We start from the raw sequence: 144179 nt of genomic DNA, 5'->3' as shown, positions 1-144179 counted from the left end.
TGGCTATATTGTCTATTGAACAAGAATTGGCTGCTAATATTGATTTTGACAAAGTTATTTCTGACTTCGCTGCTCATAAGGCCCGTAGAATCCGCTTGTAAAACCGCTCATCCTATTTTAACTTCAATAAAAGGTACCTCATTGCATGTGAAATTTAATTTTAACTAAGCACCTATAGAATGGGGGCGGCAAAATGGGTCTCCCGCCCCAGGCGCCGAGATGGCACGCTACGCCACTGCATACACACAACGATTTTCTAACCGTCACCCAGGCTCGGAGTTATGTTGCGTCTAGTGTACAGCCAATTGCCTGGAATGTACAGTTGGACCCACTAGAGGAGTTAAATATTGTCTGTGGTAAATTCAAAGACATAAGTGCTTATGCTAATGATGTGCACAACGAAACAAACAAAACAAACATATTAAGAACCATCACACGACTTAACTACGTTGCCACTAGATTCCACAACCTATCCATTTTATCAGGAGGTAAATTGAATGGTGTCTACACCAAAGAAATTGACAAATGCCAACAACAGATACCTGACCTCACACATAAGTTGAGTGCAAAACTCATCACCATACAGGACCCACTCTTCGAGAGTATTACTGACGTAATTCCCATCCCTCAGGAACAGATGCCTGTTACAAGTACACAGCCTGAAGCAACACCGACAGAAATACCGGGACTACAGACCAAGGTCACTCTGGTATCTCCATTACCAGTATCGCCCCCGCCTCCGTCTTCATCGCCGCCACCAGTTTCCTTTACATCAATCCAGTTTCCTGCAATCACTACGATTGGCCACCCATCCACCCACATGTGGTTTCCCTCCGCCTCTATCGCGAGGCCGGTACCCCAGCCAGTCACCAAGGTCACCTACACTCGACCCATTCCCGAAGTCCTTGCGCACCCATCTCACTCCACCCAAGCAATGTACCTCCCACCAAACATGGCGGGAATGTTTAACCCTTACCTCCAGTTCCAGTCAGCATTTTCATCCTTCCAGACCACCCCAGAACTCCACACTCATCCATCTGCGGCCGTTGGCACGCAAATCTCACCCCTACCTCAGGTAAGTGCATATAGCACCGCGACTTCACTTGCACAGTCCACCGCCATGACAGCTATTCCCCAACCGGACCCACAAATTCCCCAAGTCAGCCCTTCAACCTCGTACCTCCCTCTGGCACCTGCAGCACCCCTCCCTCCTCACAACCCTAATCCTGCACCAAATCACCCCCCACCACCACCTGGCCAAGGTCAAAACACCCACTTCTACAGTAAAATCGCCCACCCAGCAGAAAGGCTACTCACCAATCTCCCGGAAACCAATGGATTGGATCCTAAAATACTGATTGAGTTTTTGCGACAGTTACTCAAACTACACCTAAAATGCAACCTACCAGACAAAGAATTGTTTAAGATAGTTTTTCCCCTTACCCACCCACCTCTCAGCGAACGAACCTCATTGGCGATAGAAAACAACCTAACCTTTGATCAGTACCATGCTGACATATTAATTTTTTTTTATTCCGGCGCGCATGCTCACAAACCTGCGACTTGATTGGTACAACAGACTTCAACAGAAAGACGAACCATTAAGCAAATACATTGCTGACATTAAGGAGGCCGCTCGAGTCCTTCGATTAGGCGCCTCAGAGTGCGAAATCGTTTCCAATATCCTAGATGGAATTAGCCCTGCAGAGCGATCGCGAGCAGTTTTTCAGAGCAGACCACATACATTTGCGGAGCTGGACCGTTTGTGTATATATGCCACTAATGTAGAATTCGCCGACTACCAAAAGAATCGTTACCCGAGTTCCCTTGATCGACACCCCATTCTGTCAGTATCACAACCTCAACCGAGAAAAGAGAACATGAACACTTTTCACAAAACAAAACAAAATGATTACCGTCACCATCAGAGTGGATATAATCATAACCAGCAACAGATGCCATTTTGTAAATTCTGTAAAAGAACCGGGCATGTGATTGAACAATGCAGCACAAATTACAGACAGAAAACTTACTACAACAATAACAACAACCCAAAAAACGAGTAACGAGGTGGCCAGAAAGCAATCCTTCTGTGCCACCTAAACAAAAATCATCTTCAGATAATTTCTGCAATACAGTTAGGTACTACTCCACATGCACCCAGTAGATACAATAACAGATTTAATTACCACCCAAAGAGTAATCACGACATACAACAAAAATACACAAGAAATTCAAATAGGTAGCAAAAGTCAAACAAGTCTCGTAGAAGGAAAAAACGCAAAATGTACACAAATTCAAATAAGGTAAAACATTCTACCGACCCTAGGACACAGTGTGAAAATTGCATAAATCCTAAAAATTCAGGCAAGGGGACATGTCATAATATCTTTGCAGGTATACCAACAGTATTACCTTATGCGAGCACTTTAATTGGCAAACACGAAATTTCAGGACTGATTGATATAGGCTCAGTCCGAAGTTTTATTTTAGCAAATCTTTTTCATGTTTTACAAAAGGAGAAATTGGTTCAGGAAATTAAACCAATAAAAATACAATGTTTCACCGCCTCAGAGCAACCACTAAAGGTTAACCAAGCATTCGTCAGTAAAGTTAAAATTGATTTATTTACCTGGATGTTTCCATTTTTAGTTGCACAGGATTTAGCTACTGATCTAATTTTTGGATCGGATTTCATTTCTAAAACAGGCTTAGTAATTGATTTGCGAGCAAGAAATTTCAAGTTCGAATTTAATAAATCTGTTGTTATCCCATTTGTTTCATCTAAAATACAGCATCAGAGTAATGTAAATGCAACCCATACCGAAGCTGAGGATGAATGTGACATGTGAGTTATCCATGACACTAGAGGTGGGTCGAAAAGTATCAACCGGATACTTTGTCACTGATACGCGCCTGTATCAGGAACGGCAAACGAGTACACTTGAAAAGTATCAAGTACTCCCTACCAAAAATTTACAACAGAAAACAACAGAAACCACCTGAAATACAATAGAATACAACAGGATTTTCTGTTGTATTTAATGCGGGAATTGGCCACTTTCTGTTGGTTTCTGTTGTAAATCTTAGTGTATTTCAGTGGTTTCTATTGGTTTTTGTTGCAAAACATTCTAATGGATTCTGTTGTTTTCTGTGGGTTTTATTGTATTATGTTGGGTCTTGTTGTTTTCTGTTGCAAAGAGTTCTGTTGGTTTCTGTTACATTTCAGTGTTATTCATTGTATTCTGTTGGGTATTGTTGTTTTCTGTTGCAAAAAGTTCTGTTGATTTCTGTTGTATTCCAGTGTTTTTCATTGTATTCTGTTGGGTTGTGTTGTTTTCTGTTGTAAATAGTTCTGTTGGTTTCTGTTGTATTCCAGTGTTATTCGATGTATTCTGTTGGTTTTTGTTGTTTTCTATTGCAAAAATTTCTGTTGGTTTCGGTTATATTCTAGTGTTTTTCATTATTTAATGTTTCAAAGAGTTCTGTTGGTTTCTATGGCATACCTGTGTATTTCATTGTATTCTTTTGGGTTTTGTGGTTTCATGTTGCAAAGAGAGAGCTGTCTAGGCTTGTTTAGCCCGCATGATATATACATTTCCCTTCTACAATCGTTCATGTTACAACTTGACATATTGCTATCCCTTTGGATGTTTTGCATTTACAATATTATTTAGAAGGCTACGAAACATACTTACACTACACACCTAATAATCTTCATAAATATTTACAATCATAACATGTCTTAACATAAATATAATAAATTGTCTGTTCATATTTTACAACTGCCATCTGGTGACGAGTGGAGGCACTACAATGGCCATGGCTGGAAAATTGTGCCGCGGACAGGACTGTGACCCGGGTTTTTGTTTAAATAAAGAGAAGATACAACGTCAATCTGTTGCAAGAGTTCTGTTGGTTTCTATTGTATTCCAGTGTTTTTCATTGTATTCTGTTGGGTTTTATTGTTTTCTGTTGAAAAGAGTTCTGTTGGTTTCTGTTGTATTCCAGTGTTGTTCATTGTATTCTGTTGGGTTTTTGTTGTTTTATGTTGCAGAGTGTTCTGTTGGTTTCTGTTGTATTCCAGTGTTATTCACTTTATTATATTGGGGCTTGTTGTTTTCTGTTGCAAAGAGTTCTGTTGGTTTAGGTTGTATTCCAGTGTTTTTCATTGTAATCTGTTGGGTTTTGTTGTTTTCTGTTGTTAAAAGTTCTGTTGATTTCTGTTGTATTCCAGTGTTTTTCATTGTATTCTGTTGGGTATTGTTGTTTTCTGTTGCAAATAGTTCTGTTGATTTCTGTTGTATTCCAGTGTTTTTCATTGTATTCTGTTGCAAAGAATTCTGTTGGTTTCTGTTATATTCTAGTGTTTTTCATGGTATTCTGTTGGGTTTTGTTGGTTTCTGTTGTATTACAGTGTTTTTCATTGTATTCTGTTGGGTATTGTTTTCTGTTACAAAGAGTTGTGTTGGTTTCTGTTGTATTCCAGTGTTTTTCATTGTATTCTGTTGGGTTTTGTTGTTTTCTGTTGCAAAAAGTTATGTTGGTTTATGTTATATTCTAGTGTTTTTCATTGTATTCTGTTGGGTTTTGTTGGTTTCTGTTGTATTCCAGTGTTTTTCATTGTATTCTGTTGGGTATTTTTGTTTTCTATTACAAAGAGTTCTGTTGGTTTCTATTGCATTCCAGTATTTTTCATTGTATTCTGTTGGGTTTTGTTGTTTTCTGTTGCAAAAAGTTTTGTTGGTTTCTATTGTATTCCAGTGTTTTTCATTGTATTCTGTTGTTTTGCTGATAATTTTGAAGCACACATGTAAAGACTAATTACCATCACCATGTATCCCGTACATTAATAATGATATAATATCAATAGGTAAAAGTTCTGAATCGCGTATCCAAGATTATCACTTGGCCCTGTACTTTTTGTTCCCCCATAACCTGAATAAAGATTATAATTTCTTTTATACGTCACATTACGTGCTATTGGACGTAACACGTTGGCAATTCGCGCCTCCATACTGCTAAAAAAAATTCCTGCAAGGCTAAACGCTTGGGCTTGGGTACACAGTAGGGACTCACGTTTTTTTGTTATTATTTACGTTGCAGCAAGTAAAACAAAGCATATTTTCTATTTGGATATATTAAAGCAATGTAACATAAATAACAACAAACAAAAATTTACATTATTCTCTACTGTGCATCCAAGCCCAAGCGTCAATCCTTGACGCAAGCCTTAATGTTTAATAAATCTTATCTATAACCCCTAAATATATATTAAAATAAATTATTATTTTTTCCATTTCTTCGTTCACTTTCGTAGCAACCAAATGTCACATTCGTAACCTTGCAGTGTGTCCCAGCCTGTACAAAGAGAGTGAGCCATAAAAATGTGTTAAATAGTTAATGAAAAATGTATTTAGAGAAATATTATTATCCAATGGTAATTTTACACTAATCAAACTCGGTGAATGAAATATGTAAACGATAAACAGACTTTTTTCTTAAATGCAAAAAATTATGTGGGTAATGGCGATCAGTGGTGGGAAATGTGATCACTGTAATCGGCATTACCCCCGAAGGCATCCGCCATGAAACATGTTATGTACAAGGGAAAAAAACAATTATACAAAAAATACTAAAGAACAGCAAGAAAAACAAAAAAAAAAATCCAACAGAATGCAATGAAAAACACTAGAATACAACAGAACTCTTCGCAACAGAAAACAACAAAACCCAACATAATACAATGACCAACACTGGAATACAACAGAAACCAACAGAACTCTTTGCAACAGAAAACAACAAAACCCAACAGATTACATTGAGAAACACTAGAAAACAACAGACTCCAACAAAACTCTTTGCAACAGAAAACAAAAGAATACAATGAAAAACACTAGAATACAACAGAAACCAACATAAATTCTTGCACCAGAATACAACAGAACCCAACAGAATACAAGGAGAAACACTCAAATAGACCAGATTCAAACAGAACTCTTTGCAACAGAAAACAACATAATCCAATGAGAAACACTAAAATACAACAGAATCCAACAGAACTCTTTGCTACAGAAAACAACAGAATACAATGAAAAACACTAGGATAGAATAGAACTCTTTGCAACAGAAAACAACAAAACCCAACAGAATACAATGATAAACACTGGTATTCAAAAGAAACCAACATAACTGTTTGCAAAAGAAAACAACAAAAGCGAACAGAATACAATGAAAAAAAACTGGAATACAACAGAAACCAACAGAACTCTTTGCAAAAGAAAACAACAAAACCCAGCAGAATACAATAATAAACACTAAAATAAAATAGAATCCAACAGACTGCTTTACAACAGAAAACAACCAAACCCAACACTTTCTGTTCCAATATCTTTCACAACAGAATCCAATAAAAACCAATGAATTCAGTGGGCTTTGACAACAGAGCCCACTAGAATACAATGATGTATTTTTGTGTGTGTGTAAATTTTCCCCAACAAAATACAGTGAAACCCAATGAAGTCAGTGTGTTTACAACAAAACCCAACAGGATCCAATAAAATACACTGAAATCTCATCTGTCATACAACAGGATACACTGAAATTCCTGTTGTATTTTATTGGTTTCTGTTGTAAATTTTTGGTAGGGCTTTAGTATCAGTTCAGAATTCGCCTGGAACAACAACACGGCCAATGTGTGCAGAACCCGATCGCAGATGACGGTCACTTGGGCTGAGCTTGTGAAAGGGGAGGGAGCAGGAACGACGAATAAGGGATAAAGAAGGGAAATGATGTAGGGGAGGAATCGCAGGGGAAGGCGTTGAAGGAGAGGCGCAAAGCGAAATTGTTACGAGTCGTTTGGTTATTGTCCCACATCAAAGTACGCTCAGTGCGCAGTGCGTGCATAGTCTCGTTAATAATAAAACTAATGAAATTTTAATATTAAAAAGTACATTAATACAAGATATAATATTTATATTTGTGCACCTAACAGCTATGAAAATGCAAATAAATTCTCAGTTGACACTAATAACAGATGTAATCAACAGATGGACTTTTTTTCCCGAAAACAATTAGTAACTAGTGTTTTCATACATTAAAAGATTACGATTTTATAAAAAATAAAAAATAAAAAAAAACATACGTATATTAGTGAGCATACTATATCAATGTTTACGTTTCAAATGTTTCTTCAGATTAGTCGATGATGATTTATAACTCAGTTTTTGTTTACACAAATTACAATTAGCAAACTCATTATTTTCCGTAAAAAAATTCCACACAAATGAAGTCTTTTCCCTGCACTTATCCATTCCTTATTTCACTATAAAGATACTAACTACAAAGCATGACAGCCCGCAACAATGTACATGGTGGTAATTAATCGCATTGTCCTGGCCAGGTTGGAAGCGGAAGTAGCACGTCTGCAACCGCTACCGGAATTCCAGTTCGGTTTCAGGCGTCAACTTTCTACGCAGCACGCATTGGCTCACGTCACCGACCAAATCACCCTCAGTTTCACCCAAAGGACCCATACCGGCATGGTGTTGCTAGACCTGAGTCGTGCATTTGATACAGTCCATCATCACGCCCTAATCCTAAAGCTAGCCTTTCTGGGATTCAACCCTGCACTTCGCTGCATCCTCCATTCTTTCCTGGAAGCCCGTACGTTCCACGTGCGGGTGGACAGGTCCACATCATCGTCTAGGCAGATCACCGCAGGAGTCCCTCAAGGGTCTACGCTTTCCCCTCTGTTATTTTCCCTATATACACATGATATTCCTAAGCCCCCCGAATGCACGATTGTCATGTACGCGGACGATACCGCGCTGATGGTTCGCCATCATGATCCCGTATTAATTAAAGCCAGGCTGACCGCGGCCATTAACACAGTCAATAACTATTTTATTTCCTGGGGCATACTCCCTAACCCTACCAAAACTGATGCCATCTTTTTCACTAGACGACGCCCCCGTCTGCCCCCAGCACTGTTCGTGGGAGGCGCAGTGATCAAGTGGAGCGATACAGTGAAATACCTAGGTGTGACACTGGATCGCACACTGCGCTTCTCACCACACTTCTCGTCTGCCACTGCCCGGGCCTACCGCGCATATAACTCGCTGTCCGCCATTCTCCGCCCCCACAACCCCTTACCAGACATGGACAGAGTGCGCCTCTTCAAGGCGTACATTGTACCTATTTTGCTTTACTCCTCAGTAATATTTGCACATGTACCCGACACCCGTTTCCACCAAATAAAAACATGCTTCAATAAATTACTCAGAGCAACACTCGGGAAATACAAACTGACGCCGACCGCCAATGCTCCTCTGTCGCATAGACCGCTATGCCTCATCAACGTCTCGCAAAAGCGTGTGCACCGAACGCGCCCGTGCGCGCAGCAAAGTGCAGTTCGTGCGACGAGGCGAACGCCATACAACGAGTGCTACACCGGCGCAAGGATCCGGCCGGGTGTGGCATATCCTTCCGCCGCACTACAACAAATTGTTATAATTATGTTTTTCCACAGGATTTTATTAAACATTATTTTTTATTAATTAATAATTAAGTCTTTGCAAAATCATGTTTCAATGTGCGATTTGTCCCGAACCTGGCCGGTTCAGTTTCCCGCGAAATTCACACGTTTCCGCGGGAGGGCTGGCGGGGGAGGGGGGTCGCGCGCGGCGACACCGCTAGTGTCCTTCGAGAGCTCAACCAGGCCGGCAGCCTGCGCGCAACGCGGAACCTTCAACCTTTGCATTCACCGACATGTAGTTTTCCATAGTGTAATTTCTTTTCAACCTTTTGTACAGTTCCGCGGTCGGCCTAAATTTACCATGAGGTACTTAACTTAATTCAATCAGTGCTCCGAGATGAGTGTTTACGTCATACGTAAGTACTGTGGGGAGAGTATGTGTTTTTACGTCGGCGCTTCACGCCCAACCTAGCCTACAGGCTACTTAGTTTTGGCCCGCACGGGGCAGCCAGCAGGCGACACGTGCCATCCAACTTAATAACGATTCAGTCCCTGGGACATACCTAGACACCACGTAGAGTCGCCGGAGACACGGGCCTACGTGTTGCTAGCCCAGTTTATCAAGTGTAATGTGTTAGCGGAATAGTTGTTCGCCTAAGTGTAATTCGTCATGTCAGGGCTTATGTATCACCGTCGTACTGCAGTGCGCCACCAAACTTAATAACGATTCAGTCCCTGGGACACACCTAGTCACCACGTAGAGTCGCCGGAGACACGGGCCTACGTGTTGCTAGCCCAGTTTATCCAGAGCTAGGTATTAGTGTAGTGTATTGTGCTTCAAAATATCGTGTGCCATGTCAGAGTGTCTTTTGTAACTTTCGCGTCACGTATACGAGTCTGCCCCTCACGCGCATAAGAATCGTGAGCCGCCACTGAGGAAGTGAGCTGCGCGTGTGACTAGTCGCGTCGGGCAAACCGTTACGGCCAGAACGGGCAGCACCATGTATTGGGCTGTGCTGTATTAAATTCACCAACTATCTGAAGAGGTTTTGTGTTATTATTCAGGCGTCCCGAGTGGCCTCAACAGCTCGGGGGGCCCTACTGCGTTGACCCCTACCTCTAGCCACAAGGCCGAACCTTCCCTGAGATCACGAACTGAACAAAATCACGTCTAAATACTCAGAGGTAGCGGGGACGGCGTCAAATTGGCGCCCGACTAGTGTGGCTTTAATTTTCTAAAAATTAATTTCCAAATTTTGTTTCAAATTTTTCAAATTTTTTCTCAAATTTTTCAAATTTTATACTTCAAATTAGTGTACCAGTAAGGGCTCGCGTAGGAAGTCGGGAATCGCGCGGAAACGGACGCGACGCGCAGACAGCCAAAGGAGCGGGCACCTGGCGATAGGCGCGCGTCAAGTTACACGCCAGACGCGCATCAAGTTACGCGTCAGGCGAGATAACGGCTGTGGGAGCGGAAGTCCGCGCGCCTCGCACACGGATCAGGTGGCGCAGCTGCGCAGCTGCTACGCGCCGAACAGGAGCACGAACATGAGCCGTGACGGAGCGGTAAAGATAGACATGGAAGGGGTATGCCACGCATGCCTTCTGCCAGGGTTGCCAATAAATCATGCCGCGGCAGGGGTTTTCGCCACCTGTACCTGCGACACAGATAGGAAGCACAAAACAGACTTTGACGACAGAAAATCAGGGCCGACGTCTACAATTCAGTGCGGCGCGAGGGGATGTCATCGGCGGCCCGATGAGGTGGCGTTCTGCCACCAGTGCGGCACCGTGAGGCACCGCTCGTGCACCGAGGCCCGGGAGTTCCTTAACTTCCGGAATGGGCTATTCATGTGCCGCGCGTGCGAGCTCACGCTGGACAGACCGTCAGCGACGCCGGCGGCCCCTGTCGCACCGCGCCCCGGCGGCACCCTCAAGCTGCCGGAGTTCGGAGGGCAGGAGCACGAGGACCCCGCAAAGTTCCTGCGGACATGCCGAGACAGGCTGGCACGATACGCGGTGCCTACAGATGAGTGGACGGAGAAGGCGTGCGATCAGCTGAGGGGGTGTGCCCTTGACTGGTGGACCACAGCCGGTGAATACGGCATGGAGTGGGGTGACTTCGCCAACGGACTGGAGGAGCGTTTCAACGACGCCCGTGCCCGGGCCCGGTGTCAACAGTCACTGTTCTGCCGGCCTCAGGAGGCGGGGGAGAGCGCGGAGGCCTTCATCAGGTCTAAGGCGCGGCTCCACCGACGGCTGGCGGAAGGGGAGGACGACAGCAGCATGCTAGGGGTAGTCGTCCAGCTGATGCTGCCCGAACTGCGGCCATTCCTTAGGGCCGCCACCGACAAGGGACTGGAGACGTTCGTGCGGTTGGCGAACGAGGTGGAGCGCGACGTGCAAGCTGTCCGTCGCAGCCGCGAGCCGCCCACCCGACGGCCAGGTGCGTCGCCACCGATGTTGGCGGCCCCCGAGGTCTCCAGGGCTCTGGTACCGTACGTGGAGCCAGTGCCGAGGCAACAGGGGGAGCAGCCGTCCCGACGTACCGCACCCAGGGAGAACACCGGGGCACCAAACCAGGGGGCTCCGCGCTGCAAGTACTGCCATGAGGAGCGGTACCACTGGCACGACGTCTGTCCCACGCGGGCAGCTGTCTGGCAAGCCCGTGGGGCGGGCGGCCTTACGTCGGGAAACGCCCGCTAGGGGGTAGTGCCATGGCTGGCCACTGTCCCTGGAACCCTAGCCCGGCCTCCACTGTCACCCCGGCGCGCCCCGTCAGGACGGACGGGCGCGGCGCACTCGACTCGTCAGCGGCCTGCACCGGGTCGTCGGCGAGCCGCACCGGACACCAGGTGGCCCCGGCGACACCGGCAGCACCTGCGGTGTCCGCGGACACACCGGCACGCCCCGTCAGGACGGACGGGCGCGGCGCACCCGACTCGTCAGCGGCCTGCACCGGGTCGTCGGCGAGCCGCACCGGACACCAGGTGGCCCCGGCGACACCGGCAGCACCTGCGGTGTCCGCTGACACACCGGCACGCCCCGTCAGGACGGACGGGCGCGGTGCACCCGACTCGTCAGCGGCCTGCACCGGGTCGTCGGCGAGCCGCACCGGACACCAGGTGGCCCCGGCGACACCGGCAGCACCTGCGGTGTCCGCTGACACACCGGCACGCCCCGTCAGGACGGACGGGCGCGGCGCACCCGACTCGTCAGCGGCCTGCACCAGGTCGTCGGCGAGCCGCACCGGACACCAGGTGGCCCCGGCGACACCGGCAGCACCTGCGGTGTCCGCTGACACACCGGCACGCCCCGTCAGGACGGACGGGCGCGGCGCACCCGACTCGTCAGCGGCCTGCACCGGGTCGTCGGCGAGCCGCACCGGACACCAGGTGGCCCCGGCGACACCGGCAGCACCTGCGGTGTCCGCTGACACACCGGCACGCCCCGTCAGGACGGACGGGCGCGGCGCACCCGACTCGTCAGCGGCCTGCACCGTTGTCGTCGGCGAGCCGCACCGGACACCAGGTGGCCCCGGCGACACCGGCAGCACCTGCGGTGTCCGCTGACACACCGGCATGCCCCGTCAGGACGGACGGGCGCGGCGCACCCGACTCGTCAGCGGCCTGCACCGGGTCGTCGGCGAGCCGCACCGGACACCAGGTGGCCCCGGCGACACCGGCAGCACCTGCGGTGTCCGCTGACACACCGGCACGCCCCGTCAGGACGGACGGGCGCGGCGCACCCGACTCGTCAGCGGCCTGCACCGGGTCGTCGGCGAGCCGCACCGGACACCAGGTGGCCCCGGCGACACCGGCAGCACCTGCGGTGTCCGCTGACACACCGGCACGCCCCGTCAGGACGGACGGGCGCGGCGCGCCCGACTCGTCAGCGGCCTGCACCGGGTCGTCGGCGAGCCGCACCGGACACCAGGTGGCCCCGGCGACACCGGCAGCACCTGCGGTGTCCGCTGACACACCGGCACGCCCCGTCAGGACGGACGGGCGCGGCGCACCCGACTCGTCAGCGGCCTGCACCGGGTCGTCGGCGAGCCGCACCGGACACCAGGTGGCCCCGGCGACACCGGCAGCACCTGCGGTGTCCGCTGACACACCGGCACGCCCCGTCAGGACGGACGGGCGCGGCGCACCCGACTCGTCAGCGGCCTGCACCGGGTCGTCGGCGAGCCGCACCGGACACCAGGTGGCCCCGGCGACACCGGCAGCACCTGCGGTGTCCGCTGATACACCGGCACGCCCCGTCAGGACGGACGGGCGCGGCGCACCCGACTCGTCAGCGGCCTGCACCGGGTCGTCGGCGAGCAGTACCGGACACCAAGTGACCCCGGTGACACCGGCAGCACCTGCGGACCGCCTGACGGCAGCGGCAGCGCCCCGGGAGCAGTGTGGTGAGTCGTTCCAATTAGGGCAGTTGGGACCTGGGGCGGGGCATTTACTCCGGATTCCCGTCAGGATGGATGGACAGCCGGTGCATGCTCTTGTCGACACGGCCGCCAGCCACACGTATGTGTCGGCTCAATGCTCGAGCGTACGGGACATTGTCTCAGATGTGGAGGAGGTACAGTTAGCGACGCAGGGGGCGACAGCGCGTATTGTTGGCCGCTCGAACATCACCCTCTCCATCAGGGACCATGTTAGTCACACAACAGCACTAGTAGTAGAGGGACTACGGGAGATGCTGATCCTAGGTCTGCCTTGGCTGGCGCAGGAGGACGCCACTGTGGAAGTCAGGGAGGGGAGGTTGCACGTTGGCCACCACGAGCGGCGCACAGTTTACAGCCTGGGCTATCGGCCACCCGCCGAGCAGGGGACACCCATCACGCTCGCGGACTTGAGGAACGGTGTGCCTGCTGCCCATGTAGAGCTCATAAACAATGTCTTGTCTCAACAGCCACAGGTGTTTGCGGCCACAGATATGCTCCGCCGTACCACAACCACGGAACACACCATCCCCACCCGACCTCACCAACCCCAGTTCGTAAAACCATACGGGTTCGGACCCACTGAAAGGCACGTCATCCAGACCCAGATCACGGAAATGTTACGCGATGGAGTCATCGAACCCAGTGAGTCGCCATACAACTGCCAGATTGTCATGGCGAACAAGAAAGATGGCTCCATGCGTTTTTGTGTGAATTTCAAACCAGTCAATTCAGTAACCATACCCGCCCCACCACCGCTCATCAACATAACAGACGCTTTGGCGGGGCTGGGCGACGCCCGCATCTTCACGTCCCTGGACCTCAAGTCCGGGTACTGGCAGGTGCCGGTACGTCCAGAGGACCGCCCGAAGACCGCGTTCACTGCCCCTGACGGCCGGCGTTTCCAGTTCTGTGCCATGCCGTTCGGGCTGATGGACGCCCCCGCGACCTTCCAGGCCATGATGGTGCGTGTGTTAGACGGGTACGCGGGCGAGTTCGCCGCCGCGTACCTGGATGACGTTGACGACAGTCGTCGTACCCTCCCAGATACAGAGGCCGTACCTGGCCACCGACGCGGGCCTGAGGGGGCCTGTTTTCCCCCCCAGTGAACCCCAGTGTGTGCGACGGCCAGGGACGCACCCGCGTGCGCCCTAGCATGCCAACGAGTGTTTTTTCTATGTGACTTTATCTTTTATTTCAGTGTGTATATATTTGTAAACGATTAAGGGATTTGAATGTGTGTAATTAACTTATTTTATTTATTATTCATTGTGCAAGTTCGCTGTGTAATTAATGTCTCGTGTATGTCTTTGTAAATAATTCAATAACTTTTTCTGAAGTGTTTCGCCGTAGTATGTAATTGCAGCCTGGCGCGCCGCGGGACGGAGCTCTCTCCCACGCCGGCCGATTTTCCCCTCCCTCCCCGCCACCCGCGGGCGCCGGCCCGCGGGCGAGCGGGGAGAGGCAGTCGCGTCCTGGTCTCGAGCGGAGACAGACGTGTTCGTTGCTCCGCGAGCCGCGCACGTTGCGCTCGGGATTGAACGTTCGCTCAGTCCGCAGTCGGTCACGGCAGCTGAGCTGCCACCGCGAATCAGCTTAGCATTGTTAACTTACGAGTCATCGGGAGACGTGTCTAGCGGGCAGTTTCTACAACGCGAACGTGGTGCTACGAGTCTCTGAACTTTTCGCCGTCCACGGAACATTACGTAACGGGCCGCATATGTACAGCGCTCCGTCTTCGGGCCCTCTCTCACTGGGTCAGCCTAGCATTAATAAACTTTACGATTCGCGCCGAAACGTATTTGAGAACCGCCCCGTCATCAGGGAGTCCGTGTCGCCGTGGTAGGGCACTTGTTCCGCGACGGTTCCGCCAGGCTGCGGCAGGACTTTATAAGCGTTAATAAAAGACGGCTCGTGAAATTCGTTAATGCCGTGTTCTGCTTGCGACAACCTACCAACATTCCTCGCAATCACTTCACTCTCCCTCCAGGTCCCGCCTTTCCTGGTCCCGGCCACGTTGGCCTGGACCCACACCTCTCCGACGAGGGCAGTACGGGCATAACAGGACATTTATTTCAACGGGAAAACGGGGACCTGAAGCCGAGGGACGTCATTTGGCGCCCAACTAGTGTGGCCGTAAGCATACGCAAGCGCATGCAAGCGCGCAGGTGCAGGACAGAACGGAAGCAGGTGCGGCTGCGCGGCGTGGGAGCGGCTCGAATTCGAGACGTCGCGCCGGCGCGCCGGCGGGAGATAACGCAGCGCGGGAACGGCGCGAACACGAGACGTTTCGGCGAGAGATAGCGCGTCGTGGGGGACAGAAATACAAGACGGCGGTGCAGCGGTATCCCGGACTGAAGATAACGCGCTGGGGAGGATCGTATTGTATTACTGGGGGAGATTGTGTTCACGATCCGCGGATCAGTAGCACAGGAGGACAGGATGGCGTGGAAACAGGCGGGACAAGAAAGATACGATCTAATCAGTTTCGAAACGGACTTGTGTGAGGAGGGAGACTCCGCGAAAATGGACGTAAAAAACGAGGTTTGCGGGTCCGGCGGCGCGGCCGAGGGCGCAAACAGCACGGACAGCACAGTTGAGGACAGTAAACGGGAACAGGGGGACAGGCACGCGGACGCAGATGGGCCGGTAGTGCGGTACGTGAGCACGCAGTTTGAGTTGCCAGAGTTTGCGGGGAGAGACAACGAGGACCCGCGGGAGTTTTTGCGGGAGTGTGAACACCTCCTAAAACTGTACGAAGTGCGACGGGCGGAGTGGACGCCGCGAGTGGCGGGACAGCTCCGCGGCGAGGCAAGGAACTGGTGGTCAATGGCCGGGAGTTTTGATACCGAGTGGGGACATTTTGTACGCCAAGTCAAAACTAGGTTTGATAACGATCAGGCGCGGGCAATGTGTTTGCGGACATTTTATTGCCGAAACCAGGAGGAGGACGAGAGTGCAGAGCAGTTCATTTACGAGAAGTTACGCATGTTCCGCCGATTGGGGACAAGTGGGGACGTGAGTGCGGCGTTGCCAACCATTGTCGAACAATTGCTGCCAGAGTTTCGCCCCTTCATGAGGACGGCTGCTGGTCGTGACACGGAGGAGTTCGTGGCCCTCGCCCGCGTGATCGAACGTGACATGTCGCAGTGGAGGACGGCACTCAGGGGCGCGAGAGCTCCCCGTGCTCGCTCGGGGCCGCGAGGGGTCACCGTCACAGAGGTCACGGACAGTGACTTGACCGTGGTGAGCTACGCCGGCGGCGCGGGACCGCGCAGGACAACAGACCGCGGTGGCACCAGGGAACGCCCGGAACCAGCTGCGACAGGAGGAGGACGTCACGAGCGGACAGATACGAGAGAGAGGGACGAACGTCCGCCGCGATGCCGTTTTTGCCCGGACGCGTACCATTGGCATCGCCTCTGCCCCACCAGAGCCGCGTGGGAGGAGGCGCGCGAAGGCAACACGTTGCAGGCGGGAAACGCAGGACCGGGGGCGGAGGGACAACTGGGTGCCGCTCTCCGGCCCGCCAGCCACCGGCAGTCCCAGTAACTGACAGAACACGTCGACCACCACCGGCGCCTACCGCACTAACGTCCTGTATGCCGCCGGGAAGCAGGGGACAACGGGACTACTCCTCATCAGCTGTCCCCATGCCGAGGCAACTGCGGGGACAGCTGACTGCCGGCGCCACCACCGCGGCCCTGAGGCCGGGTATACCAGGGCCGGACCAGCCGCCTCGTCGACACGCCGTCGACGGGGTGGACAACCAGAGCGTCAGCGCAGGCATCCCGCCGGCCATCTCCGTGCAGGGACAGCTGACTGCCGGCGCCACCACCGCGGCCCTGAGGCCGGGTGTACCAGGGCCGGACCAGCCGCCTCGTCGACACGCCGTCGACGGGGTGGACAATCAGAGCATCAGCGCAGGCATCCCGCCGACCATCTCCGGGCAGGGACAGCTGACTGCCGGCGCCACCACCGCGGCCCTGAGGCCGGGTATACCAGGGCCGGACCAGCCGCCTCGTCGATACGCCGTCGACGGGGCGGACAACCAGAGCATCAGCGCAGGCATCCCGCCGGCCATCTCCGTGCAGGGACAGCTGACTGCCGGCGCCACCGCCGCGGCCCTGAGGCCGGTTATACCAGGGCCGGACCAGCCGCCTCGTCGACCTGTCGTCGACGAGGTGGACCACCGGAACGTCAACACGTCGGCGCCGGAGCGAGCCGCGGACCTCGCCGCGAGTTCCCCACGCCCGGACGGCCAGGTGGCCGGGGGCGGTGGGGGACAGACGACTGCACAGCTGGGGCAGGTCGGCCCCGAGGAGCCGGAGCTGCTACGAATTCCTGTCCGCGCTAACGGGCGGGAGATGCTGGCCCTGGTGGACACCGCCGCCAGCCGAACCTACATCGCGGCCCACCTGGTGGGAGCGGAGGCAGTGACACCGCGGAGGGAGCTGGTGCAGCTGGCCACCAGGGATGCCGTCGTTGCAGCAGGGGGCATCACTCAGGTAACAATGAGCATCGTTGGTCACGTTAGCCACGTCGAGGCCTGGGTGGTCCCCGAGCTCCGCGAGGGGCTGATTCTGGGGGTCCCATGGCTGCACGAGGTCGACGCCACCGTGGAAGTACGAGCTGGCCGGATGCACTTCGGCACCCAGGGGCGCTGGACGGTGTACGGCGTGCACCAGGTTCCCCCCAGTCCCCCTCAGTCAGTCATTCGCCTAGAAGACCTTCAGCACGGTGTTCCAGAGGAGTACGTCGATGTCATCAACCATGTCCTCACCTCTCAGGCACAGGTATTTGCGGCCGCGGACCGGCTACGACGGACAAACGTGACGGAGCACCGGATACCGATGGTACCGCACCGCCCTCCCTTTGAGAAGGTATACGGATTTGGCATCCGGGAACGGGAGGCCATACAGACTCAAATTGACGAGATGTTACGTGACGGGGTAGTGGAACCCAGCACCTCCCCGTATAACTCACGGGTGGTGCTGGCCACCAAGAAAGACGGAAGTCTACGCTTTTGCGTAAACTTCAAGGCGATAAACAAACTGACCATTCCCGCCCCGCCCCCGCAGATCAATATCACAGACGCACTGGCAGGACTGGGGGACGCCACTATTTTCACGACACTAGACTTAAAATCAGGCTACTGGCAGGTGCCGGTATGTCTGGAGGACCGCCCTAAGACGGCATTTACGGCACCAGACGGTCGACGTTACCAGTTCTGCGCCATGCCGTTTGGTCTCATGGACGCCCCTGCCACGTTCCAGGCCCTGATGGTACGTGTTCTGGATGGGTACATTGGTGAGTTCGCCAGTGCCTATCTGGACGACGTTATCATCTGGTCCAGGACGTGGGAGGAACACGCGCACCATCTGGCATTGGTGCTAGAACGTATGGCCAGACACGGACTGACGTGCGCCCCAAAGAAATGCCACATTGGGGCCACGGAAATAGAGTTCCTAGGACACATAGTGACGGCGGAGGGGTGCCGCCCCCGACCTGAGCAGTTGGAGCTAATAGAGGGAAAGGGGGCACCGAAGACCAGGAAGCAGCTCCAGAAGCTGCTGGGGCTGCTCAACTGGCTGCGGTCCTTCGTCCCCGACTTCGCCACGGTGACGGCCCCGATGACGGACCTACTGTCGCCGAAGACTAAGTTCCGGTGGACCCCCGCCGCGGACGAGGCCTTGCGACAGGTGAAGCGCCGGTTCAGGAACTGTCACACGCTCTCACGCCTGGTGCCCAGCCGCCCCATCTTCATCCAGACGGATGCGAGTCAGGAGGGGATGGGGGCGGTGTTGTACCAGATGGATGACCGGGGCGAGAGGCGCGTGATCGAGTACGCCAGCGCCAAGTTTAGGCAGGCTGAGCGGAAGTATCACGTGAATGAGCAAGAGTGCCTTGCGGTGGTCTGGGCCCTACAGAGGTACCGTCACCACGTCGAGGGCCGCTCATTCACGCTGAGAACCGACAGCCAATGCCTCCGCTGGTTGGACTCCGCTCAGGGCCGGAAGTCTAAGTTCACTCGGTGGGCCATGCTGATCCAGGAGTTCTCGTTCACGGTCGAGCACATTCCTGGACGTGAAAATCAGTTGGTCGACGAGTTGTCCCGGAATCCGGACCCTGAGAATGAGTTCCACGATGACCAGGGCTGGGAGGAAGTGCTCCTCCCTGAGCGTGAGCGCGGGGTAGAGGACTCGGTGCCGCGACCGTGCGCGTTGTACGCGCTGACAAGCCCCACTGCTCCTGCACCTGACGCGCGACCCGAGACTATGACTGACCTGCTGGCGTGGGTCCACGCGGCGCAACTCCGGGACCCCGACACCCGGACCCGACTGACAGAGTGTGGGGAGGGGGTGATACCGGGCTGCCGGAGCCTGAACGGGGTGCTCCAGACCAGGGGGGCTCACAGGTCGAGCGGGTGGCGGACCCACGTGCCGCCCGAGGCCAGGCGCTGGGTCCTGAGCTACCTGCATGACCACCCCCTGGCGGGACACCCGGGCGCGGAGCAGACGCTGCGTGAGGTCAGACGGACGTTCCGCTGGCCTGGCGACGCGGCAGAAGTAAGACGCTACGTGCGGGCCTGCCTGCGTTGCCAGGAGCGGAAGTCCAGGCGACCCGACGGCAAGGAGCAGCAGGTCCCACGACGGCCCCGGAATCCCTTCCACACTGTGGCGGTGGATATTATGGGGCCGTATCCTCGCACGTCCCGTGGTCGGCGATTCATTGTTGTGGTCACGGATGTCTTCACCCGCTGGGCGGAGGCGTTCGCAGTACCAAACGTGAAGGCCGGCACCGTGATTGCCCTGCTCGAGCGCGAGTTCTTCCCGCGATACGGGTACCCCGCGGTCCTGCTGACGGACAACGGGGTGCAGTTCACGGGGAGAAGCTGGCGAGTGTCCTGCGCGGGTTGGGGGGTGGAGCATCACACGACGCCCACCTACCATCCGCGCGCGAATCCGACCGAAAGGCGGAATCAGGACATTAAAACTCAGCTGCGCATCCGGTTGGACGAGGACCACACCAAGTGGGACCTGCACCTGCCGACGCTGCTGTTTTGCCTGCGCCGTCGGACGAACGCGGTCACGGGCCATTCCCCCGCTGAACTGGTGCAGGGCCGGAACCTCGCCCTGCCCGGGGAAGCGCGCGCAACCCCCGACTTGCACAACATGACCACGGACGATCTGCGCGAAGACGCCCGACGTCGCCAAGCTGACTACCTGACTAGACGTACGCCGCAGACGCACCAGCCCCCAGCACGACTAGAGCCTGGCCAGCAGGTGTTTGTTAAGTGTCATCACCTGTCGGCTGGCGAGCGGGGCTTTTGCGCCAGTCTGGCTCCTAAGTGGGCGGGGCCACAGGAGATCGTAGACAGACTGGGCACCACCTCGTACCTCGTGCGTCGCGCCGACGGACGGACAACTAAGGTGCACAGGGACGACATTCGACTGATAGGCGACCCGCACGACGAGTACGACCACGACGACAGCGGACCAGTGGACGGTGACGAGGCCGAGGATGACGTCACCGAAGGTGTACTGGCCGACCTCGGCGCCCCTGTGGTGGTACCGCCGGAGCCGGACCTGGGACGTCGACGGGGACACGCCCACCCCAGGTCACTGCGGGGGGTTGGCAGGGACGTTGACAGGGACGACGACACACGGGACGGGACCGATGACAACGTCGCAGTAGGAGTCCTGGTCGACCTCGATGACCCCGTGGTGACGCCACCGGAACCGGATCAGGGACGTCGACGGGGACACGCCTACCCCGGGTCACGGCGAGTGGCAGGCGAGAACGCTGACGGGGACGGTGACACACGGGACAGGACCGATGACAACGTCGCCGTAGGGGTCCTGGTCGACCTTGGTGACCCCGTGGTGACGCCACCGGAGCCGGATCAGGGACGTCGACGGGGACACGCCCACCCCAGGTCACTCCGGGGGGTGGGCAGGAACGTTGACAGGGACGACGACACACGGGACAGGACCGATGACAACGTCGCAGTAGGAGTCCTGGTCGACCTCGGTGACCCCGTGGTGACGCCACCGGAGCCGGATCAGGGACGTCGACGAGGACACGCCCACCCCAAGTCACTGCGGGGGGTTGGCAGGAACGTTGACAGGGACGACGACACCTGGGGCACGACACATGGACGGGCCCCCACGACGACACCGACTCAGCCTCCTACGGGGGGACAGCAAAAGGGGAACGGTGGTTGGCAACTGGCAAGAGGGGGCGGGGAACGGACGCCCGTCAGAAGGGGCGGAAGGGGTCCGCGTGGCGCAAGCATGGCAGAGCTGGAGCGCTTCGTGGACCGGGTGCTCCCGCCTGATGACGTCAGCGCCTACGCCAACGACACTGATGGACCACTCATCGAGGAAGTAACACATGACAACACTGCTCAGGGCGACCTGGTCGACCTGAGTGAACCAGTGGTGACGTTGCCGGAGCCTACCCAGAGACGTGGACGGAGGTACGTCCACTCCTGGGAACGGCGGGTGACGGGGACGGACGTGAGCAAGGACGTGACAGACGGGGTAACGGTCCGGCTCCTCAGTGGGGAGGGCGATGTCGACAGGGCCCAGCAGGTGGTCCTGGACTTGCCTTCCGGGGAGCCGAGGATGACCGCTCACGCGGGGAGGGGACCGGCGTTGCGCCGGTCCACGCGTGAGAAGACGGCCCCCCACTACCTCCGGGACTACGAGTGGGGGAGTCAGCGCAAACCCCGCGACGTAAGACAAACGACCGACGGGGGGTTACGCTGCAGCGTGATGCAGCTCCTGCCCCAGTTTGCCCGACCCGGACGGAATGACGTGACGAGCTCCGACGACCAGACAAGTGGCCGGACGCGGACGCGGCTGCCGGTCTAGGTCGGCGTCGGGGGCCAGGACGGCCTCGGGAGAGGGGGGGCATATGACGACAGTCGTCGTACCCTCCCAGATACAGAGGCCGTACCTGGCCACCGACGCGGGCCTGAGGGGGCCTGTTTTCCCCCCCAGTGAACCCCAGTGTGTGCGACGGCCAGGGACGCACCCGCGTGCGCCCTAGCATGCCAACGAGTGTTTTTTCTATGTGACTTTATCTTTTATTTCAGTGTGTATATATTTGTAAACGATTAAGGGATTTGAATGTGTGTAATTAACTTATTTTATTTATTATTCATTGTGCAAGTTCGCTGTGTAATTAATGTCTCGTGTATGTCTTTGTAAATAATTCAATAACTTTTTCTGAAGTGTTTCGCCGTAGTATGTAATTGCAGCCTGGCGCGCCGCGGGACGGAGCTCTCTCCCACGCCGGCCGATTTTCCCCTCCCTCCCCGCCACCCGCGGGCGCCGGCCCGCGGGCGAGCGGGGAGAGGCAGTCGCGTCCTGGTCTCGAGCGGAGACAGACGTGTTCGTTGCTCCGCGAGCCGCGCACGTTGCGCTCGGGATTGAACGTTCGCTCAGTCCGCAGTCGGTCACGGCAGCTGAGCTGCCACCGCGAATCAGCTTAGCATTGTTAACTTACGAGTCATCGGGAGACGTGTCTAGCGGGCAGTTTCTACAACGCGAACGTGGTGCTACGAGTCTCTGAACTTTTCGCCGTCCACGGAACATTACGTAACGGGCCGCATATGTACAGCGCTCCGTCTTCGGGCCCTCTCTCACTGGGTCAGCCTAGCATTAATAAACTTTACGATTCGCGCCGAAACGTATTTGAGAACCGCCCCGTCATCAGGGAGTCCGTGTCGCCGTGGTAGGGCACTTGTTCCGCGACGGTTCCGCCAGGCTGCGGCAGGACTTTATAAGCGTTAATAAAAGACGGCTCGTGAAATTCGTTAATGCCGTGTTCTGCTTGCGACAACCTACCAACATTCCTCGCAATCACTTCACTCTCCCTCCAGGTCCCGCCTTTCCTGGTCCCGGCCACGTTGGCCTGGACCCACACCTCTCCGACGAGGGCAGTACGGGCATAACAGGACATTTATTTCAACGGGAAAACGGGGACCTGAAGCCGAGGGACGTCAACGTCATCATCTGGTCACGGTCGTGGGAGGACCACGCCCGGCACCTCGGCCTGGTCCTTGAGCGGCTGGCCAGACACGGCCTCACGTGTGCCCCCCAGAAATGCCATGTGGGCGCGGCTGAACTGGAGTACCTAGGGCACATGGTGGACGCGGAGGGTTGCCGCCCTCTGCCAAAGCACCTGAACCTTATTGAGTCCAAACCCGCCCCTCGAACCCGCAAGCAGCTGCAGAAGTTGATGGGCCTTCTCAACTGGCTGCGCTCGTTCATTCCGCATTTTGCCAGCGTCACCGCCCCGATGACGGACTTGCTGTCACCCAAGCTCCGGTTTCAGTGGACCAGCGAAGCGGACGCCGCCCTGGATGCGGTGAAACGGCAGTTCCGCGAGTGCCACCAGCTCGCCCGTCTGCAGCCTGACCTTCCCCTGTTCCTTCAGACAGACGCCAGTCAGGAGGGGATGGGGGCCGTCCTATACCAGGTGGGGGACAAAGGCGTGCGCCGGGTGGTGGAGTACGCCAGCGCCAAGTTCGGCCAGCCCGAACGGCGGTACCATGTGAACGAGCAGGAGTGCATGGCCGTCGTTTGGGCTATGCGCCGCTACCGCCACCACCTGGAGGGCCGCCGGTTCACGCTGCGGACGGACAGCCAGTGTCTCCGCTGGCTGGACTCCGCCCAGGGCCGCAAGTCGAAGTTCACGAGGTGGGCGTTGATGCTCCAGAACTTCGACTTCGCGGTCGAGCACGTCCCTGGACGGGACAACCAGTTCGCCGACGAGTTGTCGCGCCATCCCGACCCACACAACACGTTTCAGGATGACCAGGACTGGGAGGGGCTGTTGCCGCCAGGGGGAGTCGCGCCGCCGGTCACTCCAGGGGAGGCGCCCGCAACTTTATTCCACATCCCAAGGACCCCCGATTATCCCGCCGTCTTGCCTGTGGAGACCCTGAGCGGATTAGTGGAATTCGTGAAACAGGCCCAGCGGACAGACGACCCCACACAGGCCGAGGTGCGGTCATGTGGGGAGCAGGTTCACCCCTACCACAGGTGCGTGGACGGGGTGTTGGAGACCCGGGTACCAGGGGACATGGACGCCTGGCGCCTTCATGTGCCGCTCGGTGCCCGCGAGCAGGTCATGGGCTTCCACCACACGCACGAGCTGGCGGGACACCCAGGTGCGCACCAAACCCAGTTAGACATCCGTAAGACCTTCCATTGGCCGGGGGTGACGCGGGACGTACGGGACCTGGTGCGGCGCTGCCAGCAGTGCCAGCAGAGGAAGACGAGGCGGTCTGACGGGGTGGAGCAGCAGCGCCCCCGACGGCCCCGCGACCCGTTTCACACCCTGGCCCTGGACATAATGGGGCCCTACCCGCGGACCACCCGGGGAAGGAGGTTCTTGGTCGTCATCACAGACATTTTCACCCGGTGGGTCGAGGCCTTCCCGGTGTCCAACGTGCGCGCCGGAACCATAGCCGCCCTGCTGGACCACGAGATATTCCCGCGGTATGGTTTCGCGCGCGTGCTGTTGACGGACAACGGCTGTCAGTTCAGCGGGAGGCGCTGGAGAGCTGACTGTCGCCGTTGGGGTCTCGACCACCACACCACCCCCATTTACCATCCCCAGGCCAACCCCACTGAGAGGCGGAACCAGGAGGTCAAGGCGCAGCTGCGGCTGAGGTTGGGGGACGACCACTCCAAATGGGACGTCCACCTGCCGAAGCTGTTGTATTGCCTCCGGCGCCGCACCAACGCTGTCACCGGTCATTCCCCTGCCGAGCTTCTGTACGGGAAGAACTTGGCTTTGCCCGGGGAAAGCAGGGTGGCCGATGTTGCCATGGGCACGGTGGCGCGCCCCAATCATGAGGAGGGGAGGGAGCACGCCAGACAACGGCAGGCCCAATTCCTGGCGGCCCACACGCCCATGACTAGTCACCCCCCACCCCCCATCCAGCCAGGTCAGCTGGTATATGTCAGGCAGCACCACTTGTCGTCCGGGGCGCGTAACTTTTGTGCGGGGTTGGCGCCTCGATGGTCGGAGCCGCGGGAGGTCCTGTGGAGGACGGGCCCCTCATCCTATGCGGTCCGGACGCCAAGGGGACGGCCCGCTAAAGTGCACCGGGACGACCTGCGCGTAGTCGCGCACGGGGTCAGAGTTGGCCCAACGACCCCCTCTTCACCATCCCCCACACTCCAGGAAGCCACAGATACGCCGCGGGAAGGAGCAGCACCTGAACCCACCACCCGGGGGGACATGCACACGGGCGACACAGACGTGGGTAGCCCTGATCAGGCACATGAGTGCAACCAACCCGACCTCCGGGACACCCCGAGCAGGTCCCCGGTGCCGCTGGCCACAGTTCCGCACGTCCCCGAGGAGGTGGGGAATCCGTTGGTCTGGTTTCCTGACGAGGAGGGGGAGGAGGTCTGTGAGGAGGAGGACGTCGAGCCACTGTGGCCGCTGGACCTCAGCCTGGCGGACGCCACGTTCCGGGTATCCGTGGACGAGCCCGAGGAGGGGGAGGAGGAGCCGGACAGTAGGGATAGGCGCCCCACCCGCAGACGTCGGGCCCCGGTCAGGACGTACTGCGCGGACGACAGCGAGCCGGTAGAGTTCGCTCCTGTCCCCGCCGTGGAGGCGAGCTGCCCGACCACCCAACCGGACACGAGGGGACCTACCACACTCTGCACAGTGGAGACCCCTACCAGCACAGTCCCCACCACACGACCACAGAAAGCCCGCCGACCCCCGGCCTACCTGGCGGATTACGAGTGGTCCAGGTCCCCGTCGAGCTACTCCACCCGGGCGCGGCCCGTAAGGGGCGATCCAGGTGTGCCAACACTCGTGGCCGGACCCCTATCATTCCCCCCGCCCACGTCATCCATTCCACCACCCTGCCACACCCCGACCACACTGACCCCCCCACCCACTTGTCACCATATTGAGCTAGAAGAGGCGCACGTCGCTGCCCAGTCCCAGGGGGGGAAAGGACACGGGTCAGGGCGTAACCCCTTATCATTCATTGAGTGGGAGAGGTATTCAGGGCAGAATGTTTACATCACAACACACCACCACTCCGCCGCGTAGTGTAGGGCTCGCAGTGCGGCGAACGTCAGTGAAGTGCTCAGCGTGTGAAGCGAGGCGTTGATGCACATAGCGGTCTCAGAGAAGGGGGGGCATTTGACGCCGACCACCAATGCTCCTCTGTCGCATAGACCGCTATGCCTCATCAACGTCTCGCAAAAGCGTGTGCACCGAACGCGCCCGTGCGCGCAGCAAAGTGCAGTTCGTGCGACGAGGCGAACGCCATACAACGAGTGCTACACCGGCGCAAGGATCCGGCCGGGTGTGGCATATCCTTCCGCCGCACTACAACAAATTGTTATAATTATGTTTTTCCACAGGATTTTATTAAACATTATTTTTTATTAATTAATAATTAAGTCTTTGCAAAATCATGTTTCAATGTGCGATTTGTCCCGAACCTGGCCGGTTCAGTTTCCCGCGAAATTCACACGTTTCCGCGGGAGGGCTGGCGGGGGAGGGGGGTCGCGCGCGGCGACACCGCTAGTGTCCTTCGAGAGCTCAACCAGGCCGGCAGCCTGCGCGCAACGCGGAACCTTCAACCTTTGCATTCACCGACATGTAGTTTTCCATAGTGTAATTTCTTTTCAACCTTTTGTACAGTTCCGCGGTCGGCCTAAATTTACCATGAGGTACTTAACTTAATTCAATCAGTGCTCCGAGATGAGTGTTTACGTCATACGTAAGTACTGTGGGGAGAGTATGTGTTTTTACGTCGGCGCTTCACGCCCAACCTAGCCTACAGGCTACTTAGTTTTGGCCCGCACGGGGCAGCCAGCAGGCGACACGTGCCATCCAACTTAATAACGATTCAGTCCCTGGGACATACCTAGACACCACGTAGAGTCGCCGGAGACACGGGCCTACGTGTTGCTAGCCCAGTTTATCAAGTGTAATGTGTTAGCGGAATAGTTGTTCGCCTAAGTGTAATTCGTCATGTCAGGGCTTATGTATCACCGTCGTACTGCAGTGCGCCACCAAACTTAATAACGATTCAGTCCCTGGGACACACCTAGTCACCACGTAGAGTCGCCGGAGACACGGGCCTACGTGTTGCTAGCCCAGTTTATCCAGAGCTAGGTATTAGTGTAGTGTATTGTGCTTCAAAATATCGTGTGCCATGTCAGAGTGTCTTTTGTAACTTTCGCGTCACGTATACGAGTCTGCCCCTCACGCGCATAAGAATCGTGAGCCGCCACTGAGGAAGTGAGCTGCGCGTGTGACTAGTCGCGTCGGGCAAACCGTTACGGCCAGAACGGGCAGCACCATGTATTGGGCTGTGCTGTATTAAATTCACCAACTATCTGAAGAGGTTTTGTGTTATTATTCAGGCGTCCCGAGTGGCCTCAACAGCTCGGGGGGCCCTACTGCGTTGACCCCTACCTCTAGCCACAAGGCCGAACCTTCCCTGAGATCACGAACTGAACAAAATCACGTCTAAATACTCAGAGGTAGCGGGGACGGCGTCAAATCATGTAACCAACATACAGATCCATGCCCTCGCAGACACACAACCACCACGCTCACTTGTAATACAATACACAGACAGATTCTTTAAGAAAGCAGCACAACACCCGTCTACACGTGTACGAAACATCGGCAAACACAACATCACCAGACCTCACCCTCATAAACTCATCACAGAATACCACCCAGGCAGGCCACCCTGACTGGGCAGTTCTCAAGAATCTTAACATCGGTCAAGAAGATCAGTGCAGTGCAACGGACGCCCACCACAGTGCCAGTGCGAAGCACTACCAATGAACGCCGCCCATAGCGACATTGCCAGAAATTAAGTGTATATATATTAAGTTATCTATCTACCTGTATGCTTTTATCTTTTCCTCCCTTTTCTCAAATTTAATTAATGTGTATAGTGTATATGAGTGAAGAATAACTTCCATACCCCAAACATAGAGCCCCGGGGCTCCAGACAAAACCAAAGGTTTTAAACTTTTCCTTTGTATATACCGCTTATATTTTTCTGTTAACCTCTGTGAATTTTGTATATACCAGCAAAGTTTAACTTGTATTTAATAATAATGTATTTTTAGGCAAAAGAGCACTGTGTGCTGGCGTGTCTTGTAAACCATTGTCAAATAACTGTGAAGTGTAAAAATGTATAGTAAAAATCTTTTGAATTGAATTGAATCTGAATGTAAAGTTGACGGTTCGAATCCCGGCAAGTACGAACTTTTTTTTGTACTTGTAAAAATAAATACGATCACGTAACATTTCAAAAGTAATAAATATATTTGAATAATGAATGCAAATAAAAGTATATTTATTAATTAAATTGTAATTTTCAGGTAAGGACATGATAACTAATGGTCAATTAGGTTAGGTTAGCTACATTATAAATACTTTAAAACTTTGTGGACGGTTGATTTGGTTAGGATAGCTACATTAAAGATACTGTGAAATCATGTAAACTGTTTCCTAGCGCTGGATAGCTACATATTAAAAAGTGATTTGCTAAGCAACCATAAAATGATTTTACAGTAATTTTAATGTAGCTATACCTACCTAATATAACCAACCATCCACTAAACAGTCTATGTGGCTGTGGCATTTTTATACTGGAGAGAAAAAACGTGCGCTTAAAAATAAAATAACATCCAGGGGGTAGGCACTCCCGATCGGCTAACTTCAGAAAGGATCGGCATTTGCGACCAGTTGCAGGAAGGTAGCTTTGCTGTCGCTAGACTCTTGTCTCTGATACAAATGTTTCGAGTCATTCAACGTTATATCGATTTTTGGTTTAAGGTTGGGGAACCTTCCCCCAAAGGGGCCGCCCCACCAAAGAGTAAACAATATATGTTTTAATTAGGAAAGTCCATTAACTTTGTTAGCCCGTAGAATTTATACAAGTTTCTTCTAGAACCACTTGTGTTAAAGTTTTACATATTTCTATCTCTTTAGATATTTTGCATTTTACAATATTATTTCCACGTCTAAAAAACATACTTACAGTATACACTTAATAATCTACCTAAATATTTACAATAATAACATCTATAACCTAACTATAATACATTGTCTCTTTATATTTACAACTGTCATCTGGTGACGAGTGGTGGCACTACCAGGGCCATAGCTGGAGTGTTGCGTCCATAGAGATATAATAGCGTTGCGCCGCGGACAGGACTGTGACCCGGGTTTTTTATTTAATAAAGAGGAGGTACGACATCAGAACCAACAATGGTGTTTTACAGTTACACATAATAATTCAAATTACAACCGGGATCTTTTGCACAATGTTTGAAAAAATATTGTAACACCTTATAAATAAGTTTGGTGTATTTGGGATGCGTATTTGTTATAAAATCGAGTTATTAAAACGAAATGAAATTATTCCCCTACCGTGAACAAAATGATTATAAACGTATATATAACATCTGAAACTATCAATAATCCAAATATGGCCTCGTGGGTGAGCGGTCAGCGGCGCTCTTATCTAATCGTATGGTTGTCGGTACGGATCCTGGTATGTTCGAAATTTTTTTTGAACTTGTAAAAATAAATACGGCGCACGTAACATTTCAAAAGTAATAAATATATTTGAATTAATGAATGCAAATAAAAGTAATTTTAATAATTAAATTGTACATTTCATTTCACTCCTTTGTATCCATACAAAATAGTGATAATTCAATAAAAATTATTCTATTTTTATTCATAAAAGTATGCAGAGGTAGATTTTATTATACAAAAGGTAGAAAAATTAAAAAAAAATTCTTCCTCAAAGAATATAATATTTTTAATGCCTAAATGGTTTGGTTGCAAAAACCTATTACGGCTCAGTCTTAGGCCGAATATGATATTTCCTTTTCTTCTGGATCAATCTTTCATCAATGTTTTGTTATGACGTCACGTTAAACTATCGTCCGTAAACCGACTTTACAGACAATTAATTTTTTTTTGTTCATTGTAAATAAATATGGAGGTGTTGTTAAAAGGAAAGACCATAAACAAGGCAACGGTATTTATTTGTAATTGTTTTTAGAGGAAAATACCTAATTGAAGAAACATACTTTGTGGATTTGTTTATTTTTCATACCGTATAAAATCTAGGAAGTCTTTGTCTTCCACAAATATTCTCGGGACGCCCCATATTCTCTTGCAATTTTACGCAACTTGTAATTTTCAGGTAAGGACATGATAACAAACTAATGGTCAATTAGGTTAGGTTAGCTACATTATAAATACTTTAAAACATTGAGGATGGTTGATTTGGTTAGGATAGCTACATTAAAGATACTGTGAAATCATGTAAACGGTTTCCTAGCGCTGGATAGCTACATATTAAAAAGTTATTTGCTAAGCAACCATAAAATGATTTTACAGTATTTTTAATTTAGCAATACTTACCTAATATAACCAACCATCCACTAAACAGTCTGTGTGGCTTTTTTATACTGGAGAGAAAAAACGCGCTCGTAAAAATAAAAAAAAACATCCAGGTGGGCGCTCCCGATCGGCCAACTTCGGAAAGGCTCGGCATTTGCAGCCAATTGATGGCGAATTAAGGTAAACCCTACTAAATCAGAAGCTATAGTTTTTACGCGTAAACATCTCCCGCCACTCGAAGCTAGACCACGACTAACACTTTTCAATGAGCAAATTCCTCACAAAAATGTGGTTAAATATTTAGGCGTGCACATGGATAGGAAACTACTATGGCGCGATCTCATAGAGGCGAAAAGAAAAACAGCTTTCACTAGGCTCATGACCCTTTACCCCGTCATGAGTAGACGTTTAGGTAGCTCTGTTAAAAACGGAATAATAATTTATAACGCACTAATAAAACCAATAATCACGTATGCAGCGCCGGTGTGGGCAGCAGCAGCGGAATCTCACTTAATCAAGCTACAGAGAATTCAGAATAAGAGTATTCGTATTGCGACAGATGCGCCTGTGTATTGCCCCGTAAGGGCTATGCACAGAGAGCTCAAACTCGAATTTTTAAAACATTATTATTTCCGAACTGCGTACAAATTCTATGATAAATGTGCCATAAGCAGAAACCCATATATTTCGTCACTGGGCAAACAAGATCCAGAGTTGCATGGAAAATATAAAATGCCAAATTCGATCTTGGCTCACAGACCTCCGTAGTGTGCTGTGGCTGGCTGAGCGATCGGCCAAACTTAAATTATAGATATTAATGAAATAATTAGCTAATTCAAAATGGTCCGAAGCACGCAGGTGTAGGTTCGGCTCCCGGGAGTTCACTGCCTGTGCTGTTAGGGCTGACTCCCTATGTCCGATGGGCATGGCCCGCCTGGCAGGCTTCACCTCCAGTGCCGGTTGTGTTTCTGAAAGACATGGGATTTTGAATTGCAAGCTTGCAACAAATACCAAAATGCGAAAAGGTCTTGACTTAATTCACCTGAAACTTTATACACCGACAGTTCTTCTATATTTAACTAGTAGTATAGCAGTAGATATTAGAGATTTGTAAATTAGTAATAAGTCCTAGATACTAAGAAATAGTCATCAAAAATATATATTTCAAAAATAATAATAAAAAAAACTAAAAAAAAATAAATAAAATGAAAATAAAAAATAATATTTATAGTTATTATTTTAGTTTTATCTTAAGCACTGCACGTCCATCCCTGAGTTGGGTGTTTGCATATTTCGTAACGAAATGCCTAGTTTGTAAGTCATTTATCTTTTTTTGTCTTAGTTTCTTAGTTTTTTAGGTGCTGACTGGCGGCGGAGTGAGTGGTCAGTGTAACCACTCACCACCAGGGGCGCTTGCGTCCCTGGTCACTAAATCCAGTCCTGGATAAAAAGCAAAGCGGACCACTAGTCCAAGTGCCCAACCCCCGCATGGTAGACTCTTTTCTACTCTGTCCAACACTTCATCCAGACCATCCTCTGTCTCCTGTAAATTCCTACACGTAATGCATGCCAAATTGCATCCCGCATGAATGTACCCAGGGTTTTCCCTGTGTCTATGCAGGTTTTACCTGGGCCCAACCTATCTCTAGTTATAGTCTAGATTTAAGAGTGAGGGGAGTTAGTCATGGCGCCAATCGTTGCCATGGCTGGCCAATCCCTTCCTAGCACACGATGCATGCGACCCTCTCCCTGCATGGCTAATCCCAGCATGACTAGGCGTATAGACTACGGCCTGAGACGCACCTAGGTCCCTCCCTAACCCGGACCCCTCTAAAATACACTTAGTTTAAGTTAGGTTAGGAAAATTTTTTAAATAATCTGGAAGTGGCGGTGCTGCCGCTAGACTTGTTTTTTATTCTCGCACTCCTAGAGGGGTGATCAGCCGTTGTGTTGCATCTGTTGATACTAACATGATCACTATTTGATAACATTTCAGAAAGTTGTCGATAATTCTGTCAGTTGTGCCGCCCCTGGTTGCTTGGGAATTATAAATCATTGTTGGTAGGAAGGCGTTGAAGTGACAGCAAACAGGCCCTTCGACTCTGCAAAATTCTCCTATCTAGTGGCAATAATTCTCGTACCAATACGTCATGGATCTCTTACAATAGATCATAATCCAACTGACGATATACAATGGCATTTACGATAATGAATTTTGAATAAAATAGATATTCAATGCAGGAAAATCCGAAGCAGCACAAATTTCACTTCGGTGGCGAATTTTTAATCGGCGATTGAGCACGGAAATCAGATTTTCAATTCATGCGACAAATTCAGTTTTCAAATATGTACATTTCTTGACCAATATTTGAATTCCTAATAATATTTTTTATCTCGTTGACTAATTAGTGGTATTAAAAGCAATATTTATGCCTGAAAAATACCCAACAAGCCTTACCTCTACGCTAGATACATTTGTAGAAGAAAGAAATATGATGGTTTTGTAACAAACCGCGTAGGTATGTGATGGAAGGATGAAAAACTAGCGCTTGAAGTTTCGGAAATATGACCCACTGCCATGAAGTTTTATATTATTCAATTCCGCAACCACACTAGACTTACAAATTTGCATTTTGCCTTGTACCGTACTCATTTGAAGATACAGGAAATTATCGTGCAGATGTGTACGAGATGCGATGTTTCACTATCTTCATCTAAGGCCGTACCGTGCACTGTACTTGCTCACACAAGTACGTTTGGCAACACTGGCCGTAGAACGAGCATCGTGTGCCATGGAGCAGTCACGCTACTCACTTTACGTAACCTATGCTAGAGAGTGTTTTTAAGGGAGAGAGGGAGAGGAAGATAAGGATAGCTGTTTCATTTCGTTACCCTTCTCCCTTCGCCAAAATCCTTCACAAATAAATAACATAGAAAAAAATTGTTTTACTGCAGAATGGGTGAAATGAAACGAAGGCATTGTGCGGTGTAAATAAATAGGGTCATTAACAATGATTGGCGGGGTTCGAAAGTGTTATTGTAGAACGAATTTTTAAAAGACATTCTATTGCTGCAAGGGAATTAATAAAACTGGTAGAATAAAATCAAATCATAATTTAGTATCATATTCACTATTAAATATGTTATTATTTATTGTAAAACTTAAAAATATTATCTAGAACTTTCGTGTGAATATGTTGTTATACGACCAACCATTTCAGCAAGGGCGTGGAAAAAAAAGGTGGGGGGGGGGGGGGGGAGAAGATTTGATGGACAAAAACATTTATAACTCCTTTAGTAGGCACACCATTAAATTAATTAAAATGTTTGTAAAATTAAATTTTTTTATCTAAATTTTACTCTAATCATTTTTGATAAGACGAACCATTCCTGCAAGAGTTTGAAAAAACAGGGGTAGAAATAAAAACGAATTCATAATTTCTGCAAAATGTGCACTATTAAATCAGTTTTTATTTATTGTTTAGCCTTAAAATTTTATCTACAACATTCTTCTGAAATCATTTTTTATATGACGAACCATTACTGCAAATGGGTAGGAAAAACAAGCCCTGAAAGACAAATTCGATCACCTTTATCAAATGCATTCAAATTGTTTGTAAACCTTATAAATACTACCTAAAACTTCTGTCAATAACTATTTTTGATACAACCAACCATTGCTGCAAAATGTGCAAAAAATAGAGGTTAATGTACGAAAAATTCAGAACTTCCTTATTTGATAAAATATAACATCTATAACCCATAATTATGAAACTTCTAAATATTATCCAAAAATTTAGGTAAGAAACAGGTTTTGATAAGACGAGCCATTGCACAAGGTTTGAAATAACCAGGGGTTGGAATGAAAAAAATAAAACTTCTGTACGATGCAAAATCGAATCCGTTATTATTTATTTAAAAATTTTGACCGCAACGTTCCTCCTCAAGTGCTTGGTAGTATGGAAGTGAGAGAGGCAGTCAAACACATTGCTGTGATGGGAGGTCACTGCCCTGCTTTTTCATTTTCTTTTTGCAGCGCACACTATAATCTAGGACTTGGGGATTACCAGTCAAACACAATTCTGTGATGAGAGATCCCTGCTTTGCTACTTTATTGGTAGCTCGATACAGAGCGCTGCACTTGGGGGCATGTCTATGCGAGGTACCATCTCCTTTGACTAGTGCTGGCATAGTTGGCTGCAACGTTTCTCAACAGGTGTTAGGTGGAATGGATGTGGGAGGATTGGAGGTGTGCCTATGCGAGAATACGCCTCCATTGACCAGTGCCTGCATAGTTGTCTATAGCGTTCCTCAATAGGTGCTGGGTGGTATGGATGTGGGAGGGGTAGTCAAACACGCTGATGTGGAGGGAGGTCACTGCCTCGCTACGTTATTGGCAGCACGATACACAGGGTTACATGTGGGGGCGTGTCTAAGCGAGGTCCCGCCTCCTTTGACCAGTGCCTACATAGTTGTCCATAGCGTTCCTCCATAGGTGCTCGGTGGTATGGATGTGGGAGGGGTAGTCAAACACGCTGATGTGGTGGGAGGTCACTGCCTCGCTACTTTATTGGCAGCACGATACACAGGGTTACATGTGGGGGCGTGTCTAAGCGAGGTCCCGCCTCCTTTGACCAATGCCTACATAGTTGTCTACAGCGTTCCTCCATAGGTGCTCGGTGGTACGGATGTGGGAAGGGTAAGTCAAACACGCTGATGTGGTGGGAGGTCACTGCCTCGCTACTTTATTGGCAGCACGGTACACAGGGTTACATGTGGGGGCGTGTCTAAGCGAGGTCCCGCCTCCTTTGACCAATGCCTACATAGTTGTCTACAGCGTTCCTCCATAGGTGCTCGGTGGTATGGATGTGGGAAGGGTAAGTCAAACACGCTGATGTGGTGGGAGGTCACTGCCTCGCTACTTTATTGGCAGCACGGTACACAGGGTTACATGTGGGGGCGTGTCTAAGCGAGGTCCCGCCTCCTGCGACCAGGGCCTCCCGCGTAGTTGGCCGCGGCGAGGCCCATCAGGTGCTTGGCGGCCTGGGAGCCCGAGAAGCCGCGGCTCAGCCCCAGGTCCAGCCCTCGCTTGGAGCTGCAACAGGCAACAGGCAACAGGCATCAGGCATCAGGCATCAGGCATCAGGCATCAGGCATCAGGCATCAGGCAGACTGGTCACGTCACAGGCTTGAGCACAGCGCTCACCTCAACATGTGCGAGTGAACACAGTGTCAGTTACAGGTGTAGCTGGCTAGCTGCTCGCGAGAGCTCATCATAACACTATCTGCATGATGTGTGAACATAACACTATATACATGTGCATACGAACAAAGTACTAGTTATTTGTACGTGTCAAAATTGTGCTAGCTATGTGTGTGTATGGGCGTAGTGCTACGTAGTTGTGACTGGTGTTATGTGTGTACACAGCTTTGGCTACACGTCCGTGTGAACACAGAAATAGATACACGTGCATGTGGATATGGTACTGGCTACATGTTCATTATGATATAGCACGTGTGCACAGTTCTAGTTACATATGTGTATTAACATAGCATTTGATATACATGCTTATGAACATAGTTATTGCCACATATGCGTACACGATGCTAGTAAACGCGCATGTGAACATAGAGCAGGTAACATGTGCGTGTGAACCACCAGTAGTTTTAAACAATGCTAGTTACTCATGCGTGTGAACACAGCGGTACCTGTGAACTGCCGATAGCTTTAACTTGTGAATCCGGCCTGAACTGTTAGCTGTGACATTCTCATTTTTTATGTAACCTTGATAGTCACAAAATTAAAGATTACACAACAGAATCATAGTAGATTGATTAAATTAATAGAACTGATATGTAACTGTAAGCAAATTCCTTAGATAGAAATTGTGACAATGTAATTCAAGTATTGGCACCGTACTGAATACACCAAGAAAAAAAAAATATATTTAACTTACTCTATGGACTAAAAATGTTTAGACTTTAAAATTCAGCTGGATAATGACTAAGCAAGTAGTTTATTAATTTTTTTCTTTTAATTTGAATGTTATGTAAATTAAATCTTTTTGGAAAACAGTTGCTCTTTAACGAGGAAGAAAGTTTGTTTTTTCGAACATTTTAGAAGAAGGGATAGCAGAAATAGTTGGATGTGGTATGGTCAGTCCTCTTTCATTTTGCGTTGAAAGATGTATAATGTGTGCGCAAAGAAGATTCTTTTACGGATGCTGCCTTTACAGGTGAACCGGTTTTAATAAATCTTTTGACGTGACAACGTCTAATAAATCGATGAACGCCGGCTGCACGCACGAAAAAGTGTCTCGTTACGCACATTGTCCCTTTACGCTGTGTCCTGTTACGCTCATTGTACGCTTGCGCCGCATCTCTCTTCCACTCTATTGGAACAACCATCGATTTGACTTTTTCGAGGCACATTAAACTTGAAACACTCCCATTCGTTCCTACTTTTCCTATCATCGTCCTATCCTTAATAGAATAACACAGATTGGAAGAAGTTAAATAGCAAACGTGTATAAAAGTTATAGTTAAAATAATCAATTAAATTTAACACTGCTATCCCGTCTAGTGCTGCAATAGAACGTATTTTTTCTACGGGCAAAGATGTTTTATCGGTTAAACGATCATCCCTGTCGAATGACAATTTTAATATGCTAATGTTTATAAAGTGCAACATGCACCTAATGAAAAATTATGATTAATAATAAATAGCCTTTTATCCATACTACTTTATCTTAGAGCTAAACAAATGTGTGTTTAATTCTTCATTCTGCAGTACCAATAATAATTAATTTACCTACCTTTTTCTTGTTTTGTTTTATTTACGTATGTATCACAGCCCCAAATCAGTATAAGTTTTGGATGGTTAAATTTTAATGCTTAACTTTAACTTCCGTTAAATTGTCGAAAATTTAACGCTTTAACTATTGAAGTTAACTTTTAATTAACGAATTAACGAAGTTAACTTTTGGATTAACTGTGCCCACCTATAAATGAACGTAAAGAAAGTAAGGAATTGCAGATATAGTAGGACCACCGACGGTGGCTTTTTAGAGTTACCTAAAGAAAGTTTATCATTTTTGGTATATTTTGGATGCTACGACCAAAGGAATAAGTTGATCACCTATCTTTGGTCATACGTCATAGCGTCCAAAATATCTCAAAACTTGATAAATTTATCAAAGGTAGATGAAAACATAAATTTATTGGTTTCATTTTAAACAAACAGTCTTCCAGTAAAGCAAAAGAAATTAAAACTTATTCCATGTTATGCATAGTCATAGAGCACAATAAATTGAGATTCTTAACAATTACAGGAACCCTCGGCAAATAATAAAGTTAGTGCAGTATAAAAACTAACGAAAGAAAAAAAATAATATGCTAATGCAAAAATCAAACATTCCTTAACATGGAACGTTTTGTGATGAAACGGTTTCTATGCTTTAATATAATGAGTGATCCTGTGTTATAGGTCCTGGCTGCAGATAGCTGTTGGTTACGGATGATAGGTGAAGAGGTGACCAAATATTGTAGGCAATTACCAACAAATTTATGCTTCATGTTCATTATCACAAGCTCGGGTGGCCGTTTCTATCAGATATTTAGGTAGAAGATGTGAATTAGAGTCAATTTTGTTGACAAGGATTCTTAACAATTACTTAATTGTTCGAAGCATTGAATGAGTATGTTCACAATGCTGTAGGTTGGCGTAGTATGAGAAATGAACAACAGAATTATTTTCAGCGAAAGAACAGCTTTTACAGAATTGAGACGAAAAACCGTGATTAAGGCACCCGTTACGATGTACGTAAATATGAATTTCGTTCTTATGTTTACAGCTCGCGCCGCTAGCAGCGCTGTAGAAGCTAGTCTCGAGTTTCCTGTACCATCTTCTTCAATACTGGGTGAGACGAGGCAGTAAGGAATGCATGGGCAAAGAGAGCGGAAAAACTACCCGCGATATGAAATAAATATTTTTGTTCAAACAGTAGCCTACCAGTTTGCAGAAAGTAATTTATTGTATGACGTATATCAACCTGAATTCAATTTTCCAAATCAATCTTGTTATGAAAAAAAGGGGGGTTGTCTGTAAATTCGGTTTACGGATGATAATTTTACGTGATAACGCCATAAGAAAACATTGATGAAAAATTGCATACTTTTTAATTTTCAAATATTATTTACAGTTTTTGCAAATTTAATTTAAATAATTTGTTTAAATATAATCACGAACAATTAGTTAATAAGACAGCCTTAACCTGTTCGATATTATAGAAGATTTCCTCGCACGGTGGTTGGCCGGTTCTTGCACGCTCGGCTCAGGCGGAACGTGACAATTTTTCGTGCGAGGAGCCGGCGTTCATCGATTTATAAGACGTTATCACGTCAAAAAAAAAAAGTAATTTTTCCGGGAAAAATTGTGTTTGTATTTTTCAAGATAAATTTCCCACTCGCATCTTCAGCTGGCACTACTTTCGAGAACTGTCAAATGTGAGAAAAGAGAGTAAATTAAGTATTAGTACAGAGTGTGGACACTCGATGCCATTGAAACTTCGCGTTTTTTTATTTCTTCATAGCCAAAGGGACACGTCATTCTGGGGAGATTAATAACAGCAAATGTGTGCAAAGAGCGTGTATTTCGAGCGAGAGGCAATTCACGTTTTACTAATTAATTTTGCTGAATATAATACCTACGTTCTTAGGAGTTAGTTTGAATCATGCTACGTACTCAGTAGTTATAGTTTAATGTTCTTAGGAGTTCGTTTGAATAATGCTACTCAGTAACAGCCGTGAGAGAATTAAAGAATTCGAATCCTGCTCTTACATTGTTTGGTTTTAAAGCATCTCACACTTGCGGAATGAAAGAGGGGAACAATATTTTGTACAGTCGCATGCGGTGGGATCCTGCCACCCGCGCGAAGTTTGATCCTCCTTGGGGCAAGAGTGTGAGGACAGATTGTTGACCGCGGTGTTGCTAAAGTAAAGCAACTGGGCTATTGCAGGTTAGTAAACCGGTTAATCGGTACAACAGACACACGGCGGACATCAGGGCCGCTGCAAGGTAAATTGGCGCCCTAGGCGAAAAACCTTATTGCCCCCCCCCCCCCCCCACCCGGCGGATACCCCAAAAAAAATTTTTCCTTGCCTCAAAATACATCACGTAAGCCTAAGATTTTGTCAACAATCAAATGTAAGCAGGCTTGTGTTTTTTTTTTACTTTTTTACTTATTACCAATCATAAACAGGTCACCGTGGACTTTAAATGATTACTTATATCAACATAAACATTCCAAACTGTTACAAAAATCCATTTTCATCTAGTTTGAATAATCGTTAAGCATATTGTATGAGCTGTTATGTGTCGTGCTGCGCCGCCCCCAGCTACTTGGCGCCCTAGGCGGTTGCCTGGTTCGCCTGCGTGGACGCGCCGGCCCTGGCGGACATCTGACACCGCGCTGTCTTGCAGCCGGTCCGCGCCAGAAGAGCGCGGGGCGTGTCGGGACCCGGCTAGCGGGTCACGTGGTCAGCCAGCGGCAATGAGGATGTGCGGGTCTGCACCCACGCCGCCTCCCTGCTGACTCAGCGATCCTCCGGGCTGCCTCAAGGTCTCACCCACCCCTCCCCCCCCCCCTCACAGCACCGAGGCAGATGCCGGCAGTGGCCCGGGCAGGGTCCACAGTTAGTACTTTCCTACTAGATCTAGCACTTTTATAACTTTTTGACGTGACAACGTCTAATAAATCGATGAACGCCGGCTGCACGCACGAAAAAAGTGTCCCGTTACTCACATTGTCCCGTTACGCTCATTGTACGCTTGCGCCGCATCTATCTCTCTTCCACTCGATTGGAACAACCATCGATTTGACTTTTTCGAGGCACATTAAACTTGAAACACTCCCATTCGTTTCCTACTTTTCCTATCATCGTCCTATCCTTAACAGAATAACACAGATTGGAAGAAGTTAAATAGCAAACATGTGTAAAAGTTATACCGTAGTTAAAATAATCTCTTCGTTAAAGTAATAAACATGTTTGAATTAATGAGTGCAAATAAAAGTAAAGTTATCAATTAAATTGTAGATTTCATTTTACTCCTTCTTTGTATCCATACAAAATAGCGATAATTCAATAAAAATGATTCAATTTTATTCATAAAAGTATGCAATCATTTCATCAATGTTTTGTTATGACGTCACGTTAAACTATCGTCCGTAAACCGACTTTACAGACAACCAATTTTTTAGTGGTCTAGTACATTTACGCTCAATTCTAGTACTTTTTTTCTTTAATATAATAATATTACACTAATTCCAATATGTTTTATTATTAAGCGTGATTATTTTTAAAAACTATGGAATGTATGTGTGTGTGTGTGTGTGTGTGGTGTGATATTTAAGTTCGACCATTGCAATGCCATAACAACTTCCTAAATTGTTAAAAACCATAACAAATTATAATTTAGTACTTTTTTTTTCAAATCTAGTACTTTTTTCTTGCTTAAGTTGGTAGAATTTTTTTTTCTTGTGGACATCCTGTGTCTGACGGGCGGTGCTCTGGGATAGTGCTGGCAGTTGGCACGTGTCTGTCGCCTCAGCCACTCTAACACGCCCATGTCCCCGTGTGCCTGGGAGATCTCGCCGAGCCAGTTACACCCACGCCAGTGTGTATTCGCCGGTACTGAAAAGGGATTAAATCTTAGCGTGTAAATAAATCTTTTCTTTGGCTGGTTATGGGGTTGATCTACCCACGTTAGGCGTTAAATGTTGGCATGAGTCGCAGATGCCATAATCAAAATGCGCGCAGGCGTCTGAAAGGAAAGACTTAAAATATGATGGACCAACATTTAATTACTGCGAGGCGAATTGATTCATAAATAACACCACTAGCATGTATTTAAAACTTGGGCCACTAAAGATAAAAATTACGAAGTGCTGCAGCACATACATACTATAAAAATTACAGAAAAAAAACAACATGTTATGCTAGTGTCCGTTAGTCCATGGATGGTTGATTAAAGCCGCTCATTTTAAGATATAAAACGTTAGGCGCATACTAGCAAATATAAAATTTTAAATTTACAATCAAGGCTAGAAGGCCACAAAAAAGGTAAATAAAAAAATTACAATAAAAGGAAAAGATAAACAAATATAATGAAAGTCAATGAAATATACATTACATGTGCAATGGCCCTTGTGTGTATAAATCTAACCTAAACATATTTGCAACAATTCCTAAGATTACTAAAAATTAGAAAAATAAAAAAAAAGTTTTCTTCGGAGCTGAAAGACTCCTGAACAACGAATAAGTTCATTATGACGGGCGTTGATAATAATGACTAAGAGTTTTAAGTACTTCTTAAGCCAAGAGACTATTTCTCGCAAAAGTATGTCTATAATCATTCACTTTTAGCGTGCATCAAAAACACACTAACATTCATTTAGCACGCCGATATGTCCAGCGAACGCTCGTGTAACTCCGTCGCAGAACACAGCTATTGCGCGACCCAAACTTCTTTGCCAGTCAATTTCATGTTCTTAAAATTTTCGTTGAGGCTATGGATTAGCAAACTATATTGACTTCTATAGCTTGCAAAACTTTAAAGATTTCCAGTCACAGCTAAGGCAAAAAAAAAAAAAACCTGCTGATGTGCAAAGACATTTGTGTCCAACCATATTATAGCAAAGTAACATTTTTAGAAAAGCCAAAATGTTTTTGATTGCTTCCCAAGCACTTAAAATGGTCGCCAAAACGAAAACCGGTTCAAAAGAAGCCCCAGTAACAGTCAAAATGGCTCAATCCACAAAGTAAGGCACTACCTACAGCATTACTTGCAGCAGCTTATAACGACAGGCTCAAATCACAGCTATCTTGAAGCGGGCTGGCGTACAAAAGGTTAATCACCCCAGCCGATGCGTGTAACAATTTTAAGTTAGTTCCAACACACGCCAAACACAGCCCGATGCCTGCTTTGAATATATATACTGTATAGAAGTCGCCAGCCCAGGTTAAAAATTCTAATACGGTTTTGAGGTAGTTGGTTAATTCACCGCCGCAATCGCCACCATCTCTAGGGCATCGACTTGTGGTGGTCCCTAGCGGACAAGTGTCGAACTCTTCAGACACCCCTTCCCCCTCCTGTTGAACGACGTTGAGCTGCAGTGAATGATGGATGAGGGGTGCGGGGAATGACAGCGGGCGACAGTGCTGCGCTCTAACGTATAAATAACAACTAAGACGATACAGGGCGTTACGGCAGCGCACTGCAGCGGTGAAGTTCCCAAGCTGCTCATTATACGCTTCTGAAAAACGTAGAGTAAATCCTATCCACTCGCGACTTCTATACAGTATATATATTCAAAGATGCCTGGCTGCAAGCGCATGATGACGTTGCTCACTTGCTACAATGCAGCGACTCTGCAGTCCTTTTACGTCGTGAGCGCGACCTCCGCTCAGAAGTTCACAGCCCGAGTTCTAGCTTCAGGCTCTAAGTACCGGTGGCGCCATGCAGTGGCATGGAAATGAAACACACACCAAGTCCGATAGTTTCGATACGCTGACAGCTGAGCGACGAAATTTATCAGTAGACTCCGACACAACAAAAGTTCCGTTCCAAACCAAACAAATTAATTCAACCAAAAGAGTTATAAATAAAATAAAATAAATATATAAAATGTGACAAATTAATACGTTAAATAGAACTTAATGAGAGACACTGAGGGTGGAGCACGGCCCCCCCCCCCCCCCCACAAAGTTCCACGTCAAATTCCTTTCGTTGCTGCTTTAAACTTCAATAATTAGTTCGTTCAACTAATATAGATAGTTACTTTGATTTTCTCTCTGCTGTCACAAATGGGGTTGAATACTTCTGCCATTCAAAGGCATGTTCTACAATTACACGAAAACTGAGACGGATTACGTAAAGGAGACGGATCAAACGGAACAGAGTATCTACAATGGCACACATGCGCAACGGATTAACTGCTCAAGTCTTCCGTTTACGAATACGTTCTTCTCTACGAACAAAAGAAGTCAAGCAAATGACTGCTATGGTAGGCATGTTTGTTTACTTTTTTTTTTTTAAATACGTTAAAAATTGTTTCCAGTGCAAGGATGCCTGGTGTTCTATCATTACTCTGTGGTTTATTTTGATTATGTATGTAAATCTTGAGTGTGTGTTTTGTTTGCGGTTTTCAATTTTATTTACAAATTAAATAATTTTTCGTAACAGAGACATTCAGTGTCATTGGTTGCCGTTTGTTACGTTTCCGTGCATTGTGGAAAGCGACAAACGGATAGTTCAATATGAAACATGTCATTTTAAAATAGGTCTAAAAATGTCTAACAAATTTAATACTATTATTAACATAACTATATAGTTTTTATAGAATACATATTAATAAGTAGTCTGTTCCTAAATAATTACGTCAGAAAATTAAAGAATTGGCAAACACATGATGCTTGCCGCGGTCAATACCCAGTTACATCGCCCGACGGCAGATAGCAGCAGCGGTCAACACACAGTTGCATCGCCCGCCGGCAGATAGCAGCAGCGATCAACACGCAGTTGCATCGCCCGCCGGTAGATGACAGCAGCAATCAACACGCAGTTGTCTCGGCGCCCGACAGACGGCAGCAGGGGAGAGGCACTCACTTCTCCAGGTCGTTGGCTCGGATGATGGACTGCCCCAGGCGCTCTATCAGCTCCATCACGTACTCCGGGTCAGGGCCCACCTCCATGTCCCTGAAGCCGCCGGCGCCCCTGCAACACGCGTGCACTGCAGCCTCCGACACGAGATAACAAGGAGAGTTAGTTCCCAATTTACAGAAGGCGAGATAGGCTTCGGCCTGAGACGCACTTAGGCCCCTCCCTAACCCGGACCCCTCCCAAACACACTTAGTTTTCAGTTAGGTTAGGAAAAAAAAAATCAAATTACAGCACAACAATGGAAATGCATAAATACCAAAATGACATACGTACCTACTGAAAAGGAACAAAAATTTGTAATTTTAACGATAAGAGAGAAAAAAAAATCATTAAATTTACATAGTTAATCTATCTACTGACAGTATAGTTATATATTATACTTTAGGTAACTTATGTGTATCTTATATGCAATTTGTTTTGCTATTTTAATATTTGTACTGATATGTTAATTATGTTTTTATTTAAATGGATTTGTGAAAATTTTTGGTATGTGAAGGGTATAATATTTTTCAGGTTTAATTTGCATGTACCTAGTTAGTAAAGATGTTTGTGGTTAAGTGTGATTCAAGGCGGTACGCCTTAACTTCGCCACTTGAAATAAGGCAATAAATAAATAAATAAGTAAATAAATAAATAAACAGTTACAGTTGTACAAATTCCCAAGATGAATTTAATATTAAACACCAGTGACCACACAGCAGCCGCTCATTATTGATTAAGGAATTACATTTAACAATTTATATTTTGCTTTTAAAAAAAAAAAATTTTGAAAATCAAACGGTAGCAAATAGTTTCGGTCAGCTGTTGAAACCAAGACGCAGCATTTCGGTCCCTATTCCACCTCCCATTAAAAACGAACGTGACGGTTTGAAAAAAGTACAGTCCCTAGAGTATATAACATCCTTGATGCTAGGCTACAGTGTTTGAGACGGGAAGCCTAAGATGTACAAGTTCTGTCCCTACCCGAACACGCCCGAATATTCACCTTCGGCCAACATCGGGTTTGTTTATATATATTTATATTTCTCTGTTTATTTTAATGTAGCTATACTAACCTAACTAACCGTCCATAGTGTTTTAAAGTTTTTTTTTAATGTAGCTAACCTAACCGACCACTTTTAACATTTTAATTAATTTTCCCTGCGCAAAAATGAAACAAATCCCGAGGTTGGCCGAAGGTGAATATTCGGGCGTGTTCGGGCAGGGACAGAGCTTGATGTACATCTCAGGCTTCTCGTCTGAGACGGCGGCCTGGTTCCAGAGAGTCGCGAACAAGAAGAGGCGCTGTGCGACACACGTTTGTCGACGGGCCATGCCCCCCCCCCCCCCCACAAGGGTGGGACTGGGTGGACCCCTGGGCCCAGCCCTGTTCATTTTCATCTCAGCGTGTGTGAAATACACATACATGCTCTCTGTGGTCATTTTAAATTAAAATGATTTTATAAATAAAGCTTAGTTTGGATTTAAAAAAGTAGTAACCATAATTTGAACCTGTATAACATTCCAAAAAGAGCGTAGTTGTGAAATAACCATGCTATTATAATGTAGCACGTGACTGTGGGGGGAGGGAGGGTTGTGTGTGTTTCCACTCTGGGTCCAGGGCCCGTGACGGAATGCGGGGCACCAGGCGACGGGGGAAGAGGGGTGTTGTAGGGGGGCACCTACCCCTGGAGGGGCAGCGCGCGGACTGCCAGCAGCGACACCAGCAGCAGCGAGCACACGAGGGCGGAACTGTGCATGGCGGCCTGCAACACAGACAACCAACACGCGCTCGTGACCCGCTGCGTGGAAGGCGACAAGGCTGCCGTATAGAGCCGCTGTGAAGCAAGGCGCCGACGCTGAGGGTTGAAGTAGTCCCCAGGCCGCCCTGCTCGCATACCACACGGAGTAGCAGCACGCCTCGCGCCGTCAGTATTTGCTCTACTGCTGCCGCGCGCAACACGGCGACAGCACTTGTTAAAATGAAAAAGGGGGGGTTTGTCAGTAAAGTCGGTTTACGAACGATAATTTAACGTGATAACGTCATAAGAAAACATTGATGAAAAATTGCATACTTTTTTAATTTTCAAATATTATTTACAGTTTTTTGCAAATTTAATTTAAATAATTTGTTTAAATGTAATCCCGAACAATTAGTTAAAAAGCCCGCCTTAACCTGTTTGATATTATATAAGATTTTCTCGCACGGTGGTTGGCCGGTTCTTGCACGCTCGGCTCAGGCGGAACGTGACAATGAGTCATGCTTTTTCGTGCGAGCAGCCGGTGTTCATCGATTTATAAAAAGTTCTTCAAATTTGAAATGTTACCCGAAATTTAATTTAGTGTAAAATTTAAAACATGCGCGGTTTCGCACACATTCTGCAAGGTTTTATAATTTCTTCGTATAGCCGTTCGGGAAATATTCCAATACTTGAGCGTCAGCTCCGCTGTATGAGCGCCTGGGATGCAGACTACTCGCATGCCCGGGGTGTTCGCCGTACTGCATACCCACCAGACCCAGGCGGGGCGCGCGCTCATGGATCTGAGTTCGCGAGGCGGGACGCTCGCTGTTGCTTCTTGCGCCTATAGGCGCAGGGCTGTCGACTGATGCACAGTCTTCTTGTCGTGCATAGGGCAACTGTGAGACTTGAGGGGTAAGTATATAATTACATGGAGGAGAAATATAACTTAAAGGTGTCTCTACCGTTCGTTTCATGCCTAACAAATATTGTGAAAACACGGGTTTCAACCATTTAAACTCTTTTTAAAAAAATTGGTTGTCTGTATTAAAGTCGGTTTACGGACGATAGTTTAACGTGACAACGTCATAACAAAACATTGATGAAATGATTGCATACTTTATGAATAAAATTGAATCATTTTTATTTTAATAATAAAAGAAAAAACTTGAAATTATACTAGTAATCAGATTTTTTAAATGCAAGAATAATTAACCTTTATTGCCGGAATTGTTGTTGTAATAAGCAATGAAAACCACATTAACTTTTCACTTCACTTTATAAACAGCCGACGAAAAATTTCATGTGTAGATGACTTGTATTTAATTTTAAAAACGGACGTTTAGCTATAAAATTTAAATATAATTATGAACAAGTTTTCATATAAATAAACTGTAATCAAATATCTATCATAAATTATATGAATCACCATAATTTTTTAGTCAATTGTAACATAACCTATTATTACTGCACTCGCCGACAGCGTAACGGAACACAGCGTAACGGAACAATGAGCGTAACGGGACACAGCGTAACGGAACAATTGAGCTAACGGGACACAGCGTAACGGAATAATGTGCGTAACGGGACACTTTTTCGTGCGTGCAGCCGGCGTTCATCGATTTATTAGACGTTGTCACGTCAAAATGCTGTTTAAATACACAATACGGAAACAGAACTACTCACACACCCTCAGCGTAATCTTATATACTTATGTATATATATTTTGTAAACAGACGCCACACTGGTAGCTGGGGCGGGGGGAGTTTTCAAATGGCATGGTTTCTCCTGAAGATCTGCACACCGTGTGCTTGTAACACGGCTCTCTAGTGGAGGCAGAGGGACTCCTCCGCTCCATCCTCCAACTGTGTTGTTCTCGCGTCTCCTGTACGTCCTCCTCCCTGCGCGTGGCTGGCCCCTCCAGCCGTCCAGACGACTATCCTGCCCGCCCTTGCAAACATGTTCCTCCCAGCCACGAACACGGACTGCACTCCAGGCACAGACGATTCCAGTTCCTACACCAGATCTCATACCCATGGTTGACCACCGGAAACAAAGGGACGCTGTGCCGAATGAATCCTCTGGTGGCTCACAAGGGCATAGTGAGCGGCCGTAACACATACGGAACCGCCTAGTATAGTCATCATAAGCCTTCCGGCTCAGGAACTCTTAATTATCGTTTTCTCTCAGAGGGGATACTGCCTCAGAGGCGTTCAGGCGTAATCCCACGGATGGTAGCTTCGCACCACCGGTCGTTCGACCGAGTGCGTGAGCCAGTGGCCGGTACCTGCAGTTCCTCTCGTACTGAGCAGGAATACTGGGGAAACTACCAGTTTCTCAGCAGGGTAAAACTAGCCTGTCTCACGAGAGGTCTGACTATGTACGCGAGAAACACTTGCCTCTACCTGCGATATTGTTCGCGAGGTATATGTATACTTGACAACAGCCGTAGCATACGCCCACAACTCCAACTCTAGGCGATGACTTTTTGTCATGACCCGAAAATTTCCGCCATTACTTTTTCCGGACGTAACTTAGGATTTGAGTCACGGTGTATGTAGTTGCCTGGTGGCGGGCCGCCCGCATCGTTTCCAGCACCGCGCTCGTGTTTCAGAAGTTGGCTGCCTGCATGACGTCATCGTCACGTGGTCAAACGACGATCACAAAGCAGAAGAATTCTGGAAATAAAAGTTCGTTGTTTTGCTGTTGGTACGGATACGGGTCCCCAGCAAGGCAACGGGGGAGTCTACTGAAGTCTACTGGAGTCTACTGGAGTCTACTGAAGTCTACTGGAGTCTAATGAAGTCTACTGAAGTCTACCAAAGTCTACTGGAGTCTAATGAAGTCTACTGGAGTCTTCTGAAGTCTACTGGAGTCTAATGAAGTCTAATGAAGTCTACTGGAGTCTACTGAAGTCTACTGGAGTCTACTGACGTCTACCGGAGTCGACTGAAGTCTACGGGTGTCTACTGGAATCTACTGAAATCTGCTGGAGTCTAATGCAGTCTACTGGAGTATAATGAAGTCTACTGGAGTCTACTGAAGTCTACTGGAGTCTACTGGATCTACTGTGGTCTACTAGAGTCTGAGCGCCGGCAGCCCGCCGGTGCTGCACCGTCATAGAAGAACAGCCGACCGCCGCCGCGCCGAGGCTACAAGAATGCTACCTGCCGGAAGGAGTTCCGCCGAGGGGTCTTCTGGACTTGACTTAATTCCGGTAATAACTCAATAATAACATCTGACAGACGGACTTGGCCCATCGTCGTCGTGAACGTCCGCAGAGTTTGGATCGCAGGACGCCACCAAGGAAGAGGTGACGAGTAACGCAACTAAAGGTTGTGCTCGTTACAAGAGTACCGAACTAATGCCGCGAGGGTAGACAATGAAACTCGGTCGGTAATGAACTGAGGTAATGTTGGGTTCGGAGCCGTATGAACGTAGTCGAGAGAATAATGAGTACTGATGATACTGGTATTTGTGGACACAAATAACGTCTGGTCAAGACTGCGTCCTGGTGTGCGTCATTAATGTATACAAGAATCTTCGAAGTATATGGAAGTTATGTACACAAGGCTCGGCTGGCGTAGGGGCAGGCGGTTAAATTGATTATTCCGTTGGTCACGAGACCGGGTAGTGACATAGAGGCTTTTACCATCAAGCAATATATTACATATCCCATATCTTGTGCTGCCGCTATGCATCGCGATATGCGCGTTACATTAGTGAAAGCCCAGTTCTTGCTATCGATAGTATCGATTCACAAACCGCAACAACTGTTTTTTTCTGAACGAAAAAAAGGGGGGGGGGGGGTTTCTGTAAAGTCGGTTTACGGACGATAATTTTACGTGATAACATAACGTGAGTGGAAGAGAGATAGATGCGTCACAGGCCGAACGATTAGGCAGATCGTGCCTCTCTATCGCTTGTTCCGCGCTCTCGCTTGCACGCTCGGCTCAGGCGGAACGTGACAATGAGTCATGCTTTTTCGTGCGTGCAGCCGGCGTTCATAAATTTATAAGACGTTATCACGTCAAAAATCTATATCGTGCTTTCTCTTCACAAAGTTCTCGGTTATAAAATAATTATTTACTAGTTGACATTAATGAGTAATTCAAGTAATTGAGTAGTTTTTAAGTTCAAGTAATAGGACATCATCAAAGTAACGTTTTATATTAGAGGTTTTCTGCTCGTAATCGACATTTTAACCAATTTAAGTTCTTTGACAACTATCAGGAAGTGGCAGTTGTTCATTATCTCGTAATTGTTTGGTTTTAACAGATCAAAAATTTAAGGTTGTTTCATGGGTGCGTCAATAGGCTATTGCGTCTGTACGTCAAATTATAACAAATGTGTCACTCATTCAGTCAGTACAAATCTCTTCGTAATCATGCAAATAAATACGGTGATTGGATAAAATTATAGATAATTACACCTGTAACCGTAACAAAATATTATTTTCAATAAAAAAAGAAAACAAATACAATGTCAGTATTAGAATTACGCCATAGTTTTGATGGCCGTAATGATTATTTAGTCGCTCTTTGCAATTGGATTAGTGAATGATTGAAAACAGGCCTCCATACCCAATAACTGATAACGTTAACCATCTAAATATCCAGTTATTCAATAGGAACAATAACTGTCATAGTTGGTATGGAAAATAACCATTTCGCTCATCCCTGGATGCTGTCTGAGTTTGATGGCGGTAAGCAACGTTTATGATCCAGGCAGCGAATTCTAGCGGTGGGCGCAGGAAGTACGCGTGTGATTCAAATCCAAAAATTTTGGTATTTTGAAAAGCGACAATTTAGTTTGTCAGTTTATTTACCACGCTTGGGGTTGTTTTAAAAGAATTATACGTTAAATTTCGTGTCGAGTTTCGTATTATAAGTTTATTTGCAACACGAGAACACACGAATTTGCTCCTTACCGAGGTAAGATGTTTACACATCCCTGGCGAGTAATGAAATACTCACTCACATTTTAAAATATTTTTTCCTATGATTTTTTAATAAACAAGTTGTTCAGCTTCAACTGCAAAGGCATATACCCCTTGGGAATACCTGTAGATAGGGACCAGAAAAATTCGCGGGTTCAATGACCTCCAGGATGAACTCCATAGTTATACGTAAACTCGGTCAAATGTCACCCACTCATTGGCTGCTGTCTTGTGAGACGTCCCAACGTAGCAGCCTGTGATTCGATGAAGCTTTGGTCGGGTGTTTCTCATTGGCCCAGAGTCATCCAGGTGAGTTGTGAGCCAATAGCAGAGGCAGCACCGAGGTATGACTATTTGTATTTTAGCCTATCGCGAAATGAATTCGCGAATTTTTCCGGTCTCTACCTGTAGATCGTGAGTTTTATATATGTTTTCATAACTATTTTTTTTTACTTGAAAAAAAATGTGCAGTTGACGTTTGTCATTCGAAATCTGCCTCAGTGGTAGAGTAGGATTGGCAAAATTTACAGTTTAAACACGAATGAAAGCGATACAAATATTTTGTAGGTGCAAATACCAAATGGCATGTGTCTTTTCACGAAATACGTCCATAGGTAACGTGCTGCTAATCCGACTACAGCATGAGCGATGTCTGCTGTGAGCGGGAACTGCGCGTCAATATTGGCGGCGGGTGCGTTCCGTTCGCGACGCAGCGCCACCTGTGGTCAGTGTTTTCTGCAGCGATGCGTCGTGCTGACGTCAGTGGACCGCCTTGCGACAGCGGCCATTTTCCCGGAGGTCGCAGGACTTTGTTCAGCCGAGCGTAATCCGGATACTTGGTGCTCCATATTACATACTTTCCGCTTTTACTGACAACTATCTGAAGTACCCTGCGTTGCCCGGGCTAAACACATCGCAATATAAGGAACATCACTACCGAGTTTCGAGTCTGCAGGACAGACTCTTGATAAACGGGACACTTTGATTTTGACGTGACTACGTCTAATAAATCGATGAACGCCGGCTGCCCGCACGAATAAATGTTCTGTTACGCACATTGTCCCGTTAAGATGTGTCCCTTTACGCTCATTGTACGCTTGCGCCGCATATATCTCTCTTCCACTCGATTGGAACAACCATCGATTTGACTTTTTCGAGGCACATTAAACTTGAAACACTCCCATTCGTTTCCTACTTTTCCTATCATCGTCCTATCCTTAACAGAATAACACAGATTGCAAGAAGTTAAATAGCAAACATGTATAAAAGTTATAGTTAAAATAATCTCTTCGTTAAAGTAATAAACATATTTGAATTAAAAGTAAATTTATCAATTAAATTGTATATTTCATTTCACTCCTTCTTTGTATCCATACAAAATAGTTTTAATTCAATAAAAATGATTCAATTTTATTCATAAAAGTATGCAATCATTTCATCAATGTTTTGATATGACGTCACGCTAAACTATCGTCCGTAAACCGACTTTACAGACAACCAATTTTTTATTTCTTAATTTGAGTCCTTGAATTTTTTTCTATGACAAACAGTGCAAAACTGCAATGGCGTTTTCCCAAGAAATCGTATTAATCACGTTCTTTAGGCCCCTCTGTGTTTCCCCAGAAAAATACCAAACATTTCTGCATGGGGAACACCATTGCATTCAGAATGGAAGATCGCCATCTTGGATGATCCCAAAAAGCGTAGCAACTCAGCAACGAATAATCACAGGGAGAAAATTTATTCCCGAATTTCTCAATCCAAATATTTCTTCATAAAATACAATGTTTCAAATATATTTTATTAAAATTTGAAAATTTCATTACATTATAAAATTGTGTCTAGAACTTTTGTGCTCTATGGCGTACATCTGGCAACAGGGCGCACCGAAACGAGGACAGCGCTAACAGCAGATCTCGTGCAGTGGAAAGAGAGAGAAGAGAAGAGAGCGCAGCAGACTGAGCACGCAGCAGCAGCAGCGGCGAGGCTGGTGTCGACTCCCAGACTCTGTGGCGGCGAGAGCTGGCAACCCCGCGCGTCACGGCACTGCAGACAGCTGACGAGCGGGGGAAGCCTTATTTTCACAGACGAGAGAGCCAAACGAACGATCGTGCATCTTCGGTTTTTTTTGGTTCATTGTAAATAAATATGGCGGTGTTGATGAAATGAAAGACCATAAACAAGGCAACGGTATTTATTTGTACGCCGCCATATTTTTCGTTTGCCGTGTGTCCGTGAATGTTTATTTTGGACAACTCATGATAACTAATGGTCAAATAGGTTATGTTAGCTACATTATAAATACTTTGAAACATTGTGGACGGTTGATTTGGTTAGGATAGCTACATTAAAGATACTGTGAAATCATGTAAACGGTTTCCTAGCGCTGGATAGCTACATATTAAAAAGTTATTTGCTAAGCAACCATAAAATGATTTTACAGTATTTTTAATGTAGCTATACTTACCTAATATAACCAACCATCCACAATGTTTTAAAGTATTTAAAATGTAACTAACCTATCCTAATCGACCGCAAAATTTAATGCCGCACCGGTTTATACAATGAGATGGAACGGCGTATGACGTATGAGTAAGCTACATCCCAAACAAATACACCGGTTGTGGTACGGAAAAAAAAAAGGCGAGCATGAACTTCGGGGAACTTCGGGTGCGGCTCTCTCGTCTGTGAGATGAAGGCTTCCCGACGAGCGGTGGCGCCACGGGCTCGGTCGGTAACTAGCTCTTGTGTCCCACAACGGGCCGCAGATAAATCACGTCTGCTTTGATCGGGCTGGCGCCTGCCGGCCTTGCGACGCAATTTGCAATGCGATTGTGTGTTGCGGGCGGCCGGCCTTGGCAGGGGCTACCTGCGCGGCGGACACGCCGCCGATACATATTCAACAGCGAGGAGGCGCGGCATTATCCCCCCCTTCTCCTTCCCCTCCTAGCCCAAAACAAGGAGGAGCCTGGCCCATGGACCAGTCTCCAGAGGAGCCAGGCTGGGTCACACGGCTGACCCCCGACACCCCGGCCTGTGCTGGTACTTTGAGTGGTTATCTCTGATCACCAGCAGTCTAACAGTCGGAGCTGTCTCATGCACTGTGCACTGTTTCAAAATTTTGGATTGTAGTTTATTTTAGAGGTTGTTCAATAACAAGTCCGGACAGTGGCAGTGACTGATGGGACGAGCTGTACGTAAGAAGTGTCCCGTGTGACAGCACACGGGAGCGCGACTGGACAGATGCCCGGTGCAGTGCATTGTTGGAAAACGGAACTCCAATTCTCCAGGACACGGGGCAGGAACTCTGATCGCCGAGACGTGAATCCTAGTTTTTCAAGTAGTTTTGGGCCCACCCGCTAGATAGCTCTGTTTAACTTTCGTCTTTATAAAAACTAATGTAAAGTTTCTCATAGTAATATATTATATACCTATTTATTTCTCAGTTATTATACACTTATAAATGTTTACATTTGTCAAAATACCCCATGTAATTTGAAGTGACTAGATGCGCTCACCTACAAGCTTGCTCTCGTGAGTGCTAAATTTCCTGGTTAATTAAGTGAATATTGTTAACAAAGTGTAAAAAAAAGGGGAAACAAATTATTATTATTATTATTATTATTATAGCTATATTGGTTGTTAGAAGCTATTATCATGCAAAATAAAAAAAACAGAGAAAATTAATTCGCTTTATTTTGGTAGCCACATATTTTGTTGTATGGTATACCAGAAACACGGCCTCTCTTACTCATTTATATAGAACACAGAATATAAAACAGTACTAAGTGTTTTTGTTTGCAAAGTTTAGATCTCTTCTACTAAGCAATTAGTCGTCAAGTGGTTAAATTATCATTATAAAGCTAACACCTCCCGTCAGGGGTTTTATTTATTTTTGCTGGTAGTTATGTTCCCATCCCACAGATAGCGTCACATGTCTCGCCAAACTTGGCTTCAGTTTCCAACGTGAGAGTGGAGCTTGTGTACTTCCCTCCTTGTTCTATGGTCCAGAACTCTCTATGATTGGTCGCAGCGGAGCCTTGAAAAGGGAGGGGGAGGTGAAGTGTGGGTAGCAGTCGATGGGGTAGCGGCTCAATCGTGGAGAGTGGAGGGTCGACACAGTAATCCTGACGTAACGACGCCTCGTTCGCGCCGTCAAGCCCGGTCCTTGGCACTCGCTTGCGGGGCGCTCTTTGACAGCGGCCTGGCTGCTGGTGCTTCTACCGCGGTGTCGACTCTATGCACAAGGCTGCGGTCTTCTCGTCGTGCGCAGGGCAACTTGTGGGATTCGAGCGGTGACCGTAACAACAGTATACGGCTCAGGAATGAAGATTAAGTTTTAACGCAATTTCCTTGAGCGCTTTCAAGGATCAGAATCGGTTGTTTTGACGTGACAACGTCTAAAAAATCGATGAACGCCGGCTGCACGCACGAAAAAGTGTCCCGTTACGCACATTGTCCCGTTACGCACATTGTATCGTTACGCTGTGTCCCGTTACGCTATTTGTACGCTTGCGCCGCATCTATCTCTCTTCCACTCGATTGGAACAACCATCGATTTGAGTTTTTCGAGGCACATTAAACTTGAAACACTCCCATTTGTTTCCTACTTTTCCTGTCATCGTCCTATCCTTAAGAGAATAACACAGATTGGAAGAAGTTAAATAGCAAACATGTATAAAAGTTATAGTTAAAATAATCTCTTCGTTAAAGTAACAAATTTGAATTAATGAGTGGAAATAAAAATAAATTTATCAATTAAATTGTAGATTTAATTTCACTCCTTCTTTGTATCCATACAAAATAGTGATAATTCAATAAAAATGATTCGATTTTATTCATAAATGTATGCAATAATTTCATTAATGTTTTGTTATTACGTTGTCACGTTAAACTATCGTCCGTAAACCGACTTTACAGACAACATTTTTTATGGCTGAAAATAAGTCCAAAAAAAAACACTCTTAAATCCATTACCACTCTTTTTTTTTTTTTTAAAAAATGCAGTTTGAAAACGGAATACGGAAACATAACTACTCATTTGCCCTCAGGGTATTCTTAATTGTTTTTTTCGTAAACAGACCCCACTCTGATATCTTCAGCATGTTTTACGTGAAGCTCTGCTCATCTTGTGTCTTCTCTGCTAGGCTCCTCGTGTTCATTGCAAACAAAGCAGAAACACCCATCCTCGACCTTCATCTCGGGATAGAGAATAAAAGGAATTACTACATTCCACATCACGACCGGGTTTAGAACTTAAGGAAAGTAACGCAACAATGCGCTACCTACATCAATGGATGCAAACATTTGCGGAGGATCTGAGCTCAGCTGCGGGCGATGTTACCTGCTGCAGAGCCATCTCACATGCGGTCCGGCGACTGTCGTGCGGCAGCTGACAAAACCCGTGTTATGATGTTTCTCAATTAATCTTAATCGTTTGCAATATGTTTATTGAAATATGCGTGGTTTTTATGCACCTACACAGGGCCGGATTTAGGGGAGGGCAACCGGGGCGAAAGACCCGGGGCCTCCACAAACGGAGGGCCCCCACAATAGAGACTTTGGAAAAAAATCTTTCAAATTCCGACAAGTAAACACTAGTAAACATCTTTTCCTTTGATATCCTTTTTTCGCTGTTTTACCTTTACCTACAGTACGTTCTACATAGGGGAGACCGGGGCAAGTTGACGATGTTAAGATTTGAAATGGCCTTTAACAGTTAAATAAACATATATTATATCTAATTTGGTACCAATATGAAATATATACTAATTTCTACCTAAAAATGTAACAAGGTTGTATTACTGTGCGTAATTCCGAAGTTATTGACAAGAAACCAATTCGTTAGCACATTCGTCATCTTGCCCCAGGAGTGGGGTAAGTTGACGAACCTATTGGGGTAAGATGACGAAACAAAAATATATATATTTATAGACAAAGTAAACAATAGTTTTATAGATATCCTACACTAAACAACGTGCAGGATGTAAAGAAGATATATTGTAACATATTTGAACGACTTTCATATAATTCCTTGCCTTCATAATTGGAACAGTTTTCGTGCCACCACTCAGAACATGTGGAACACTGAATCCAGTCTTCATTTGGAGGTTCCAAGTAAACTTTTTCACATGCAGGGCAAGAAACGTTTTTTTGGCTTGATGGTTTTGCTTAAGAATGATCAGAGCTTCGTTTTTCAGTTTTCTTAGTTTTTCTTTCATTTTTCTTCTCTTCATCCTGCTTCTTCTCTCTATATCTTTGTAACAACATGTTCTTAATTGACGAGCTTGTTATTAATGAAGCTGATCCTATACTTCTTTTCCTTGTCGTGGTTGTCCTGTGGGCCACTGGCAATGGTTTTAAACCATAAAAGATGCCTTTTTACTACATTAACTTCCATTGGCCTTCCTAGAAGAAGGCCCTGCTTCATCGACAAGATCACTATTTTGTTCTGGCTGCACATTGTTTGAAGACTGGGCTAATAAATCACCTCCTGAAGCATTAGGCATATCATTTAGCCAAACATCGTTTGATGCATGATCAGATTAAATTAGTATTGAAGTGTACATTGGTTCTTCACTTCCGGGAAGTTTTCTTTCCGATGTAGCCGCAGCAACAAAATCACATACTTCGAATATCTGAGGTTTGTAAGGCTCTATCCCAGTAGCCTCAAACCCTTTGATGGCATTGCCTACAGTTGCTGCTTTTGAATAAGCTGCAGCGAAGAGATTTCCTACATTACGATCAGTTATTTGTTGTCCGGGATGTGACATCAAATAATTGTCACAGGCATGTGAGTAGAATGTCTTCAAAGGGCCGTTAAACGAAACATCCAATGGATGCAACCTATGCGAAGTATGTGGTGGCAATCCGACCATCACAATACCATTATCACGACAAAAATTCACAACAGCAGTCGTCTCTACGTCACTCCAACGCCTCCTTTCCGTTCTCCGCTTATAATGCCTAGGCATCTACAAAAAAATCAAACAAATTTGTTACGACTATTAACACATGAACTATTAATAATATTTTAAAATTTCATTATTATTTTGCTTTTACATAAATGTTCTTCATATCTATACATCATTGGTTTAAATAACACATTAATACAAAATAATGCTCACATTGTCATTACCTATGGCAAGTTGATGATTGCAGGGGCAAGATGACGAATTCGTCATCTTGCCCCCGTCAACTTGCCCCAGCAGCCGTATTTTTGCTTTACCAAAATCACGAACAAAATTTAAAAAATTTCTTCAACAATCTATACACTAAAATACTCCCAAAAGTCAGTATTTCATTTTACATATATAAACATTAAAAACAAATGGACTCTTTTCTCGTAATAGCCTAACATACGTACCTTCAATATTACAACAATGGCTCACGAAACTGACTACCTCTCAAAGCTGCCGAATTCAAACTGACTGGAAAATTCCGCTGCACCTGCCTAGTAGGTGCAGATGGTGACACACAAGGTCACAGGTGCGCCAACCTTCTATCTGTGTTTCTGGATTAGTTACATACGATTCGTCATCTTACCCCGTTCGCCAACTTACCCCGGTCTCCCCTACATGATTATATTATTGTTAAATATTAACAGAAATATTCATTAACACTAAAATTTAATTTCATATAATTCTTGTCTCCGATTATATTTATGTATGTTTATTAAATACTAAGAGAATCTACTTGATTTCACAATAACTTATTTATTGGAAAACTCGACTAAAAAAAAAATTGTTCATTTTATTTGTAAAATAATTTGGGGCAGGGGGCCTCCGCTCCTCTGTTGCCCCGAGGCCTCCAGACCTCTAAATCCGGTCCTGCACCTACAGCAATACGAACTTGTTAGTAAGAATGTGTATTTTTGCAGATACTTGGTCGTGAATTTACTCTGACAAATAGTGAGCACTTCTACAGTGATGCGTGGTTAAAAAAAATGGACATTAAAATCAATTTAACACTATTTGTACGCGTAATTTTACAAACACATCCAAATGTGCCATTGAACACGTTAGTTATCGTATTTCAAGACACAGGCCTGAATACGCACAATGTGACCGAAGCTTGCAGTAAACTTGGTTTTGTAAAAAACAAAACATTATAGCAGGTTCCTGCAATAAGGGCTCATGCTCCAAAACAATATTCTGAAGATACCAAGGTGCAAAGTTTTCTTGGTGGTCAACACACGTATGTTTAGCTCCTTTGTTTTCCCACTAAATCCAGAATATTTCTTCGTTCGCTTAACATATTTTCACTAATTTTAAATACAACTGTTAATACACAAACACAAAAAATAGTAGGTAATCTATTTATCTTAAAAAAACTTACAACAATTAAAATGGTTCTCTTCAAAAAAATGGCCCATAACATCATCACATAAAACTTTTCATACCAACACAACAAATTAAAATTTCTGGATAATATTTGGTGATAATAGAGATTACGATATGTAGAATTACATATTTTTTGTATTCTCCCCAAAAAAAAGTCCATGGTCTCATAGACCGTTATTGCAGCAACCTCCTCATTTGAAGTAGCTTGGCTTCTGGGATGTAGCCGTGTCATTGGCGAATAATTCACCGACTACAGTTACCTACTACAGCAGGTAACTGCTCCCTGATGATGGCGACTGGAATATCGACCGAAACGTCGGTGAATTATTCGCCGAGGACACGGCTACAACCCAGAAGCCAAGCTACTTCAGACAATGGCCGTAGAAGCCTGCGAACGTTATTAACCTCCTCATGTGTGTAAAAAATCACACAACTCGTATTTGTTTCCCGGAACTACTCGGCGGGAATGTAGAACACTGGACGTCTGTGTGAGTAGTCGTGTGTGAGTAGGAGACGCGCGCGCCTGCTGCTGACGTCACTACCCGCCAGCCGCGGAGGGCGGCTTCCGGAACTCGCAACCGCTCCTAGCGGTCTCCTTGTTTTGTGATTGTGTTTCCGACTGCGGCCGAGCTTCGTACAGGGGTGGGGGAGGGACAGCGGGGAATTATTTTGCAGGAAAATTGGATTTGTCGGAGCAGGTCGCGGCTAACAGTTTTACCCGCGGCTGTTCCGAGACGAGACCGCAGAGCGTGTGTGCAGCGAGCTGCCTGGCGCCCGGCTATACGGACTGTTCCAGACTCCAGAGATGTACCTGCAGGATGTTCTACACTCTAGATATGTACCTACACACTGTTCCAGGCTGTTACGGACTCCAGGGATATTCCTACAGGATGTTACAAGCTCTTTGGGACATACCTACAGGTTGTTACAGACTCCTGGGATATACCTACAGGATGTTACAGACTCCAGGGATATTCCTGCAGGATGTTACAGACTCCAGGGATATTCCTGCAGGAAGTTACACACACTCAGGGATATACCTTCAGGTTTTTACAGACTCCTGGGATATACCTACAGGATGTTACAGACTCCAGGGATATTCCTGCAGGAAGTTACAAGCTCTCAGGGACATACCTACAGGTTGTTACAGACTCCTGGGATATACCTACAGGATGTCACAGAGTGTTCCAGACTACAAGGATATACATTCAGGGTGTTACAGATTGCCAGGGCTATATTTACAGTATGTGCCAGATTTCGAGGGCTACATCTACAGTTTGTGTCAGACCTTGAGGGCTATATCTACAGTATGTTTAAGACTTCCAGGACACACTGTTACTTCCTGCGCAAGAGGAATTAGCTCGTGAACTTAAAGATATCAAAGTTGGAGCAAGAAAGGTCCTGGGGGGCTGTTTCCTAACCGAGTTGCCCACTAGTGACGTCACCACAGCGGCAAAACGTAGCGCCCTAACGGCCCACTTCACGAAGGAAGAAATATTGTAATTAATATTTATAATAAATAAGCACTTTGAATCACAATTTTACATAGATTGATGAAAATGTCAGTAAAAGTTTTGGTTATGTGTAACAAGTGTAGTAGTTGGTACATTTGTATCTTACATGACTTGACAACATAACCTCATTTAATTAATGTTAGGTCATAGCTTAAATTTAATCATGATTTTATTCTGTGTATTGTTTTTAATTTAAATCAGTAAGGAAAAACAAGACCACAATATTATTTTAAGAGAATTGTAATGAACATTTGAAGTGGGTATGGAATAAGTAGTAGACAACAAGTATCACCCACAATTTTTTTAGTTACAGTCATCAAAACTCACAGTTTCTAGTTAACTTAAAAGTAAGTCATTTGTAAACTTAAGAAAATTTACTGGTCATTAAAAGTTTTACAAGATTGCTATTGTGAAAAAATTTTAAACAGTATATTTGAAAAAAAAAAAATTGTAAAATTGTGTTTGTTGGTTACAAAGTTGTAATTTCGTGAAATTGGCCCAGCCTGGATTGTTGGAGCTCCCCAATAATGAACAAAACTCTCCATCACCCGGCGAATACGTATAAACTTTATAATTAACACCTTGCTGAGCTAAAACTGGGGATACTTTTGTTTGCACGATTGTGTGAAACTTGTTCCCCTTAGCAGCTTCTAACTTTCGATGAATAAATACTTTTTTTTGACGTTATAACGTCTTATAAATCGATGAAATCTGGCTGCACGCACGAAAAATTGTCACGTTCCGCCTGAGCCGAGCGTGCAAGAACCGGCCAACCACCGTGCAAGAAAATCTTCTATAATATCAAACAGGTTTAGGCGGAAATTTTAACTAATATTGTTCGTGATTATATTTAAACAATTTTTAAAATTAAATTTGCAAAAAACTATAAATAAGTTTGAAAATTTAAAAAGTATGCAATTTTTCATCAATGTTTTTATTATGACGTTATCACGTACAATTATCGTCAGTAAACCGACTTTACAGACAACCTCCCCCCCCCTTTTTTTAAAAAATGTTTTCAGAAACACGCACTGATGCCAGGTAGCATGCCCTGGCCATGTCAGGGGTGTCACTCAGCGCCTTCTCAGGGCTGTCCATGCCTTGAGGCAGTGGGCCGCTCGGGCGCTACACGTAATTGTTAGGGACCGGAAAAATTCGCGGGTTCAATGGCCTGTAGGATGAACTCCATAGTTCTACGTACACTCGGTCAAATGTCACCCACTCATTGGCTGCTGTCTTGTGAGACGTCCCAACGTAGCAGCCTGTGATTCGATAAAGCTTTGGTCGTGTGTTTCTCATTGGCCCAGCGTCATCCAGGTGAGTTGTGAGCCAATAGCAGAGGCAGCACTGAGGTATTTGTATTTTAGCGTATCGCGAAATGAATTCGCAAATTTTTCCGGTCTCTAGTAATTGTTGAGCTCAAGGCGGCGTCAGGTAGAGGCGTTCATCTCGTACACACGCTGCCTTCACACATGGCCCATCGCGCCGTGTCGTCTGAAAGGTGGTTACGCCCGCGGTACACGACTCAGCCCAGTGCGAAAAGTTGTCGCTGATGGCGGCGACGTGTTCAGACAAGTCCGACGGAACGGGAACATGAATGACACCACTGTCTGTCACGTATGTGACGTAGTTTCTCGGCTTGCAACACCGCAGCGCAACATGGACGAGAACAAAAAATTGGTTGTCTGTAAAGTCGGTTTACGGACTATAGTTTAACGCGTAAACGTCATAACAAAACATTGATGAAATAATTGCATACTTTTATGAATAAAATTGGATCATTTTTATTGAATTATCACTATTTTGTTTGGATACAAAGGAGGAGTGAAATGAAATCTACAATTTAATTGATAAATTTACTTTTATTTGCACTCATTAATTCTAATATGTTTATTACTTTAACGAAGAGATTATTTTAACTATAACTGTTATACATGTTAGCTATTTAACTTCTTCCAATCTGTGTTATTCTCTTAAGGATAGGACGATGATAGGAAAAGTAGGAAACGAATGGGAGTGTTTCAAGTTTAATGTGCCTCGAAAAAGTCTAATCGATGGTTGTTCCAATCGAGTGGAAGAGAGAGATGCGACGCAAGCGTACAATGAGCGTAATGGGACACATATTAACGGGACAATGTGCGTAACGGGACAATGAGTCATCCTTTTTCGTGCGTGCAGCCGGCGTTCATCGATTTATTAGACGTTGTCACGCCAAAAAATAGTCCCGTGCTCCTCGCACACTTGCAGAACTGGAGCCGTCTAGCGCAACACGGCCGCCGGACTCTGGTGAACTAGCGACTGGATCCTAGTGAAGGGAACGTCCCTTCAGAGGGCGTGGTTAAAAGTGGTGTTCAAAGTTCGAGCCGAGCGGGGATACGCGTAGAGGGTTGTGAGACGACTTACACTAACAATTGTGCACACGGCTTAGAGATGTCAATTACCTAACTTTTTAAGTTCAGTAGAAAATTTAATAGTTGGCAACAAGTGCCAGCTACAGGTTTGTAAGCTAAAACTGTCAATCTATAATTAAGATTTTATTAGAAGCCTACAAGAAAGTCACTTGTAAACTTGCGAAAGTTCTGTTGTCTTTACAAGTTTGCAAGCATTCTCTTACTTTTTTAACATATTCCTCAGCAATGAACTGTGCTTGACACTGCAGCGGTAGCTCCACGCTATCGCCTAGCTGCACTCTTGTCACTCCCCGCTGTCACTCTCCGCTGTCACTAGCTGCTCGCTGTCACTCCCCGCTATCGCCTAGCTGCTCACTGTCACTTCCCACCTCGCTGTTACGCCTTGCTGTCACTATCTGCTAGTTGTCACTTTACACTGTCACTAGATGCTTGCTGTCACTTCCCGCTGTCGTCACCTAGCTGTACGCTGTCACTTCCCGCTGTCACTAGCTGCTCACTGTCATGGCAGAGCCTGATGCAGTCCAGGGCTGAGAAGAAGGGGTGGTAGCTCTATAAGGTCAGCAGCTCTACTGCCCGCCTGCGCACCAATGGGTTCGTTGACTTCATAGGAAAAAAACCAATTCTGGTTATGGCTGTATTATAGACTACAGCTGCGAGAGGATTTGATTCTGAATTTATATCGCACTGAACGGGAATGTTGTGTATGAAACAAATTAAATAATCTAAGAAAATTTAAGTTGCTTTATTCTTTGACGTGAATACGACGAACGTCTTACTTGAAGGTTGGGCGGCTACTTTATCCACGTTCATTATCAAATAATTCTCTGCATTCCCCGTCGCTTCTCGCGATGCAGACGGCTGAGGCTCGCTCGAGCGCAGATTTCGCGCCTCTTTCAGGGACTCGTTTTGCCCCACTGCCTCATTTCATTTCTCTCGGGTGCCTTTTGCCTCATTCGATACCTACGACACTTCTCTGCATTTTGAATCGCTTCTGCTCGGCTGATTTTGCTTGTTTCCTTTATTTTCTCCAACAAGACCTGTTTTTGCTTAAGGCATTTTGTGATTAATGGCTACAAAACTAAAATTAGTAACTCAATAGTTATCAAACTCAACTAGCAGCACTCAGAACTCACTCACGAGAAACGTGAAGTTTAAAAAAACGCAAATCGCTCTAATACTCTCGCAGTTACAGCTTTCGAACGCTCCTTATAAACGTTCATTACGCCATCACTGCAAATGTTAACCGGGTTGAGTCATACCATTGAATATATATATGGGTTGGCCGAAGGAGAATATTCGGGCGTGTTCGGGCAGGGACAGAACTTGATGTACATCTTAGGCTTCTCTATTCCTCCTGGCAGACGAGAGCGGGGCCTCCTGATTGGACCGCGCAGTCACGGGTCGCGGCGCGTGCATCGACGACCCGGCGGCCACAATTACACTAGCCGACCACCGCTTCCGGCTGCATCGACCGGCGCGCCTTCTGTCGGCGGCGCTCCGCAATCACATGCACGCCAGTTCCAATCACTGTAGCAAATGACGTATTCTGTTAGCAGCGCAGCCGTAGCCTACTGTGTTCTCCTGTGCTCTCGTCGTCGTGTGTCCGGTACATCTGTTCAGTCACGTCGCTGGGTTGACCCACGGGGGAGAAGAGAAACTCTGATCGAACGAGACTGAGACCTAGCTGTTTTCACGTGATAACGTCTTATAAATAGAGACCGGAAAAATTCGCGAATTCATCTCGCGATAGGCTAAAATACAAATAGTTATACCTCAGTGCTGCCTCTGCCATTGGCTCACAACTCACCTGGATGACTCTGGGCCAATGACAAACACCCGACCAAAGCTATATAAGAATCACAGGCTGCTACGTTGGGACGCCTCACAAGACAGCAGCCAGCAAATGAGTGGGTGGCATTTGACCGAGTGTACGTAGAACTATGGAGTTCATCCGAGAGGTCATTATAACCCGCGAATTTTTCCGGTCCCTAGTAATGGCGTATGTAAAAATATTTTAAATCAATCTTCCTGGTTTCATGACTGTACCATTGTATTAATTAATATTGAATAAATATCGTATATAAAAATACCGGCGTGGAAGTCGATCGGAGGTTAGTTGCGATAGCTGGTATCGACAGTATCGATTGCGAGCGGTAATGCTCGGTGCGTCATGTCGGAGGGTAAGTATGTTTGCCGCGGTGCTCAGCCTGAGTCCAGCCCTTGTGCACACGAGCACAGACTGCCCGCTGCCCCCCCCCCCGTCGACCCATAGAGTCTCCCTCCAGGAAGGCAGGCTGCTTCTAGCGGCTCCTCGACTCTAGGCATCGCCCGGACACGCGACGCCATCTTGAAGACAGGCGGCTCTAGGGTGGCGGTTATTTGCGGCATCCCATTGTTTTTGTAGAATATTTACTTAAATAATTATTAATTTCACGTGTTAAACTTTCATCAAAAGTTGTATGAAACCATTGAAGATCAGTACTCGAGACTATAAATGTTGTGAACAATCCATGGTTTGGGACACCTGTATTTCGCGAATACATATCGTGTCAAGGTATTTCACAAAATACTGTAGCTTTTCTCCTGTGGTTATTGGCTGAGGTCGGTGAGAGGTGTCGTCCCGCTCTTGACGGGGCCAATGAGAATGTGGTCACCGTACTGCTGCACCCTCACAATTTGCCACGACTCATAGAAAAAGCTACAGTGTTTTGTGAAATATCTTGACATGAAATGTAATCGCCAAATACAGGTGTCCCTATCCATGGTCAATCTCTGACTTATTTAAGGGGCCCGCTAGTCAGGGGTGTGTGTCAGTGAGGCGGGATGACAAGTGTGACACTCTCTGGGGCTTTGGACTGTCGCGAAGTCTTCTCGTCGTGCACAGGACAACTACGAGATCTGAGCGGTGACCGTAACATCATATAGAAATTAAGATAAACGCGTAATGCAATTCCTTGAGTGTTTGCAATAATCTGTAGTGGATGTTTCATCCCTTAAATAAATCCTGAAAACACGTCTTTCAACCATTTACACTCTTCTAAAAAATACAGTTCAGGAACATAACACAGACACACAACTACTCATCCACCCTCAGTGTTTTTTCTTCTTCTTAAATTCTTTTCTTAAACAGATGCCACGTGGTGTTTTCTGAACCAACCTATTTTTTCTTTAAAATGTTCAGTATGTGCACCTTTAGTTATACGGCACACATCCAAACTAAAGTCCAATTCTTCCCATCACTTCAGTTATCAAGTCCGGAGTAATGAAGAAATAGCCTCTTAATTTGAATGTGTCTTAACTCTGACAAATAGTTGGGCAACGGCAGACCTTAGACACGATCTAGTATAAAGCCCCTCAGGGAAAAATCGCATGACGTTACGTCAGATGAACGCGGAGGCCAGCGAAAAAGAGCTCTGTCGTCGCGACCATTACGACCAATCCAACGGGCAGGGACTTCGACTTTCATCCGCTCTCGTAAAAAAGATATTCCAATGGGGAACGCACGTTGAACTGAAATTAAAGATTCACTCTCAGCAAATTGCAGAACACAAAACGCTTTACGCTCAGGAGTTGCCATTTTGCGTAGGTAGCGCTACGAGCGAGAAAAAAAAACAAAGCAGTACTCGCGAATGCTAGTACCTGAAACTGTTTGAGTTACTTTTGACGTGACAACGTCTAATAAATCAATGAACGCCGGCTGCACGCACGAAAAAGTGACCCGTAACGCACATTGTCCCGTTACAATGTGTCCCGTTACGCTCATTGTACGCTTGCGCCGCATCTATCTCTCTTACACTCGATTGGAACAACCATCGATTTGACTTTTTCGTGGCACATTAAACTTGAAACACTCCCATTCGTTTCCTACTTTTCCTATCATCGTCATATCCTTAACAGAATAACACAGATTGGAAGAAGTTAAATTGCAAACATGTATGAAAGTTATAGTTAAAATAATCTCTTCGTTACAGTAATAAACATATTTGAATTAATGAGTGCTAATAAAAGTAAATTTATCAATTAAATTGTAGATTTCATTTCACTCCTTCTTTGTATCCATACAAAATAGTGATAATTCAATAAAAATGATTCAATTTTATTCATAAAAGTATGCAATCATTTCATCAACGTTTTGTTATGACTTGTCACGTTAATCTATCGTCCGTAAACCGACTTTACAGACAACCAATTTTTTAATTGTGACCTTGAACCAACACATTGAAATACTTACAGTTGATACTATTAACAAATTATTGCTGGGACATTCTTTCATGGACATACTTAGCGGCTAGAAGAATTAATTTCGGTAGGGGACTTTATGCACGGTGAAAGGGTCTCATTCAGGAGGTTGGGGTGGACTTATGTAACTCTCAGGTAGGCGGTGGTTTAAATCTTAATTTGAAAATAAAGTGTGCAAAAAGTTCATTAAGAGTTATCGAAATTCTGCTATCTCATGTAGACACAATGTTAAATACTCACATTAAATGTACGATAAGCGTTGTTCACAAATTATCCAAGGACCTTCATAAATTTACCATTTGTGGTACTAATTTTACTTACTGTAATCATGCACATAGAATAATAATCGTGGAATATTATCAAAACATTCAAAAAGCAGATACTCTTGCAACTACTCAAAGTGTGCCTTTACTCTCAAAACAAAATTCGAAAGTCCAAATACGGTGAATAATTCGTTAAAAAGTCCGTAGATTTACTGTGATTTTTAGTATCTAATATTAACAGAGCAGTGACTATCTTTTTTTTTAAGGTCAGTTCTGGAAAATTGCATCAAGGTCGGTGTAAAACAGTATAGCTGTATACAAATAAAACCCACAAACACTCTCACTGGATATACTGGATATACAAGGGCTATTTTGGACGTATGCCATTGCAGTTTTGCAGTCATAGTAAAATTCTTAAAATAAAAATTGAATAAAAAATAATTGGTTGTCTGTGAAGTCGGTTTACGGACGATAGTTTAACGTGAAAACGTCATAACAAAACATTGATGAAATGATTGCATACTTTTATAAATAAAATTGAATATTTTTATTGAACTATTAATAATTTGTATGGGTAAAAAGAAGGAGTGAAATGAAATCTACAATTTAACTGATACATTTACTTTTATTTGCACTCATTAATTCAAATATGTTTATTACTTTAACGAAGAGATTATTTTAACTATAACTTTTATACATGTTTGCTATTCAACTTCTTCCAATCTGTGTTATTCTGTTAAGGATTGGACGATGATAGTAAAAGTAGGAAACGAATGGGAGTGTTTCAAGTTTAATGTGCCTCGGGAAAGTCAAATCGATGGTTGTTCGAATCGAGTGGAAGAGAGATAGATGCGGCTCAAGCGTACAATGAGCGTAACGGGACAATGTGCGTGACGGGACACTTTTTCGTGTATGCAGCCGGCGTTCATCGATTTATTAGACGTTGTCACCTAAAAAAACTGCATTAAATCAAAATTCTCCATTGTACGAATCATTTAAAGAATGCATACTAAGGCAAGTTCAGGCGGTGCCTGCGTCTCGGCGGAGTGCTACAAGCATCACTGCAGTCGGCAAGTGTCGTGGTGCGCGTGTCCGTGCCGAGCAGCGAGCAGGGAGAAGAGGTGTAAGGTGGTTACTGCTAATGAGAGCGCCTAATGAGGCCGGCTCATTATCCCGCGAGTGGCGACCTGGTAGGGGGTAGCCCTGCCGAGACCTGGGCCCACGTCGAGAGGTACTGGACCCCGAACTGCCCGTCACAGGAGCACCCCATGGTACTCCTGGTCACACTAGCTGCGCAGAAGAGCTCCCTAGAGACGTCAGGAAATCGCATATGCCATTTCATTGCTATTCAGGGGCGGTTCGGGACGAAGCTATGCCGAGAGGCTGAGGATAAACCCACCCAGCTAGTCACCCCAATGTCCACTCAGCCAACCAGCAGTATGGCCTATGTTAAAACCCCGCACATAGGCACTGTTACGCAGTTTCACAGGAGGTAACAGCACTAACTGGTGCTTGCCCAAGTCTCTCTCTCTCTCAGCCCCAACCACCAACCCAGATTACCGTGATCCGGCTTAAACCCGGCTCTGCAGACTGGTGCTGGAGCTGTTTCGACGCCTCTCCGCGTCTGATTCTGGAAGGTGTGGATGCCAACATCAACCCTGAACAACACAACGTGGACAGCACAGACGGAGGAACACTGGCGATGTTTCGGGAAGTCCTCAGCTCCAGACACAGACAGCGGACACTGGAAACAGTGGTTCATGCGCGTCTGACTCCTCAAATGGCGCGGCCAGAGACCACCTTGCATTGTCCTCGTGCGCGCATGCAAACACTTCTATGATTTTACAAAAAATTCCTTTTGGAGACCAGTCGCCAAGAAATAATTTGTAATGCCTACCACAAAAAGTATATATTGATCCAGTCTGGAGACAACCTCTGCGGGCCGCACTGCTGGCAACTTGTCGAGACACTTGCGGGCTGAGCCCCTGCACCAGCAGCCGGAGTCACGCGGTCAGCTCGGCATGCCTCCGAGTACCACGGCCCAAGGAGGTCACAGCCGTTTGAAGTGTACTTCAGCCACATCGCCGATGACGTCTTGGCGCGGCCACCGGCTTCCATCCCTCCGTCTACTCTCTCTCTCTTTCAGGGCCTCGTCGTCTCTCTCTCTCTCTCCTTTCTCGCTTCCCCTCCCGGCTGAGCTCTGCGCAGGCGCGCCAGGCCTGAGGCTATACTATTTAAGCCCAGGAGAGCTCAGACTCATCCTTATTTGTCGTAAATTTTTCGGCAGTTCAATAGCTTTCAGATTGAGTAAAACTGTAACTAGCATGTAGGAGTCCACGAGACGTAGGCAAGGAGCGGCGTGGCGATAGGAGACGAACATGACAAGTATTTAATTATTCTGGTGTTCGTTGCAGACTGTGGCTCTGCATAACCATGCGTTAGAATATAAAGGCATGGGTTACGTCCCAGAATTGTGTGACGGAATGCCGCACTTTCGGTCCTCGAGGCTCTGTGGGCGGACTCCTGGAAAGGTATCAACAGTATCAGCAGTATCTGCCGTTGCCCGCAGACTCAGCCCGGTGCCTCTTCAGACGTGTGAGGACGCCTGAGGCTGAGGTGGAGCACTCTGCCACGAAGCAGAGGGTCGCCGTGGGTGTCGAAGGGATGTACATTAGCATCACACACGCTCCGACCCCTCAGCGACAGACACCTTCTCCCGGGAGCGTATTTCCAAACCCTAGGTTGACTCGCGCGCTGGCCCTTGAAGCGCGCTGGGATTGGTCGCGGCACTGGCGGGGGTGGAGGAGGGGGTTTACGGCTAGGGTCACCGTGGGAATTGGGTCGCGCACTGGCGAATTAACGGTTGTTTTGATCTTGGAGGGGGAAGGGAAAGAAAGATGCCATCATGATGTGGCTAAGATGCACAAAGCCCGAGTCGCCTTGAAAAAAAAAATGCAAGTTAACAAATAGGCAAGGGCGAGCATGTGTACTGCTGCAGATTCTGAAATAGACTGAGACTCCGACAGTGCAAAATTCAAAATGAACTGTGCTATTCTCAAGACTGAGTAAACTAATTGTGACGGCGATTTGGAGTGAGAAATTACTAAACGTGATTGTATTAAAAGAAATTTAAATTAAAAAATTGCCAAAAGTACTTTATTTAGTGCTCAATGAGATAGTGGTTCCTCGTCTCACTCTTATGAACGGGGTCTCACATGGGCCTGAACCGATAAACCTCACCTCGAGGGAGCCTCGGCAGTCAGGCCCTCGAAGCGCCTGCGTTAAATGACTGGGAAATGGGAATTATTTTGCGTTTAAATAATAAATTTAGTTAAAGCCTAAATTGCTACATAAATGCTGCGGCATGTCTATATTAAGCATTTGGAAGTTATTGTTGAGGTTTGAACCCCGGAAACCAACCACTCATTCCTGTTACGGTAAAGTTGCAAGATGACTAAAATGCATATATATATATATATATATATATAGTAACACATAAATAGTTATAGTCTCGACGTCGTGCCGGATTGCTTCTACCCGACCCCCCCCCCTTCCCCTTCCTAGCGCGGTTCCCCCCACCTCGCGACCATCTCCCCCCCTCTCCTTCCAAGGCGCGGCCAACGAGAGCGCAGTTCAAGCACGCGTCAGCGAGTCAATCTAGGGTTTGGAGTCACGCCTCCAGGGCGCCCAGCCCACTCCTCAGTACTCCGGGAACTGTCCCCTGGAAACTGGCTGAGCTGGAAACTGAGGTGAGGCCTTCACTGAACCTGCCCCTCCCGGCACGAGACTCGGCGCGCCACTAGGGGGCGCTCCGGTCTGGCGCAACAGCGACTGCGTAATTGGACCTGGCAGACTCTTATTAAACTGTAAAACTCTCATTACGCGCCGAGCAGACGAGGTGCAGTCGCTTTGCTACAAACAATTCCCTGCCGACATTTAATTGATATTTTATATCCACTCGGAACCAAGCAGGCCGCTAACGAGCCGCACAATTATTATTTAAATTGGAAGCAGCGAAGCCGTCACTCAACCTGGCCGCCTCGCCTCGGACTGGCCCGGGCTGGCTTGTGCCCAGCTGGTCTCGAAGGGGTAGCTTCTGGGCCGCGGGAGCAAACATTGCGACAGCAGATGCGGCGAAACCTACCGACTTTTTTTTTTCGCGTAGGTAAAGGTATAGTCTAATCATAACAATGAGCTACGTTCAAATTTATGCAGCGCCATAAGCGCGAATTTCGTCAGGCGTTATGCTAAAATTATAAACTCTAAATTTAATCTACCTACTTTGACTTTTTCATTATTGAAAACCTATTTTTTTCTTGTTAATTGGTACTACCTGATTTGTTGGCTCGCTGGCAGCGAAGGGGCGTGTCCAAAGAACTACGCTACAATTGTGAACACAGTGCGAGAGTGTAAATGTTTACGTTCCACTTAAATCTAAACACGAATAACTTACGCAGAAAGAACATATAAACATAGCAGACACACGCAAACCTTCCTTAGGGATGGGGAGGGCACCACGTGGCATATTGTCTGTTGCAGCAAGAGGTGTTGAAACAATTATGCTTGCTACACCTAGCTTGTGGTAGCCACTGTAATAAACCTCCTTGCTATTGTATTGATGTGTTCTCATGGGGTTCTTGGCGCCTAGCCTCGTTGCAGTAAATACCAGGACCGCTACTGCTGGATGGTCTGCCCAGACTGATAGTCCAGCTAGCACGTCACTGCCCTGGGTTACTGTATGGAGAGTAATTATAAAAAAAAAGAAATTTAGTGGTGTTACGTGAATAGTGGAAATTTGCGTATAAATGAAATAATAATAATTTGAAAAACATATGATTTTAATCGTTCTGAAATATTGGTGTGAAGTTACGTTTAAAATGAGATTAATTGAGAAACAACCAAGGTGTCAAATCCATGTGTCGGAAATTAAATGCAAATGACGTCACTAGAACACGTTGAATATACTGCCGGGTCTAGCTTTACGTTGTCGGAGGCTTGAGGCTCTCTTCACAGGACCTCCAGGTGGTCTGCTGCTACACTGGAACTCTGGATGCTGTAATGCTGTAATTAGCGAACTACAGAGGTGCTGAGGTCGCCGGGTATCAGCTGAAGACTCGACATCCCTCTCGTCCTGGAAAGTCTGGTCAATTCTGGATTGGTCTCACCAATCTTCGTGGTCGAATCTCAGCTGGCGCTGCCCTCAGATGTCTGGAACCACTACGAGACGAAAACGGGACCGACGCGGAAGTTGGCACTCGAAGTCGCCGATACTCCCTATCTAGGATTTATTTAATCCAGATACAATTCTCTCAACTCGTAGAGAGGAGAATTCTAAGCAGGACACGATCGCGGATGACGCGAAATCTTCTATTTCTCGGGCGGCAACCAAGGCTTTGGTTCGCCCCAGCCCGAGAAACGTCTTCTCTCCGCAAGATGGCGATGGCGTCTCCCTTCTTCCTCCTAATATCTATTTACTCGCCGTCCCTAGCAACCAAGGAGCTATCGATATCAGCAAATAAGCTGCATAGTGAAATAAAAACGTGGATGTTGGAGTGTAAAAGAATCGAACTAAGACCAAATGAATAAAGTTTCCAAGGAATAATTCTTAGAAGACCCTGAAGTTGAAAGTGTGTCGTCTATGGTAATAAGATGTGTCATATTTGTTATGCCTTGGTTGTCCTCTTTACAATCAAAACAATTAAATACATAATATTCCTTCATGGAATATACAAGTAATATTACAATCATAATAAAAATAATAATATATAACTGTAAACAGTGGTACTGGTTACAGAGTCAGCGAGTGTTGATTGAAGCTCATCTCGGTTCATGACAATTCGTAAGCACATCCACTGTAGGAAAGTTCAAATTACATGCGGTATTTTGACGATTGTAAACATTTGTAAATGTATGATAGCTGAGAAATAAATATATAAAATATAACCTAAGAAACTTTATATTAGTTATATAAAGATGAAAGTTAAAAAGAGCAAATTATAATATTGAATTTTAATAATTTTCTCTTTTTAACTTTCAAGTTACGATTATATTTTGTTATGACTATTCAAGTTTACAAAACGTGTTCCAGGATATTATTTAAATTTACAAATCCCTCAATTTCATAAAACAATATCTCAGAGATCTTTAGAATTTTTGCTTTAAAAAATTGTTGTTATTCTTCCTGGAAAACTAAAAACTAAAAATTATTTTCAAATGAAAAAAAAAATGTTAATATTTGGCTACATAATTTAACTGATAAAGAGATGGCTTTAGTATTTAAGTAAGTTTTATATATTGTTATAACGTTGTACCTGTACTTTACTTAAATACTAATTTTTATTTAATGCTATTTTGATTTATTCATGCAACAATGTTATAATTTATACGTTTTTTGTATATACATAATATTGAATTTTAATAAATTTCTCTTTTTAACTTTAATCTTTATATAACTTATGTAAAGTTCCTTAGGTTATATATTATATATTTATTTCTCAGTTATTATACATTTACAAATGTTCACAATCGTCAAAAATACCGCATGTAATTTTGAAGTGACTAGACGCACTCACATACAAGCTTGCTTTCGGGAGTGCTAAATTTCCTGGTTAATTAAGTGGATATTGTTAACAAAGTGTAAAAAAAAGGGAAATAAATTATTAGTTAAATTTATTTAATTATTATTTTCTTACGTATATTTGACGCAGAAATGATGTCATATTACACATTTAAAAACAAAGTTTTATGTTTTCACTTCTGTTGACGGTCCTCATGACTGGCTATTTTTTTTTAAAGTTAAGATTATATTTTGTTATGACTATTCAAGTTTAAAAAACGTGTTCCAGGATAATTTCGCTACCATAAAGGTTACTTTGGCACACCAACTCGCCTGGTCCATCCCCCGAAGTTTGCGAGACATGCGCGGGTGCATGACCCCACACGCGGGACCGCCATCTTGTCTGCTCGGCTTCGTGGCTACAGCAGTTTGGGAAGCCTAAGATGTACATCAAGCTCTGTCCCTGCCCGAACACGCCCGAATATTCACCTTCGGCCAACCTCGGGTTCATTTATATATATTTATATTTCTCTGTTTATTGTAGCTATACTAACCTAACTAACCGTCCATAGTGTTTTAAAGTGTTTTAATGTAGCTAACCTAACCGACCACTTTTAATATTTGAGTTCATTTTTCCTGCGCAAAAATAAAAAAAAAATTCCGAGGTTGGCCGAAGGTGAATATTTGGGCGTGTTCGGGCAGGGACAGAACTTGATGTACATCTTAGGCTTCTCATAGAAGTTTATGCATGCATACGAATTGGACTTTCGACCTGTCAAATATCCGTTGTGTAACGCGCGATTTTTTGACGTGGTAACGTCTTATAAATTCGAGGAACGTCGGCTGCACGCAACGAAAAAGCATGACTAATTGTTCCGCCTAAGCCGAGCTTGCAAGAACCGGCCAACCACCGTGCGAGAAAATCTTCTTTAATATACAAACAGGTTAAGGGCGGGCTTTTTAAAAGCAGCAATTTAAAAAAAAATTGATTTATTTGTCCAATTTCGTCATTTAAAAATAACAATTTATTGCCATTGATTTGATTTCAGTTTATTTATATTAATAATTGTTCGTGATTATATTGAAACAAATTATTTAAATTAAATTTGCAAAAACTTTAAATAATAATTCAAAATTAAAAGGTATGCAGTTTTCATCAATGTTTTCTTATGACGTTATCACGTAAAATTATCGTCCGTAAACCGATTTTACATACAACCCCCCTTTATTCATTGCATTTTTAGTGCATACTAAAATTTCAACCTCAATGCACCTAAATAAGTATAACCACAATAACGCATGCGATAATAATTCCGTCCAGGGGAAAATGTCACGAGTTCATCGTTGAGGCAATTGCATGCGACGCATGTTGTTCGGTAGCCCTGATAAATCAATACTACCATCTTGTTAAACAGAATTATAGTTAAGTTTTAAAAGGGGGGAAATTGTTTAGAGTATTCCCCCTAAAATTAATACTCGCTGCCTACGTAGCAAGGCTACTCGTTGCTGACGTAGCAAGGCTACTCGCTGCTGATGAAGCAAAGCTACTCCCTGCTGACGTAGCAAAGCTACTCGCTGCTGATGAAGCAAAGCTACTCGTTGCTGATGAAGCAAAGCTACTCGTTGCTGACTTAGCTGCTGACGTGGCAAGGCTACTCGCTGCAGTTTTCAAACCGAAGCTGCACGAACGAGCGGCGAACTTCGGAGAACTTCGGAGCTGTTCGAGCGTGACTCCGTTTCCTGTGAAATCCAGGTTCCCCAAATTTGGAAATCTAAAAGCTGCCTCAAACGTAAAAACAAAACACGCTCGAAACACTTCTCGCTGGGGTGATAACAAATCAAAGAAACGAGTCCAGCTGAAGCGAGGGAGGCAGGCCCTAAAGTAAACAACCTGGAATTATAGTGACTCGCTGCAGTCGTCGGAAAGTTGTGACAGAAGAAATAATCACGAAATGTTACACTCAGTTCAGTTTTCGTTGCTGTGGACTCGAGCGATGCCAAATAAAAGGGCAAACCCCCAAGCCCTGGGCTAACCGAGGCTTCAAAACGCACACAGCGTCGAATTAAACACCCGTTTGACCGAAACGCAAAAAAAAAAAATAACAATCGCTCGAAAGCACGTCCGTGTTCGACGCAAACTGCCTGACAACCCCTCGCCCCTCGCTATAGTCCACCACCCAGCTAACCACGCCCCTGGCGGTGGTCGTCCTTCTGGACATACCCGAATACTCACGTTGGCAAGCCTTCTTTCAACAGACGAGAGCCAAACGCCCGATCGTGCATCTTCGGTTTTTTTTGTTCATTGTAAATAAATATACAACTCATGATAACTAATTGTCAATTAGGTTAGGTTAGCTACATTATAAATACTTTAAAACATTGTGGACGGTTGATTTGTTCAGGATAGCTACATTAAAGATACTGTGAAATCATGTAAACGGTTTCCCCCAAATAAATACACCTGTTATGGTACGAAAAAAAGTGAGCATGAACTTCGGGTGTGGCTCTCTCGTCTGTGAAATGAAGGCTTCCCGATCAGACTAACTGCAGTGAAGGCGAGTCCTGTATCAGCCTGCCTGTCCGTGTCTGTCCGTGTGTGTCTCCACCGGAGTGACGTCTGGTTCCGGGCAGACAGCAGCGCGAAGAGGCCCAGCCCTGGGACTAACCTAGTTGGGAAGCCACGTGCTTGCTTGCACGTGCTTGCTTGCACGTGCCCACTGCACGCACAGCACGAGAGACCTCTCAAACAACACAGACTCGACCACAACTGCGTCCGCCCGGAACGCCAGCTGTCTTCGCTCGACCCGATTATTAATTATTCCCGGTAGCGACGTCACCAGTAGTTGTGGTGGCGGGAGGGGCCATGGCATGTAGCGCCAGCTGTCTCCTCGCGCCTGCACGGTGGCGGGTAGACCACCCGCCGCGCGCTTCTGCCATGCGGGCTGGCGCGCCTCTCAGGGGCTCACCACACCATGCAGTGCGGGCTGCTTGCTCCGTGCTTGCAAGGCGCGCTCCTCCGTAACAGGCGACTGTTGTAGACTCGGAGAATAACCATCACACACACACACGCTCGTTCAGCACACTTCACATTATGCCTAACACACAAGAAATTAAGACAAAAAGGAAGATTTTTATGAAAAAAATTAGGGAGAAGACACGAAACTCAGAATAAGTGATAACTAGAGACCTGCAATATTCGCGGATTCATTTCGTGATATGCTACAATTCAAATAATTATACCTTAGCGCTGCTTCTACCACTGGTTCACTGTTAATCTGGAGTAATGAGAGCCAATTAGAGGCCCTCGCTCAAAGAAGTGTCGAATCACAGACACTCGGTCGAGACGACTCACAAGTCAGCAGCCAATGAACAGGTGGCATTTGCCCGAGTGTGTAGAGTGTAGTGGAGTCTATCCTGGAGGTCATTGAATCCGCGAATTTTGCAGGTCTCTAGTGATAACTATATATATATCTTATGATTGAGAAGAAAAAATACATTAAGCTAAGCTAAACACAGATGCCACAGCTATGCCCTGGAAAAAGAAAATATATTAATGAATAATTTTGAAGCAAATAATAAAAATAGTTACGATATAAGCTAGACTCACTCATAGCTGGGTTCAGGTCCAGGAACATGTAGGATATCAATGCCAGTTATTTGGGTTAGTAAGTGCTCGTGCCAGAAAACAATTTAGGAAGTCGTAAGGTGCCAAAGCTGCCCGTTGAAAATGAAGAATATAATTAACAACTTATAATCAACAACATATTTACGAAATTTTTATTAAAAATTCAACTTATTTTAATATTGTGAAAATGAAAATTATTTCTTATATATATAAATTGATACGATATTTTACAAAGATTATATATATAAAGTACATCTGTTATATTTACCTATAAATATAGCAGAAATAAATTAAGTGACCACAATAGAAGAATAAACTATAAAAATTCAAAAGGGCGTAACTACAAAAAAAAAATATGCCAAAAATCTTCCGGCTATACAAACACATAACATACATAACATACAAAAATACTCACGGTTTTTAAATAAATTTATAAACTTCAATAATATAAGCATATTAAAAAAATAAAAACAAAGATTTTCGAAAGGGCACAAGTAAAAATTTACAAATATCATCAAAAATTTATAGTGATGCAAACTTCGTTTGGAGCTAATTTTTATGTGATAAAAGGCTATTGGTAATTAAAAGAATAGTTAGTAATAAGACAACTAAGGCGCATTAGAAAAATGCTGAATGTGACATCACTTTAATTTGATGATTAAGGTTTGTTCCTCTTATGTAGCTCTATTTTAAATTTTACTCTATTGTTACACTTCCATTCATTATTTTGTATGTACATATCTCTATGGAGTAGGCTAATATTTTTTGCTTCGTTGTACGTTTGTCTCCAAGGTATACATATCTCTTTGGCGTTGCAGAGTCAGCGAGTCAGTGATGAGCGTGGGCAGCCTTTTTTTCACAGATGAGAGAGCCAAAACACGAAGTTCCCCCAAGTACAATTTTTTTTCCGTATCTTTAATGTAGCTATCCTAACCAAATCAACCATCCACAATGTTTTAAAGTATTTATAATGTATCTAACCTAACCTAATTGACCATTAGTAGGGGCATGAAGATTTCGCGAAAAGATTTCGAGACTAGCTGAAAGTTAAAACATTGTAGCATCGTCTGAGTTTCGTGATTGGGTGAGTTTCTCCCAGATACATATCGATTGTAACAACACCAATCACAGTAATTCAGTGCGAAAGTAAACGCGTCGTGAGTGGCCCGGTCAAATTAGGCAACAACTTCTCTCGCATACGGACGCCAATCACAAGGAAGAAACCACAGGTTCGGGTATACCTTGTTGCAGTCTATTAAGCGTTTATATATTTTCGCGAAAAACGCCTGCCCCTAACCATTAGTATCCTTTTATCAACACCGCCATATTTATTTACAATGAACCAAAAAAAAAAACCGAAGATGCACGATCGGGCGTTTTGGCTCTCTCGTCTGTGAAAAGAAGGATTCCCGAGTCAGTGATGAGCGTAACTACGTACAGAATAACGCGCAAGCAAATGGCCGCTGCGGCAGCCAGTAACAAATGACTGTCGCCCAGCCGAGGTCAGCCGCGGTCCTCTAGCGACTGGCAAGTGGCCACCGCGCAGGTACCTCGCAATGTCACAACAAGAAGAAAGAAGAAAAGAAAAGACCTGGTAGCCCTCTTAGCTAGAAAGCCTTTCGGGGTTTTTGTTTATTTTAAATTAATTTTTTATTGTTTAAGTCCCACGGTGAACCAGACATCGCACCCCAATCCCTACAGTTCCACTCAGATCGGACGCTGTGCGCTCTCCTTTTTGAGAGCCCCCCCCCCCCCTCCCTCGCTGAGTTTTCCTGCCCAAGATGCGAGGCCTCCCCCACTGCGGTAATTTGAAAAAAAAGAAGAAAACAATTAATAAGAGATACAAATTTTGAAAAGGTTTGCATTCACTGCCTTAAATTTTAAAGTTATTAAAGTAAAATAAACAGGTTAACAATTTAGAGAAGAAAAAATGGATCCGGGCTATGGAAATCTCGTTCGGAGGTTCGTCCTGGATAGGTCACGAAAGGGCCTACCCAGAATGAAAGACAGCCCTCGCAATGTCACAGCTAGAGAGAGAGAGTTGTGTGTCTGTGTGTGTGTGTGGGGGGATGAAATAAACAATTCCAGAAAGCCATTAAATATTCATGCCGCCCGAGCACATTTCCATACCGCGGGTCAATGCCGGCGGATTAAAACAGTTCCGGACGCATCGACCGGACCACATTGTTGCGTTTTTCCCGTGCGGAAGTTTCACAATTATACATCACAGTGTGGATTGCAGCGCGTGTGGTGATAGGGGGAGAAGGGGAAACAAATCTGTTAAAGTCTCAGTGACCCATGAGCTGGACCGAAATTTTTTTTCTCGCCAGTCCACATATTCATGAAGTAATATTTCAAAAACATAACCATGGAAAAAATATATTTATTAACCAGATATGGAAAAAAAAAGGAAATTAATATCTAGCGAGTAACCGTAAAGTAATTATTAAAACAAAAAAATTGGTTGTCTGTAAAGTCTGTTTATGGACGATAGTTTAACGTGACTAAGTCATAACAAAACATTGATGAAATGATTGCATACTTTGATGAATAAAATTGAATCATTTTTATTGAATTATCACTATTTTGTATGGATAAAAACAAGAAATGAAATGAAATCTACCATTTAATTGATAAATTTACTATTATTTGCACTCATTTATTCAAATATGTTTATTACTTTAACGAAGATATTATTTTAACTAAAACTTTTATACATGTTCGCTATTTAACTTCTTCCAATCTGTGTTATTCTTTTAAGGATAGGACGATTATAGGAAAAGTAGGAAACGAATGGGAGTGTTTCAAGTTTAATGTGCCTCGAAAAAGTCAAATCGATGGTTGTTCCAATCGAGTGGAAGAGAGATAGATGCGGCGCAAGCGTACAATGAGCGTAACGGGACACAGCGTAACGGGACAATGTGAGTTACGGGACACTTTTTCGTGCGTGCAGCCGGCGTTCATAGATTTATTAGACGTTGTCACGTCAAAAACGTTCAATTATGGAGTTTATGGAGCTGCGCAGTGCAACCGACGCCGCGGTGTGGAAGTGAGCAATCCAAAATGGCGGGCGAGGCGTCCGCGCGTGTGACGGGAGAGCTGACCTGATCACGTGCCCGCTCCGCCGGCGGGGCCAATCAGCCGGCCGGGCGCGCCCTGATTGGATCGCGAGGCTGTGCGCCTGGGAGGAAGGCTGCCCGCAGCACGAGGGCCTAGCGCGCCTCCTGCGGTGTCACTGTCAAAGGCATGCCCGTGGAGGGGGGGGGGGGGGTCAGAATCCCGTGACCCGGCCAAGGAAGAAGGGGGAGGGGAGGAAATGGAATATGCTTGAGGTTTGCTGGAATGGATGAGGGTGGAAGTGTTACGGAATCCTTCAAAAAGGTGGTCATTTCAGATGCGGTGATGTGGGTATCCCAAGAGCATCGGATGAAATACATAAAACTGATATTACACTGGTTAGGTCGTGGAGGAGGAAGCTGTTAGATCGAGAAGCAACTGAAAAAAAAAATGGACAGGTTGAGCGACCAAAAGCAATCAATTAAATACAGGTCTTATTGTTAATTGGAAATGCGATAAGCACGTATCACATCGTGTTCACAGTCATGTTTATACAGTATTCAGGAATCGTGAGGCTGGAGAAGTTGTACGTTAGGCGACACTGCTTGTCTCCACGTGAGACGTGTGTTCGGGCCGCGATAGCAGCGACCCCCGCCTCGTCAGGGGTGTGTGTGTGTTGGTGAGGCGGGACCACTGGTGCTTCTAGCGCGGTGTCTCCTCTGGACTGGCGCGCAGTCTTCTCCCAGTGCACATGAGCGGTGACCGTAACATTATATGGCTGAGAAATGAAGATAAAGGTGTAATGCAAGTCCCTTAAGTGCTTTCAAGAATCTGTAATGGTTGTTTTACGCCTGAAAATTACTCTGAAAACCATTGTTTTTTTTAGCCATTTTAACTCTTCTAAAATATACAGTTTAAAAAAAATTATCCGAAATCAAAAGTACTTTTCGGCCCTCAGCGAACTCTTAAATGCTTTTTCGCGAGCAGACCTCCACTCGGATGTCTTGAGTAGTTTTGAAATCGCGTTGTTTTTTTCCTGAAGCTCTGCGCACCGTGTGTGTGACCAGGTAGGCGGAGCCCGAACACCGCGTGGGGTGACGTCACCACCTCCCGGCCTTCGCGGGGTCGACACTGTCATTGTTGTGTTTGGCCCCGGGTGGGGGGAGGGGGGAGGTAGGAAAGTAGGATGGCCGCCGGAAGTGACGTAATCCAAGATGGCCACCGGAAGTGACGTAATACAAATTGGCCGCCGGAAGTGACGTAATCCAAGATGGCCACCGGAAGTGACGTATTACAATATGACCACCAGAAATGACGTCATCCAAGATGGCCGCCGTGATTCCCCGAATCCCGACCCTAGACCCGGTGCGCCAAAATGAACTATATATACCTACTTAGGAACCAAAACACGCCATATTGTTTTCAACAGTTCTTATGCCATAAAATTTTTATAGTTTCATATAGAAAAAAAATTGCCTTTGTTAAGCACGGAGCACACACTGAGATATACAGTATACAAAGACCATAATATAGTGTGTATTGGCAGTATTATTACAATTATATTGTAGCAATTCCCCAAAAATAAATAAATAAATAATGAACGCCAATGGTTTCTCAGGGTTAACTGAATTTATCAGCACGATTTCAGCTTTAGACCTTATATACAATGCTTTATCAAAGCTCGATTGTGAAAAAATGAAAATTTAACTATTGTAAATTTTTATGCACTAAAGTATGTTGAAACCAAGATGGTGTCTTTAAGCTCCTGATTTTCCACGACAACCGATCCAGGACTTGCACAAAAAATGGTTGCGTGACTTTGAACGTGCGTTAGCAGTTATACTCACTTGGCAAAGTAAAAAAACTAACTTTAATTTTGCCTAGAAATAATTAATAGAAGTAAAATAATAAAAGAACTGGAGTGGTATTACAAATACGTTTGGTAATTTATAAATTCAATAACATTCAAATTTAAATTAATATAAATACTCAGTAATCAATATTAATATAAACACACGCACAAAATTATTACCTATTTTAGTAAAATAATCCAGATAAATTTCAATTAATGATGAAAATAAATACAGTGAAAGTTTATTGCACTTTATTAATTGTTATTGTTTATTAAATAATAAAGTTATAATATATAAATCAAATAAATTATACATTCGGGTACATATTCTCACAAACACTCCCATGAAAACGGCCAGGAGACAACTAAACGACTAAACCCTCCACATACACTCCCTGCCAGCGACAATAGAAGCTTACGAGCAACCTGACATTGTTACACATACGAGAACATAACCTCACTTATATAAATACACTTTAAAAAGTTTATGAACACAAATGTTATCACCAATATTCACAATAAATAAATGTTTTTTTTTAATTATATGAACTTTTATTCAATATAAATCACTAAAGTATAATTTTTACTAACACGCATATCATTTTTTCATTTTGTGAAAATTTCGTTGCATGGTAATCGCGTATCTACAAATTCACCTTCACAAATTTTTCATAACGCGCCTAAAGAAGCGTAACTTCAAAAACTAGACGAATAACACAAAATAATAGCTGTAGTGAAATAGATGAATGGAAGAAAACGTGGGCACAATGCATGAGTGGTAACTAGTGACTGAATAAACTACCTTCAGGACGGACTACACAGTCCTCTGAGTATTCGGGCGAGTAACGCCAGTTACTGACACTCGAGTGAAATAATAATAAAAAAAATGGGTTGTCTGTGATTGGGTACTTCTTTGGTTGAGCATTTAAAATCGGGAAGCCTAAGATGTCCAAGTTCTGTCCCTGCCCGAACACGCCCGAATATTCACCTTCGCCCAAACTCGGGTTCATTTATATTTATATTTCTCTGTTTATTTTAATACCTAACTAACCGTCCATAGTGTTTTAAAGTGTTTTAATGTAACTAACCTAACCGACCACTCTTAATATCTGAATTTATTTTTCCTGCGCAAAAATAAAACATATCCCGAGGTTGGCGGAAGGTGAATATTCGGGCGTGTTCGGGCAGGGACACAGAACTTGATGGACATCTTAAACTTCTCTTTATCATCGGCCCAGGGGAAGCCTACGCTTCACTCGTCCTTCTGGACATACCCGAATACTCACGTTGGCAAGCCTTCTTTTCACAGACGAGAGAGCCAAACCCGAAGTTCCCCAAAGTTCATGCTCGCTTTTTTTTCTTCCGTACCACAACATTTGGGGGAAACCGTTTACATGATTTCACAGTATCTTTAATGTAGCTATCCTAACAAAATCAACCGTCCACAATGTTTTAAAGTACCGTATTTATAATGTAGCTAACCTAACCTAATTGACCATTAGTTATCATGAGCTGTATATTTATTTACAATGAACAAAAACAAAACCGAAGATGCACGATCGGACGTTTGGCTCTCTTGTCTGTTGAAAGAAGGCTTGCCAACGTGAGTATTCGGGTATGTCCAGAAGGACGAGTGAATCGTAGGCGTCCCCATCGGCCCAGGGTCCGCACAGATGAACGGTGAGCCAACAGCGGAAACAGCTGAAAGATCTGTGTATTTTAATTTCAGCCTATCGCGAAGAGAATCGTGTTGGGTGTGGGGGAAGGGGGAGGCGGCCGAATGAACGCACACGGCGGCCGTGAAGCGACGAGGGAGCCGCTGACAAAGGAAGCGGGCGGGGGCGTGTTGACAGCCGTAATGGCCCGGTAGTGGCTGTTTGCCGAGCCAGACACCGGGGCGGCCATTTGCATGCGCGCGCCTCCCGCGGCCGCCGCACGCAGCGCTGCCGTCGGGCAAACACCAGCGCCCCTAGCGGCGATTACCGCGAGCCTCGTTAGCCCTCCTCCTCCCACCCCCCCCCCCCCACCCCACACCGGCAACTCGCACAAAGCGAGTCGACCCGGCTATTTATACCGCGCCGCGACCCGCGGCCGTTAAAAGGTTTACTCTCATTACAGCGCCGCTACACCGGGAATTAGCCGGCTCGTTCTTCTGTGACCGCGACAGAAGGTGCCGTGTTCGCCATCACTGATGTGACCGATCACAGCGCGAGACGCCACTGCAGTGTCACTCATAACTAGGGGCATGCAGATTTTGCGAAAAGATCTTGAGACTAGATGAAAGTTAAAACACTATAGCACCGCCTGTGTTTCGTGATTGGGTGAGTTTCTCCCAGGTACATATCAATTGTAACAAAACCATCACATTGATTCAATGAGGAAGTTAACGCGTCCTGATTGGCTCGGTCAAATAAGTCAATGACTTCTCTCGCAGACGGCCGCCAACTACAAAGAAGAAACCACAGGTGCGGGTATACCTTGTTGCAGTCTAATAAGTGTTCAATTCAAATATTTTCGCGAAAAATGCCTGCCCCTACTCATAACCTCTACCGGCATTGCTGGAACCATCACGGATAACCAAGCCCTTCACGCACTCTGTGAAGCTTCTGCTGCCAGATTGGCTACAGATGCGGAGCGCGGTGCGCGCGACCAATCAGGATCAACGACACATGACAAAAACGGAAACGGACAGTTGTTTCCATGAAAACATAGCCACAGCGATACTCCTCAACACATACATTAAAACTGCTTTAAAATGATTAATTCCTTTTTGAAATATTTTTTTTTTGGCTGCATACAAAATGGCGACAGACACGAAATTTAAAAACGAGTGTCACAAACATTTAAAATGATTTTATTTTTATTTACACTTGCGTTCGAAATTTACGATCTCCAGTATAGGAGAGCACTCAAAATATTGCCTACAATATATCTTAGCATGGGGTCTTTGAAAGCATTAACTCTCTCTAATCACTATATATCTCTCACTTACTATATCTATCACACACACATATAATTTTCTGGCAGTCGCAAAGTACAAAATAATGAATATGGCACTGTTTCAGAAAAAAAAATACTGTTCTATGATTTCCTTTCGTTTACAGAGGAAGTACAAAATAATGAATATGGCACTGTTTAAAAAAAAAAATACTGTTCTATGATTTCCTTTCGTTTACAGAGGAATATAATACGCTATTATTAATAAAAACTATTATTTATATAATTATTTAACATAGTGAATAAAGTGATGTTGAACAATCTGACTGATACATTCGAAAAAAAAAATCGGTAGCTGAAGGTGAATTGTTCGGGTGTAATCGGGCAGGGACGGAAATCGATGGACATGTTATGTTTCCCGGGAAGTCTGGGGGTCTCCGCCTCATTCTCCGCACAGCCTCCCTGAGTTCCTGTCCTGCCCGCTCCTTTGTTCGCCAGGAACTCCAAGAGGCCGTGCCTGCGGTTGTTTTCCCAGCACGCAGCCACGCACTTCAGTCGGTTGTTCTGGCGGCAGCGCGCGCCTTGTAGCCAACACTTACACTCCCTCTTCACTGCCCTTTTCTCACGCACAAAGTTTAATTTTTCCGTACCCGACTCTCGACTTTTAATTTTTTTTCTCTCTCTCTCTTCAGCCTGTGTGCAGACACCAAAAAGAGAATTAAACTCGTTGAGAATTTTCTTCTATGTATGCATAATTTTTTTTTTTACTTCCAGTTCACGGCATCTTTTTTTTCTTTTATTCCGCGATGCCGAAACTCTTTTCTGACGAAAAATAAAATTTAAAAGTTCGTTCCCAGAAGAAACGAAATTTACACACCGCAGCTTCAGCCGGGTAAACCTGCAATACGCCGACGGCAACCAATCACGGCGCGACACGTCACAACGCGGTGTTGCCACATCGTCCTCGCTGTTACTCAGGCAATAGTTATTTACTTGGGAAGCCTTCATTTCACAGATGGGAGAGCTACACCCGAAGTTCCCCGAAGTTCATGCTCGCTTTTTTCCCCCGTTCTATCTCATTGTATAAACCGGTGTGGCATTAAATTTTGCCGTCGATTAGGATAGGTTAGCTACATTATAAATACTTTGAAACATGGTGGATGATTGGTTGTATTAGCTAAGTATAGCTACATTAAAAATACTGTAAAATCATTTTATGGTTGCTTAGCAAATAACTTTTTAATATGTAGCTATCCAGCGCTAGGAAACCGTTTACATGATTTCACAGTATCTTTAACGTAGCTATCCTAACCAAATCAATCGTCCACAATGTTTTAAAGTAATTATAATGTAGTAACCTATCAATTCAATATAAAATGATTCCATTTTATTCATAAAAGTATGCAATCATTTCATCAATGTTTTGTTATGACGTTAAACTATCGTCCGTAAACCGACTTTACAGACAACCTATTTTAAAAAAAATAGGTAGGTGAGATATGAACTACGTCCCCTTAGATCTCTAAACGCGCGCTCTGCCACTGTGCTACAGAGCTTTATGGGAACTTGTAAGAATAATATGTAGTATAACTATTGTAATGCCAGTTTTCTTACGTAATTTAAAGCTTGTGATTACTTTTTCCAATTACCACGGGCGTAAATCAGCAGGATTCCCGAAGGGGGGGGGGGGGACCAGGATCACGCGAGTCATTCTCATTTCACAGTTACGATTCCGCAAGCACAAGCGAGTGCCCTCAGAGGGGGGGGGGGGCTTATATTCCAGGATTAGGGTGGGGGGCCCTGACTTTCTGTTGTCAACAGGATATATGTAAACAATATATACAATACATCCTGTTGACAACAGCAATTTTTTGCTTAATTTGTGTTTTTGTCTTTTGGTTTTTTTTTTTTAGTTTTCTTCTACAGACATACATGTGCTTAGCAATGGCGTATGTCCAAAAGCTTACATCAAGTCATGCACTCCCATTGCACAAATCTTTCAAAGGGGACCTCCTGGTTATCCCCGAGATCTACGCCTGTAACTATCACTATTTCAGTTTCAAATATATTCCAGGCTAGTTTCACCATCACAAAGTTTCATTTGGCTCACCGATACGTTTTATATGTCCCCTAGTGTTCATGAAAGTGACTATATACGGGTTTATGTTGCTAAACTTGGATCCGCCCTCTTTGTGACACATTTCCGTTCATCGTGCACAGAGAGGAAAAAAAAAGATTTGTACACATCAATAATGCAAGTCTTTTGAACTGGCAGGTCAATATTGATGCTGGATGATATTTTTAATTTTGTGTATTTCTCATTAAAAAAATAAAATCGTGTGGCGTAGTAGCAGATGACATAAGTTGCCTATGTTTTGAGAGCATTTGACACATCTAGAAGTAGCTGATTCCAGACAGAGGGAAGAAGACAACGGGACAATTTGAAACCTGCCTCAATATAGTTTATAACATATGTACTAGCTGCAGTACCCGGTGTTGCCCGGGCTGAACACAGGCTGATACACTGTCCACGAGTTAAAGCAAAATGGATAGAGCTTCATGAGAGTGTGGTGGACATAGAGAAATGACACACAATTACTGTTTGTATGTCTATGACCTATGATTTTCTGTTTAACCATGGCGATCGGTTGAACGCAGAGATTAGAGAAAGTTACAGACGGAGCATAAACACAGTTTTTAGGTATCTCTGCTGAAGCCAGGGGACGTAAGAGGGAAGCAGGTCGCCGCCATATTGTGACATGAAGAAAATCGCATTTTCTCATAAGTGATATGTATGTACGGTGGTGGGAAAGTGTATGAATATTAAACAAAAAGAAACTGTTGACTCGAGAAAAATGATTGTGTACAAGAGTATGTAGTAAACTACATTTCTATATACTATATAAACAAATGGCCGCCATCTTCTTACGTGGACAAACTGGCCACAGTGCTCAGAGCTTATGCTCCATCTGTAACTTTCACTAATCTCGGGTTGAACGGCGTAGAAGTTGATGCGCTGCAGCGCCATCTAGCGGTGAGATACAGCAAAATGGAAAGCATACATACTTTCTCCATGAAAAAAAAACACTCAGAGGTGCCAACTTTCATGGCGATCGGACAAACGGTGTCGGAGTTTATTGACGTCATATACATGCATACATACATACCATCATTCTATTATATATATTATTAGGGGCAGGCATTTTTCGCGAAAAGATCTGAACGCCTATTAGACTGCAACAAGGTATACCCGCACCTGTGGTTTCTTCCTTGTGATTGGCGGCCGTCTGCGAGAGAAGTCGAAGTCGTTGCCTTATTTGACCGAGCCACTCAGGACGCGTTTGCTTCCGCACTGAATAACTTTGATTGGTGTTGTTACAATCGATATGTACCTGCGAGAAACTCACCCAATCACGACACACAGGCGATGCTACAGTGTTTTAACTTTCAGCTAGTCTCGAAATCTTTTTCGCGAAATCTGCATGCCCCTGAATATGTATTATTTATATTCGTACTTCAGAGAAATTCTTGTATGTTACTCTTTGCACATGTGTGTGTGTGTGTGTGGGATGAATAGGAGCCACATGAATGTTGTCCGTGTGTGGTGTGAGCTGGTCTCCTAACACAAACACACACACACAGGCTAATTAAACGCAGTTAGGAAAGTACTCTTTGCCTTCGGGACAAAGATAGCGGTATATTCCGGGAGCTGGTTGAAATGGTTCGCCCGTAGAAAGTTTCATCAATATGCGTTGTTCACTTGATTTTTTTTTTCATCCCCGCAGGGAGAGCCTTCTTTTCACAGACGAGAGAGCCAAACGCCCGATCGTGCATCTTGGTTTTTTTTGGTTCATTGTAAAAGGTTAGGTTAGCTACATTATAAATACTTTAAAACATTGTGGACGGTTGATTTGGTTAGGATAGCTACATTAAAGATACTGTGAAATAATGTAAACGGTTTCCTAGCCCTGGATAGCTAGCTACATATTAAAAAGTTATTTGCTAAGCAACCATAAAATGATTTTACAGTATTTTTAATGTAGCTATGCTTACCTAATATAACCAACTATCCACAATGTTTTAAGTATTTATAATGTAGCTAACCTATCCTAATCGACAGCAAAATTTAATGCCACACCGGTTTATACAATGAGATAGAACGGGGGGAAAAAGCGAGCATGAACTTCGGGGAACTTCGGGTGTGACTCTCTCGTCTGTGAAAGGATGGCTTCCCTCCCCGCAGGACCGGGAGCGATGTCGAGACGAGAGTTGAGGGATCCGCCGCCAGGCGGTGCTGGCGCCGTGCTGCGGTCACGTGTCACGCGCGGTCTCGCCACGTTTCAACGGAAATATAATATAATAACAAAAAGCAATTGGTTGTCTGTAAAGTCGGTTTACGGACGATAGTTTAACGTGAAGTCATAATAAAACATTGATGAAATGATTGCATACTTTTATGAATAAAATTGAATCATTTTTATTGAATTATCACTATTTTGTATGGATACAAAGGAGTGAAATGAAATCTAAAATTTAATTATTAATTTTCCTTTTATTTGCACTCATAAATTCAAATATATTTATTACTTTAACGAACAGATTATTTTAACTATAACTTTTATTCATGTTTGCTATTTAACTTCTGCCAATCTGTGTTATTCTGTTAAGGATAGGACGATGATAGGAAAAGTAGGAAACGAATGGGAGTGTTTCAAGTTTAATGTGCCTCGAAAAAGTCAAATCGATGGTTGTTCCAATCGAGTGGAAGAGAGATAGATGCGGCACAAGCGTACAATGAGCGTAACGGGACACAGCGTAACGGGACAATGTGCGTTATGTGACACTTTTTCGTGCGTGCAGCTGGCGTTCATCGATTTATTAGTTGTTGTCACGTCAAAGAACTAATATATATTTTTCATCACTACGGCGTTTGTTTGGGTTTTGTTTTCGGTTAACATGTAATATATATTTTCGGATGCTCAGTTTCGTTCTGGCTAATCGACACCTGCCCGGGCCAACAAGCGTGGAGCGCCCGGGCCGGGAGGAACGCGTAGTTCCCGAACGCACCGCCCGGTTTACGAGGAGCGCTGGCGTCGCGGACGAGCACCTGGCCGTACTTGCGACGGCGATCCAATTAGGCGCGCGACTTGATGAGCGCAATCAAAGGCCCGCGATGCCAGCTCGGACTCGCGCGGTGACGCTTATTTATTGCTAATTGAGTTCGAGTCTTAAGACCCTCCGCTCCCATCCGCAGGCGCCGCCTTCAAGGTCGGCGAGTTACAGTCGAGCGCGAGTTTGTCGTCGCGCGTCACTTGTTTGATTGGTGCCGCGTCTTTGGGAGGTCTCAAATTTATCTGTCTGCTATTCAAGGGATCGTGTAACATTTAAAGTTACCTTATCATCACGCTTTTTTATTAAAACAAACTGAATTAATTTTAGTTTTAAAGAGAAAACTTTTTTTTGACGTGAAAATGTCTAATAAATCGATGAACGCCGGCTGCACGCACCAAAACCATATTGTCCCGTTACGCTGTGTCCCGTTACGCTCATTGTAAGCTTGCGCCGCATCTATCTCTCTTCCACTCGATTAGAACAACCATCTATTTGACTTTTTTGAGGCACAATAAACTTGAAACACTCCCATTCGTTTCCTACTTTTCCTATCATCGTCCTATTCTTAACAGAACAACACAGATTGGAAGAAGTTAAATAGCAAACATGTGTAAAAGTTTAAGTTAAAATAATCTCTTCGTTAAAGTAATAAACATATTTGAATTAATGAGTGCAAATAAAAGTAAATTTATCAATTAAATTGTAGATTTCATTTTACTCCTTTTTTGTATCCATAAGAAATAGTGATAATTCAATAAAAATGATTCTATTTTATTCATAAAAATGCAATCATTTCATCAATGTTTTGTTATTACGTTGTCACGTTAAACTATCGTCCGTAAACCGACTTTACAAACAACTATTTTTTTTTGTTTCCAGCGTAACGAGAAGTCAATTGTTTAATTGACGCTTGCAAGGGAGTGAGAGGAGTGGAGTCCGCCATCGAACACCCCACTCATAGGCTTGCCCCCTCGCGTCTCCTGGCGGCTGTTGAGACGCGTGACAGCGCGTGACAGCGCGTGACAGCGCGTGACAGCGCGTGACGCAAGCGGCTGGGAGAGCGCTGAAAGGGCGCGCGATACGGCGGAAAGCGAGCGACAAAGGCTCCGGACAGAGACAGAGACGGTGGATGAGAATGCAAACAAGAGGCGTGACTATTGAATGACACCTGGAGGGTGTCGCGACACGGGCTCAGCTGCGAAGGGGGAGGCGTAATTGAAAACGCTGGGCGTTATTCCCCGAGACTCGTCAATGTACATACAGTCCACCAGCGCCAGCGCTACGACCTGGCAGGAGAGCGCGGCGCCTGCAACATGCGGGGTTAGGCTCACCGCAGTGCAAATTCGTAATACGGGCGGTGTACCGCAAGGCGCTCCCATTTGCAGTGCGGGAAGCCTTGTTTTTCATAGACGAGAGAGCCAAACACCCGATCGTGCATCTTCAGTTTTTTTTGTTCATTGTAAAAGGTTAGGTTAGCTGCATTATAAATACTTTAAAACATTTTGGACGGTTGATTTGGTTAGGATAGCTACATTAAAGATACTGTTAAATCATGCAAACGGTTTCCTAGCCCTGGATAGCTACATATTAAAAAGTTATTTGCTGAGCAACTATAAAATGATTTTACAGTATTTTTAATGTAGCTATACTTACCTAATATAACCAACCATCCGCAATGTTTTAAAGTATTTATAATGTAGCTAACCTATCCTAATCGACCGCAAAATTTAATGCCCCACCGGTTTATACAATGAGATAGAACGAAAAAAAAAAGCGAGCATGAACTTCGGGGAACTTCGGGTGTGGCTCTCTCGTCTGTGAAATGAAGGCTTCCCGTTGCATTGCTTTAGCTTAGTTGCCGCACACACTGCACTGTTGCCAGATTGACACCATCCAGCTTGCTAACAACTTAACAGGTAACATATTTAATTACAAGTTTGAATATTTTTTTATCTTTCAATTTGTTGGTTTTTTAAGACCTAAATCTGTGTACAATGACAGTATTATCACAGTTTTAGTCATTCTGACAACAAAATACATCAATTCTAAAATCCAATTATGAGTTCACAGGAGAATTCATTTGTAGCAGTCGGTCACTATTTATAACAAGGCATTCCCTAAAATTATGTGCTACGCTCAAAGGAGCAAAAAAAAAGTTATAAAAATTGACGTTAAAAAATTGAAATCAAGATGGCAACTTCAGAGCGTTTTCTTAGAAATAAAAAAATAATATTATAAAATGATGCTCTTGATGAAATACAACAGTAATATGTTGTTCCATAATTATCTCCGTATTTTACTTTACAAAATACAATGTTTCAGATACATTTAAATAAATTTTTGACTCTCTGACAACGTTGAGTCTGGAAGGCTCTCTGGTGTACACCTGGCAACAGACGGGAAGCCTTCATTTCACAGACGAGAGAGCCACACCCGAAGTTCCCCGAAGTTCATACTGGCTTGTTTTTTTTCCGTTCTATCTCATTGTATAAACTGGTGTGGCATTAAATTTTGTGGTCGATTAGGCTAGGTTAGCTACATTATAAATACTTTAAAACATTGTGGATGGTTGGTTATATTAGGTAAGTATAGCTACATTAAAAATACTGTAAAATCATTTTATGGTTGCTTAGCAAATAACTTTTTAATATGTAGCTATCCAGGACTAGGAAACCGTTTACATGATTTCACAGTATCTTTAATGTAGCTATCCTAACCAAATCGACCATCCACAATGTTTTAAAGTATTTATAATGTAGCTAACCTAACCTTTTACAATGAACAAAAAAAAAAACCTAAGATGCACGATCGGGAGTTTGGTTCTCTCGTCTGTGAAAAGACGTCTTCCCGGCAACAGAGCACACAGAAACCGGGACAGATGTCGTGCCCTGGAGAGAGAGAGAGAGAGAGAGGCAATGTCTGTTACGAACAGGACGCCACGCGCCTGGCGGTCAACTCGCGAACCAGACATTGTGCGCATTGCAAGCTGTGGTGTACTTACTCATCACACCCAAGTATCGATATTCGCGGTCACTACGGACATGGAAATAAGATGCTACTGCGACGGATTTAAAGACACAATCGACCAAATTGAAACATGAGAAAGACATACTGCACTTAAACACTTGTTCCAGCTACCCGTAGTTTTTCTCAACAGTCCGCCCATAATTAAAGCAAAATATATTTTTGACGTGACGTCTAATAAATCGATGAACGCCGGCTGCTCGCACGAAAAAGTTTCCCGTTACGCACATTGTTCCGTTACGCTGTGTCCCGTTACGCACATAGTTCCGTTACGCTGTGTCCTGTTACGCTCATTGTACGCTTGGGCCGCATCTATCTCTCTTCCACTCGACTGTTTATAAAGTGAAGTGAAAAGTTAATGTGGTTTTCATTGCTTATTACAACAACAATTTCGGCAATTAAGGTTAATTATTATTGCATTTTAAAAATCTGATTACTAGTATAATTTCAAGTATTTATTATTTTATTATTAAAATAAAAATGATTCAATTTTATTCATAAAGTATGCAATCATTTCATCAATGTTTTGCTATGACGTTGTCACGTTAAACTATCGTCCGTAAACCGACTTTACAGGCAACCAATTTTTTTCCTGTAAATACTTAAAATCATTCTGTACAGTAAAGAATCAAGTTTTTATTCTGCAATCATAAACCATACTATTATTTAATGTTCTCATTTATTTTACAACACAAAAAGATATTTAAATTGTCAAAGAACGAGATATTCTAGGGAATTTTAATTTTGTAACTAACTTTCTATTCTAATTCTGAAGTTTTATTTTTAATTATTATTCAAATACTAATTACGTTCTGTTTCGGACGTGAATTGCTGAAATATCTATTACCTAGTCACACGAATACTGTCAGAGATTGCCAACTTAGGCGACCTTTCCAAGTAATTGAAATCAATATTAAAATTTTAAACAAAAATTCAGTATTGTTCTACTTAATTTACCCTGAAAAAGACGCTTTACATGCTCACTGTAAAAAAAAACAGGATAAACGCATATACATACTTCCAATTTTTTCACTGAAATACGAGGGTTCAGTTAGAACTACGTTGACACGTTGACACTTTCAAATTAATTTGAATACGTTTCATGAGATCTTCAGTCGAATGCGTGTCTACCGAACTCTAGGAAGCTGTAAGGCGCCCAAGGTGGCCTGGTAAAAGAATGATGAACATAAACACTTTAATTAATTAAACACAGGGCCCCCACAATAATTTCATGTAATTCTTGTCTCCGATTATATTTATGTATGTTTTTTAAATACTAAGAGAATCTACTTGATTTCACAATAACTTATTTATTGGAAAACTCGACTAAAAAAAAAATTGTTCATTTTATTTGTAAAATAATTTGGGGCAAGGGGGCCTCCGCTCCTCTGTTGCCCCGAGGCCTCCAGACCTCTAAATCCGGCCCTGATTAAACATGAAATATTTATTAATAATTCAATTAATTTTGATATTGTGTTTTAGATAAATAATATTGTTGAACCGGATAAAGAAAAAAATATTGAATTAAAATCGAAATTAAGATTTCAATAAATAATTTTCTTTTCTTTTATTATTATTTGTATAACATAGCATTAAAAATCACTTTTTATTTGATGCTAATGAATTATTTTTATGTCTGAAAGATAAATATAGTTACTTAAATGGTTTTTTTTACGGAGATAAATGTAATATTTACATACTTTGCAAAGTTAATACTTAACTCACAGATGTTGTGCAGGAAAATGGCTTACCAAATACCAAGATGTAGGCATTGGAGTTTAACTTATTTATTGGCTTAATTATACGTCATTTGGTGCAACAAATGTACTGGATTTAACACCGAGACTCGTTAGCGTTCAAAACTTGAAAAATTAAGCCACGGCTTGCTAGTTCATCACTGACAAATGCTGAAACTATCGGCCTCGTCAAAATATGACGCTGTGTCCCCATGCATGTTATCTTCGCGCCACGGACTCGCCAGCAATGCTAGGAGGAACAGTTTAGAAAAGAGCAATATAAAATGAGCGTAACGGGACACAGCGAAACGGGACAGTGTGCGTAACGGGACACTTTTTCGTGCGTGGAGCCGGCGTTCATCGATTTATTAGAATTTGTCACGTAAAAAAATATTGTAGATCATGAATAGATCGTTTAGTTGGAAAATAAGAATATGTATTTCAGTTCAGGTGAGTGAGATACTTCAAACTTACACGCTACCTTCATTCGCCACCACACGCACGTCTGTGCTGGAGTCCTGCAACCGCTGTCAGGAACCAGCACAAGAGCTGTCTGAGCTGCTGTGGCTGAGCCCTGGCAGCCAAGCCTAGCCTGGAGTCTGCTGGACTCTTCTTGCTCTATCTGGCTCTGCTTGGGCTCTACTATGCTCTACTGGTCTCTTAAGAGCTCGTACAGGACTCTATTGGGCTATACTGGGCTCCGCTTGGATCTACTATACACTATCTGACTCTAATGGGCTCTACTGGGTTGTGTTTGGACTCTACTGGGATCTACTGGGTCTTCTGGGTTCTTTTGGCTTCCACTGGGATCTTCTGGATTTATAAGGCTCTTATGGACTCTACTGGTCTATTACAGGGCTATTTTCGGCTATTATTGGCTCTACAAGGGCTCTTTTGTTCTCTACTGTGCTCTACTTGTCCCTTATGAGCTCTGACATGGCTTTTATGGGCTATTCTAAGCTCCGCTGGGCTCTACTGAGCTCTGTTCGGGTTCTTTGACTCTGCTACGGCTATACTGGGCTCTGATAGGGCTTTAATAGGCTCTGTTAGAGATATACTAGGCACAATTTGGCTCTGGTAGAGCTCTGCTAGGGCTTTTTTGGGCTCCGCTGGACTCAACGGAGCTGTACTGGGCTCTGCTATAGCTGTGTTTGTCTCTACTTGGGCTCTCCTAGGGATTTTATAAGATATTCTATGCTCTAATGATCTCTTATATGTTCTGAAAGGGCTCTTCTCGGCTTTGCTGGGCTCTACTAGACTCTACTGGACTCTAAATGGCTTTTCTTGGCTCTAATGGTCTCTGATAGGCCTCTTTTGAGTTTATTGGGATCTTTTGGGTTCAATTGGGCTCTTCTTAGGCTATACTGTGTTCTGCTAAGTCTCTGTTTGGCTCTTATGGGTTCTGCTAGGGATTATCTGGGCTCATATAGACTCTGCTAGGGCTCTGTTAGGCTCTACTGGGATCTACTAGTCTCTGATGGGCTCTACTGGACTCTACAGGACTGTGCTAGAGTTGTGATAGCATGCTGTCCTTCCGTGCTGTGCTCAAATACGTTTTAAGAAATATTGGTTACGTTTATAGCGTTGTCCTCAAATTAGGTAGAAGGTAAAAACTAACACAGGTTAACAATTCAAAGTTAACTCGTGGTAACTCCTCAAACACAGCATTCTTTCTTTGAAATTTATCATAATTTTAAGCTCACAATACAGGAAATTTGCAGATTAAGAATATTGACTATTTTTTGAAATTATATTTCAATTGATGGTTTAGTTGGCAAAGATAACGTTAATGTATTTGCTACAGTGGTTCTAGTACGATGGCTTACGTTATTATTTAACCGCAATCACGCTAGCAAGGATATTAACGCTGTCTTCTTCAGTGCAGAAAATAAAAAATTAAAACCAAGCAGTGGCCTTCAATCTCAATCAGCTTAAGCACGTTATGTATTCTGTTTACACGTCTGGTAATGCAAAATATTTATTTGCCTTAGTAATCAGAAAAAAAGTTTTTAAACTAATAGCCAGATAATTTAAGCGCAGCGAAAATCGGGATCTTCTTAAATTTCTTCCGATCAATTTTTTTTTTACCAAAAATATGGCATTTTAAGATAAAAGTTTCTGCTATGAAATTAATGAAAAATACAACAAGAAATGAGTGGATTACCGTAGAAATATGTATTTATCCGGCATAGCACAATTAATGAAACTTACAGAACACCTCAGCAACTGCCAGACTTAATACGGAAATTATATTAAACTTACAAGTAATGTTAAAAATTTTACAAGCATACAAAATTATTTGACACAAAATTATTCTATAGTTAAATTAAATATAAAATCAAACAATATTTATTTTCGTACAATAACTCTGTGATGAAGTTAAAAAAGTTGGAAGTTCCATGATACATCGGCAGTATTGACCCTTGTCATGAAATGGTTTCAGTGCAATGTAATACAAATATTTTCATCCGTACTAGATAAAATTTAGCAACTAGCAAATTAGACTTTGTTTTATAAATCACCTACTTGTATTTTTTTTTGACATGATAACGTCTTATAAATCGACGAACGCCGGCTGCACGCATGAAAAAGAACGACTCATTGTCACGTTCCGCCCGAGCCGAGCGAGCAATAGAACCGGCCAAACCACCGTGCGAGAAAATCTTCTATAATATCCAACAGGTAAAGGCGGACTTTTTAACTAATTGTTCGTGATTATATTTAAAACAGTTATAAACAAATTATTTAAATTAAATTTTGCAAAAACTGTAAATAATATTTGAAAATTAAAAAAGTATGCAATTTTTTCATCAATGTGTTTCTTATGACGTTATCACGTAAAATTATCGTCCGTAAACCGATTTTACAGACAAACTACCCCCTTTTTCTTTTAAAGAATAAATACAGATCATTAATTTAATTATAATAAATTTACAAAAATTTTTCAAACGTGGTCGTTGTTACGGATGTCTAGTTTGAATGAAAGCAATCCTCAGCAAGGTTTGACGGCTGGATTGCGGTGTTGCAAGGCACGGAGCCACGGAACTGCGGACCAGCGCGAGTGAAAGTGCGGTACTCACGTGTGTATCGGCGGGGCGACAGCAGGCAAGGAGCAGGGCCGGGCGCCGGCGCCACCCTTATATACGAGCCGGCCGCGCCGGGCCCCGCCCCCCGGCCAATGGCAGGCCGCGCCCGGCCCACCCCCTCCCCCGCAGCGGCCCGCGCCGGGCTGCGAACCGCGTCTCACGTGGGCAGAGCCTGTTGCTTGCTCTGGCGAGGTCGTCACCGCGGGGACATTAAACAAGGCCGTTACTCCGTGGCCCGTGGCAGAGAACCACGACCAGGAGGATGTGTCAGCGCACAGGGGGAGGGAGGCTGAAACAACCCCTGCCTGAACCACAGAGCTCCTGACCTCTAAGAGCCGGTCATCCCTTATTCAGCCGTGCACTCACCCTGCGGCGACTCCTACCTGCAGCTGCCCGCATACATAAGCCATGCAGCAACACAGGTCACGGGTCTCTGAGGAGCTCAGAGTCTCCGGATCCACTGCACTCGGACATACATGTGACCCTCTCTGTCCTGCCCCTGGCAGTCAGGCAACCAGCTGTGCGTGCCCCTGGCAGTCAGGCAACCAGCTGTGCGTGCCTCTGGCAGTCAGGCAACCAGCTGTGCGTGCCCCTGGCAGTCATGCAACCAGCTGTGCGTGCCCCTGGCAGTCAGGCAACCAGCTGTGCGTGCCCCTGGCAGTCAGGCAACCAGCTGTGCGTGCCTCTGGCAGTCAGGCAACCAGCTGTGCGTGCCCCTGGCAGTCATGCAACCAGCTGTGCGTGCCCCTGGCAGTCAGGCAACCAGCTGTGCGTGCCCCTGGCAGTCATGCAACCAGCTGTGCGTGCCTCTGGCAGTCAGGCAACCAGCTGTGCGTGCCCCTGGCAGTCAGGCAACCAGCTGTGCGTGCCCCTGGCAGTCATGCAACCAGCTGTGCGTGCCTCTGGCAGTCAGGCAACCAGCTGTGCGTGCCCCTGGCAGTCAGGCAACCAGCTGTGCGTGCCTCTGGCAGTCAGGCAACCAGCTATGCGTGCCTCTGGCAGTCAGGCAACCAGCTGTGCGTGCCTCTGGCAGTCAGGCAACCAGCTGTGCGTGCCCCTGGCAGTCATGCAACCAGCTGTGCGTGCCCCTGGCAGTCATGCAACCAGCTGTGCGTGCCTCTGGCAGTCAGGCAACCAGCTATGCGTGCCTCTGGCAGTCAGGCAACCAGCTGTGCGTGCCTCTGGCAGTCAGGCAACCAGCTGTGCGTGCCCCTGGCAGTCAGGCAACCAGCTGTGCGTGCCCCTGGCAGTCATGCAACCAGCTGTGCGTGCCTCTGGCAGTCAGGCAACCAGCTGTGCGTGCCCCTGGCAGTCATGCAACCAGCTGTGCGTGCCCCTGGCAGTCATGCAACCAGCTGTGCGTGCCTCTGGCAGTCAGGCAACCAGCTGTGCGTGCCACTGGCAGTCATGCAACCAGCTGTGCGTGCCCCTGGCAGTCATGCAACCAGCTGTGCGTGCCTCTGGCAGTCAGGCAACCAGCTATGCGTGCCTCTGGCAGTCAGGCAACCAGCTATGCGTGCCCCTGGCAGTCATGCAACCAGCTGTGCGTGCCTCTGGCAGTCAGGCAACCAGCTGTGCGTGCCCCTGGCAGTCATGAAACCAGCTGTGCGTGCCTCTGGCAGTCAGGCAACCAGCTATGCGTGCCTCTGGCAGTCAGGCAACCAGCTATGCGTGCCTCTGGCAGTCAGGCAACCAGCTATGCGTGCCCCTGGCAGTCATGCAACCAGCTGTGCGTGCCCCTGGCAGTCAGGCAACCAGCTGTGCGTGCCCCTGGCAGTCATGCAACCAGCTGTGCGTGCCTCTGGCAGTCAGGCAACCAGCTATGCGTGCCCCTGGCAGTCAGGCAACCAGCTATGCATGCCCCTGGCAGTCATGCAACCAGCTGTGCGTGCCCCTGGCAGTCAGGCAACCAGCTGTGCGTGCCCCTGGCAGTCATGCAACCAGCTGTGCGTGCCTCTGGCAGTCAGGCAACCAGCTATGCGTGCCTCTGGCAGTCAGGCAACCAGCTATGCGTGCCCCTGGCAGTCATGCAACCAGCTGTGCGTGCCTCTGGCAGTCAGGCAACCAGCTGTGCGTGCCCCTGGCAGTCATGCAACCAGCTGTGCGTGCCTCTGGCAGTCAAGCAACCAGCTGTGCGTGCCCCTGGCAGTCATGCAACCAGCTGTGCGTGCCCCTGGCAGTCATGCAACCAGCTGTGCGTGCCTCTGGCAGTCAGTCAACCAGCTGTGCGTGCCCCTGGCAGTCATGCAACCAGCTGTGCGTGCCCCTGGCAGTCAGGCAACCAGCTGTGCGTGCCCCTGGCAGTCATGCAACCAGCTGTGCGTGCCCCTGGCAGTCATGCAACCAGCTGTGCGTGCCCCTGACAGTCATGCAACCAGCTGTGCGTGCCCCTGGGAGTCATGCAACCAGCTGTGCGTGCCTCTGGCAGTCAGGCAACCAGCTGTGCGTGCCCCTGGCAGTCATGAAACCAGCTGTGCGTGCCCCTGGCAGTCAGGCAACCAGCTGTGCGTGCCCCTGGCAGTCATGCAACCAGCTGTGCGTGCCCCTGGCAGTCATGCAACCAGCTGTGCGTACCCCTGACAGTCATCCAACCAGCTGTGCGTGCCCCTGGCAGTCATGCAATAAGCTGTGCGTGCCCCTGACAGTCATGCAACCAGCTGTGCGTGCCCCTGGCAGTCAGGCAACCAGCTGTGCGTGCCCCTGGCAGTCATGCAACCAGCTGTGCGTGCCCCTGGCAGTCATGCAACCAGCTGTGCGTGGCCCTGACAGTCATGCAACCAGCTGTGCGTGCCCCTGGCAGTCAGGCAACCAGCTGTGCGTGCCCCTGGCAGTCATGCAACCAGCTGTGCGTGCCTCTGGCAGTCAGGCAACCAGCTGTGCGTGCCCCTGGCAGTCAGGCAACCAGCTGTGCGTGCCCCTGGCAGTCATGCAACCAGCTGTGCGTGCCTCTGGCAGTCAGGCAACCAGCTGTGCGTGCCCCTGGCAGTCAGGCAACCAGCTGTGCGTGCCTCTGGCAGTCAGGCAACCAGCTATGCGTGCCTCTGGCAGTCAGGCAACCAGCTGTGCGTGCCTCTGGCAGTCAGGCAACCAGCTGTGCGTGCCCCTGGCAGTCATGCAACCAGCTGTGCGTGCCCCTGGCAGTCATGCAACCAGCTGTGCGTGCCTCTGGCAGTCAGGCAACCAGCTATGCGTGCCTCTGGCAGTCAGGCAACCAGCTGTGCGTGCCTCTGGCAGTCAGGCAACCAGCTGTGCGTGCCCCTGGCAGTCAGGCAACCAGCTGTGCGTGCCCCTGGCAGTCATGCAACCAGCTGTGCGTGCCTCTGGCAGTCAGGCAACCAGCTGTGCGTGCCCCTGGCAGTCATGCAACCAGCTGTGCGTGCCCCTGGCAGTCATGCAACCAGCTGTGCGTGCCTCTGGCAGTCAGGCAACCAGCTGTGCGTGCCACTGGGAGTCATGCAACCAGCTGTGCGTGCCCCTGGCAGTCATGAAACCAGCTGTGCGTGCCTCTGGCAGTCAGGCAACCAGCTATGCGTGCCTCTGGCAGTCAGGCAACCAGCTATGCGTGCCTCTGGCAGTCAGGCAACCAGCTATGCGTGCCCCTGGCAGTCATGCAACCAGCTGTGCGTGCCCCTGGCAGTCAGGCAACCAGCTGTGCGTGCCCCTGGCAGTCATGCAACCAGCTGTGCGTGCCTCTGGCAGTCAGGCAACCAGCTATGCGTGCCCCTGGCAGTCAGGCAACCAGCTATGCATGCCCCTGGCAGTCATGCAACCAGCTGTGCGTGCCCCTGGCAGTCAGGCAACCAGCTGTGCGTGCCCCTGGCAGTCATGCAACCAGCTGTGCGTGCCTCTGGCAGTCAGGCAACCAGCTATGCGTGCCTCTGGCAGTCAGGCAACCAGCTATGCGTGCCCCTGGCAGTCATGCAACCAGCTGTGCGTGCCTCTGGCAGTCAGGCAACCAGCTGTGCGTGCCCCTGGCAGTCATGCAACCAGCTGTGCGTGCCTCTGGCAGTCAAGCAACCAGCTGTGCGTGCCCCTGGCAGTCATGCAACCAGCTGTGCGTGCCCCTGGCAGTCATGCAACCAGCTGTGCGTGCCCCTGGCAGTCAGGCAACCAGCTGTGCGTGCCCCTGGCAGTCATGCAACCAGCTGTGCGTGCCTCTGGCAGTCAGGCAACCAGCTGTGCGTGCCCCTGGCAGTCAGGCAACCAGCTGTGCGTGCCCCTGGCAGTCATGCAACCAGCTGTGCGTGCCTCTGGCAGACAGGCAACCAGCTGTGCGTGCCCCTGGCAGTCAGGCAACCAGCTGTGCGTGCCTCTGGCAGTCAGGCAACCAGCTATGCGTGCCTCTGGCAGTCAGGCAACCAGCTGTGCGTGCCTCTGGCAGTCAGGCAACCAGCTGTGCGTGCCCCTGGCAGTCATGCAACCAGCTGTGCGTGCCCCTGGCAACCATGCAACCAGCTGTGCGTGCCTCTGGCAGTCAGGCAACCAGCTATGCGTGCCTCTGGCAGTCAGGCAACCAGCTGTGCGTGCCTCTGGCAGTCAGGCAACCAGCTGTGCGTGCCCCTGGCAGTCAGGCAACCAGCTGTGCGTGCCCCTGGCAGTCATGCAACCAGCTGTGCGTGCCTCTGGCAGTCAGGCAACCAGCTGTGCGTGCCCCTGGCAGTCATGCAACCAGCTGTGCGTGCCCCTGGCAGTCATGCAACCAGCTGTGCGTGCCTCTGGCAGTCAGGCAACCAGCTGTGCGTGCCACTGGCAGTCATGCAACCAGCTGTGCGTGCCCCTGGCAGTCATGAAACCAGCTGTGCGTGCCTCTGGCAGTCAGGCAACCAGCTATGCGTGCCTCTGGCAGTCAGGCAACCAGCTATGCGTGCCTCTGGCAGTCAGGCAACCAGCTATGCGTGCCCCTGGCAGTCATGCAACCAGCTGTGCGTGCCCCTGGCAGTCAGGCAACCAGCTGTGCGTGCCCCTGGCAGTCATGCAACCAGCTGTGCGTGCCTCTGGCAGTCAGGCAACCAGCTATGCGTGCCCCTGGCAGTCAGGCAACCAGCTATGCATGCCCCTGGCAGTCATGCAACCAGCTGTGCGTGCCCCTGGCAGTCAGGCAACCAGCTGTGCGTGCCCCTGGCAGTCATGCAACCAGCTGTGCGTGCCTCTGGCAGTCAGGCAACCAGCTATGCGTGCCTCTGGCAGTCAGGCAACCAGCTATGCGTGCCCCTGGCAGTCATGCAACCAGCTGTGCGTGCCTCTGGCAGTCAGGCAACCAGCTGTGCGTGCCCCTGGCAGTCATGCAACCAGCTGTGCGTGCCTCTGGCAGTCAAGCAACCAGCTGTGCGTGCCCCTGGCAGTCATGCAACCAGCTGTGCGTGCCCCTGGCAGTCATGCAACCAGCTGTGCGTGCCTCTGGCAGTCAGTCAACCAGCTGTGCGTGCCCCTGGCAGTCATGCAACCAGCTGTGCGTGCCCCTGGCAGTCAGGCAACCAGCTGTGCGTGCCCCTGGCAGTCATGCAACCAGCTGTGCGTGCCCCTGGCAGTCATGCAACCAGCTGTGCGTGCCCCTGACAGTCATGCAACCAGCTGTGCGTGCCCCTGGGAGTCATGCAACCAGCTGTGCGTGCCTCTGGCAGTCAGGCAACCAGCTGTGCGTGCCCCTGGCAGTCATGAAACCAGCTGTGCGTGCCCCTGGCAGTCAGGCAACCAGCTGTGCGTGCCCCTGGCAGTCATGCAACCAGCTGTGCGTGCCCCTGGCAGTCATGCAACCAGCTGTGCGTACCCCTGACAGTCATCCAACCAGCTGTGCGTGCCCCTGGCAGTCATGCAACCAGCTGTGCGTACCCCTGACAGTCATCCAACCAGCTGTGCGTGCCCCTGGCAGTCATGCAATAAGCTGTGCGTGCCCCTGACAGTCATGCAACCAGCTGTGCGTGCCCCTGGCAGTCAGGCAACCAGCTGTGCGTGCCCCTGGCAGTCATGCAACCAGCTGTGCGTGCCCCTGGCAGTCATGCAACCAGCTGTGCGTGGCCCTGACAGTCATGCAACCAGCTGTGCGTGCCCCTGGCAGTCAGGCAACCAGCTGTGCGTGCCCCTGGCAGTCATGCAACCAGCTGTGCGTGCCCCTGGCAGTCAGGTAACCAGCTCTGCGTGCCCCTGGCAGTCATGCAACCAGCTGTGTGTGCCCCTGGCAGTCAGGCAACCAGCAGTGTGTGCCCCTGGCAGTCATGCAACCAGCTGTGCGTGCCCCTGGCAGTCATGCAACCAGCTGTGCGTGCCCCTGGCAGTCAGGCAACCAGCTGTGCGTGCCCCTGGCAGTCATGCAACCAGCAGTGCGTGCCCCTGGCAGTCATGCAACCAGCTGTGCGTGCCCCTGACAGTCATGCAACCAGCTGTGCGTGCCCCTGGCAGTCATGCAACCAGCTGTGCGTGCCTCTGGCAGTCAGGCAACCAGCTGTGCGTGCCCCTGGCAGTCATGCAACCAGCTGTGAGTGCCCCTGGCAGTCAGGCAACTAGCTGTGCGTGCCCCTGGCAGTCATGCAACCAGCTGTGCGTGCCCCTGAAAGTCATGCAACCAGCTGTGCGTGCCCCTGGCAGTCATGCAACCAGCTGTGCGTGCCCCTGACAGTCATGCAACCAGCTGTGCGTGCCCCTGGCAGTCAGGCAACCAGCTGTGCGTGCCCCTGGCAGTCATGCAACCAGCTGTGCGTGCCCCTGGCAGTCAGGCAACCAGCTGTGCGTGCCCCTGGCAGTCATGCAACCAGCTGTGCGTTCCCCTGGCAGTCATGCAACCAGCTGTGCGTGCCCCTGACAGTCATGCAACCAGCTGTGCGTGCCCCTGGCAAACAAGCAACCAGCTGTGCGTGCCCCTGGCAGTCATGCAACCAGCTGTGCGTGCCCCTGGCAGTCAGGTAACCAGCTCTGCGTGCCCCTGGCAGTCATGCAACCAGCTGTGTGTGCCCCTGGCAGTCAGGCAACCAGCAGTGCGTGCCCCTGGCAGTCATGCAACCAGCTATGCGTGCCCCGGCAGTCATGCAACTAGCTGTGTGTGCCCATGGCAGTCATGCAACCAGCTGTGCGTGCCCCTGGCAGTCAGGCATACAGCTGTGCGTGCCCCTGGCAGTCATGCAACCAGCTGTGCGTGCCCCTGGCAGTCAGGCAACCAGCTGTGCGTGCCCCTGGCAGTCAGGCAACCAGCTCTGCGTGCCCCCTACAGTCAGTCAACCAGCTATGCGTGCCCCTGGAATGTCATGCAACCAGCTGTGCGTGCCCCTGGCAGTCAGGCAACCAGCTGTGCGTGCCCCTGGCAGTCATGCAACCAGCTGTGCGTGCCCCTGGCAGTCAGGCAACCAGCTGTGCGTGCCCCTGGCAGTCAGGCAACCAGCTGTGCGTGCACCTGGCAGTCAGGCAACCAGCTGTGCGTGCCTCTGGCAGTCAGGCAACCAGCTGTGCGTGTCCCTAGCAGTCAGGCAACCAGCTGAGCGTGTCCCTGGCAGTCAGGCAACTTTCTGTGCGTGCCCCTGTCAGTCAGGCAACCAGCTGTGCGTGCCCCTGGCAGTCAGGCAACCAGCTCTGCGTGTCCCTAACAGTCAGGCAACCAGCTGTGCGTGCCCCTGGCAGTCCGGCAACCAGCTGTGCGTGCCCCTGGCAGTCAGGCATCCAGCTCTGCGTGCCCTTGGCAGTCAGGAAACCAGCTGTGCGTGCCCCTGGCAGTCAGGCAACCAGCTGTGCGTGCCCCTGGCAGTCAGGCAACCAGCTGTGCGTGCCCCTGGCAGTCAGGCAACCAGCTCTGCGTGCCCCTGGCAGTCAGGCAACCAGCTCTGCGTGCCTTTGGTAGTCAGGCAACCAGCTCTGCGTGCCCCTGGCAGTCAACCAGCTGTGCGTGCCCCTGGTAGTCAGGCAACGAGCTCTGCGTGCCCCTGGCAGTCAGGCAACCAGCTGTGCGTGCCCCTGGCAGTCAGGCAACCAGCTGTGCGTGCCCCTGGCAATCAGGCAACCAGCACTGCGTGCCCCTTGCAGCTAGGCAACCAGCTGTGCGTGCCCCTGGCAGTCAGGCAACCAGCTGTGCGTGCCCCTGGCAGTCATGCAACCAGCTGTGCGTGCCCCTGGCAGTCAGGCAACCAGCTGTGCGTGCCCCTGGCAGTCATGCAACCAGCTGTGCGTGCCCATGGCAGTCAGGTAACCAGCTCTGCGTGCCCCTGGCAGTCATGCAACCAGCTGTGTGTGCCCCTGGCAGTCAGGCAACCAGCAGTGCGTGCCCCTGGCAGTCAGGCAACCAGCTCTGTGTGCCTTTGGTAGTCAGGCAACCAGCTCTGCGTGCCTCTGGCAGTCAACCAGCTGTGCGTGCCCCTGGTAGTCATGCAACCAGCTCTGCGTGCCCCTGGCAGTCATGCAACTAGCTGTGTGTGCCCATGGCAGTCATGCAACCAGCTGTGCGTGCCCCTGGCAGTCAGGCATACAGCTGTGCGTGCCCCTGGCAGTCATGCAACCAGCTGTGCGTGCCCCTGGCAGTCAGGCAACCAGCTGTGCGTGCCCCTAGCAGTCATGCAACCAGCTGTGCGTGCCCCTGGTAGTCAGGCAACCAGCTGTGCGTGCCCCTGGCAGTCAGGCAACCAGCTGTGCGTGCCCCTGGCTGTCAGGCAACCAGCTGTGCGTGCCCCTGGCAGTCAGGCAACCAGCTCTGCGTGCCCCTAACAGTCAGGCAACCAGCTCTGCGTGCCCCTGGCAGTCATGCAACCAGCTGTGCGTGCCCCTGGCAGATAGGCAACCAGCTGTGCGTGCCCCTGGCAGTCATGCAACCAGCTGTGCGTGCCCCTGGCAGTCAGGCAACCAGCTGTGCGTGCCCCTGGTTGTCAGGCAACCAGCTGTGCGTGCCCCTGGCAGTCAGGCAACCAGCTCTGCGTGCCCCTAACAGTCAGGCAACCAGCTCTGCGTGCCCCTGGAATGTCATGCAACCAGCTGTGCGTGCCCCTGGCAGTCAGGCAACCAGCTGTGCGTGCCCCTGGCAGTCATGCAACCAGCTGTGCGTGCCCCTGGCAGTCAGGCAACCAGCTGTGCGTGCCCCTGGCAGTCAGGCAACCAGCTGTGCGTGCACCTGGCAGTCAGGCAACCAGCTGTGCGTGCCTCTGGCAGTCAGGCAACCAGCTCTGCGTGCCCCTGGCAGTCAGGCAACCAGCTCTGCGAGCCCCTGGCTGTCAGACAACCAGCTGTGCGTGCCCCTGGCAGTCAGGCAACCAGCTCTACGTGCTACTGGCAGTCAGGCAACCAGCTCTGCGTGCCCCTGGTAGTCAGGGAACCAGCTGTGCGTGTCCCTAGCAGTCAGGCAACCAGCTGAGCGTGCCCCTGGCAGTCAGGCAACTTTCTGTGCGTGCCCCTGTCAGTCAGGCAACCAGCTGTGCGTGCCCCTGGCAGTCAGGCAACCAGCTCTGCGTGTCCCTAACAGTCAGGCAACCAGCTGTGCGTGCCCCTGGCAGTCCGGCAACCAGCTGTGCGTGCCCCTGGCAGTCAGGCATCCAGCTCTGCGTGCCCTTGGCAGTCAGGCAACCAGCTGTGCGTGCCCCTGGCAGTCAGGCAACCAGCTGTGCATGCCCCTGGCAGTCAGGCAACCAGCTGTGCGTGCCCCTGGCATTCAGGCAACCAGCTCTGCGTGCCCCTGGCAGTCAGGCAACCAGCTCTGCGTGCCTTTGGTAGTCAGGCAACCAGCTCTGCGTGACCCTGGCAGTCAACCAGCTGTGCGTGCCCCTGGTAGTCAGGCAACCAGCTCTGCGTGCCCCTGGCAGTCAGGCAACCAGCTGTGTGTGCCCCTGGCAGTCAGGCAACCAGCTGTGCGTGCCCCAAGCAGTCAGGCAACCAGCACTGCGTGCCCCTGGCAGTCAGGCAACCAGCTGTGCGTGCCCCTGGCAATCAGGCAACCAGCTGTGCGTGCCCCTGGCAGTCATGCAACCAGCTGTGCGTGCCCCTGGCAGTCAGGTAACCAGCTTTGCGTGCCCCTGGCAGTTTAGCAACCAGCTGTGCGTGCCCCTGGCAGTCAGGCAACCAGCTGTGCGTGCCCCTGGCAGTCATGCAACCAGCTGTGCGTGCCCATGGCAGTCAGGTAACCAGCTCTGCGTGCCCCTGGCAGTCATGCAACCAGCTGTGTGTGCCCCTGGCAGTCAGGCAACCAGCAGTGCGTGCCCCTGGCAGTCATGCAACCAGCTCTGCGTGCCCCTGGCAGTCATGCAACTAGCTGTGTGTGCCCATGGCAGTCATGCAACCAGCTGTGCGTGCCCCTGGCAGTCAGGCATACAGCTGTGCGTGCCCCTGGCAGTCATGCAACCAGCTGTGCGTGCCCCTGGCAGTCAGGCAACCAGCTGTGCGTGCCCCTGGCAGTCATGCAACCAGCTGTGCGTGCCCCTGGTAGTCAGGCAACCCGCTGTGCGTGCCCCTGGCAGTCAGGCAACCAGCTGTGCGTGCCCCTGGCTGTCAGGCAACCAGCTGTGCGTGCCCCTGGCAGTCAGGCAACCAGCTCTGCGTGCCCCTAACAGTCAGGCAACCAGCTCTGCGTGCCCCTGGCAGTCATGCAACCAGCTGTGCGTGCCCCTGGCAGTCAGGCAACCAGCTGTGCGTGCCCCTGGCAGTCATGCAACCAGCTGTGCGTGCCCCTGGCAGTCAGGCAACCAGCTGTGCGTGCCCCTGGCAGTCAGGCAACCAGCTGTGCGTGCCCCTGGCAGTCAGGCAACCAGCTGTGCGTGTCTCTGGCAGTCAGGCAACCAGCTCTGCGTGCCCCTGGCAGTCAGGCAACCAGCTCTGCGAGCCCCTGGCTGTCAGACAACCAGCTGTGCGTGCCCCTGGCAGTCAGGCAACCAGCTCTACGTGCTCCTGGCAGTCAGTCAACCAGCTCTGCGTGCCCCTGGTAGTCAGGCAACCAGCTGTGCATGTCCCTAGCAGTCAGGCAACCAGCTGAGCGTGCCCCTGGCAGTCAGGCAACTTTCTGTGCGTGCCCCTGTCAGTCTGGCAACCAGCTGTGCGTGCCCCTGGCAGTCAGGCAACCAGCTCTGCGTGTCCCTAACAGTCAGGCAACCAGCTGTGCGTGCCCCTGGCAGTCCGGCAACCAGCTGTGCGTGCCCCTGGCAGTCAGGCATCCAGCTCTGCGTGCCCTTGGCAGTCAGGCAACCAGCTGTGCGTGCCCCTGGCAGTCAGGCAACCAGCTGTGCGTGCCCCTGGCAGTCAGGCAACCAGCTGTGCGTGCCCCTGGCAGTCAGGCAACCTGCTCTGCGTGCCCCTGGCAGTCAGGCAACCAGCTCTGCGTGCCTTTGGTAGTCAGGCAACCAGCTCTGCGTGCCCCTGGCAGTCAACCAGCTGTGCGTGCCCCTGGTAGTCAGGCAACCAGCTCTGCGTGCCCCTGGCAGTCAGGCAACCAGCTGTGCGTGCCCCTGGCAGTCAGGCAACCAGCTGTGCGTGCCCCTGGCAGTCAGCAACCAGCTCTGCGTGCCCCTGGCAGTCAGGCAACCAGCTGTGCGTGCCCCTAGCAGTCAGGCAACCAGCTCTGCGTGCCCCTGGCAGTCAGGCAACCAGCTGTGCGTGCCCTCGTCAGTCCGGCAACCAGCTGTGCGTGCCCCTGGCAGTCAGGCAACCAGCTCTGCGTGCCCCTGGCAGTCAGACAACCAGCTGTGCGTGCCCCTGGCAGTCAGGCAACCAGCTGTGCGTGCCAATGGCAGTCAGGCAACCAGCTGTGCGTGCCCCTGGCAGTCAGGAAACCAGCTGTGCGTGCCCCTGGCAGTCAGGCAACCAGCTCTGCGTGCCCCTGGCTGTCAGACAACCAGCTGTGCGTGCCCCTTGCAGTCAGGCAACCAGCTCTACGTGCTCCTGGCAGTCAGGTAACCAGCTCTGCGTGCCCCTGGTAGTCAGGCAACCAGCTGTTCGTGCCCCTGGCAGTCAGGCAACCAGCTATGCGTGCCCCTGGCAGTCAGGTAACTTTCTGTGCGTGCCCCTGTCAGTCAGGCAACCAGCTGTGCGTGCCCCTGGCAGTCAGGCAACCAGCTCTGCGTGTCCCTAACAGTCAGGCAACCAGCTGTGCGTGCCCCTGGCAGTCCGGCAACCAGCTGTGCGTGCCCCTGGCAGTCAGGCATCCAGCTCTGCGTGCCCTTGGCAGTCAGGCAACCAGCTCTGCGTGCCCCTGGCAGTCATGCAACTAGCTGTGTGTGCCCATGGCAGTCATGCAACCAGCTGTGCGTGCCCCTGGCAGTCAGGCATACAGCTGTGCGTGCCCCTGGCAGTCATGCAACCAGCTGTGCGTGCCCCTGGCAGTCAGGCAACCAGCTGTGCGTGCTCCTGGCAGTCAGGCAATCAGCTGTGCGTGCCCCTGGCAGTCAGGCAACCAGCTGTGCGTGCCCCTGGTAGTCAGGCAACCAGCTGTGCGTGCCCCTGGCAGTCAGGAAACCAGCTGTGTGTGGCCCTGGTAGTCAGGCAACCAGCTGTGCGTGCCCCTGGCAGTCAGGCAACCAGCTCTGCGTGCCCCTGGCAGTCAGGCAACCAGCTCTGCGTGCCCCTGGCAGTCAGGCAACCAGCTGTGTGTGCCCCAGCAGTCAGGCAACCAGCTGTGCGTGCCCCTGGCAGTCAGGCAACCAGCTGTGCGTGCCCCTGGCAGTCAGGCAACCAGCTGTGCGTGCCCCTGGCAGTCAGGCAACCAGCTCTGCGTGCCCCTGGCAGTCAGGCAACCAGCTCTGCGTGCCTTTGGTAGTCAGGCAACCAGCTCTGCGTGCCCCTGGCAGTCAACCAGCTGTGCGTGCCCCTGGTAGTCAGGCAACCAGCTCTGCGTGCCCCTGGCAGTCAGGCAACCAGCTGTGCGTGCCCCTGGTAGTCAGGCAACCAGCTCTGCGTGCCCCTGGCAGTCAGGCAACCAGCTGTGCGTGCCCCTAGCAGTCAGGCAACCAGCTCTGCGTGCCCCTGGCAGTCAAACAGCTGTGCGTGCCCCTGGTAGTCAGGCAACCAGCTCTGCGTGCCCCTGGCAGTCAGGCAACCAGCTGTGCGTGCCCCTGGCTGTCAGGCAACCAGCTGTGCGTGCCCCTGGCAGTAAGGCAACCAGCTCTGCGTGCCCCTGGCAGTCAGGCAACCAGCTGTGCGTGCCCCTAGCAGTCAGGCAACCAGCTCTGCGGGCCCCTGGCTGTCAGGCAACCAGCTGTGCGTGCCCGTGGCAGTCAGGCAACCAGCTGTGCGTGCCCTTGACAGTCAGGCATTCAGCTCTGCGTGCCCCTAGCAGTCAGGCAACCAGCTGTGCGTGCCCCTGGTAGTCAGGCAACCAAATGTGCGTGCCCCTGGCATTCAGACAACCATCTGTGATGCCCCTGGCAGTCAGGCAACCAGCTGTGTGTCCCCCTGGCAGTCAGGCAACCAGTTGCCATGTTCTTGTAAGACATATACAGTTTTGTAAAGTTCAAAGTGAAATGAATTTTTACACGCTTTATATTAGCTTCACCTGTATGTTTGTATGTTTGTAACCGACTCCTTTGGGTGCGATTTTGACCCACTTTTAACGGCCAGATTTCATTCAAACTTTGTAGTTTTATCGAGGACCGATGACAATACACTAATTTGATAAGATTATTCCTATATTCAATTTGCAAAATAAGATTTTTTCAATTTATTTAATTTCACAATATTTAGTAGGCTTTGTTTATATCGCGCCAAAGACAAACTGAAAGAAAAGAGTTCGCACATTGTAAAGAAAACCATTTCGCTCATGTGCGAACTGTTTTCTTTCAGTTTGTCTTTGGCGCGATATAAACAAAGCCTACTAAATATGGTGACATTTAATTAAATGGAAAGTGAGAGTGGGTTATGATTATCGTGAACAATATACTTTCTTGAAGAGAATATTATCTATATTTGTAAAAATATGAAAAAAAAACCTGAAATAAGGGCTTTATATATTGTTTCTTTCGTTAAATAGAGAAACACAATTACATACGTCTTTGTTTCATTTTACCAATTAACCAAGAGTGAAACATTATTATAAAACAAAATTTCTGCAAATAATTTTTTGAAATATGGAAAAATTGAGGTTTGATTTTGCTGTGAAACCAACAGCAGATGATAAATCATACACCATATGCATAACCTCAATAGCTACACCTGATGGGCAGATTTTTGAAATTCCACTCGAACACCAACCTGCAAATCTACACCAAGCAGTTACAAATACTCCAAACTATGCCAAGGCCAGTAAATCATTAAATAAAAAACATCAAATACGGAAAATATGGATAAGTTTGACAGATGATATATCAAAAACATATTTGGATAAAGAGCAAAACTTACAGTTTAAGGATTTTTACCTGGAATAAATTGAGGAAAAAACAAAAAGTGCTGAATATATAGGTACCTAGTGGATCAAATAGAAAATTGGAAAAACTGTTAGAAAAATTTCTTGATGAAAAAAAACTATTTCTGAAACTCAAAATTTAGAGAAAATTGCAAAAGATTTCATGATTGAGAAATTCACGGGCAGAAACTCAAATGCTTACCAGTGGATTAAAGATTTCAACAAAGAATGCGAACGTTTCCTAATCAAAGAAGACAAAAGAAAATATAAATTTTAAAACATTTCTTAGAATACTCCAGTGTAGTTTGGTACAACTGCATGCAAATGAAACTTTCAGTGGAATCGGACTGGAACAAATGGGAGAAAAATTTTTGTGAGACATTTGCAAACAAAGGATGGTCACCCATCAGATATGCTAACTTAGAATAAACATCAATGCCTTCCCGAATATATTGATTTTCATAGCAGGATATTGAAATTATTGAGTACTGTAGTTCTTCAACACGCTATATTGGATATATATTTTAGAAGCAGCCAATATCTACTCAAATTCACTTTAATAGTAAAGTCATGTAATAAATAAAAAATTGAGCCACATCTAGAGACACTTCTGAGATAAAACAATATGTATCGATTTTATTTTAACTGCAGCCAATATCTATTCAAAATCTACTTTAATAGTAAATTAATGTAATAACTATCAATTTTTTTACTTTGTTATAAAATTTCTTTCATACGTCGATAAAGAAGTATCACTTTAATTTATGATTAAACCAAACTAAAAAGTATAAAATAAATAATAGTTTAAAAAACTAAAAAAACACGCTTTATACTGAAAACCAAACCAACAGATAGAAAATAAATTTTAATAAATTTGAATTAAGAATAGTTGAAATTTTTTTAATAAATATAAATTAATAATAGTGTATATAAGAAAAAAATGTATATTATTAAAAAAGGTGTGGGGTGCATGGTGTGAATAGTTATAAATATTTTATTGACATATATGAGTAGAAGGATTATCATTCCGATAATATCTTAAAAAGCACCCCACGCTTTTTAAAAAAAAAATACATTTTTTTCTTATGTACACTATTATTAATTAATATTTATTAAATTTTTTACACTATTCTTAATTCAAATGTATTAAAATTTATTTTATATTTGTTAGTTTGGTTTTCTATATAAAGCGTGTTTTTTTTTGTTTTTTAAAATGTTATTTATTCCTTGCCAAAATAATAAATTTTCTTTTGCAAATTCATGGTATTATTAAATGTGTAAACTCTTCTCATGTATATAACTTAATCTGGTAGCTGCTGAAGAACCTGTGATAAGTTAGCCTCGAATTGCACTCCAAACTGCAGAAGTGGTAGGAAACAAACTCTACAACTAAAGAGAAATTGTGGAAAAAAGTTTTATTTCACCTTATTTTTAACATATTAGTAAGAATAAAAATGATTTTATAAATAATATAATAATATGTTAAAATCACGTAAATTCAAATAGTTTTAACAAAAATATTTTTTTTTTTTTTTTGTGAAATTAAGAAGGTAACTAAAGGCCGTACCTTATGACAGACATAATATAACTCAAATCAAAAGGCAAAAATCACGAGATATCAACCAACTCTATTGCTTAATCACTTTGAAGCCCAAGCAATAAGAGGCTTCTTTTTGTATCAAAGAAGATACATCATGCACCCTAGCTCTAAGGAGCATTCACAGCAAGTGACTGACTTACAGGGACAAATACTCACTATACTGAAATTGTTTAGAACTAGGTTTGTCTGAATTATGTAACAATCAACAAAAAGGCAAAAAGCAACGTGATAAAGTATGTATTTATACCTATGTAATATATTATGTATTTGTATTGTTTAGTTTTGTGCATTATTGTGAGTGAGGACAAAAACTATAACAGAAAGTATATCTGTATTATTTTGATTTGGACAAAATTATTCATGTACCCATACTACATTTATTTTCGATTATAATTTGTCATGTTTTTAAAAATATTTAATTAAAAAAAATTACATTTAGGGGCAAAATACAATACACAATTATCGGGTGATTGGGAGATGTTATCCAGATTGCCATACTTTTCCGCAAACATAGCAGGGTTTTATGGACACATGTTTTGTCTTACCAAGCCGTTGAGGACCATGTGTCATGAGAAGCCAGGAGTGGATCATGAAACATGGCACAGTGGTCGGTTAAGATAAAAGACAGTAAAAGCTGGACTGTTGGTGTGACTTCATGCTGGCCGGTGCTTCTAGCGCGGCGTCTCCTCTGAGCTGGCGCGCAGTCTTCTCGTGTTGCACATGAGCGGTGGCCATCACAATTGGGAAGCCTTCATTTCACAGGCGAGAGAGACACACCAGAAGTTCCCCGAAGTTCATGCTCGCTTTTATTTTTCTCCGTTCTATCTCATTGTATAAACCGGTGTGGCATTAAATTTTGCGGTCGATTAGAATATGTTAGCTACATTATAATTACTTTAAAACATTGCGGATGGTTGGTTATATTAGGTAAGTTTAGCTTCATTAAATATACTGTAAAATCATTTTATGGTTGCTTAGCAAATAACTTTTTAATATGTAGCTATCCAGGGCTAGGAAACCGTTTGCATGATTTCACAGTATCTTTAATGTAGCTATCCTAACCAAATCAACCGTCCACAATGTTTTAAAGTATTTATAATGTAGCTAACCTAACCTTTTACAATGATAAAAAAAACCGAAGATGCACGATCGGGCGTTTGGCTCTCTCGTCTGGGAAAAAAACGCTACCCATCACAATTCCTGGCGGTCTAATACAAGCCCCTCGAGTGCTTTCAAGAATCTGTACCAGGTGTTCCATGCTTGGAAATTATTATAGCCAACATCACTCTTCTGAAAATACATTTAAAAAGAGAAATTCGGAAACAGGACTACTCATCCACCCTCAACGTATCCCTGAATGCTTGTTGTTGACAGACGCCACTGTGGTGGCAAGAATGCAAGACGTGAGTAGTATGTTTTGGTATTTCCTGGCACAGGGTTCAGGGTGTGGTGCCTGGTGCCGACCGACATCTTGTATTTGTGACGTCACGGCGGCCATCTTGGATGACATTGACCTTTAAATTTTACCTTGACCTTTGACCTTCACAATTTGCCAAAATTAGTCCACAATTTGCCACAATTCGCCAAAAATAGCCAAAATTTCCAGTTTTTTAAAAACAAATTCCGCCAAAAAAAACCTAAAAAAAAAATTTAAAAATAAAAATTAGGATTTAGAATAACCTCAAAAGTCATTTTGCTTTAGAAAGAACACGTATTCCATATTGAGGCTTAAGCATCCATGTTTAAAGCCTCCGATAAGCCTCTGACGTCATCATGGATTATGACGTCTCCGTTGCAATTTCCTTTACGGCCGCCATCTTGAAAATCTTTATTTAGTATCCGATTTGAACGATTTTTTTTAATGTATAAAAAATTGAATTAATATAATTTTAATAGAAAATATTCAAAAACATGCACCTACGACATGAGAGTCCTCGGTTCGAACCCGACGAGGACAAAAAAAATGGCGATCGATCCTTCCTCCATGGAAGATAGTAGGTGTATGTTTTTTAAATATTTTCTATTAAAATTTTTTAATTTAATTTTTTTATAAATTTAAAATTGGTTAATAAATAAAGATTTTCAAGATGGCGGCCGTAACGGAAATTGCAACGGTGACGTCATAATCCATGACTATGTCAGAGGTTTATCGGAGGCTGTAGGCATGGATGCTTAAGCCTGAATATGGAATACGTGTTCTTCTTAAGGCAAAATTACTTTTGAGTTTTATCGAAATCCTAATTTTTTATTTTTCAATTAAAAAAAAACTGGTAATATTGGCGATTTTTGGCAAATTTTTAAGGTCAAAGGTCCAGGTCAAAATTCAAGGTCAAGGCCATCCAAGATGGCCGCCGTAACGTCACAAATTCAAGATGGCGGTCAGCATCAGCTACCACACACCCTGAACCCTGTGCCAGGAAATACCAAAACTTACTACTGACGTGTTTGACGTGGCCTCCCTCGCTGGTGTAGAGGCGAGACTCGCAGGTGCAGCCAGCGCGGAGTCGCCCCTATGCACGTCCCCACGGGGCTGCGGGGGCGGCGGCGCCATCTGTCTTCATACGGCCGCGCGCTCCGCCAATCAGGGCCCGTCACCGGGCGGAACCCCGCGCGCGGCGCTAAGTGCGGCTGACCGCCGCCAGGTAGCTCTGCTGCCCGCGGCTCCGCGCGCCAGGCGCGGGTGTCACGGTAATTTTTATAAATGCGAAAGTTTGTGTGTTTTGCGTGGTTTGTTACTTAGCAACGCCCGAACCGCTAAACAGATCTGTATCAGATTCTGCACAAATCTAGCTCATAATCTGGATTAACAGATAGGCCACATATTACTACTATTTTCCATTCCAAATGAGAGCGAAAAAGGGGTAAAATACGTTTTTTATTCAGAAAATCATAGGTCATAGACATGCAAAGAGTGAGTGTGTGTCATCATTCTATGTCCGCCACACTGCAATACACACAGTAAGGTTTAGCAACGTCTTAGCCTTCTCCTAGAAGAGACTTGTTCGCTAAGTGGAGCCCACGGCTAGCGAACTAACGGCGCTAATAACAGTTTAGTTTGGAACTAAATGGCATTGCATTGAAATTTAAACGGGCTATCGTTTAATGCATCCGCCACGTCTTGCCTAGGAGTTGCGAGAGTTTGTGAGTGAGTGTGTATGTTCATTACTTCTACACGCTTTATCAACACATGGGCTACTTTTTATCCCAAAAATATTGGTTGTCTGTAAAGTCGGTTTACGGACTGTTATGACTCGCTCTGAGCACTCTGGCAAGCGGCTTCGAGGCTCGCCCTGAGTCAAACACGAGGTGTCAGCAGTTTCAACACCGCCAGCGAAACAGCGACGCGGGTCGCCGCTGCGAGAGAAAAGAGGACAACACGGAACATCAACACGGACGCGGACAGGAGGATTAAAACGACAGCCACCGTCGAGAAGGGGCTTCTTCTGGTCACCGGCGACTGGACGGCTGAAGTCGTGACGCCGGAACCACGGAGCGCCGTGTCCTCGGCCGCCGCAGTCCGTCGTCGAATTCCTGCCGCGAGCGCGACCCAGCACAGCGTGGGTAAGGAACCTGCCGAGGTGTGGTAGCGAGGCTCCCCGATAATTGTCTAAATTGGTGACCGCTAACTCTATAATAGTACGTGACATTAAATCAAGTCTCTATATTGAACTGTCTTTCATTGTTAGTCTTGAGCCCCCTATCACCCTGTCTTAGAATAGTAAATAATTGAGATCATCTTAAGGTTGAATCATAACAATGATGGAGGCAGCCGGAATTATCGAGAGGTCGGACAGTGCGTACGCAGCACCATCACTGGTGATACAGAAGAAGAACGGAGGAATACGCTTCTTAACAGGCTTTCGTCTCTTAAATAACTACGTCAAGAGAATGTCATATCCTTCACCACGAACGGACGATATATTACAGACGTTACAGAACTCGCGATACATAACATCACTGGACCTATTTTCAGGATTTTACGCTATACCCGTAAGGAAGGAAGACAGACATAAGTTAGCTTTCACTATTGACAAAATAGGGTTATACCACTACAATAGAATGCCAATGGGACTTTCAAACTCACCAGGTTATTTTCAAGAGTTTATTGATATTTTATTAGGACCACTGAGGTGGCACTCTGTGATAGCATACGCGGACGACATTTTTGTTATGGGAGACTCATTCGAGGAACATCTACAAAATTTACAGGATGTATTTAACAGGTTACGGCAGTTTCACGTAAAAGTCAACCCTGCAAAGTGCAAATTTGCACAGGATGAAATAAAAATATTGGGACATTGTATAACACCGAATGGAATAAAACCAGATACAGACAAGGTGGAAGCCATAAACCGTATGACACAACCAAAAAACATTAAGCAGTTACGGTCATTTCTGGGCATGACTTCATACTTAAGGAGATACATAAAAAACTACGCAACAGTGGCAGAACCATTAATAGAGCTTACAAAAAAACAAACGAACCTCCATTGGGGGGTAAAACAGCAAACTGCTTTCCAACAGTTAAAACAGGCAGTCTCGGAAGTACCACTACTAGAAAAATTTGTTGAAATCCGAGAAACAATTTTAGCATGTGACGCATCACAAACGGCAATAGGTGCAACCTTAATGCAAAAGGATGAACGCGGAAACCGTCACATTATAGCTTACGCATCAAGGAAATTGACATCCAATGAAACTCGTTGGTCAACAACAGAACGAGAATTAGGCGCCATAAAATATTTCTGCCATCTGTTTAAGCAATATTTATATGGCAGACATTTTATTATTGAGACAGACCATGCTAGCTTGAGATACTTAAGAAGCATGGCGGAACACAATACGCGAATACAAAAATTTGCCACATCAGTTTCTGAGTTCGACTTCGAAGCAAAAATAGTGAAAGGTGCGAACAATAAAATTCCAGACGCTCTATCACGTGTGCCGACGACAGATGAGGAATACATAAATAAGCGCGTAGGAAACAAGGAATATATAGTAAGAGCATGTCACGCTCGAGGTAATTCAATTTTTCACTCTCTTGCTGACGCAATATTTCCGGAAGAGAATAAGGAAAGTGAGATACAAACAACCATTGCTAAACACATCCACAAAAACTGGGGTGATTACAAAACATTTTACGAAAACCTGGGTAGCCCTATATTGAACAAAGAAAAAATTATACTAATAAACATGAGTAAGGACGAGGTATTAAGTGAGCCTATATTACACGCAGCCGTGGAAATTTATCAGATAAATATTAAGATAATTGATATAGAAACAGGTCAAGAAAAAACATTCGAAACTAAAATGCCTACTCACACAATAGTGCTGCTCAAACATAACAAACATAATAAACAAGTATTCGAAACAGTAGTGTTGAACTCCAGGTACGATATAGGTATTGAACGAGATGAAGATTTACTATTTTCAGTGAACGACATTGTAAACACATCACCCTTCCAAGGAGAATATAGTGAAGACCCTCATATTCAAAAATTAAAAGTAGCCCTTACAGACCCGGAACATGCGGAGGGAAAATACATCAAATTAGCTCGGCGTTATGGAATGAAAAATAATGGGGAAATATATTATAAATTAAATACACCGGGAGGAGAAATTCAACTGACATTAGTCCCTAAAAATTTTCAACGGGAAATTATACAAGCCCACCATGATGCACTTTTAGGAGGCAGCCATTTCGGCATATTTAAGACAATTGCAAAAATACGCCAGGCATATTATTGGGATACAATGAGTAAGGACGTACAAAATTATGTCAAATCATGTGAAATTTGTCAAAGAGCTAAACAAGGGCGTGAAAAACCATCGGGTCAATTGCAACCAATTGAACCGCTACCAATATTTAAACAGTGGGCACTGGATGCCAAAGGTCCACTTACTTGTACCAGGAATGGGAACAAGTATATTCTTGTTATGACAGAATATGCATCAAGATTTGTAGTTGCTAAGGCAGTACCAAGAATCGACGCCGAGACTTGTGCAGAATTTATCAAGGACGTTATTCTACGTTTTGGATGTCCAGACAGGCTGCTGACGGACAGAGGAACGTCATTTAATAACGAGTTAGTAACAAAACTTTTACAAAAACTGCAGATCAAGAAGCTCCAGACAACAAGTTTCAATCCCTGTTGTAATGGATTGGTGGAATCTATTAACCGTGTAATTGGAGAACAGCTGACAATATGGGCAGCTGAAGACCCCCGCGGATGGGATGAATATCTCCAATACATAATTTTTAATTATAACACGACAGTAAATTCCAGCAGTAAATACACACCCTTTTTCCTTGTACACGGGGTTGAGGCCATGCAACCATCACACGCTGTGCTTGGGAAATTTCCACGTCGGCCGGTAGATTGGGAAAAACACTTGCGTAGTGATAGAGAGCAGGCAAAAATAAATATCATGCACAGTCAAAAAACACAGGAAACCAATTTTAATAAGAAATTTAAAGTCAATACATACAAGGAAGGTGATTCCGTTTGGCTTAGACGTAAAGCTCGGCATAAGTCGCTATCATTTAAATACATAGGTCCTTTCCAGGTTGTCAAGGTGTTGGGGCCAGCGACAGTAGTGTTGAGAATGAAGAAAGGTAATAAAATGATCAACGACACAGTGTCAACACGTCATTTAAAGCGAGCATACATAAACCGACAATTCGTACTGTTATCAGAGTGATAATGCTCGGCCTAGTAATAAGAATAACGATAACAATGAGACAGTAAGGCAAGACAAATATATAGGATACTGATATAGCATAGTAGAGTATGTATGAACCTTATGGCATGTGTTTTATTACAGGGGGAGGAGCCAATCATGGAGTTCTTTCAGGGAATTTGGCACCTATTCATACTCAGCATGTTTGCAGTCAGTGTCGTCAGTAACAATATGCCTAGCTTTTGTACTTAAGCGTGTGTGTATTCGGAAAAATATATATATATATAAGAGTAGGTAAGTATAATAATACAACAAGACGGCCGCAAACCCGTTCCAACCAGCAGCCAAGGTACAAGTATATATGAAGAAAAAAGCACCTATATAGGTGAGGTAAAATAGTAAAATAGTTAATAAATCCTTATCCTATAAAATTCCCTCGCCATGGTACCAATTTTCACTCCCGGGAGTTCACGTTATGTAGCGCTACAGTGGACAAGAGTTAAGGGTCGACCCGTTTTTGTAAAATAAAATAATGGTATAAATATTGTAGATAAGTGTCCATGTCAATAACTTACTGAGATTTCGGATATGAGGAGTGGTTTGATAAAATAAATTATGATATTAGTAATAGTTAATACAATAAATTATAACTTACAGCTTATAATATAGGAGGATGACATATGCTATAGATAGTAGGGTAATGTTATTAATTAGATATACGAAAGAAAAGGATATGTATGTATATATATAAAATAAGAACATAATTATATGGAAATTGTTTTTATGTCTCCATACAAAACTTAATTTTATATTCCATTTGTGTCAAAGATATGTTCCTTTTAGATGATATAATTATTATCATTCCTTTATCAATGTGTCTGTATATTTTGTTGTCCAAGCGGTTTGTATTGTAATTTGTATATTTTGTTATAAGTTTGTCTTAATTTTGTTTTTGTATTTATAATTTATTTCACCTTATTTTATATATTTTGTATGTAGTAGTTGTCTTGTATGTCGTGCACAACGTTTAGACTCACTTTGAGTGTTGCTGTGAATGTAACATTGGATAAATAAATAAATCAATGATAGAGTAAAATTACGAAAAAAAAAAAAAAATCTGGTTACCACACATATAGTCAGAGTATGTTCATATGAATTGTATTGATATATTTATAATACAACTCACATGTATCAAGTTGTTAACACGTTGATTATATTAATTTGTGTCTTGTTATGTTATATCGGTTGTATAAAAAAAATAAAAATTCAATGTAATCACAAATCGGTACCCTCAGAATACTAAATAGAAATGTTATAACAACTATAGAAAGTCTCGCTGTCACACCACGTCAGGAAAGCGAATCGATCCGCGTAACCGACCGCGAGAGAAGAAAGGACACGCGGCGCTCCGAGCGTGAAGGCACCTACAGGAAGATCGGGTCCGCGGCCGATGCATCAAGACACCTACGTTCCCGCTCCAAGATGCAGTTCCAGTGTCCTCTTGAACTAGGCTGAGGACAGCCTCTTAATCCAACCAGGGGGAGAGTGTTATGACTCGCTCTGAGCACTCTGGCAAGCGGCTTCGAGGCTCGCCCTGAGTCAAACACGAGGTGTCAGCAGTTTCAACACCGCCAGCGAAACAGCGACGCGGGTCGCCGCTGCGAGAGAAAAGAGGACAACACGGAACATCAACACGGACGCGGACAGGAGGATTAAAACGACAGCCACCGTCGAGAAGGGGCTTCTTCTGGTCACCGGCGACTGGACGGCTGAAGTCGTGACGCCGGAACCACGGAGCGCCGTGTCCTCGGCCGCCGCAGTCCGTCGTCGAATTCCTGCCGCGAGCGCGACCCAGCACAGCGTGGGTAAGGAACCTGCCGAGGTGTGGTAGCGAGGCTCCCCGATAATTGTCTAAATTGGTGACCGCTAACTCTATAATAGTACGTGACATTAAATCAAGTCTCTATATTGAACTGTCTTTCATTGTTAGTCTTGAGCCCCCTATCACCCTGTCTTAGAATAGTAAATAATTGAGATCATCTTAAGGTTGAATCATAACAGGACGATAGTTTAACGTGACAACGTCATAACAAAACATTGATGAAATGATTGCATACTTTTATGAATAAAATTGAATACTTTTTATTTTGATAATAAAAAAATAAATACTTGAAATTTTACTAGTAATCAGATTTTTAAAATGCAACATTAATTAACCTTTATTGCTGAAATTGTTGTTGTAATAAGCAATGAAAACCACATTAACTTTTCACTTCACTTTATAAACAGTCGACGAAATAGTTCACGTGTAGATGTAAGTTGTGTGCTGCCGCTGTCTTTCTTCTCCTCGGACGCATAGGCCAATCGAGTGGAAGAGAGATAGATGCGGCGCAAGCTTACAATGAGTATAACGGTACACAGCGTAACGGAACAATGAGCGTAACGGGACACAGCGTATCGGAACAATGTGCGTAACGGGACACTTTTTCGTGCGTGCAGCCGGTGTTCATCGATCTATTAGACGTTGTCACGTCAAAACAAAACTACTCGAGATCAGCGAAGGTCGCATGGCAATTAATCAAGAAGGCGTGATTTATTTCGAAGACTATTTCTGCGATGTTGTAAGCGCAGAAGACAACCTCATTACTAAGAGTTTTTCCGAGCTTGAAATAAAACACAAGTAACGAGGACTGGTTGTGTGAAAGAGTTATCATGGCGACTAAGATTGAATAATTATTGGTTTATATCAATAAAAAAATATTGATCAAGAACCGGGCGAAGAGACCATCTACACATCTATCGATACAGTCACGACAAATGATGACGCAACTACCTAACCTGTTGAGTTTTTGAAACTCATTAAAGTTTTCAGGGTTGCCGTCCCATAAGTTGTAGCTGAAGGTCGGTGTGCCTGTCATACTGATGCTTTACCTGGATGCACCAAGGTTGTGCAGTGGCACTAACTTACGCAGCACAGAGTTGGAAATGCATATTGCGCAGGCCACCATTGTAACCGGAGGAGCCAAAAGAGAGATGGTACTGATACCACGTATTTCCATTATCTTTACAAATCTACCATTTCTGTTTAAAGGCTTACGGTTCCCTTTGAAAGTGGCATTTTCCATTACTGTTAGCAAGAGAAAAGGAAAAAAAAACACTAATAGTGGAAGGAATACACCTGGGCAACCTCATGGTTTTTCGCATGGACAGTTATATGTTGCCTGCTCGGGTGTGTCGAGATCCAAAAAGTCTTTACATATATGCAGAAAACAGTAAGTCACTAAACATTGTTTACAGAGACGTACGTGTCGCAGTACTATTTTGGCCCTCAAAACACCCCGAAACTATAAAAGTCTTTTAACCTCGTTTTAGGCCTCCTGTCTCATACAGTAACATTAGTATCTCTTGACAATGGAAATGTTTTCTAATGAAACGGTTTTGATAACTGAATTTTTTCAATTTTTTTTTAGTTTTATCTTGAAAACGGTAATACATGCAATAGTCAATCTTAGTGTGATTAATGTTCAAGCTCTAACGTATAACCACAAATAATAAAATTTGGCCAAGTGCGAGATGGACTCGAGCTGAGCGTGGCATAGTGTGTGATACGGAACCCTTGGTAGTTAAACCGAGTGGTGCAGCTAGAAATAAACATGAGTTTGTAGTTTGTGTGTGTTTAGTATTCATATCCAGTTCTCTACCTCCTGAGTTATTAGCTTCGGAAGTGTGATGGTTTTTCTCATAAAACAACAGTGACTCCTTTATCACTCCCTGCGGAGAGAATTTCGGAAATACAGGAGGGTAAATTGAAAAGTAATGCTCACGTGGCCATGGTGTTTTTTTTTGCTACCCGAGTTTTACAACTTTTTTCCCATACCTGAATAGCTACACGTGTCCTCTGTGTAATGCACTTTTAAATTTCTCGACATCGTTCCCATCCCTAATCTCACACACTGGCTGTGACTAGTCGAGCAAATAACGTTCAGCCACGGAGACATTGCTTTTTCAAACAAACCTCTTACCAACGAGTAAATGGTTTCACCGAAATCAGTTAATTAGTTTATACGTGATGCAAGCAAAATTTTTTTTCTTAAACTAGTGATTCAAGCTCCAAAAATTTTAATAACCGTTTCATATATAGTTTATTTCCTTAATAATTCTATGCATTGTGAAAGTTTTTAAAATATCAATTATATTATTAATATTGATAAAAAAAATTGTCATACTACATGAGTAATGTGAAATATTTTTGACGTGATAACGTCTTATAAATCGATGAACGTCAGTTGCACGCACGAAAATTTGTCACGTTCCGCCTGAGCCGAGCGTGCAAGAACCGGCCAACCACCGTGCGAGGAAAATCTTCCATAATATCAAACAAGATAAGGCGGGCTTTTTGAACTAATTGTTCGTGATTATATTTAAAAAATTATTATTTAAATTAAATTTGCAAAAAAATGTAAATAATATTTGAAAATTAAAAAGTATGCAAAATTTCCATAAATGTTTTCTTATGACGTTATCACGTAAAATTTATCGTCCTTAAACCGACTTTACAGACAACCCCCCCCCCCCTTTTTTATTTACCTCATGTTTCCACATTTGTAAACACTATTTGGCAGTAAGCGTGTTGCGGCGAATGCTATATATGTAGGCAACAGTAAGCTGCATGTGAAACACACGGAGTTATTTTCAAATGAAAAAAAAATATGTTAATATTTGGCTTCATAATTTAACTGATGAAGATGTGGCTTTAGTATTTAAGTAAGTTTTATATATTGTTATAACTTTGTGCCTTTACTTTACCTAAATACTAATTTTTATTTAATTATATTTTCATTTATTCATGCAACAATGTTATAATTTATAATGATTTATACGTTATTTTGTTTATACATAATATTGAATTTTAATAAATTGCTCTTTTTAACTTTCATCTTTATATAACTAATGTAAAGTTTCTTAGGTTATATTTTATATATTTTTTTCTCAGTTATTATTAGGGGCCGGAAAAATTCGCGGTTTCGATGGCCTTCAGGATAGACTGCACATTCCCCTGTACACTTGGGCAAATAACGCCAGTTCATTGGCTGCTGACTTGTGAGTCGTTTCAGATGGTTTGATTGTGATTAGATCCATCTTTGGTTGAGGTTTTATGATTGGTTGAGATTCGTCCTGTTGAACAGTAAGCCAATAGCAAAATCATTATAAAGGTATATGTATTTGAATTCTAGCCTATCGCCTAATGAATCCGCGAATTTTTCCGGTCCCTAGTTATTATACATTTACAAATGTTTAAAATCGTCAAAAAATACCGCATGTAATTATTTGAAGTGACCAGATGCACTCACATGCAAGCTTGCTTTCGTGAGTGCCAAATTTCCTGGTTAAACAAGTGAATATAGTTAACAAAGGGTAAACAAATGGGATATAAAATTATTATATTATTATTCTAGTTGGTGCAGAGGAGGTGGTGGTGGTGTCACCGGGCACGGCAGGGTCGGGAGAGTCGTCCAAGGACTCTCTCGCGGGACGCGGGGTTTACGAGTGTTTGCGGTGTTGATGGGGCGCGATGCCCGCCGCGGTTATCGCTATTGCGGCGCTGCTGTCCGGCGCCTGGCGGGCGTCACACGCCCCGGCGTGGGCGCGCAGTGCGCTGACCACTGCACGCCTGTCCGCCCCGCACACGCGGTCCCTACAGACCAGGCGACACCCCTGGTCGCGAGATACTGCACACCGCATCACAGGATACTTTCGCTTGTCTGTGAAATGACATAATTACAGGCACATTTTGTTCTTTGCCTAGAAACTGAACCGTTTTATCTTTAGGCTGTGATAAAAACAACCTGCACTTACTTGCCCCCTAGACTGTACTCGCTCTCTGCCAGACTCGCCCATTAGACCGCACTCGCCCTGTAGACCGCACTCGCCCTGTAGATCGCACTCGACATGTAGACCCCACTCGCCCTGTAGACCGCACTCGCCCTGTAGACCGTACTCGCCCTGTAGACAACACTCACCCTGTAGACAACACTCGCCCTGTAGTCCGCACTCGCCCTGTAGACCGCACTCGCCCTGTAGATCACACTCGCCCTGTAGACCGCACTCGCCCTGTAGACCGCACTCGCCCTGTAGACCGCACTCGCCCTGTAGACCGCACTCGCCCTGTAGACCGCACTCGCCCTGTAGAGCGCACTCGCCCTATAGACCGCACTGGCCCTGTAGATCGCACTCGCCCTGTAGACCGCACTCGCCCAGTAGACAACTCTCGCCCCCACAGTCCCTCACACACTCGCCCATGTCGAGTGGCTCCACTCTCATCGTCCAGAAATACATTATTTCTCCGAAAATTTCATGCTATGGTATGCCTAAATATTTTTGAAAATGATACTGACCATTTATGTCTCCAAACTGCGGCTTCAAAAACAAACATGTTCGAGTTATTTAAATTTATTTTTATAATGTAAATGTTATTTAAAATATAAGCAGAACATTTTTGTAAACACTATATGTATTGTTTTCATAATAGTTTAAATGCCTGGAATTTTTGAAAACAGACTAACCGCCATAATGTTGCGTGTTCGTTGCCAACCGCACGAGCGTGAATAAACAACAACTCGAGAGAACCACTGACCACTCGAAGCGAGCGGTACCAACTGCACTCGATCACATGGAGCACTCTGGGACGGCACTTCGAGTGTCAGTACGCAAGTGTGGCTGTTATTTCGCTGCTGTAAACACATTTGTGCAAGACAAAATAATAAAAAATTACACGATTAATGTTGTACTTAATAATATAATACTCGACAAAGCAACGTATTTAATAGAATGGAATACTAGATTGATCATATACTAATTTATAATCATATAAAACAATTATTATATACCCTGTTTTAATTGTTTTAACGCTTTAAATTACTATAATTAATGCTGCCTTAAAAAATGGGCAAGAAAATGGTATTCTCAGAAAAATCTTTATTTTACCATATGCAATATTACGTTTAGTTATGCTTATTGTATAATTGTATAACTCATCTTATTTCATAAAAACCTTTTAAAAAAACATTCTTTCGAAACTAAGTAAAAGCTGTTACTGGTTACATTATAGTGTTCAATAGAAGATATATGAACAATAACTGTAGCTGTCTTTTTCCCTCACCGATAATTTTTCTTTTTGTTCAGACATTTTGAATAATATATTTTGGCATAAATGCATAGAAGTAAGCTATAATTTGAATATGATGTTAAAGTTTACACTTCTGTAACGAAAAAAAAATGTATTCGTAGTAAAATGAAGTATTATGTTCAGTTTTAAATAAAATAAAAATATAAAATACTTGGGAAAATTTTATCTCATAATTTTAAAGACTGAGAGATTATAAATTAGTTTGTTCGGCAGAAGAACAGACCTCCACAACTCCACACTGAAGCAAAGTGAAGATTATGGAAAATGTAGGTTTTCAACTGATTTCAGATGCGTTTGTAATACTTCGTCCAGTCCAGATGTGACAGAGTTAGCGTTGTACTAACGTCCAGGAACGGACGAGCTAACAGCAGAGATGATAAGAGTAGCAGGAGAAATTAGAATTCGTAGGCGATGTGTATTTGGAGAGAAAGATGCATACCATAGGTGTATGAGGAGATCTTAGAAAATAATATGAGGAAGGTCGTGGCAGGAAAATGGCACGAGAAGTGTCTAGCATAGATCTGATTTTTGCCATATGACAACTGATGGAGAGAAGATACGAATTTGGAAAATAACCTAGTAATGAAATACCTGAGTGTGGAGAAGGCGTGTGATAATGTGAGAAGAGAGTGTGTTTGGCAAGACTTGAAAGAAGCTGGGACTAAAGAAGAGTTAATAAGTAGAGTGATGAGTACGTAGACGGGAAACAGAAGCAGTGAGAGAACAGGAAGAGGGATGCTGAAGTGGTTTAAACAAGGCAACCGATTGTAACACGGTAGTGCATTACTATTTGTTAACATGATGGAGAGGATCGGAGAAGGAAAGATGAAGGTAATTCTATTTGCTGACGATTTGCTGGTGAGGGAATAAAAGGAAGGCGAGGTGCAAGAGCAACTAACGGCATGGAGTAACGAAGTGAGAAAATGTGGTATGAGATTCAACACTAAAAGAGTGAACTGGTGCTCAAGACGAGGAACAAAACTAGAGTTAGGAAATGCATTAAATTATATGGTGTGGCGTTAAAACAGGTAGAAACCTGCAAGTATTTAGGAAGTATACTGGAGGAAGTGGGGTAGAAACACCATGGAGATTCATTCTACAAGTGTATCAGAGATTTGGCATGGAAGAGTGAGGTACCATTAAAGTGCAAACGACCTACTATGTGTCCATAGTCACATAGGAACCAGACACTTGGACTGTAGATAATAGAGATGCTGGGAATATCAGAGCAATATGAATTAAGTACTTGAGGAGTATGTCGGCAGTTACGAGGCGAGACAGGATCAGCAGTGAGATGGTGCAAGCAAGAACAGGAGTACAGGACTTGAATGAGATCATTGGAAAAGAAAGAATGAGATGGTATGGCCATGTCCAGAGAATGAGTCTGCCTAAGAAAATTATGGAGTTCAAGCACACAAGCAGAAGACCTCAAGGAAGACCAAAAGGAGGTGGGAAGAACAGATGATAAACGGAGTGCAGGAGAGAGGAGATTGGAACAGAGTGAAGGAGGAGGAATGGTGGAAAGAAGATGGAGGAATTTTGCTTTGCTGACGCGGCCTCAGGCTGGTAGTATTTTATGATGATATTGTGCTATAACAATTAGAAACTACGGTAATTCATAGTTTGTTCAACTCGCAGTTCACTGTCCATTGTACTATTGCTCCATTGCTCGAGCTGCGAATGTTTTGTCGATTGTATTTCAGGTGGACACGAAAAAAACAGGACACATCTGATGTCGGTAAGCAAATTTTCGAAACTAAATGACCGTTCAGTACTCGATAGTATTGGAAAAGAAAAAAAGTTTAAAAAAGATTCGTGGGCTAACTTGATCATATTAAACTAAATTTCGTATTTTCCTTCCGAACGAGGTAACACAAAATATTTAGAAAAAAAAAGAACAAATATCTGTTTCCCTTATGTTTGTGACTTTTGTGCGAGGAAAGCCAACGGACGCCAGCCCAGTTCTTCGTTGTGTTTATGTCCGACTCCCAGTTGATGAACCGTGTGTCTCCAGCAGTGAATGTAAAGCTTGGTTTGCCGGAGCAGTTGTGACTCATGACTCGAGCTGCTGCATGTCGTGGCGGACGGACCCGGGTGTCCGGAGGGGCAGGAGTCGTGGGACGTGTACTGCGCGACCCCGGGCTCCACGGCGGGACGATAGAACCGTAACCCCCTTGGAGAGGGTACCTTTCATACTTTTGGTGGCGGTAGTGTAGCTGCGTAGAAACTGGAAAGGTACCCTTTCCGATTTCTTAAAATGCATATTATTTTCTTCTTTAAAATCCTGAAAGTTATCCCCTCGGGGAAACATATCCCAAAATGGCTGCCAGATATGAAATGTATCGATTCAAGCACCTAGTACCTCAGTTTCATACTGAGTAGCGCTGGTAGGGAGTGTCCACATAATACCTTATCTGACCTGACCTAACCTAACCTCACCTAATCTCACCTAACTTAACCTAACCTAAACTAACCTCTATTAAACGTTATAAGGAGCTAATAAATTAACATTTGTCAAATGTAAAATTGTAGATAAGGTCTTTTTACTGATGTGTTTAATTCGTGCCATTCTTTCATCTGGCCTGTATCGATACATCACTTGCCTGGCAGCCATTTTGGTATATGTTTCCAGAGGGGATATCTTTCAGGATTTTATGGGCGAGCACAACCATGTCGCAAACTGGAAAGGTTACCTTTCCAAGGAGATACAATTCAGCCTCTCCCTCCACGGCACAGCTCGAGTGCGGTGACGTCACGGCAAGATGGCGGCCGCTGAGGCCCGCGAGTCTGTCCCAGCACAGAGCCACGTCACTGCAAGATGGCGGACAATTGGTCAGAGTCCCGGTTCACCGAAAAGCCAGATTGTTCATAACTAGAGAATGCTAACAAGTATGTACAAATAACTGAAAACCCTGCTTAACAATTACTTTGTAATTTCAAGTGAATACTTACAAGTTCACAAGTGAATTGCTTGTTGCTCACCATTTGTACAGCTTGTTAGAAAAAAGTTAAGGTGTCAAACTTGTAGCTGCCAATTGTACATTACCAAATTATTTTACACGTTTGGAAGGTATTTAGACAACTTTTAAAGTGAAAAAAATCTTTCATTTGCAAAGTAATTATGTCCAGTTAAGGTTGACTAGGTTAGATAACATAAGGTAAGTACTATGTAAGGTTATTCAGGTTATGTAGCACATTGGTTGTAAATAAATTAGGCCACTTTTAATTGTATTAATAATTATATAAGAAAGAAAATTAGGGGTGTGGCTGTGTCATGGACACGGCCGTGTGTTGTACGTGAATACGTGTACGTAACAGGTCATATTTTCTATACAAAATATAAAATACGCTATTTTTTATTTTAACAACATATATACCTATTCACTGTAACTATTTTACACTAATGTTTTATATATGCAATCCATAGTTATTGACGAGAGCTGACGATTGAAACTCAAACGAACGTCGTAGCTTCTCCGAGTCAAAATGGAAATCTCGAAAACTCAGCAAAATGACCTAAAAATGGAGGCGCTTCCCCCTCCACCGCGCGCGCTATGCATCACAGTCCTCAAACTGTATCCCCAGATTTTGTTATCATTCGTTTCTTGAATTGCCTCCCACTATGGAAGCAAATTTTAAAGACGTATTCACGGAAAAAAAAATACAAAGCCCCGGCTTTGAACCTGACTTTCGACAAGGATTTTATTAAAATACTGCCCATATATATTTTTTTTCAATTCAGTAATAGTTAGAGACCGGAAAAATTCGCGAATTCATTTCGCGATAGGCTAAAATACAAATAGTTATACCTCAGTGCTGCCTCTGCTATTGGCTCACAACTCACCTGGATGACTCTGGGCCAATGAGAAACACCCAACCGAAGCTTTATCGAATCACAGGCTGCTACGCTGGGACATCTCACAGGACAGCAGCCAATGAGTGGGTGACATTTGACCGAGTGTACGTATAACTATGGAGTTAATCCTACAGGTCACTGAACCCGCGAATTTTTCCGGTCCCTAGTAATAGTTTATACTACAAAGTTTCCCCTTTGTCTTTGTGAACTTTGGTTTGATCCATCCGCTACAGATGGCAGCACCGTGGTCACACGTTCTCGTTCCATGCGGCATCAAGAAATCGCCCCAACAAAATGTCCTTTCACGAGAGCCGTCCAGAGGGGCCACATGCCCCCCGGGGGGGGGGGGGGGTGTTTGTCGTACTGTAGCGCCGCCGGGCGACCGTGGCGCCAATAGCGGCCGGATCAGTGTTTATGTCGGCGAGCGAGACGGCCCGGGCGCCAATGTTGCCAACTGCGACAAGGCAGTAAACATGTGCGGCCGGGTTTTACGGTCGATCGCAGCTCGGCTGATCCCTCGCAGGCACCCGGCTGCTGGCCGGGGTTTTCTCCGGGTGCTCCCGGCAGCCTCCGGAGAGAGCATCATCACGTCAACTGACGTTACACGCTGCCTTCAAACACCTAGTAAATAGATAACAAATTACTGTACCTACATACTGATACGATGATAGCGTTAGTTAATAACTCAGCAGCACATTTGGACTGCTACTGCAAGAAGGTTTTTTTTTCCGAGGAAAACCATGATGCACTGTAGCGTATGACAGTTTAAATTATTTGGTTTCAAGCAGTTAAATAATTATTAATATTGATGGTGCGGTAATATTCGAAACTGTCTCCTAATATACATACATGACAGCTTTGTTTCTGTTATTTTATATTCCTGCCGGGTTCCAAAGCTAAACAAATCGGTTCAAGCAAATAATACTTGAATTAAATATTGTAATATATTTCCGGTTGCATCTTAATACAACCACGGTGTAAAACTAACTGTACTAACTAAAAATATGATAGTTTTTAGTTAGTAATAAATAACTTGGAAGCGCAGTGTCAATGGGACTACACAAAGGTTTTTTTATTCTCCCAAGAAAAACCAGGGTGCAATGCGGATTTTGACAGTTTTAATTACTGACGGTCTCTCGTCGAGCTGAGACCGCTGTCCGCCCCCAGCCCGGGCTCAGCCTGCAGCTCGAGCTGTACGCAACCCGCAGCACGCCCGCGCACTGCGGGCTGCGTGTCGCCCGCCGACAAGGGGCAGTCAGCACCACACGGTCGGTTGAAGAAGCGAGTGTCGCCGGTAATGGCATTGGAGTTATCTGGCGTCCGGTCGTACGTCACCGGCCCGCCATGCCGGCCATTTGCCTAATGAACCGGCGCGCCGTATTTCTTGTGCCGGTTGTCTCGCTGCGTGCTCTGGCTGATTTCCTCCCGGCCGGCAGAGCGGAGTCGCTTCCCCGGACAGATTACTGCACGTCTGCCATCTCGCGGGAGTTCAGTGCACTGCTTCCACGGCGTGGCTCCACAAGCTGTGGGCGGGAAAGTATCGTCACGCGTAATTCACGTGACATTTACTTAAATCTCTTTATAATAGCTGAAAAGGGCCAAATTTAATTTTCTTCGTCATATGTCGTGAACAGTAGATGAATAAAGTATGTATGGGAACACCGTGTCCTGGGTCGGGAGCCGGGGAGCCACGGCGGCCATCTTGGATGACGTCATTTCCGGTGGCCATCTTGGATTACGTCACTTACGGCGGCCATCTTGGATTACGTCACTTCAACTACTTCGTTTATTTCAACATAGCTACCACGGTAAGATAGATTAAAGCATTAAACTAAATTCAGGAAAGAATCAGACCATTCATTGCTGGGCTAGGCCTTTGGTTCCTATGTACCTACTTCCCCAGAATAATCGCAGACTCGTGGTCGAAATGTTCTTCACTGTAGTTACATATACCTGCATCTCTATTTACAAGCTCATGAATACGAGTGCTCATAGCTTGAATAACGTTCGGTCGATGGACATCAAATTGAGGTTTTTTGAAGTTGTAATTCTTTAGGCGCGTTATGAACAAAAAAATGATGTGAGTGAACTTTACTATGCACGCGCACCTGGCAACGAAATTTTCAAAGGATGAAAAGAAGGCTACATACAATCATATATTATATAAAGGCTTTAAAATCTTATAATTTAGTGATTTTATTGTATAAAGATTCATATAATTAAAACATGTATTTATTGTTAATATTAGAGGTAACAATTGTGTTTATTAACTTTTTAAAGTGTATTTATATAAGTGAGGTTATGTTCCCGTATGTACAACAATGTCAGGTTGCTTTTAAGCTTCCATTGTCGCTGGCAGAGAGTGTTTGTGGAAGGTTTAGTAGTCTCCTGGCCGTTTTCATGGGAGTGTTTGTGAGGTTATGTTCCCGTTTGTACAATCTATTTGCGTTATGAAATATTACATTATTTTTTAAATAAATAATAACATTAATAAAGAAGAATAAAATTTAGTATATAAATAAAGTGATTTTCATTAGTACTTAAAAATACATCTGGTTTATATTCTTAAATTAAATAATTAATTTTATACACATGCTCATATTAATAATTAATATTGAGTATTATTTAAAATTTCTAATTTTACTACGATGTTGATCGCATAACTTGCGATCAAACTTAAACAGTTTGGTGTAATACACTTTTTTTATTAGAACAAGATTTACAGATGACACAAATGCAAACTTGGCACTTTAGGTAGCCGTGAACAGCCGTCGCGAAGTATCGCTTAACAGGATATGGCTTGCAAGACTCTGTAAACAGAACGAGTAATTATAAATACCAAACAAAATATGAATACACAAACCCGCTTCCTGATTATATTCTGAAGACTGACCTATAATTAACAAACACCTGTCCTTACTCAAAACACACAACATGAACACGCAGTTTAAATGAATTTAAATTGGGCTTTATCACACTGGTGGTATTAATTTGTCCAGTCGACATTTACACATAACAGATTTATACTTTACCGACCGGTTTTGTAACATCACTCCAGTCCCTTTATTACTAAACGCTAGTTGTTCATCATGCAAAGCAAGTATAACTATAGACCGGAAAAATTCGCGGGTTCAATGGCCTGTAGGATGAACTCCATGGTTCTACGTACACTCGGTCAAATGCCACCCACTCATTGGCTGCTGTCTTGTGAGACGTCCCAGCGTAACAGCCTGTGATTTGTTTAAAGCTTTGGTCGGGCATTTCTCATTGGCCCAGAGTCATCCAGGTGAGTTGTGAGCCGATAGCAGAGGCAACACTGAGGTATAACTATTTTTATTTTAGCCTTACGCGAAAAGAATTCGCGAATTTTTCCGGTCTCTAAGTGTAACCCGCGCGCGCGTGCAGCAAGGTGGCGAGCCACGGCTACAGCAGCCGAAGACACCGGAGGTCGCGCCAGGGCCTCCGCCCCAGCCGAGGTCCCGCGGAGGGCGAGATGAGCCCCGGACGAAGTTACCGGCAGATTGAAAGTGTCGTGATCGCCAGCTGCGAGGGTAATGAGGCCATTATCAGAGCCACTTTGCCCCTGGAGGTGTCTGGCCTGGGGGGGAGGGGGGAGGTCCAGCGAGACGGCCGTCCGGACGAGGCCAGCGATGTGACAGCGCTGGTGACGTCACAGCCCCGGGACCACACCTCGGGAGTCCCAGAGCCCCAGCGAGGCCCGTCCAAGGGCTGTGCGTGCTCTACAAGAGCTCAGTAGGCCGGGTGGTAAAAGAAGGTGGTTTCTTAAAAAAAAAGGAGGGGGAGGGGGTTGTCTGTAAAGTCGGTTTACGGACGATAATTTTACGTGATAACGTCTTAAGAAAACATTGATGAAAAATTGCATACTTTTTAATTTTCAAATATTATTTACATTTTTTCGCAAATTTAATTTCAATAATTTGTTAAAAATAAAATCACGAACAATTAGTTTAAAAAGACAGCCTTAACCTGTTTCATATTAAAGAAGATTTTCTCGCACGGTGGTTGGCCGGTTCTTGCACGCTCGGCTCAGGCGGAATGTGATAATTTTTCGTGCGTGCAGCCGGCGTTCATCGATTTATAAGACGTTATCACTTTAAAAAAAGTTTAAATTTTGAACTAAAATATTGCAAGTGTGAGAAGTTTTTATTTATGTATAAAATGTTTAGCTGTGGGATGGTTGGTGTGTTTTATCTGCGTGATTTTTGCGATGCTGTGGCAGTTCTCGAGATATTTATTTCCTGCAGGACGTTCTTCCTCGCCTCTGGGTGCTGCGTGGAGCCACCACACTCCACACTCCACGCTCTACGCTCTACTCTCCACGCTCCACTCTCTACACTCCACATTACTCGCTCAACGCTCCATGCTCCACACTCCATGCTCCACTCTCCATGCTCCACGCTCCACTCTCCATGCTCCACTCTCCACGCTCCACTCTCCACTCTCCACGCTCCACTCTCCATGCTCCACTCTCCACGCTCCACTCTCTACACTCCACATTACACACTCAACGCTCCACGCTCCACTCTCCATGCTCCACTCTCCACGCTCCACTCTCCACTCTCCACGCTCCACTCTCCATGCTCCACTCTCCATGCTCCACTCTCCACTCTCCAAGCTCTACTCTCCACGCTCCACTCTCCATGCTCTACTCTACATGCTCCACGCTCCACTCTCCATGCTCCACTCTCCACTCTCCAAGCTCTACTCTCCACGCTCCACTCTCCTAGCTCCACTCTCCATGCTCCACGCTCCACTCTCCACTCTCCATGCTCCACGCTCCACTCTCCATGCTCTACTCTCCATGCTCCACGCTCCACTCTCCACTATCCACGCTCCACGCTCCACTCTCCATGCTCCACTCTCCATGCTCCACTCTCCACGCTCCACTCTCCACTCTCCACGCTCCACGCTCCACGCTCCACTCTCCACGCTCCACTCTCCATGCTCCACTCTCCATGCTCCACTCTCCACGCTCCACTCTCCACTCTCCATGCTCCACGCTCCACGCTCCACTCTCCACTCTCCAAGCTCGACTCTCCACGCTCCACTCTCCATGCTCCACGCTCCACTCTCCATGCTCCACTCTCCACGCTCCACTCTCCACTCTCCACGCTCCACGCTCCATGCTCCACGCTCCACGCTCCACTCTCCATGCTCCACGCTCCACACTCCACGCTCCAATCTCCATGCTCCACTCTCCATGCTCCACTCTCCACGCTCCACTCTCCACTCTCCACGCTCCACTCTCCATGCTCCACGCTCCACTCTCCATGCTCCACTCTCTACGCTCCACGCTCCACTCTCCACGCTCCACTCTCCATGCTCCACTCTCCATGCTCCACTCTCCACGCTCCACTCTCCACTCTCCACGCTCCACTCTCCATGCTCCACGCTCCACTCTCCATGCTCCACTCTCTACGCTCCACTCTCCACTCTCCACGCTCCACGCTCCACTCTCCACTCTCCATGCTCCACTCTCCATGCTCCACGCTCCACGCTCCACGCTCCACTCTCCATGCTCCACTCTCCATGCTCCACTCTCCACGCTCCACTCTCCACTCTCCACGCTCCACGCTCCACTCTCCACTCCCCAAGCTCTACTCTCCATGCTCCACTCTCCATGCTCCACGCTCCACTCTCCATGCTCCACTCTCCACGCTCCACTCTCCACTCTCCACTCTCCACGCTCCACGCTCCACGCTCCACTCTCCACTCTCCAAGCTCTACTCTCCATGCTCCACTCTCCATGCTCCACTCTCCACGCTCCACGCTCCACTCTCCAAGCTCTACTCTCCACGCTCCACTCTCCATGCTCCACGCTCCACTCTCCATGCTCCACTCTCCACGCTCCACTCTCCACTCTCCACGCTCCACGCTCCACGCTCCACTCTCCATGCTCCACTCTCCATGCTCCACTCTCCACTCTCCACTCTCCACGCTCCACGCTCCACTCTCCACTCTCCAAGCTCTACTCTCCACGCTCCACTCTCCATGCTTCACGCTCCACTCTCCATGCTCCACTCTCCACTCTCCATGCTCCATGCTCCATGCTCCACTCTCCACTCTCCACTCTCCTTGCTCCACTCTCCACTCTCCACGCTCCACGCTCCACTCTCCACGCTCCACTCTCCATGCTCCACTCTCCATGCTCCACTCTCCATGCTCCACTCTCCACGCTCCACTCTCCACTCTCCATGCTCCACGCTCCACGCTCCACTCTCCACTCTCCACTCTCCAAACTCTACTCTCCACGCTCCACTCTCCATGCTCCACGCTCCACTCTCCATGCTCTACTCTCCATGCTCCACTCTCCATGCTCCACTCTCCATGCTCCACGCTCCACTCTCCATGCTCCACTCTCCAAGCTGTACTCTCCACGCTCCACTCTCCATGCTCCACTCTCCATGCTCCACTCTCCACGCTCCACTCTCCACGCTCCACTCTCCATGCTCCACTCTCCACGCTCCACTCTCCACGCTCCACGCTCCACTCTCCACTCTCTACTCTCCACGCTCTACTCTCCATGCTCCCAGCTCTACTCTCCACGCTCTACTCTCCATGCTCCACTCTCCACTCTCCACTCTCCACGCTCCACTCTCCACTCTCCAAGCTCTACTCTCCACGCTCCACTCTCCACTCTCCACTCTCCACGCTCCACTCTCCATGCTCCACTCTCCACTCTCCACGCTCCACGCTCCACGCTCCACTCTCCACGCTCCACTCTCCATGCTCCACTCTCCATGCTCCACTCTCCACGCTCCACTCTCCACTTTCCATGCTCCACGCTCCACGCTCCACTCTCCACTCTCCACTCTCCAAGCTCTACTCTCCACGCTCCACTCTCCATGCTCCACGCTCCACTCTCCAAGCTCTACTCTCCATGCTCTACTCTCCATGCTCCACGCTCCACTCTCCATGCTCCACTCTCCACTCTCCAAGCTCTACTCTCCACGCTCCACTCTCCATGCTATACTCTCCATGCTCCACTCTCCATGCTCCACGCTCCACTCTCCATGCTCCACTCTCCACTCTCCATGCTCTACTCTCCATGCTCCACTCTCCATGCTCCACGCTCCACTCTCCATGCTCCACTCTCCACTCTCCAAGCTCTACTCTCCACGCTCCACTCTCCATGCTCTACTCTCCATGCTCCACTCTCCATGCTCCACGCTCCACTCTCCATGCTCCACTCTCCACTCTCCAAGCTGTACTCTCCACGCTCCACTCTCCATGCTCCACTCTCCATGCTCCACTCTCCACGCTCCACTCTCCACTCTCCAAGCTCTACTCTCCACGCTCCACTCTCCATGCTCTACTCTCCATGCTCCACTCTCCATGCTCCACGCTCCACTCTCCATGCTCCACTCTCCACTCTCCAAGCTCTACTCTCCACGCTCCACTCTCCACGCTCTACTCTCCATGCTCCACTCTCCATGCTCCACGCTCCACTCTCCATGCTCCACTCTCCACTCTCCAAGCTCTACTCTCCACGCTCCACTCTCCATGCTCTACTCTCCATGCTCCACTCTCCATGCTCCACGCTCCATGCTCCACGCTCCAAGCTCTACTCTCCATGCTCTACTCTCCATGCTCCACTCTCCATGCTCCACGCTCCACTCTCCATGCTCCACTCTCCACTCTCCAAGCTCTACTCTCCACGCTCCACTCTCCATGCTCTACTCTCCATGCTCCACTCTGCCAGAGCAAGGCCTCTCTTTGGGGTGGGGGAGGGAAGCCCGTGGAGTCCGTCTGCCATTTTATCTACACTATTGCAATGACAACTTTTACTGTGGAAATTTAAATTTATATCTCATAGAGAATACTAACATATTTGGATGCATTTCAATGAAAATATGTTATCTGGAGAATAATAAAGCTACAAGTCTTTCGGTACTCGCCATAGTTGTGTAGTGTGTAACTAGGGTTACGAGAAAGTTCACGAGTCCTCATGTTGCAAATAAACTTAAAAATATAATCATGGACACGAAATTTTACGTAAGATTATTAGAAATAATTCCGAGTGTAATAAATGTACACTAATTGTGTTTTAAACTAAATTTCTAGACGCGAATGAAACGTAGTTTCCGCAACCCGACGCTAGAATTAGAAGCCGGAGCAGCTACTTCAATCGAATTATTCGATTTGGATAAAAAAAATTTAAACTATACAATCAAACGGTTCCTATAAAAGCAAAAAAGGTTTGAAAAAAAAAACCTCACTAAAATCTGGCTTTGGATATGATTTTTGACAAGGTATTTTAATAAAATACTGCATATCTTGTTAAAATTCATTAAAGAAATTATACTGTAAAGTTTCCCTTTCTCTTTGTGAACTTTGGTTCGCACCATCCGCCACATATGGCAGCACCTTCGTTACACATTTCCGTTCCATGCGACTTCCTTTCCATTCACGAAATTACTCCTCCAAATGCTTTATACAGGATGCTAAGTTGTTACACATCAAAACGTTTTGGTGTTCTGTGAACGAAATAAGAATAAATTTTATTAAACTAATGCAAGAAATAAGTTTATTTTTTTAAAGTAAATAAGTGTTATAATGTGTCTGAAAGAATTGGCTGAGTGAATTGGTACATTTTTAGAATTGGCGCCCAACGGAAATAATAAAATAATGTGATTATTTTTTTTATTAATTTTTGTATAACCTAAGTTACACTTAACTGTTACGTTCTTTAAATGATTCACGAATTTCGGAAATTTTTATTTGAAGCATTTTTTTTACATACGCCATTGCAGTTTTGCACTGTTTTTCCTGGAAAAATTCCGGAAATTCAAAAAATATATTTATATATAAGTTTATTATTGGATTTTCTGAAACTTTCTATGACAAACGGCGCAAAAGTGCAATAGCGTATGTCCAAAAAAGCTGCATTAAATCACTTAACTTGTGGTTTACTGTGTTTGATTATAGCAGAGTCGCGTGGACACACTCTCTCTCGGGACACCGCCAGCAGAGGCGTGCGGGCAGGTCTCGCCGGCGGTCCAGCGCCCGTCAATACTGCAACTCGCCTGGCAGCCGTGCGCGGCGGGTTGCGGGTCAGGAGCGCGGGCGCTTGGTTATTAATGGCGAGCCGGAAAGAAGCGGCAACCGTGTGTGCCCCTGCGATCCTCTGGACGCCACCCGCAGCGCTCTGCTGGCCGCGAGGCGCGCGCCCTTAAGAGTGACTCGCCTGCCCCCCCCCCCCCCCCCCACTACTACGTGCGCGCTCAGGGACACGCGAACAACTCCTTACAACTTAAACAAGTGTATGCTATGCTGTGATTAAAACTTTGTACTATATGTTTTGATTTACCAAAAATGTCATATGCACATGTACAAAACATAGCGGAAATTTTTACATTATTTTTTTTTAAAGTTATACTTATTTAGACAAGTTTTAGAAATATTATGAGAGTGAATTTTTAAGATGCGCGCGCACCATACAATGAAATTTTCACAGGATGATAAAAGGCTATAAAAGGGGTATACCTATATACATAAGATTATATATGCGCTTTTAAAGCTTATACTTTAGTGATTGATATTGAAAACTGGTCCATGTCATTAAAAACATTTATTTACTGTAAATATTAGTAATATATTCTTTTTAAATAAATTCAAGTGAATTTTTAAATCTATTTATTTAAGTGAAGTTATGTTCCCGTATTTTAAATTTATTTCATTAAAATTATTATCTTATTATTCAATAAATAATATATTAGAATAACAATCAGCCTATTAATTGATTTACAAAATTAATTAAAATCTATCTCAAACAATATACTAAATTAAATAATTATTTTTACACGTGTTTATATTAATCTTGAATGCTGAGTTTTTATTTAGAAATTTTAATTTAGATGAATTTATATTTTACCAACCGTATTTATATCAATTTAATATTTTATTTCTATTAATTATTTGCATGCAAATTTACTACGCCAAATAAGTATACCCTACATGTTATATGATAAGTATAACTTCTAACGCGCGTACATAATAAGTACACGCATCCATTTCTTTTTATCGATGTGTAAATATCTTTGCTCTTGGTGTATGACATTTAGTAAGAGTAATAGCGTGAATGGAAAGTACGTCGATTGGAACGGAAATGTGTAAACTTGGTTCTGCCACTTGTGGAGTCTCTGAAATCTCGACAAGATGGCTGACCCGTGTGAGTAATACGTGTGTATAAAAATTGTTAAACATCTGGAGATCTACTAAGAGTACTGGTGTGCCAAACCATACTTTGTAATAGTATAACTATCCTTTATGTTACAATTTACAGTCGTAAAAAGAAATAATGACAACTTAAAAAAAATGGGCATTACAATAAAACCAACTCTTAGTTAACATTGAAATGTTGATAGCGTAGCGTTCGTCACACTGTAGGGAAACAAGAATTTTTTTTAGCAAACATATTCGACGCTATGTTGAATAAAATAATTTCATGATGAAATTTCTACTGTTAAATATTAAATTTAAATCAGCTGTATAAGGTTAAGGATTTTTTTGTTTGTAGGAAGTATTTACAGACTGATTTCTTATGTTTAAGAAAAAACACATACTTAGTGTTATAATATGTGTTTTAAAATATTTCAAGTTAATATTGTTTTAATTTATCTATTGTACTGAAACTTTTAGTTTGAAAAATACTTAAAAAAAATATATAGCACGGCTTACGCCTAAAGATGTATAACTTCAAAAACGCAGGAAATGATTCCGATTACTAGAGGGAAATGCCTCATGTTCCACGTCGAGGCAATTGCATGCAACGCGTACGGTACTCCTGTTGTCCGGCTAGCTCTGAGAAACCAATATATCATATTGTTAAAATGTTTTATAGTTTGGTTTTATAAAGGGGGAAAAATTTTACCGTTTTCCCCCTAAAATAAATAATTTTCGTTTATTTAACACACTTGGCATTATTTTTTTTTAAAAAGAAAGTTACGTTAAATTTCGTGTCCGAGTTTCGTGCCATAAGTTTGTTTGCAACTTGAGAAACAGGAATTTGCTAGTTACAGAGGTTAGTTGTTACACGGTCACATATTTTCCCCTCCAACATTGCATAATCAAAATCAAATAAAAATCATAATTGTGAAAAAAAAAATTATTACAATATTTCGACGCTCGGCTCATGTTGTCAGTAGAAACAGTATCTGGTTTGTTCGGAGAACAGAAGAGAGTGTATGTTACATGTCTACCGCTGAGACGCGCGGTGCAGACTGCACAGTGTGACCTTGGAGCAGTCAGTCCGTCGACCTGACTACAGACATAACGAATACAGAATCAAAATCGGTCGCAAGATGCGGTAGGATAAAATGACTCCAAATGTCCTTGCTTCCAACTGTTTTGACTCCAACAGTCTTTAGCTCCACCTATCTGTGGCTGGTACATATTAGTCTCAATGATTCTTTAGCAGCAATATTTCTCGTTTTCTTATTTATTATAACCAACTTGTTCAGCCATTAGTCTACAACAAGTCTTCTTAGTCTTCTTCATTTCTGTAATAATCATCTTTGTTAGATTTTTTTATTATTCTCGTATCATCACACTCAAATTTACATGTATTTAATACTCTTCTTCTCCCTCTCCAGACCTATAGCTGATCTTCTTCTTCTAACTCTTCGTCATTTCAAACCTTTGACTGTATCAGTTATTAAATTATTCTAACATATTCTCCATTCCTGCGTCCATACCTTCCAGAGTCTGCGTGCTGCTTTATTTTTAATAATGTTTGCAATTTATTCATAAATGAAGTTCATATCTGTAAATTATTGTGCATATTTGTTACGAATATTTTCAGTCTTAGCGTATTCCAAGTTTATACGACTTGCCGTGTCTTCTTCCAGACACTCTGTATAACGCAGTATGTGGGAGTATTACCGACCAAAAGAGTGTAACTTGTATTAAAAATTTCCGTGACCAGTTAAATACTGGCCACTATAAAGATATAAGTTTATGCAGAACCATTTACTCCTAATTAGTTGTCGTGCATTCGTTAGGAGTAGATGTGTTAATATCTTCCTTTGTCTGAGTTGTTCCAACGGTCTTGCCA

General features: G+C 45.9%; 2 protein-coding genes across 2 annotated transcripts; both read right to left on the bottom strand.

Moving 5' to 3' along the window:
* Window positions 1-35212: 35212 nt before the first annotated feature.
* LOC134530682 (diuretic hormone class 2) lies at window positions 35213-98507 on the bottom strand. The gene is made up of 4 exons (XM_063365741.1): window positions 98491-98507; window positions 45751-45830; window positions 44032-44139; window positions 35213-35460 (listed from the first exon to the last, which is right to left on the bottom strand). Exons 2-4 carry the CDS (start codon window positions 45822-45824, stop codon window positions 35331-35333), a joined length of 312 nt encoding a protein of 103 aa, XP_063221811.1. The 5' UTR covers window positions 45825-45830; window positions 98491-98507; the 3' UTR covers window positions 35213-35330.
* Window positions 98508-136474: 37967 nt separating this feature from the next.
* On the bottom strand, window positions 136475-139041 carry LOC134528748 (calcium-binding and coiled-coil domain-containing protein 2-like). The gene is made up of 2 exons (XM_063362450.1): window positions 138741-139041; window positions 136475-136608 (listed from the first exon to the last, which is right to left on the bottom strand). Exons 1-2 carry the CDS (start codon window positions 139039-139041, stop codon window positions 136475-136477), a joined length of 435 nt encoding a protein of 144 aa, XP_063218520.1.
* Window positions 139042-144179: the final 5138 nt, after the last annotated feature.

Source organism: Bacillus rossius, chromosome 1, assembly GCF_032445375.1.
Source record: "Bacillus rossius redtenbacheri isolate Brsri chromosome 1, Brsri_v3, whole genome shotgun sequence".
In the NCBI taxonomy this organism is placed as follows: domain Eukaryota; kingdom Metazoa; phylum Arthropoda; class Insecta; order Phasmatodea; family Bacillidae; genus Bacillus; species Bacillus rossius.
Note: the sequence above shows the minus strand (reverse complement) of the source record. Positions and strands in the feature narration are given on the sequence as shown.

Bases quoted from the DNA above. Each gene is read 5' to 3' on its own strand.
- LOC134530682 (XM_063365741.1), bottom strand. From the start codon at position 45,824: ATGCACAGTTCCGCCCTCGTGTGCTCGCTGCTGCTGGTGTCGCTGCTG. The intron at 44,140-45,750 runs GTAGGTGCCCCC...CGCGTGTTGCAG, and splicing joins CGCGCGCTGCCCCTCCAGGG to GGGCGCCGGCGGCTTCAGGG. The intron at 35,461-44,031 runs GTGAGTGCCTCT...TGCCTGTTGCAG, and splicing joins CGAGCCAACGACCTGGAGAA to CTCCAAGCGAGGGCTGGACC.
- LOC134528748 (XM_063362450.1), bottom strand. From the start codon at position 139,041: ATGGAGAGTGGAGCGTGGAGCATGGAGAGTAGAGCATGGAGAGTAGAG. The intron at 136,609-138,740 runs GTAGAGCTTGGA...TGTGGAGTGTAG, and splicing joins TGGAGAGTGGAGCGTGGAGA to AGAGTGGAGCGTGGAGAGTG.